At 44.8% G+C, this 142,962-nt stretch overlaps 5 protein-coding genes across 11 annotated transcripts; 2 read left to right on the forward strand and 3 right to left on the reverse strand.

Moving 5' to 3' along the window:
* The first annotated feature begins 579 nt into the window (after positions 1-579).
* Positions 580-16,370, forward strand: MAP6D1 (MAP6 domain containing 1). The gene is made up of 3 exons (XM_088170527.1): positions 580-1,097; positions 11,358-11,475; positions 14,257-16,370. Exons 1-3 carry the CDS (start codon positions 595-597, stop codon positions 14,332-14,334), a joined length of 699 nt encoding a protein of 232 aa, XP_088026653.1. The 5' UTR covers positions 580-594; the 3' UTR covers positions 14,335-16,370.
* A 2,511-nt stretch (positions 16,371-18,881) lies between these two features.
* On the reverse strand, positions 18,882-67,323 carry YEATS2 (YEATS domain containing 2). 5 transcript variants are annotated; one of them, XM_014870302.2, is made up of 31 exons: positions 67,208-67,323; positions 66,318-66,430; positions 63,163-63,260; positions 62,978-63,070; positions 59,663-59,905; positions 57,459-57,574; positions 56,142-56,303; positions 54,336-54,447; positions 52,838-52,882; positions 51,615-51,801; positions 49,714-49,953; positions 47,674-47,832; positions 45,194-45,297; positions 42,610-42,717; positions 40,977-41,147; positions 39,509-39,767; positions 38,629-38,790; positions 37,598-37,734; positions 37,096-37,251; positions 36,241-36,414; positions 35,311-35,509; positions 32,615-32,746; positions 32,269-32,367; positions 31,240-31,351; positions 29,989-30,062; positions 28,866-28,945; positions 27,755-27,956; positions 26,187-26,413; positions 24,982-25,056; positions 23,513-23,586; positions 18,882-22,457 (listed from the first exon to the last, which is right to left on the reverse strand). In XM_014870302.2, exons 2-31 carry the CDS (start codon positions 66,415-66,417, stop codon positions 22,349-22,351), a joined length of 4,209 nt encoding a protein of 1,402 aa, XP_014725788.1. In that variant the 5' UTR covers positions 66,418-66,430; positions 67,208-67,323; the 3' UTR covers positions 18,882-22,348. The 5 variants fall into 5 exon arrangements, with proteins under 5 accessions (XP_014725788.1, XP_088026655.1, XP_088026654.1 ...); XM_088170529.1 differs by lacking the exon at positions 47,674-47,832; XM_088170528.1 differs by lacking the exon at positions 32,615-32,746.
* Positions 67,324-69,445: 2,122 nt separating this feature from the next.
* KLHL24 (kelch like family member 24) lies at positions 69,446-91,277 on the reverse strand. Of its 3 annotated transcripts, none has more exons than XM_014870305.2 (8): positions 91,132-91,277; positions 89,135-89,240; positions 84,560-85,547; positions 79,440-79,624; positions 78,427-78,545; positions 77,183-77,371; positions 76,569-76,757; positions 69,446-75,390 (listed from the first exon to the last, which is right to left on the reverse strand). In XM_014870305.2, exons 3-8 carry the CDS (start codon positions 85,477-85,479, stop codon positions 75,190-75,192), a joined length of 1,803 nt encoding a protein of 600 aa, XP_014725791.1. In that variant the 5' UTR covers positions 85,480-85,547; positions 89,135-89,240; positions 91,132-91,277; the 3' UTR covers positions 69,446-75,189. The 3 variants fall into 3 exon arrangements, with proteins under 3 accessions (XP_014725791.1, XP_088026659.1, XP_088026658.1); XM_088170533.1 differs by having other exon boundaries at positions 89,111-89,240; XM_088170532.1 differs by lacking the exon at positions 91,132-91,277 and adding an exon at positions 89,324-90,577.
* Positions 91,278-108,540: 17,263 nt separating this feature from the next.
* On the forward strand, positions 108,541-130,608 carry KLHL6 (kelch like family member 6). The gene is made up of 7 exons (XM_014870311.2): positions 108,541-108,875; positions 113,909-114,074; positions 119,902-120,351; positions 122,353-122,590; positions 125,974-126,176; positions 127,103-127,316; positions 129,632-130,608. The coding sequence occupies exons 1-7, from the start codon at positions 108,616-108,618 to the stop codon at positions 129,931-129,933; spliced, it is 1,833 nt and encodes a 610-aa protein (XP_014725797.1). The 5' UTR covers positions 108,541-108,615; the 3' UTR covers positions 129,934-130,608.
* A 5,883-nt stretch (positions 130,609-136,491) lies between these two features.
* On the reverse strand, positions 136,492-137,668 carry GPR148 (G protein-coupled receptor 148). The gene has a single exon (XM_014870312.2). It carries the CDS (start codon positions 137,641-137,643, stop codon positions 136,588-136,590), a length of 1,056 nt encoding a protein of 351 aa, XP_014725798.2. The 5' UTR covers positions 137,644-137,668; the 3' UTR covers positions 136,492-136,587.
* Positions 137,669-142,962: the final 5,294 nt, after the last annotated feature.

Below are 142,962 nucleotides of genomic sequence, written 5' to 3' on the forward strand. Positions count from 1 at the left end.
TTAATGTAAATGGAGGGAGATTATAAGAGCTGGGGATTTGTATGCAGTTCTTGGAAACCAACATCACAAGGCTGCTCTTTCTCACCCAGATGATTTATTTTATAAGCGCCTGGTTTCGCATACAAACGCTTTCTCTAATCATAGTGTTTACGGCTGCCTCGAAGTACAGTTGAGCAGCACCACCCAGCTAGCGCGGAGCAGCGTTCCTCGCCTGGCCGGTGCCTGTCACTGGGCGCGCTACGGCGCTCCCGGGCGCAGAGCGGATCCCAAAGCACCGACAGGCACCGGGACCCGAAGGAACACGGGCAGAGCCGGTGCCCCCAGGGAGGCAGACGGGGGGCGCAGCCCGGCAAGGTCCGGTCCCGGCCGCGCTCCCCACGCTCTGCACCGGCGCCAGCCCCCGCAGCTGCACGGGGCTCCCGCCGGCAGCCGGGTCACGTGTGCGGGCCGTAATCCCGGCGAGGGGGTGTCGTTACCGGGGAAGGGGGCGGCGGGAGGAGGGGCTGCCGCCGATGAGGGCTGAAGCCGGGAGCGCGGCCGGCTGCGGGCGCCGGAGCCGCGGGCGCCTCTGCGGGCGAGGCGGGGGCTGCGGCCATGGCCTGGCCCTGCATCAGCCGGGTGTGCTGCTTGGCCCGCTTCTGGAGCCAGCTGGACAAGTCCGATCTCTCCGTGCCGCTCACCATCCACAACTACTCGGACATCGAGGAGCAGGAGGACGGGCCGCCCCAGCGCGGCGGGCCGCCTCCGCGGGGCAGCGCTCGCCCGCCCGCCCCGGCGCGCCGCCCGCGGGACCCCGCCGCCGGGAAGCCGAGCGGCTGCAGGAAGAGCCGGGCGGCCCCCGCCGAAGAGCCCTTCGCGGCGGAGACCCAGTACCGGCGGGACTTCAGAGCGTGGCCCCTCCCGAGGAGGGACGACTTCCCCTGGGTCAGCGCCAGTAGCGGCGGCGGCGGCGGCGGGAGGGACGGGGCCGCCCCCCAGCCCGCCCCGGGACGCGCCGCCTGCGCCCTGCCCGGCGGCGGCGGGAGACCGGCGGTCGACGGCCCCGAGCAGCTCCGGCCGCGCTCGCAGGCAGACGGCGGCCACACCACCTCCTACAGGTAACCGGGCCCGGCGATTCCCCCGCTCCGCCCCGAGCTGGGGCTGCTCCTGCCGCGGGAGGGGGACGCTCCTCCGCAGCGCGGGGCGGGGATGCCGGCGGGCGGCCGCGGCGCGGGGGAGCCGCCACCGAGGGGAGGGGCGCGGGGTCTGCCGGCGGGCTCAGCCTTTCCCTGAAGCAGCTTTTGCTTTTGGAAGTGCGGTCCTTAAACGCGTCTCTTATGCCCCGGGCGGATGCCTGGCCCCGGCGGCCACTCTGCGTGCCGGGGCAGCGGAGCCGGCCTCGGTGCGCACCGCTGTCAGCCCCGCTCTCAGGGAGAGGAGGGAGCACGCCGGGGTGGGATCCATGATGCCATCCCTGGCGCAGCAGCGCTTTACCCACCCGCTGCCGGGAGACGCGGCACCTCCGACAGCCGGAGCGGCCCGTGTCCCGTCCGTGCTCAACAGCCGTATCCCTTAGTGCGATCATCGTTTTCCCTTTAAAACTCCTGGAATGCGACATTCAAGGCAAGACAAATTACAGCCTTAAAAGATTAGTCAAACAAGAAGACATTTGCAGGATATATCCCCTATGTCATGTAGTGGGCAATAGAAAAAATTGTCACAAACCACTTGTCTCAGAGCCTTTAAAAATTAAGTGACTTATCTTAATGATGTCTTGCTTTCCCTCTGAACAGTATGACCGATTACAGATGCTTATTTTCTGGAACAAGCAGTCAGGTGGGATGCACCTAAATCCAACTTTTGTTCATATTGACATCTTCCATGGGAGGAGAGCTCCATGGGATTTCAGCTTCTACAGTGCTGCTGTTGAATATTGTATCAGTTTCATGTTGTTACCACATGCTCTCTCATAATGATGTTTGGCAGGTTATAATATACCTATGAGGTATACTAATAGAGTAATTATTTTTATTCTAACTGATTCACAAGTATTTAGGCACTTATTACCTATTATTATCTACCTAGGAGACATTTCTCTTCATCACTGCAATTCATTAGATTATTTATCACAGTGCTTTTGAGACAAACTGGGAGCCTCGGGGAGGATTACCAGCCTGCACAGCAGTATTGCTTATCCTCCTGCACAGGCAGCCATGTGCAGTTAACATGTAGACTCTGAAAGGATAACTGCAGTGCTTGAATTTATGTGCTATTTTCTCCTTTGCCACATCTCACAGGACAATCACAGTAATTATTGGTTTTGAGGCACAGCACTTTTCAATTTTAAAGCAGCAAGGAATTACTTCAGAGAAACCTGTGTAGAACAAGGCTAGCAAGATTTATCTTTTAGAAACACATCCATCTCCACCTCGTTGTTGAAGCCTACCCTGCTTTTTCAGCCTGACTCGAGAGGAAGGCTGCATCAGCCTGCATTAGAGCCACAGCTTTCCTAATAGCTTTCCTATAGCTATTCAAGTGCTCAGAGTCACTGCTCTCACCTTCCTTTCCTCTGACTTGTCTGTTCTTACACAAGGCTCTCAACTACTGTCATCAAAGAACAAGAAGTTTACAGATCACAGGACAAAGAACTGGCTGGGAAAGCATAGCAACATGGACAACCAAAACAAATTTTGTAAAAGTAAGACTTCAAGCTGGTTGAGGAACTACTCATAGCTGAAAGAAAGAGCAGTTAATGACAAGGATGGAGACAAACGAGGGCATCCACACCAGAAAAAAGTTCTCATAAAACCTTTAAAAGCTGTTTGAAGGCTGTTTGAAGGCACAGTAAACAACTGATGCAGACAGAACTATATAAATCAAACCACTTTTGCCTTATGCCAGTAATTCCCATAGTTTCTTTAGATTATTACCTAGTATACCATTGCATTTAAGTCACTGTACCACTGAGCACACAGGAGTCACAATAAGCAGCAGGAGAAAAGCTCACAATAGCTTCACAGGCTCCAAGAGTATATTTTAATATAGGGGTTTTTTTAAGACTAAGCATGTATTTAGCAGTGTGATGCTCGTTATTAGTTACAGTTGGGGTACTGGGTTTGTACTTGGTAGCTTCAGTGATGGCATTCCTGCAGTCTGAAGCAGGGAAAGGATGATCACAGCACACCTGCCTTTTCTAAACTGAGCACTCACAACCCACAAGGACATTTCCATGAGAACCACTACAGTTCACTCCTCTCCTCTTACCCTATTTTCCAGAGGCAGCACTCAGTCTGCAAACATTCGTCCAATATTCAGGTAGTAGTCAAACAGCACCATTAAGGATTGATATTCTTCATCTTCCTCTGCATCAAAGACCATAAACACCCTCCTTGTTTATTAAACCGTCCCTTGGTGGCCATCCACAGCTCCACTGTGCTCTGACAGCAGAGATCTCCCCCACTTCTTATACACTGTACTCCTCCAGAAGTGAGAGGGCAGCAGGAAAGTCAGATCACCTGTGGTAGAGGCAGAGCAAGGGAGTTTCTCTTATTAAGGCCCATTGTGTTCTGAGGAGGAGGTTGGTGAACCCCATGATGTCTTTGGGGGTTGGAAAAAGGGAGAGTGTTCTACATGAGAGACATGCAGGCAAGGACCACTGCAGCAGATGCCAGAGAGGAGCAAAAATATGATAATATATGTTTTTTGAAAGACAATCTCATTGTCTTGCTAGGGAGAACATTAGGGAGATTCCCTCTTTTCTGCTTGCAGGAGGGTCAGCCCAATGAGTAGGTGGGGCAGTCCTGACGACCAGGTTTCCTGCATGGGGAGCTGTGTCCCCTCTCCCAAGAAATGGGTTATTTGAGTCCTTTGTGCTCCAGGTGCTTCAGCAGGTTCTGTGCACAGCTGGGTCAGGCATGCACCATGAGCCTCTTCCTGGAGGATTGGCTCCTGCAGTGTAGGCACTGCTGGTTAGCAGCCTCCACCTGTACTTTGTGACTGTGTCAGGTCTCAGCAGCTGCCTGGGCTTGCTTAGTGGGAAAGAGAAATCAAGACTGATAATGGAGAAGAGTTGGCATTGATACATGGTCCACTCCATGCTTTTAATGGCAGTAGTGGTTTTCTTGTTTCATTCTGTGATGTGTTAGGATTTCTTTAGGTTTTGTAGTTTGTTAGAGTTTTTTTTAATACAGGAATTTTGACTCTGACAGACTATTGTGTTTGTTTCTGTGAAACACCCAAGTGTAGTGCTGAATCCCCTGGAACATTCAACACCATTTGATGTGCTTTTGTGTATCAGTGCGATGCTGCTGTGAGACTTCATTCTGGATTCTCCTTTAAGCTCAGAAGGAAACATAGCTGCACACAAAACTGTCTGTACATAGTGAAGCTGGTCAGCATGACCTGGCATTTCCCTGAACAAAATAAACCTCTGGGATCAGTGACTGAGACTGGAGGAATCTGTCTATGGCCAGAATAAAGATAGAGGTGGAGGGGGTGTTAGAAAAATATCTGTACTCCTGAGGAAGCAAAGATATTTTTGTAGTTTGAAATAATAACTGAATAAAAGGTGGAAGGACAGCACAACTGCCTGCCCTAGAAACTATTGCACTGTGTCCCCAGATCTTTGGGCAGCTTCTGTCTCCCTCCAGTCCCTCAATTTTGGCTGGAGTTCTGTGGGGTCTGAATGAAGTCAAACCAAATAGGGCTGCATTGTGGGAGGCACACAAGGCCAAGGCAAATCAATACAAGCTGCACTTGAAAGGCTGAAATGGGATGTACTCCAACTGTGAAAAGATCCTGGGGACTGCTGCAGTGGGTTGCAGTAGATTACACCTTACTGATGCTGGAGGAGGCAGAAGAAAGTGCTGAGTGGCCTCTCTGCACATTCCCAAGGGTTTGTCCTTTGGCGTCATGGGAGTGATTTCTCCCTTCAGCAGTAAGTTGCAGGTGCTGTGTACTTTTGGCTTTGCACACAATTAATTGTAGTACTAGGTCTTGATTGCATTTAGCAGACATTCTAGAAATAGAGAAGTACTTTACTTAGCTCCGTTTACAGAGGATGAAAGAAGCTGGTGCTGTCAGCAGATATCCCCACCTGGCTCTGTTCTCTGGATGTCATCTTCTTACCTTGTTAGAAAGTAACAGGGATAAAGGCACAGGCTCTCTGCCAGGGCCAGTATTTTTGGGAGGAGAACCCTGTTCAAGGCCCAGCTAGACTATAAATCACTACAGACATCAGTTTTTTCTTTCAGTAACCTGCCAGCTTTTGGAAAACACTTCAGGTGTACAAGTGAAAACGTTGCACCAGAGATGTAAACAGTTGTTTTGCCTCTTCTCCCCCTCCCTACCCATCATCTTTATTTGTACTGGCACTTGGGGAACTGGGAGATGAGTGCAAATTTCTGCATACACATACAATGCAGGCCCTGAGCAGAGCCCAGCCTCTGCAATTGGGGTTTCCATATTTTGAGCAGGTGTGAGAGTCAAGAGCATCCAGTTTATTTGCACTTGGGAAGCACAGCAGTGAATAAGACCAAACTGGGACCCTGAGATCAGGAGGGTTTCCTGCTCACCCAGAGTGAGCCATGTTGTTCTGATGAAAAAAAAACCTCATAAAGAGCTGGAGTAATTAAGGGGAAAGGTTCCTGTTGAGCTGTTGCTCATGATTTTTGGGAATAGCAAGTGGAAGATACCTCAGCAAACTGAATTCCCATTCCTCTTGCACAAATACTCAGCACGTGCCATTCCATGACCATGAAGCAGACGTCCCCCCACCAGGAGGGATACCACAGAATGAAGAGGAATGATACTTTTCCCTGTAACATTCCCTGGATGCACTCACTGTTACTTGGCTATCTGTACATTCATCTGCCTTCAAATAGTGCTTATGTAGAAAAACAAAGTGATCTGTGGAGACTCCTTCACTGTGAAAAGCGTCTTATTGCAGCTGTGCAGAAAACAGAGAAAATACCTGCACTTGTGTCCAGCAATGTATGGGACCAGGGCATGCACCTGAGCACACAGGGTTAATAGTACTGTGTATGAGGAGCTCCATCCTTAATCCAGCAAGATCTTTAAAGGCATGCTTATCCTTAATAATAGCAGTAAATCTTTTATAATCAAGACTTACAGTTATCTTTACATTCTTAAGTATCTTGCTGCTTGAGGAAATTAATACTCAAGCCCCTGATTTTTATGCTATTTAAGAAGCAAGCTTGCTTGGTGCAGGCATTGGGATGGATCCAGAACACTCACTGTGCACAGCATAGCCTGTCTGGGGCAGAGAGGGCTTGGAGGGGCACAGAGTTGTGTGAGGAGAGACACAGTGGGGTTGGGAATAGGGGCTCAAGAGAGGGTATCTGTTGTGCAAACTATGCCATAGAACTGAAATGTGGGATTCAAAGATGTTCCTTAGGGTAGGAGGAACTTCCTCCACTCGAAGTCCACTTGGCCTGAGGTTAGAGTGAAAGAGTGGAAAGTGGGTGAATGGCAGAAGTCAAGACCCTCAGACCTACCCACACATCCCCAGTCACGTAGTTCTGATAAAAGGGAAGCAGCTGCCTGTTCTGTCACACCAATATAAGTGTTCCTTCTTTGGGCATCTGCCTGTGAGCAAGGCAAGCCCCTAAAACTCACCCTAAGATAACAGTTTGAGTCTTAGGGTCTTTGTATTGTACTTTCACTCAAGTCTTGCTGTTGCTTCCTTCTTGTGACTTATGAACAGCTCCAGGTGCTGCCTGACCTTAGTGGAGGTGAGAATTGAGACAGGAAATATCCAGGTGGCTTCTGTTTTTGTCCTCTGTAATTCCTGTCCGCTGGTCTCTCTATCTTTGTGCTATGTCTCTTCTCTACCCCTCTATTTTTTTCCCCTCCTTCAGCATTTCCTTTCCCCTATTTCTGTCATCATGCTGGGCTCTTTGGCTGGATAGGAGAATGGGCACAATCTGCCCCTATGTCCAGGGGTTGGAAGGGCACCCCACTGGTATCTGACACAGCTCAGAGGAGAAGCAGTTTAATGGCTCCATTATCCAGGAGGGCTCCTCACTTTGTTTGTCATGCAGAGTCTCACTGTGACCATGACTTGTAGCATTTGCAATCCTCCATTTCCTCCATTTGCCAGGAGACATCATAGCACCCTCCCTGACCTATGAAGGTCTTTGCCAACAAGTGGACTTAGCCTGTCCTTGGGAGAGCACTGCTGCCCACCCAGCTCTGCCTGGGCAAACCAGGTGCATGGCCATGACAGTAGCCTGTGAAGAGCCGTGTTGCAAACAGGGAGACGTTTCACACCCCATTCCTTCTGCCAAAACCTCTCCCACACCAGTCTGGCTTCCCCAGGGGACATCTAGAGTAGTTTGTATTTCAGAAGAAAATAACAGGCACCCTAAGCTGTGCACACAAGTTTTCCTCTAAAGGGAAATTTGGAAGAATGTTCATTATGCTGTTTAATTCTCACTGGTCTGCTGGGTATGAGAAGGAAGAGGGCAGAAGAATGAAAACAGATGAGGTCAGGCAGCATAGCTGTCAGTTATGGTCAGCTATTACAGAATGAGCCTTTTTCTCCAATTCCTAAATATGCAGTGGCTCAGAACTGCTGCTAATTGTGCAAAGCAAACTGTGACATAAAGGTGAGGTATTAAAATGACAACTGTTCTGGCATTGGTGATGTATGACTATCAATGCTGAAGATAAATCTGTATGGAAACAGCAGCCCCAGCACTGCAAACAGCACTACTGGGATTCCCACTGTCTGCCTCCCTGTGCCTAACAGAAGTGCCCTCCACCTTGATGAAATTAAAAGGCTTTCTGGGCTAGATTTTCACTAGGCCAGTGAAATAAAAAGGATTTTTCAGACAGCTTTCTCTGCAAAGCAGAAAACATTAGTAGAGCACATGAAACAGAGGAAGAGTTGAAGGCAGCACACAGGCTGGTCATCGTGTAGTTTGCAGCATCCAGCAGCTTGAGCTGCAGCAGCAGCAGACACTGTGTTTGGAAAGAACAGAAGGACCAAGCCCAAATCCATCATTCCCAAATCATGCCCTGAAGTCTGCAAGGCCACGTGATGAATGATGGTGGGGACATCTCTCCTGCCTGGCTCCTGTTTGACAACGTGGTACAGGCAGTCCTGCTTACCAAGGGGGGAGGTGGCACATAAACACCAGCTCAGTGAAACAGCTCTCATCAGTGCTGGGCTTCATCACAGCACCTTGGTAATTAACAGTCCGGTGCTTTTTTTCTGTTTTCTAGCTGATATACATTATTTGTACTCCCACTTGCTCTATCTCTCATCCCCACCAGGGTTGAACTGTCCCAGCAGGCCACAAGCCTCGCTCTGCACACTGCAGTGATTCAAACCTTCCCCTGCAGACACATCTCCACACATTACAAAATAAATTCCTTTTCTCAGACTCCATTAACTGATTTTGAGAAAAAGCCAAGAAACCGTTGAAAAAGCAGTGATTTATATGATCAAAGCACTGGGGCAACCCACATGCAAAAAGCTACTTTTAAATTCTTCCTAGAGAGAGTTGGAGATAAAGAAACAGCAGTACACAAAAAGCAGCCCTTCCCTTTTGATCTGTACTGTTTTAAAGCCTGTGTGCTACTCAGGAAGTCTTTCTCCTTCACAACCCCAAAGGTTTAGTACTTCAAGTACCACCAGGTCATTTCTACTTATGGAGATCAAAAAATCTCACCTCTAGGTTGTAAGAGCGGAAGACAAAACAGAACCTAAAGAGAGCTTGGTCACTGAGTATCCCTTCACTGCAGGTCCTTGCAGTCCCAAAGTAACCTGACAACTGCTGCTGTCTGTGCACAAGGGGAGGAGGAGAGGGGTGCAGTGGGAAGGATGAAGATTACTGTCTCCAGCAGCAACAGTCAGTCTTGCATGTTCATCCCCAGCAGCAGCTGGCTGTCACACTACACAGGGTACAAAGGGGAAGGCAGTCACTGATCTTGTCACTTGATATCTTACACTAAGTAACATTAAAAACAGGTCATTTCTCTTCCCCAGGCTTTGATCAGATTGACTCCACTGATGACTCCAAGACTGATATCTAGTCAAGTCACCAGACTGGCATTTGGGCTCATATTCATTCTGACTCTTGGCTATGCAGCTGGAGCTGGGAACATGTCCTGCAAGCTTAGAGGCAGAGCAAATTTAGTGAGCTGCACTTTCTTGACCAAACGTTGTAATATTCCTTTCTTGTTTTAAGTACCTCAGCTCCCAAAAGGAGCTAAGCTGTCTCTGTTTTGCTCTACCCTTCACTTTTGGCTCAGAGTTCTGGGTTCCCTCAGAGGAAAATCCCAGTTCCAAGTCAGAAATGCTGCTGTGGTGTGGGCCATGACTGGACTTGCCCTCATGTTTCTGATTCTGTGGGGAGCATTTCCTCAGTTCATGTAGATGCCTCAAAAATAGTTTTGACTATCCAGGCTGAGAGGAGAATGGTTTGACTTCCAGCCAAAATGAGGGTCTTGTGATCTAAAAGGACTGTGTTTGGGGGCATGCCAAATCAGCAAATGATCTGCTATAAAGCATCAAGACAGAGTTGGCTGCACAGGCAGGCAGCACAGTCATTCATTGAAAGCTGGAGACACATCCATTGCAGCAGGGAGACCAGTCAGCACGAGGATGAATGGTTAGGAATCAATGCCACCAGCATTCTTGAGGAAATTGGGCTTTATGTGGAGCAGCAGGTTCTAGTTCCTAGAAACTGTGGGGATGTAACTGATGGTTTTATACCATTTTGCTGGTATTTTGCCCAGTAGCTGTGTCCTCCCTCTGGCTGTGCAGCAGAACAGAGGTCAGATTTAACTCAGCTTTCATTCACATCTGGGATTCCCTGCTGAAATGTTGCCTTCTTGAGCCATTGCTTGGCCAAAATCACCTTTCTTCAAAAGCGCTGCCTTATCCTGAGGTGTTACAGGAAGGGAGTAGGAATGCCACCACCAGCACCAGGGAAGCTGCATGGGCACTCACCTGCTGCCTGAGCAGGCCCAAAGAACATGGTGTAGAGAAGGCAGAAGGTGGCAGCTCAAGAACAAACTGATTATAAACAAGATTTGCTATGCACATAGCTCTGACAGGGGCCTGGCTTTGCTTTCCAACAGCAGGAAGTTCTTCCATAGGACATTATCCATAATATACTAAAAGGATCAAGTCCAAACTATGCATTCTAAAATAATATTCCACACTTATGCACTTTAAGTTAGATATTTAAAAGAGGAATTTGCAGCTACTATAAATATAGCAAATAGCATGCTTGGGAAAATGAAATCCAAAAAGGCTGTGATCAAAGATAAGCTTGACACATTAAAACAAGCCTCAGTCTTACCCCTTGATCCTGTGTATAAGCAGATAGTAAAATGTGGTTATTGAACCATGCCAGGGTATGAAAATAAGATTGTCATATCTCCGTTAGTCACCTCTCCTTTTGCTACAGAAGCTGCCTGAATTGGTTGCCAGAGATACACACACAAACAGTGCAGACTTCTGTCTTCCTCTGAGCAACAGGACAGCTCAGACAGCTACTGCACCATCCAGAAAGTCCTAGTGGCAAGGGCACTAATGAGGCCTGTTTGTGACAAGGGGTGCAGAAAAGCAGAGGGAAAGCTGCAGAAGGGAGCTGGCAGCTGAAGTAAGCAGACCCTGCAATGCTGTTCTTTGGTGCTTTCAAAAGGTGCTGCCCCTTTCTCAGTGAAGTCTCTGCTCCCATTTCTCAGGTGATCCTTGGCTGACTTATTCTGGGAGCAGTACCTTCTCAGGCATCATCATGCAGATTTAAAGCACTTTTCCCCATCTGAAGGAAAATCATCAGTGTAAGCATCTGCCAGCTGAGACGGTGTCTCCCTTTGGATGCATTTCAGACTGAGCTGCCACAGCTGTGCAGCACAGCACACACTGGCAGACACGCCTGCTGCTGAGAGAGCCACAGCCAAGTGTGGGAACATCAGCAGGCTCTTGGCATCTGTGAGGGCTGCACACCAGACCAGGGTGTCTTACAATGTAAGTGGCCAGCGTGCCAGACAATGTTTTGCATTGTAAGTGGTCAGTGGGCTAGCATGCAAAAAGTCACTCTGACTTCTTATCCAGGAAGGAAGCATCAATGACCTCCAGGAGAGAGCATATTTTGTAGGAACAAAAGAAGAGTTAACTGAGGGAATCCAGCTAGCCCTATTCCATATTTCAGTCTGGGCTTTCTGAGAGAAACAGGCTGCTAGGCTCAGTTCTTTTATTCTTGATATGCCTCAGACAAGTTCAGCCTTGTAAGCTGATTGTAACCTACCTTGCCTTCTGGCTTTGCAACCACTCTGAGCAGAAGTGTCCTGTGAGAATGTTGTCTTTTATGAGTTCTTCTGTCTTGACAATCTCGTTTCAGGCAAGAGTATCGCCCATGGACTGGAGCAAAACCATCCAAGCCTATAAAGTCAAAACAAGGCTTCATTATCCCAGAAGACCATTTTGTTCAAGAGACAAGCTACAAAGCAGACTTTAAGGTAATTAGCAGATTTAAAAATCCTAAAGTCAATGTGAATAATGCCCAAAGTACACATCAGGAACTCCTTGTATTTGATCACTGTAGTGCATATAGGATAAAGCCACATCCTTGTTGACAACTGTTTTGTCACTGCCCATTAGGTAATGTGGCCATCCCTTGGCTTCAGAAAGGCATGCTAGGCAATGTCATACTGTAACTGATCATAATTCAACCCAAGACAAAGATTTTAAACTGCATGACAGAAAGTTCAAGATTTACAATTCCCTCAGTTGGATGCCTTACGTACAAGGTGTGTCATCACCTCTGTGTGCAAGGTGCCATTAACACCTTCTGCACTAACTTGGAGCAGTCAGTGTGGAACTAGCACTAGGGTTACAGTGAGATTCAGCCTCTGGGCACAGGTGTTTGCCTGGGAATCTTTGCCTAAGGAACAGCACCTGCCCAGACAGCACAAAACTCCCTCTTGCTGGTGTGGGCAGAAGCTGCCTCCACTATGAAAGCCAAGGAGGACAGGGCTGTGATGAACAGCCAAGCTGCACAGCTCTGAGCCTTCTTTGGGATTTTCCTGTGAGTTTGTACAATTTTTTCTGTCAGTTTCTCTACACCAGCAAAGATAATTTTCTTGTTGTGAAATACACGTGCTACTGAAATCCCATGAGGAAACATTCTGTGCTCAGCATTTTCCCTGACGGGGCCCCCCCACACTCCCCATACCCGAAAAGAGGAGAGTGCACCCTGACAAGGCTCTGTTTTAGCTGCGTTTTGCATTAGACCACCAAAGAGAACAGCACCTCCCAGCCAACCACAGGAATTGTTCACAGGCTGCACTGAATGACTCAGAATACAGAGCCAGGGCTGAACTCCCCAGCCGCAGTGTGCTGTGCCAGTAGAGGTAACAGCAGCTACTCCAGGGCCACATGTGAAAAGTAAATCTTTGCCTTGGAGGGGACAAGGAAGAAGTGTTTAATCAGCAGACAGTCAAGTGCCTCCTCCGCAGAGGATTGCTGGCACACTGCTGCGACAAGGCTCACGATGGGTATAGCCAGCTCTGCTGAAAGTGGGACAGTGACCCCAGGCAAAACAGAATTTGCAAACCTCACCAAAACTTCCTCCTTGCTCTGAATAGTCTGGGCTGTTTACTGAGGTGCAGCAATGAGGATAGGCCTTGCATTTAAGCCTTAAACCTTGTATTTGACCCTTGTTAATTTAATTTTGCATTTTGACCCCAGGGAGTCAAAATACAGTGTTTTCCAATTTGTCAGATAGGATGCAAAGAAGGGGGTCCTAGATAAACCCCTGAAGGTCCCTATCCCAGTTCTTGAGGAAGGGAAAGAGAAGACTAGAATCCTAGACACAAACACGTGCTACCAAGGACACTGACTGTACTCTGAGCCATGGGAGCAAAGGTCCCATGTCCTGGAGCCCATCACAATCTCTCTAACAGACAGCATGGCAAAGGTGTAGTCAGGAATGAAGATGGTGCCAAGGAGCCTCCAGTCCAAAGAGAAGTGAGACTTTCCCTGGCCATTAGGACTTTCCCTTTTACCTGAAGAGCCTGCTTTGTCAGACATGTGGGAATCAGGTTTATGGTATGTCCTGACAGCCTACATGTAGGACTCAGGCTGCTGGCTCTCCCCAGCCACTGAGCTGTGCATATGCTGTTTGTGACATCTCACTTGTTCCTTAATGTGTCAGATTCATCCCCGGAGGAATGGAAAAATCAGAACAATGAAACAACATCAACCAGAGATCAATAGCTTTCCCTGTTTCCCTATACTCTCTTTGCCTGTAGTTTTGCACTTCTTTTCTCAGCTTGGATGGTGCCATCAGCATACCCAGCAGAGCTTTCAACCCTTTCATGTTTTATGGCCAGATTCACCCTGAATGCTGGGCTGGATGCACATATACAACCAGTCCTATATAAAATCCCTTGAGTTTTCAGCATTCGGGATGACAGAAGCATCCAGGTGTCCTTCATGCTTCAGTACAACTAGAGGGAATACACATTGCTCGAAATTCTGATTCCACAGACATCAGAGAAAGCAACCACTGTTATCTCTGCCTTTCTTCCAGGCCTGAGAAGTTTACATCCTTATCCAAGTCCTTGCAGTTTAACAGCCTGACATGTCCAGTAAACAGTTTTTCTCCTTTGGGTCCTCCAGGTCTGCATCTATTCACAGCAGACATAGACTGTAGCCCCATAAAGCATTACAATGGAACATTTTGATGGAGCCTGGATGGCATTCTCCGAAAGCTTAAGGACCAGACATACCCTACTGTAATTCCTCTCACTTAAATCCAGCACCCATCCAGCAATGAATTGTTGTGATGCTTTTAGAGTGTTTGCCAGCAGGGCTTTGTGAAGAGGCAGCTCTTTATCTTGCAGAGGCTGGGTCCAGCCAAGGCCTGCCCAGCCGTGGTTATCCCCATCACCACATACCTCAAGGTCCAAGGGCTGGGTTACAACCAAGCCCTTCCTTGCTGGCCCAGCATCACACCTGCCCTTGAATCACCCTGTACAGCAAGGCCAATCTCACTGATGCCCAGCCACAGGCCAACACCTGGGTAGTGGTTACAGGGAGAGCAGATAGATCCTCACAACACCCCAGGCCCCTCCAACTCTCTAGACATTTGTATCCTGTGTCACACTAATGCTTTCTCCTGGGTAGTGGTTACAGGGAGAGAATATAGATCCTCATAACACTCCAGGCCCCTCCAACTCTCTAGACAGTTGTGTCCTGTGCCACACTAATGCTTTCTCCCTTCCTCACCCCACTAGATCCCAGATGTGAAGACCAGGTTCTCCCCCAACCCTTCTGCGGTTTTCCAGGCGCCATCACGGATCCTCAACGTGTGAACCTGGACCCTTTCTTACACCCAGGCAGCTTAAACACGGAGTTTCTGTTAAGATGTATCACTATGCAATTTTCATGAGGAGTGTTAAGATCAAAGAACTGGTGTTATCAAAAGCAGCTGCAGTGATTAATGATATGCACACACACTTTCTGTTAACACAACAAACCGCAAAGCGCTTGGTTCAGAACTGGCAAAACACGCTGCGAGGAGTGACCTAGTTTTTCACAGGAGCAGGTTCATCGCTATGCCAGCTGGCGTCACATTAGGAGATTGACTTTGGGCAGGATAGCAGGCAACGTCCCTACTCAGAAATACATAGGGTAGGAGGGAATACAGTTGCAAGCAGGATGGATAATTAAAACCCAAACCAGTTTTATTTAGCAACACCCTCTAAATAGGCCGCTGCAAGACAGGGTGAAGCCTGGCTGACTTCTGAACTTCCTGAGGGGTTTTAGGAGTAGGACCTCAAATGGCATCACCAGAAAGCATGGCTTCAAAGGGGCTGGTTTGAACTTCCTGAGTTCTTTTAGAAGCTGGAGGAAGCTGATGTAATTGAACTCTAAAATAAATCTGGCACATGCAATGTCTTGTGCCTTTAAGGCTGGGAAGCTGGATAGTTCCAAAATTGGAGAGCTGATGCAGGAGCAAGAGAGGACTGAACTCCAGGAGATAGCCCTGATAGCAGTGCACCAGAGTGGTTTAGAGTGGAGTGCATGGATACAGCCAGGCACCCACCAGACTCCTCCAGAGGATCTAAGATACTTACGCAATTTGTATAGCTGTTAGGGTGACTGTAAATATTGTACATGGATTTTACCTAAAGCAATTTGTGATCCTTTAATGAAAAGGATATGCTTACACTTTTAATAAATGTTAACTCTTTGCATATGCAAAAGTGGAAAATATTGCCTTGAAATTCCTAAATTATCGCCTGTATATTGGTAATGCTAATGCTAGGAACAACCACAAGTGAATGTTACTTAGAAATTCTTCTAAAAAAATGTAATGTAGAATGTAAGCCATCTGTCATTTCTAAGATAGGCTGTTTCAAGTATCATTGTTCTGAAGCTGATTTTTTTAGACTGCTGCGCATTTAACTTTTGCTGAGGTACATGTGTTTTAAGAAACATTTTTTTAGCCTTTGTTCATTGAGACTTTACAATTTCTATTTCGATAACTTATGCAATATAATTAGTCTACTGCTTATTTAATGGATTTACTAATTATTTTGGGAAAAAAATTTAAAAACTTTTACTTTGTGTTTGCAACACGTGTTGTCCAGAACAAAGGGAAACTATCCTCAGACTTGAACAGTGATCAGATATTCATTCATCTGTGATGAAACAAACTTTTAACACAGGAGGATTTTTTTCTTAACCTTCTTACTAGCTGAAATCTAAGGCAAATTTGATGAATTTGGGGGATTCTGCAAAAACATGTGCATTGCTGATAATTGCCATAAGAACAATTTTTGAGCTGTTGGCATGTGAATTGTACTTGCAATACATGCAGACAGCATCTTCTCACTGCATTATGTGAGAATGTAATGGTGCCATCCCTGTTCACTATAGTGGGACTGAACACAGCCACCAGAATAGAGAACACCTGCAGTAAGCTGCATTTGGCTGGGACAAGGGATGGCTCTTCCCACACTCATCCTTGGAGAAACCTGCAGTAATCCCAGTGCTTGCCAAAATCATTTTTCAGGAAATTCATTTTTCAGGAAATTCATTTGAAGCATTCAAACTGTGCTAAAAGTTTTGCATGTTAGATGTTTCTAAGAATTCAATCTGCTTGTTTAATCTCTTTATAATGTTTTTAACAGTTTTGTTCAAACAATTTAAGTTCATTTCAATCCTGGACTTTATTAACAGCAAGGAAAAAAAAGGTAAAAATGAAATTGTCTATTATCTCTTCTTAATTGACTGTATTTCTTTAAAAAAATGACCCAGGTTTAAACAAATTGGTAATATAATAAGATTGTATTTTATCAAGTGGACTGGATTTAATTTAATAAATTAAAATGTATTTTGGCTATTGGTTCTCTCCCATATTTTTTTGTTGTTGTAAAATACAACCCTCAAGTATTCAGCCTTGCAGTACAATTTGTCACTGCATGACAGCAGAGCACACTGGACACCAGGCAAGCCATCAGCAGTCAATTTTTTACTGCTGGAGCTTTCCCCCAGGCACAGCAAGGACAGCTTGAAGGCACACTCGGAGCTGTGGCCCAGCTGCATTCCCTATGAAATGCACAAAGTTCCATCCACTTTCATGTAGATGCCATGCTCTGAAGATCCCTTCCTGCACATACTGTGCCCTGTTAAGTTTCACCTCAGTTTCACTCTGTCATCTCACACAAATCACAGGAAAAGGTGATAGCATTGAATGTAAAAAGAGACCATTGCTTTACCGTTATTCCCGAGAACATTTTAGTCAGTAAAAGTGCTGCAGATACAACCAGCTTCCCTTGACAGTGTAATAGCTATGCCTCAAAAAACTTCCAGGAGAAAGCCAAAAGCTCACAAGCTGCTGCTTAATTTACATGAGCAACAAACAGGAGGAAAAGTGAGCAGGTACTTACCACTGTAAGTTCCAGGGTGATGCCACTGGCTGTCAATGTCTGCAACGTACCTGATTTTCTATGAAAAACGCCTGCCTCAGTCAAATTGAAAGGTGTCACACCAAGTTCCTCTGAAGAAATCAAATCTACATGAGTTTTGCAGGCTCCAGGGAGTCATGATGCCAGGATTGCTTCCATTACTGCTCTCACACTAGTATTTGTCTTCCCAATTGCTCTGGGCCCATGTCCAAGTCCCTCAAGGATTTTCAACTATGAATCACACTGCAAATAAGGGGTATTTGACACATAAAGAAATGTCCTTTAAAATGGAAGGGTTTACACCTGTAACTTTAGAATTTACTACCTCTAGGGTGACACTGAGCCTGCTTGTTTTGTTTAATCCTGCTGACACCTGGCCTGTTGGGATGCTGAAGGTGAGTTTTGTGTCAGGGAGCGGTGAATATCTGCACTGCCACATGCTCAATGTAAGCTGTGGTGTGGGAAATACACCATTGCTCAGTAGAGTTCTTGTTGTGAACTTGCAAAATTCACAAGCTGCGTGTTACTGATTTGCTTGCTTTCATAAACTGCACATTTCTCTCTGCATTGCACTAATTTCTTTGAGAGTAAGATGCAAACTCATCACCTCTACCTTATTCATACCCATTTCCTCTACCTTGTCCCCTGCTGTAATGTCTGATCCTATGGACCAACCTGGTTTGCCACAAATGGATTGCTGGTGCCATCCAGCCCAGAAAGGCCGTGTTTCCTTCCAGGCCAGAAGACACTTCTGTGGCATTTAGCACTAACAATAATTCTGCAGCATTTCCAAAACCAACAGCGCTTTAGTCTGTTCATAGACACCCACAGCTCCTCCCCACAGGGCGGGGAGAACACAGAAGCGCGGTTATTTCGCTTTCTCTTTGGGTTCATGTCCGTGAAGTGGCCATGCCCAGCGCTGGGACGGGGTGGTGGGGTCTTTGAGGAGAGGTCTCTGTGAGGGGGTCACTGTGAGGGGGTTTTTAAGGTAGGTCTCTATGGTGGGATCTTTGAGGGGAAGGAGCTGTAAGGGGTCTCTGTGAGGGGAAGGAGCTGTGAGGGGTCGCTGTGAGGGGGTCTCCATGAGGACAGGGGCTGCCCCTTGCCGGACACCGCCGGTTCCCGCCGCCCCCCGGCAGCTGAGGGCGCCGAAGCCGTCGGAGGAGCCGGGGCCGGCCTGAGGGAGTAGACAGAAGTTAGAGGAGAAGGACTGAAGACATCAGTTAGAGAAAGAAAAAAAGTCGGGGGGAAAGCATTTTGGGGGTTTTTTTGAGGGGAAGGTAGTTGGGTTTCTTTTGGTTTTGCCTCTTGCCATCCAGCTTCTATTTGGCAGTAAGTTCAATTAATTTTCCCCAAGTCGAGCCTGTTTTGCCTAGGGCAGTAACCAGTACACGATGTCCCTGTTTTTATCTACTGACTTCGTTGATCTGTCCAGGGCAGTGGTGGCATCCCCATCTGTGGCAGCATTTCAAAAACACGTAGATGTGGCACTTGTGGACATGGTTAAGGGTGGGCCTGGCAGTGACTAGAAGACTTGGTGACCTTAGAGATGTTTTAGTGATTGTGTGGTACATTATCCTGACCCACATGAGGCATTTTACTTTCTCCTGAGTTCTGAAGGGGAGTGACAGCAGCTGGCCAACCTCAACCCACCTTACTTTTGAAAAGTCTTCCACATGAACTAATGACTTGCTCTTTAAGCAGGCTGCTCTGGAAGATGAAAGGTTGGAGGAGCTCTGCTCCTGGCTTCCCTTCCCCCAGCTTCCAAAACCAGGAGCTTTTTAAAATAACTAGAAAAGGGGAAAATCACCTTTTCCTTCAGATCAATTCCTCAACTACCAATTCTTATCCAGAACTAACTACGACATTCTGAATACATAGAGCACAAAAATATCTGTGGATCTGGAGAAATTCTGAGTGACAGGTTACAGTCAAGACAATCCTAGCACAGCTAATAAAAGAATTTATTGTAAACATACGTATATTACACCATTATACAGTATAATACAGATAACATGAAGGATTTAAACACTCAGCATTACAAATAGGGGCAATATTCGTAAAGAGATCTTTAACTCTTCAGAAAGCCAGAGAAATATACCGTAACATTTCAACACACTGCATCTGTAGCATTCCACAAACACCTGAAGGGATGTGTGAAATTCCACCACCTCTATCTTACCTCCAAGCAATTCCCACAGGAACTTCTCACCAACAAATTTTTCTCCCACCACTATTCAAAATGCAAAGAACTTGTTGCAAACTTTTTCTACATCTGAAGAACTAAACAAATGTGTGATTTTCTACCTGCTTTTAACAGTTTATTTTTCTTCAGCAAACTTTATATACTAATAATATAGCATCTCCTAGGAGAATAACCTGTGGTTGCTCAGAAATGTAGCAATAGATCTCCACTACAAAAACCCCATTAAGAACAAGGGGTCTGTACCTGCCTGCAGGAGGGCCAGGTTCAGGACTTTCTTGAAACTCCACTCCTCACAGAAAAGCAGGACACAGGCAAAGAAGCCACTATTTGCAAACAGATGCCCAAAGACGAGCTCCTGCATCCTCAAAAGCTGCTCTGGGTGTTATCAGAATCCCAGAAACAAAGCCTGCAAGAGGCAGGGGCTGGAAATGCATGTGTACAGAATCACAGAACGTGCTGAGTTGGAAGGGACCCACAAGGATCACTGAGTCCAACTCCCGGCCCTGCACAGGTCACCCCAAGTCACACCACGTGTCTGAGAGCATTGTCCAAATGCTTCTTGAACTCAGACAGGTTTGGTGCTGTGCCCACTGCCCTGGGGAGCCTGTTCCAGTACCCAGCCACCTTCAGGGTGAAGAATCTTTTCCTGATATTCAGCCTAAACCTCCTCTAACTCAGCTTCATGCCATTCCCTCGGGTCCTGTCACTGGTCATGAGTGAGCAGACTGGTACCTGCCCCTCGGGAGGATGCTAATGATGCACAATGAGGTCTCCCCTCAGTCTCCTCCAGGCTGAACAGTCCAAGTGACCGTAGCTGCTCCTCCTTCAGTTTCTCCCCCCAACCTTGTAGCCCTCCTTTGGATGCTCTCAATAGCTTAATATCTTTTTTTTTTTTTATTGTGGCACCCAAAACTACCCACAGTACTAGAGGTCATTGCAGATCATACCACGACTGAGTTTGCCCAGAAGCTATTCCCACAGAACCTGCAGGCTGTCGTGATAGTGACAGGGATCTTGTAAATGCCCTTCTCTTTCATAAAGTGTACAGGGATGCCTGAAAGCAGTACAGACCCCAAGTTCACTACAGCCTACAAAGCCCAGCTACCTGGATTCCTCCCAACTCAACACTGAGATGAAATATAATCACTGCTGCTCAACTCCGTCACACTGACCTCCACTGATAAAGTAATGTCAGGGCTAAGCTGTGCCCTTTCCTTTCACAGGCAATCCTGCACTCAGCTCACCCGAACAAGCCAGGATAAGCTTTTGAATCCAGAGCATCTGTAATGTCCTTCCTAGGGGGCATTTAAGTCCTTCTCTGAATGCTGTTTGGATTTCATCCATTGGTCCCATTTTCCTAGATTCAGGGGTCAGGTTCTGCCACTCTTATATTCAAAAGAACTGCAGCTCCCTGTTAGCTATGATGAACTGAGAGGGGCTTTCCTGCACACCCCAGTTTTATTTAAGGTGGAGAAGACAGGTGGCATTCCATCTGAGGTACACAGTGCTTTCTTCAGTTTAACAACTGCATCAAAACTTATACTATTCTCCTTCCAAGTCTGAAACCTCTAGCTGAAGCATTTTTCACAGTTCCTGTATGCTACTGTAGTTACCATTGCCTGTCTTCTAGCCCCAAAAAAGCACCAAAAGATAACATTCTGCTCCTACCCCGGGCCAAGAAAGGTAACTGTAGTTTAATGTTTATAAAAGGCTTTGTATTGTCAAAGCACGGCACCAACAAGAGCGAGGCCTCAGTACACCCCTGTGAGGTAGGTATCCTGCTCCCCATGCTCAGAGATGGGGACACTGAGGCACAGAGTGATTAAATCAAAGGCCATGCAGAAGATCAGAGACCCAGCTGAGATCAGCGCACTGGAGGTTCTGGCTGTTTGGCCCATGTTCCACCCGTGACAGCACTGCCAGACAAAACAAGCATGCTGAAAACACGACAGTCCCACAGAGTCCCACCAACTTCACAATGCTTATTCACACTACCAGCAAGCACCCGTGGGGCAGGACAAAGGGGTGGTGGATGTGGGGTGATCAGGATGTTGTCAACGCAGCTTTCTTCAGCAAGGTGTTGACAGCCACGCTGCAGACATGTCTCCCTCACCAGTGGTGTTCCTGAGACAGGTAAGTGCTGGGGTTAGTAGCAGAACTTCTTCCTGCAGTCAAGACATCAGAGGATCTCCCCACAAGCAGCAAATCTTTGATTTTTCGATCCCACCAGGCCTCTCTGTGTTGAACAGAACTTAAGCCAAAGCAGTGTGCTGCTCCCACAGCACTTCACAGTTTAGGCTGATACTTGGTGAACACTGCTACAACATTAGGACTTGTACAATACCGCTGGTCACCTGCCCTCCAATACTCTTCAAACATTCTGGCAGCCTGGGGAGGCACTCACTGAGCAAGCGAAGCGTTTCAGCCAGCCCAAGCCCACAAAGCCTGAACATGGTCTTTGTTGCTCTCCTTTCCCATGCTGCACAAATGGTCAGTCAAATCTTTCCAAGCCTAAATGCAGTTTGTTCATTTTGCTCGAGGATGTGTCAGTCTACCCTTTCCAAGGTGACTTAAGAAAGGTGGCACCTGACACCTCCTCTAGAGAGGCAAGGAATTCGGTTAGCTGACACTTAGCTGAGTAAGTGCTGACAAATCTACCCAGCCGTGTTCTCAGTCACATATATCATGCTCAGGCAAGAACGGCCAAGTTTGCTGCTGCCATCAGCCTTCTGCTCTCCCAAATCCACACCTAATCCACCCATCTACTCAAACGGCACACCTTACAGAGCTACCTTTGACTTTTCCCAAATTTAGAGTGCCAAAGCAAGTGCCCTGCTCACTGCATGGGGAAACCAACTCGTATGTATGCATTAAAAAACATCATTTCCCATCTTAGAAACCAGTTCAGTCTCACCAGCAGAGCTGTCTCAGAGGGACCAGGCCTGTGAAGTCTCCCATAGCTAGCAACTTGATGCAAACTGACAATGTTCAGCCACTGAACATACACTTACCAAGTAAACACTGACATTTAACAACTTGATTTGGAACAGAGCATCATTTTGTTGCATTAAGGTGCATCTTTAATTGGAGGTAACAATCTAGTAGCCCAATGTTATAAATGTAGTAGTGTCCTACAGAAATACTGGATTTGTCAGCCCAACTTCAGTCATAAATCCACCTTTCCTGTAGCACCTTCTCTGCTCTATTTCATTGCTCCTCGTTTAGTATCTTCATATGTTTGTTTGTGAGGAAGTCAAGAAAGGGAATATTACAGATGGCTTTGTGAATATTCATCACTGTGATCTCTCTTGGAGTCCTGCAGGGAATGCATCAGACATGCTATTATAATACACAAAAAAACACATGTCCATAAAGCAGCAAGTAAAAAATAACAATCAAAGAAAAAAGGATATAAGAGCAGGTGTTTGTGCAATGCAGGGAAAGCATTAAAATACCACAGCACAAGAAAAGCCACTCAAATGACTGGGGGGAAGCCTCTTGGGCACTGGGACATGAAAATCAAGTACTAAAGTATGAATTCTTGAACTTGTATAGCATAATTGTTGTGTATGTACTTCTATATATAAACGTATACATACTTTTAAAAATATTATATAAGTATTTATATATTGCATACAAGTGAATATTTAAACTGAGTGTTTTCTCATAGCGTTTGGGTTTTTTAAAATGAATTTCAGCTATCCCAAATCATGCTGCTGAACAGAAATCAAAATGTGGCCTAATCATTAAGTATTAAAGACAAACTTTACTGTTGAGGGTGGTGAAGCACTGGACAGGCTGCCCAGAGAAGCTGTGGCTGCCCCATCCCCGGAAGTGTCCAAGGCCAGGGGCTTGGAGCAACCTGGGATAGTGGAAGGTGTCCCTACTATGACATGGGGTGGAACAAGATGATCTTTAAGGTCCCTTCCAATCCAAATCGTTTTTATGATTCTATAAAAATCTCTCAGCATCTGACGCAGAAGAGTGTTTATCAGTAAAATAAAGAGATTATTTAGGTTAAGTTCTGTCAGGCCATGGCTAAGCTGTCTACACAGTAACCTGAGATGGACAAGAGTGAGAAGGTCCTTCCAATGTGGCTCTGCAGAAACAGCTCATCTGCCTCTGAGGCATGGCAACACCAGAGAATCCTGCCTTGGTTATTAATGTTTATGTTTATGTTTATGTTCCCATCCTTTCCCACTAGGGAGCCACGAAATGACAAATGCCTCTAAAGGCTTGGTTCTTCTCAGAGTACAGTCCATAAATTCCCTCAGTCTCGTGGTCTGAGCCACACAAAGCCTGACTAAATTCCCAAGGCCATTAGACCCTCAGTGCCAGTGTGAGTGGTGGCAGAGCAGCCCCGTGCTGTACCTGTTGTGAGGAGCTGTCTGGTACGCCACAGCGAGTGCCTGCCGTAGGATATCACTCATCAGCTGTTCAGTGGCCTGAGACAAGAGACAGCATTAGGAGGCAGCATGACAAAAAGAGCAAAGGAGCTTGCTATTTACCCAAGTATCAGTGTACAAGCAGCTGAAATTTTGGCTGGCTTCAATCCTCAAATGATCAGCACAGGGCAGTTCAAGACGCCCGAGTGAATTTTATTACTTAAGACATGAATTTATTTAACAGAAAGAGACCCAGAGGTGCCCAGAGCTCAGGCTGCAACTGCCCAGCCTGCTTTCCCCCTAGACCTGCAGAGCTGTACATGCCCAGCAGGGTGGATCAGGCATTCCAGAGTCTGTGCTTCCAAGAGCATTTCAGGACCCTTCCTCTCACACACCAAAGCTGGTTTTGTACATGGCAGACTGCAGACATTCTCCTGGGAGCCGGTGCCTGCACCCCAGCCCTCTCCCTGTTGTCATCAGGCTTGTGTCAAGACACTGCCACAGAAACCTCCCAGCCTGTGCAGCCATATGCCCAACACTTAGCTTAACCAAGGTTCAGTCAAAAGCTAATTAAGGCTCTTGGCTTTCTGTGCTGTATCAAGAGCAGAGGAGAGGTTTCTGCAACGCTCAGTGAGGAAAGCTGGCATAACTACAGTTATAATGGAGCAACCTGATGGCTACAATCTGTGTCTACAAATGGATGTATCTGTATCAGAGTTCAACTGTGGCAAGTAACAGGGAGAACAGCACAAGCGTGCACATGACTGCATGTGCCACCTGCAATCAATTAGCTTTTGTAAAACTCATCTTCTGATAAGCTGCAGTCTGTATTAACAACTCCAAAAATCATCTTTGGCATGAAATACACCAGAGTGCTGCTAGAAATCATCTGTGTTAGCCTTCAGTCCAAACCCAAGAACTCCAGATCCCTGCTGTTCAAATGTTGGTGCAAAACCATTTCTCTGTTTTCCCAGAAGTGATTATGATAGAGAAATAGTTTCTCACACATAGCAGAATTGTTACTCTCCACAGAAATTCAGTCAGCAGTCCCCCAGCAGAGACAACCTGGGCAAAGTAACTGAGTGGTATTTAGGAAAATATAGCTAACCTTGTATAAAACAATCAAGTTTTACACAATCTGAAAGATTCCTCCCAGTTTTGAAGGGAAGGACAAAGCAAGGAGTTACTTTCAAAATTACAGAATGAGTCAGTATCTTAGTGATGATGAGAATTTGCAAATCACTATTCTGTGTCCAAGCCAACACATCAGGTGAGAAAACTGAAAACCCACACAAAAGTATATAAACCTCTTTGGGCAGCTAAGCATCTATCTATTAATGTAGAAAGACAGACTTTGATTTGATAAATGCACATTAATAAAGATATTCCATTTTTTTTATAATTGCTGAGTTAATACAATTACAGACAAGACCTTCTTGTGAAGTAATTTCTTACCTTTAAAATCATATCTTCTATTACAGATGCATAAACATTCTTTTGTACCTCAGCAGGTTGAAAAGAAATCCCTATCTATAAGATATAAGAGGGAAAAAAGAATTAGTATATCAAAAAACACAACCCACATTGTACTAGAATTTAATAAGATTAACAGAAAAAAGTCCAAATACAAAGGGTAGTTAAAAGAGAAGCAAGTAGACATACAGAGCTTTCAAGCAGTATAATCTCAAGATTAATTTTAAAAAAATCTGGGTAAAATTAGCACAGCCTGTAGAAATATCTCTGAAAGTCAGAAGAAACAAAAGCAGGTTTTAGTTTTTGTTTCAGAAAGTCCACACAAAACCCAGGCTGCACTATCTTTGGGTTGAGAATGGAAGCTCCATTTTAAAACTGTATCATATCTTCAATCTATCTACTCAACATCCTTCCTGCACCCAACTATGGCCACTAAAACCACTTTCAACGGTACTCCTGGCACAGGGGTTCCACATCAAAAGTGTTTAATCCCTCAGTTCCAGTCTCACGGTGCCCGTGCCTTTGTCACCTATGTCACACCAGACACACTGCAGAGCCAAAGTTTTGTCCCTTCGTGTCAGCAGGTGAGGTGGGGACAGGGATCCTTTCTTTCTCCAACAGCTGCTCCATGCAAACCCCTCCTACTGCTCTGCTACAACAGCAAGCACTCTTTCCTACAAGCCAAGTCAGTCTCCCCTCCCTCTCCTGTTGCTGTAACAGAAAAGTTCCCTCTCTCCTGCCCTAAACTGAACAGGAGGAAGAAATCCAAACAGCAGAGAAGTTTGGTGAGTTTTACCACAACCCCTTTTCAGGAACTGCTATTACACACCATTGGTCCAAGCAACAAGTCCACATCTTTCTATGATAGAACAAGAAGAATTCAGTGCTAGTGCTCCTCATCCCTCATTTATCTTTGCTTTTAGCTTTTCAAGATGATTCTTCTGTACTAATCCCTGCAAAACAGCTACCCTGAAGTGAGCTCCTAGCTGGCATTTTTCCCTTTCCCCTGCCAGAATTGGCAGCTGTGTGTCTGGAGTCAAAAGGTCCATTTTTCCAAGACGTGTAAAAAAATTTCATTAAAAAGTCCCAAGGCCTATATAGAAGGATGAAAGAAATGCAACTAAATAAATGTAAGAACACACCTAGCTTAAAAACAGTTCTAATTAACTTTATGATTCACTTATTACCTTCTCAGCAGTGTCCCTCACGAACTCTGATGCAGGCAAGGAAGCCATGTAGAACTTCATCTCCTCTTGCTTTTCCTCCTGTTCTTTCTTAATGTTTATTTTTAATGGCTCGCTAAAGTTGAGAATATCTACTTCCTCTTCATGTTCTGCCTCTTGTTTCAGAAACTGCTGTAGTTCCTCCAGTTTTCGGCACAGCTCCTCACCACTGCTGTAAGATGAAGGGCACTCTGAAATAGAAGCAATCAATTAAACACATGATAGGTTATGGAAAGCTGTTTATAAACAGATGCACACTCAAAATATGGTACGAAATTAACGTAATTGCAAGTTATTTTTGTAGTGCCTACCAAATATACGGATGAACAGAAATGCAAACAGTCATTGAGAGCCTTCTAATTATATCTTCATGACACTCATGGTTCTCTCCCACATCTGCTCCTACACCAATCGAGAAGGCTGCATTTCATACAAAACCAGCCTCATGTCAGTCTCCCAGACATTCTCACAGAAGCTTTCTAAGCTTTTTGGCAACTGGCAAATCAGTCTGATGCTCTTCGACTTGCTTAGAGAAGTGGAGCTTTAACATGTAGGCACTATGTAGTGCTAAATCATCTTTTACATTGTGATGAGCATTATCATGCTTCAAGACAGGCTCACAGTGGAATGGCAAAAGGAAACCTCTTCTCTGCATGATTGACACAAGCCAGCAAAACCTTCAGTGCAAAGCTATGCGGTAAAAAGATTCTACTCTTCAAAGAAAAACACAGTGATTTAGATAAAAATATTAGAAGATAGATGTAGGCTTCCTTTCCACCTTCAACAACTGCAATGCAGGGCCAGACTTTACAACATATTATCAATTCCATACACTTCTGTGAAATATCTTAAATCCCTGTATGATCAGAACAGAAAAACATTCAGCTTTTGGAAAGGGATTATCTGAAGGTGAAACAAGAGAGCTTAACCGTGAAGAATGGACAAAATTAAAGACGTGATTTTAATACATACTGAAATGAACTGAGGGGATCCTAGAGCTATGCTAGTGGAATAATGTAGCTGTAATACAAAGCATGAAGCTTCACATGAGCCAAGTCACCTCACTTTTGGAGGTGAATTAACCCCCACCGGCTCCACATTGCCACTGCCAGATTTGGGTTTTTTTTGGTTTTGCACCTGAACTCATTCAGAGTGTTTGCATGGTCTTAACACAGGCTAAGCCTACTCAAGGACAGAAATGTCATTACTCCCTGTGTTTACTTCGTGTATCCACTTATAAATGATTACATTGTGGAGCAAGGATCATCTTTCATGAGATTCATCTACACTGAGCCTCCAAGGGCCCCAAAACACAATAAAAACAAAGAGAAGGCCCAGAAAAACAGCAGGAGTGACAGGTACAAGGGACAGCCCCACTTACAGGCTTGCCCTTACCATCTCTTTTGTTATTCTGGAGTGAATTAAGTGAAAACAAAGAAAGTAAGAACGCCCTTCTGCAGATGTGCTTGTACACAGGCATTTAATAAACAGTGTCTTTAGCAGAAAGGAGCTCCCTGTCCCCCCACACTCACCTGGCTCACTGTCTATCTGTGTCAGCACGTCCTCAATGGAGTCCTCCTCGTTGCGCAGGGTCTCAGGGTCAGGGGGCGTGTAGCCATGGCACCGACACCAGTGCACCACGTGCTTTGTTTTCAGGGGTGTGATATTGTGAAACCTGGGATACTTCTCTATGATTTCTTGAAGGATCTTTCTCACTGTCATTGCTCGTTGCCACTGTGACCAACCAAAGAGAGAGCTCATCACACTGGCTAGAATATTTATGGTTAGCTTACAGCCCAGAACCATAATCCAGGTTGCAAGGGAAACAGAAAAGGAACATGACTTTATCCAGGGTCATAGTGACTTCTGACAGTCATTTAAATTTTGCTTTATCATCCACAAAACATCTCAAGAAAAGAGACACACATTTACAGGGGCCTAGTTACATTCCTCTTGACTTGAAATGTTTCATCTCCCAAGTAACACCAAAGATAGCATGGTGCAAGAAATCCACTAGAGTGAAGTATGTTCTTAAAATTTGGTTATGCTCTTTGATCATTTAAGCTGGCAACAGCAGAGGATCTAATTCAGTGTTAACATCTTCCCTGTAAAACTCCACAGCAAGATGGCAAAGTTAGGAAGACAGAGGGGAAACCACAATAGAAAAGGTCCAAGTTAACTGAAATATTTCTCTTTGGTGAACTGACAATCCACATCAGCACTAGTACAGCTTATGTCAGATCCCTCAACTCTCATCCTACAGAAAGCAGACACAATCCCATAACAAGATTGATAAATTATGTTCTGTAAAATTCCCTTGAATGTAACATGCCACAGAGGAGGGATGAGGATAATGTACTAACAGTCTGAAAGACTTTGGAGCTTTAAAATGCTTCAAAAACCATCTTACTACAAATCAACTGAAAAATGACCTTCAGCATCCTTTCTTTTTGAGAAAGCCTGTGAACAATAAACTGGATCACTGTCTGAACACAAGTCAGTGCACCTTGCAGTAAGGAATGCTGCCATTTAAAATAATAGATTTATTCAGAAAACAGATAGACAACAAGGAAGGTTCCATAATTTCTAAATCCTCCTTGTGTTCCTAGAGACTGCTTATGAAACATTGGAGGAGAGAATTACCTCGGCTGCTCTCCTCTTCCCAATGTTCCAGCTGTAATACTGTTCCACTGAACTGGCACAAAAAGAGCTTACATCCTCACCTAAAAAACACAAAATCAAAAACTCTATTAATTTTTCAGTAAGTGAAGTAAGATGCATTCTGGGTTTGATGTTATTTAGCAAAGAGGAAGAGGAACATGCATTTCATGCTCACAGGCTCAATGATTGCAACCAACTCTTACAAATGCTGTGCTCCCTCCAAAAGAGACTGATACTGGTTTTTGAATGCAAAACCAGCCTCCCTCTTGGGTCATACACCCAGAACCTGTAGCTATGGGCTGTTTTAAGCCTCTTTCCCCCCCAGAACTCCATTATGTAGACCTGAAAGTCTGCCTTACTAGCCAAAGTATTTTCCCTTGAAAAACTGGATTTTTTTTTTCCAAACAAATTACAACATAAAAATGAAACAACAGTGAAAAGGTTTCCTGGCAAAAGCATGAGAGTTGTATCTGATGAAAGCTTTACTGTGCCTCTCACTCTTTCTTTGCTGCCTCTGCTTGAGAGGGTCTGCCCACCCAGACTCCAGGACCACTCGTTCAAAGTGCATTAGTTCCCAGGGAAAGCTGATATATTTTCAGTTATGTACATGAGTAAGAGGAATGAAATAATAAAGTACTACACAAGATTAAAATGTTTCTCTGCAAATTATCCCCTTTTGTTTAAAAAAGAAGGCAAAACCCCCAATAACAAACACATTTCAGTGTTGAGCTGTTATTGTATTTGCCAGCTCGATGAAACCTCTGTTTTAAATTTCAAAAACGAAAAAAGAAAAGCAAAAAGCAAATCCATTAAGGACAAACCAGGAAAAAAAAGGCCTACTTCCAGCCATTATGTGAAGAAATACAATGTATTTCTAATGGAAAAAAAAAAAAACAGATGAAAGATTTTAACTGCTAACAACATATCTCATATTACTGGAAGAACCTAATTCTAAGCATCTTCTGAATAACCCCTGGGGTAAACTCTCTAGGAGAATGGCTTCATTTCATTCCACCTTTTAATAACTTCTGTGGCTATAGAGTATGCAAGGCATTCTGTTGATATACTGACAATACAGAGCAAAGCCTTTTCATTTACTACTTACTTTTTTCAGCAATTAATGGAACCTTCTTCACTATTGCTGTTAAAAGCTGCTGGATGTTCTCCAAATATTCTATGCTGCAAGGGATAAAAAGAATCACAGTGAAGATTGCTGTTGGAAGCAATGAATCAGATGTAAAAGGTTTTAAAATCACTGCATGGTTTAAAGCCTTTAGCCCCAAGGCATTATAAATAACAGCGTGAGGATAAACTGTTACACCCCACCCCAATCCAGAGAAGGTATTTCAAACAGCCCTTCCTCTTGCCAGTGTCCACTTCTGAAGCTGCATTTGTCAGGCTGAAGAAAATGAAGGCAGGCTTGGAGAAAATCCCTGCAACATTACTTTGAGAGGGGTAACTAGTGCAGACTGCCCCAGTAGGAAACATGGGAAACTTTGTATTTATGGGACTTGACTTAACCAGCCATAGTCTATTAAACTGTCAGGGACTGTATTTTCCAATAGTTATCTTATAACGAAGATAATTTTCAGTGTGTAGTGACTGAAGATTTATTCCTGTCTCTTACACTCTCCATCAGGGTAATGTCGGCAGGGATACACTGAGATAACAAAACTTTACAAAACACAGACACAGGAAAGTTGGAGGAATCAAGATCAGAAGAGACATCCTACAGACTGCAAGAAATATGCAGAGAAAATTCTGCAGTCTGAGTTCGGGTGAAAAAGCACTAACAAGTACTTGCAAAAGCATCAAAAACAAGGCACTGGATTTCACAGCATCCAGTGATCAAATACTCATTATTATTTAATACAAATTCTGATGCAAAGCAGCCCTCATACTAAGTAATTACACAAGTATATGAGCTTAACAAGACTTGAGAGTCCTGAAGGTGGACAGTTCTACTTATTTCAGATGCCCCATTTCAGAGCTGTGTTTCACTGGGCAGTGTGACCTGACTAAGGACATGCAATGGCAGTGGGATTTATACAAGCAGAGGATGATAAAGAGATTTTAGCAGCTTGTCATTTTAACAAAGCCCAAAACAACTGCAAATCTTCAAATAATTTTTCCCCTTTCATGAACCATGCATACAAATCCATTCACAAATAAAACGTTCCAACACTGTCTGAAACAAATGCCACCCAACAGGATTAGTACAGATACAGCAGTGCATGGGACAGATTTTATAATGCATTTCTAGGTCAAAGTAACACTACTGCACGCATCCTTAGAAACATCTCCATTCCCCAGCACTTCAAAGATCAAAAATCCTTATAGAGAAATGAACAGTTACTTGATAACGTAATTCCCAAGTTCAGAGCTCTCTTCTGTTTTAACTGCTGCTTGGCTTTCTTGGGTACCCACAGAACTGCAGTTTTGTCCTGTTGAATCAGGCTCCATCTTAACTTCAAAGAAACAGAACAATTTTAAGACAAAAAAGTACAGTCAGCTTGATAAAAGTACCATACAGTCTTGTGAGACTCCAGTAAGACTAAAAGTCTTACATAACATCCCTTATTGTTTGCAGTCTCATTGCTAAGCATGAACAAATTTGACCTCCAATTTTGCTGAGAGACCTACCAGAACACATTCCCCCCACAGATCTCCACGTGCTCACATCTCATCCTTGTCAGAAAACCTGCATAATCAATTGCTGCTGTTTTGTATAAGACTGCCTGATCTAAACTGAACTGCCTGGCCAATCTGCAAACAATCACTGATTCTGACATGAACTTTCTCATGTCTAGGGGAGAACTCTGGTGAGACAGAAGCAGTGAGAGATGTGCCAAACCCAAATAACCAGGCAGTCTAGTCACACAGCTGGGATGGAGAGAGATGTGGCAGTTCTGCCAGAACTGAACTTCAGGTGTGTCAGCTCTGCCCCATGCTTCATTCTGGGAAGGACTGTGTGCATCTCTTTCCCCTCTGTGTGCACAGGGACATGTGCTGTCTGCATCTAGTGCTGCTGGAAAGCAACCTCCAGTACATCTGGCTGAGAACAGCAGGATCTGGGGTTGAATACCTGCTGCTCTATGCAGTTCTGCAAATATGGACTGAAACAATGAGTGTTTAAGGTACTCCTTGTAGCTTTCTAGAACATTCTCATTTTTCCCCATACTTGTCTACACCATGGGGTTTGTCGAAGGGGAAGTCACTGTTAAATTCCTAGTTCCCAGGTGTCATTTTAACTTGATTTAAACTCTACTAATAATGGAAATAAAGGAACCCACAGTCATGGAGTCTAATATAGTTAGGCCATTTGCATAAAGCAGCATAAGCTTTTTTTTTTTACTACTTGTCTTACTAAGAAATCCCTTTTTACCTTTAGCAATGGATGCCGTGGAGGGACTTGGGACAACTGTACTTGCTGCTGTGACTGCTGAAACTGCTGAAACTTTGCTGGTAGAAAGTGACTGTAGCACTGGAGACGAACAGGAAAAAAAAAAAGGGAGGGGGCAACAAAGAAGAAAAAATCAAATTTCATACATTTCAACAAATTAACATTTTCAGAAGTAACACTTTTTTTGCAGCACAAAGTTCAGGGATGAATTCCTTGCTACAATTTCTTCTACCTCTACTTTGGACCATGTATGCCAAGAGTGACCAAGTGCTACCCTGTGTCAAAGGAGATTTTCAAATACCATCTGTCAACCTCCTCTGCCCTTTACCTTTGTTCATAGGCATGAGTATTGTCTGAACACCTCCAGAAGCTGTGTTTACACCGAGCTGTTTAAGCTGGCTGGGAACTGTCAGAACAGCCTGCTGTGGACTAGACTGATTTGAGTGGATTTTTAGCAACCCTGCAAGAAGAACGGAAGACAAAATGTTAAATAAAACACACCAGTTAGTTTATCTCCAGCTACTTCTCTCCCTTTCTGCTTGAAGCAGGATGGCATGTAACCTAGCACTGCCACCCTTTTAACAAGCCACAGTTGGGTGAGCTGTCAGGACGAGTTTCCACTGACACAAGTGATGGCTCAAACGCTGTAGTGCTGCACTGCAGTGTGCACACTCTTACATGCTGCACAGCACTCTGAGAGTTGTAAAGCAAATCTCTTCATTACCTAAGGAATTTTAAGCAAAAGTTGATGTAACAAACCTTTTTACTGAAGCAGGCTCAGCAGAGTAAAACACTCTTGTGAGGACCAGACCTTGTGCTCAAGGCTGTGGTAAGCCAGTGAATTACAGCTCTGTTGTACTCACACAGCTGCTCTCAGGGAGGTATCCCAGCGCCACTCACACCTCTGCAGTTGAGCTTAGCAGCATCCACTGCAGGCAGCAGGGCACAATCAACCCTGTTCCAACTATGGGACAAGCCCAAGGCTGCTGTGCAGCAGGTCTGACAAAGGACACACAAGAACTGAGTGTTGTGAGTCTCTGCAACATGCACTGAACACACCCATAAGGATGGCTAATGAGGCTGAGAAGTACATTAAACTAGAGACTGAACTAAATCCCTGATTTTAGTCAAGGCCAAAAGAACAAGCAGAACATTCAGATATAAAAAGCATTATCAGTGGTGCCACTCAGTAACTTCAGGAGAAATCAGCACAACTGCAAGCTGTGCCACAGTCCCACGGGTGAGGAGAGCTCATTACCTGTCTGCCAGCTCTCTCCTGCACAAGGAGATGTCATCTCCTTGTGATGACACCCCAAGGCACCACAGCCACCACTCTAACACTGTGTCAATCCTTTCTACTGGTAAACTGGCTATTTTCCATGTAATTGAATTTAATCTGCTGCTAATTTTTTTTCAGATCGTGGAAATTTAGCAGGCTTCTATTTTAAAACATTGACAACAATAAACTTCTTAGTTTCACCATGGCAATTTCGTAACTATGATTTGTTTTGACATTATTAATAGTAGTAGCAGCAGTACTGAAACACAGCTGCCTTCTGAGTATTAAACATGAAAGTTTCTGGTGAAGATGTCTTGGTTTTTCTTGTTTTTTAAGGATGCCCAGCACTGGTCAGTTAGGCTTTCACCTGCAAGCAAGAAGGCTCACCTAGTGCTACCCATTCCTTCGTGTGGGACAGGCTGATGTGTCAGGGTAGGACAGCAAGGGACCCAACAGTAAGGCTGTTAGGAAGGGACCTCTTCAATAAACCCTATCAGCCTGGTGGGTGGGAGACATTGCTTGATACAAAACAAGGGAAAGTTTGAAATCCTTTTCAAAAAGTTGCCTTTAAAAACAGAAATGTTCAGAATTTTGATAGTTTTGAGTTTTTCTTTGTTATTACATTGAAATAACTGTTTTATAGCCACTGTTCCGTCTGAGTTTCTTGAAGAAAGAGTTTTCCATGATGAAGTAAACGCCTCAGGTTATAAAAAAAATCCCCAAAACAAAATCTAGACAGCATTCTCACACGTAAATGGGAGTTTAAAGCTGAAAACTATTTAGTATGGCTTATTTCCTCCCAAAAAACCCACCTGGCTGCTTTCCTTGCAAAGAGAAAAATACTGAATTGCTTCCTGAAGGATTCTGCTAGTCTTAGCAGTCTATGCTGTTTATTTTCAAGCTCTGGGTAAAACCTACCCATAAGAAAGGAGAAGTTTAAGTTTGACTAGAGAGGAAACAAGAAGAGCTGCTTTAAAAAGACACTGTCAGATGAGCTCAGTGTCACTTATTTTATCTATTTTGTATTTCTATTCTGCTTTCACTTCATAAGAAACCACTTCAAGTGAACAGAACATGCCAGCAGGTAAATTAATCTGAACAAAAATTTCCAATTTTAACTCATAACTCCTAGACCTGCTAGAAATACAATAAAACTAAATAAGGAGAACTCCCTTCCACATAAGGGCAGCCCATTTTTATTACTTCATTTTTATTAACCTGAATGATCCAGATCCAGCCTACTTCACAGTACTTAATGAATTTTGACTTCAAAGGCTCCAATTCCCTCTAATCAGCATCTCTCTCCTTCTCAATCCCAACAGAGCAGATTCAAAGCCACAGAGCCAAATTCTGCACGTTCTCTGCATACAATGGAGTTTCACTTTCACAAACTAATCAAGTCTGTAGTACTGCTGGTATGTTGATAGTGAAACACTCTGCTCCTGACAGGCAAAATGCATCTTCTAGTGAAAATTTGACATGAAAACTAAAATCCCTCTCCAACACCAAAAGGCAACTTGTGCTGTTATTTGCAACAGATACAGTCAATGTCAAAAGGATGCCAAATTATTAGAAATTTCCTTGGCTAAGCCAAAAGTTTTGCTAGTAAGATGTTTTAGAAAGCATGACTTTCACACACTCAGAAATGCAGGTGACTAAATACTTCCATTTATAGTGAAAACATGTAGAGAACTCACACCTGGATTCTAGCTTTCTCTAGGAATGGTGTGAAGGGAGTTTAATACCTGATACTGTAGCTTTTCCTGTCACAGGCGTTGCTGTAGTCATCAAGGAAGCAACACTTACAACACTGGAAGTCGCAGTCTTATTCACTACTGATGAAGTAGACTGGCTCTGGCTTACACAGATTTGGTGCTGCTGTCCAGGTGTCTTTGCTGCAGGAGTTCCAGAAAATGATGAACTGGAAGCTGCACTATCTGTTTGCTGCATAAGAGGCAGAGAGGGATAACAAATCCCTTTTCATGTCACAGGTGATCCAAAAATAAGCACAACAAGGTAATATAAGCAATAAAAGTAGCAACACCAAATTTTTATCTATCAACTGTTAGGAAGCATGAGATTCTGAAGCTCATATCCAAAAGCCCCCACACAATGATGGCACATAGAGAATGGAGGCAGAATGGCATCAACTCTCCACAGGCATTTGGGAGGCACAGATTAGGGGCTCATAGAAAGAAAGAGGCTCAGAGTGAATTCTACACTCTTCATTTTGCTGCCTCCTCCGCTCTCCATGCACTGCAGCTCCACTCCAGGTGGACAGCCTGCATCTACTGGATCCATGGTTGCATCCCTCCACAAAAGCATTCACTTTAGGAATGCAAATCCTCTGTGTCCTGCCCCCCCTCCATGCCAAAGCAGCTCCTTGCCAGGCTGCAGTGGCACAGCTGCCCTGGGGAGGAGAGCAGTGCCAGCCTTTGCACACAGCCAGGGCCCAGCAGATGCTGCCAGCAGCTTGGGCACCGAGCACTGTGCAGGGCCTGTGCTCCCAGGAGCACTCACAGGCTGCTTAGAGCTGCTTGCTACAAGGAAGAGCAGTCCCTCCAGCAAGCTGACTGTGGAGGACACCAACAGGAGAGAAAAGCAGAACAAGTCATTCCCTGGGACTGTCTGAGTGCAAACACTGCACTGCAGAACATGGCAGTGCTGTTTCTCACCTGGGCCACCCCGTTTGTGGGGAGAGCCACGGCAGGAGCAGCAGCAGTGGTGATGACACCTCCTGATACTCTCAGCACAGTGGTGCCAGGTTTGGAGAGCTGGGATGAGGCAGGCACTGATTTTATAGACCCATCTGATATTTTCACCAGTGATGTCTGTCCACTGGATGCAGCCTTTGAAAAAGAATGCAGGATAAGGAAAACATATATTAGGATTTCAACTTATTTTTAAAAAACAAATCAAAACAACAACAAAACAATCAAGAGAAATGCTTTTTATATTACTAGAAAGTATTTCCAAAATACTTTTGAAAAAAATCAAATTCTGGCAGTAATTGCTGGAACAAAATTATCACCTCAGAAATCAGTTTTTATAAGTGTTGACTTTGCAAATAAATGTCTATCAATCTTGAATTTTGGATAATCAACTGCAAGTACTCTTAATTTCAATTTAATAGAGACTACTTGGTACTTTTAATAAGAAGGAACTTTGAGGGGTACCAAATCCAAAGATTTTTAAAGATCTTTATCAGGTGACCCTTTGCAGCTAACTCTACTCACTTTTTCAATTCCATTTCACTAAGAAATCCCAGAGCCCATTACAAAGCAGCAACTCCAAGCTTACACAGATTGCAAGCTGACCCCTTCTGAGAAAAGAAAGCTGGAAATCTGCAGTCTGATGAAAGTAAGCCTTTGTGTGCTTTCCTCATCGTGGTACAGCCAGCACCACAATTTTACAAAACTCCACATCAAACCAAACAACTGTGAAAGGAAACGCTCTCATTTGTGTGGCTGTGGTTCCTGTACTTTATCTGACAAAACTAGTAAGAGAGAAACACATCAGTTGCACATTACCTGTGTAAACAGAGCTGTTTTCTGTCCAGTTATCACTTTTAGGGCTTGTCCTTGTGTGGAAGATGCTCCAACTCCTACACTGCCCTGAACAACTGATGCTGGAGTCATCTGCTTCCCAGAGCCCTGAGGTGAAGGCTGGCCAACCAGAAAGGTGCCCTGCTCCAGAAAGAAATCAGGGAGGTCAGCACTTTGAAACACAGTTAAGTCAACAGTAATCTAGGAATGTCAATAACAGATAAAAGCTTGTGGCTATAATGTAGCCACAACATTTCATCTTCTGAAACAAAGCATTGCTACACTGGGTGCTCCTGCCCTAAGAGCTGGATGCAGCCTTCCTGCTGCAGAACACCTTCTGATGGAAGCAGAGCAGGAGAAATGTCAAGTAAGATCCAGATCAGAGTCCCAGAATGTTTCACATTCTACAGAATTACAGGACATCCACCTAACACCCCTGCAGCCTGAAATGCCAATGTGCTTCCACTGAGGTGCTTGTGCCACTGACCTGGGGTGTCTGCTTCAGGATGTAGGATGTATAGGTGAGGTGCTGTGACAGGTTACTGCTTGTGCTTTGGGTTCCTCCCCCTCCTCCTCCTCCTCCTCCTCCTCCTCCACTATTAGTAGAAGAACCAGACTGAAGACCTGTAACCAGAGGAAAAGACCCTTTGGTAATCCAACAGCTGCTAAAGCATCCCTGCATATACAGGTAGTTGAGAAGACTTTGCCAGACATTTGGTGCTTCGTGTTTTGCAGTCAAGTAATGTTATTATTCAGTAAAGAAGAGTTCAGCTGTGCTGCTGTGCTCCCTTACAGATCAACTAATGCCATGAGCAAAGGAGCTATTGGGGAGATAAGGAGGGCTGGTAGACAAGCAAAGTTCATTTTGGGCTGTTTTGAACTTTCTATGAAATGAAAATGCTGTCCAGCAAAAGAACAATCTCTTCATCACTCTTTTGCAGGTTATGGATCTGCAGCAAAAGCTATGGAAACACTCTGAATCTCACTGCCTTCTTAATTTTAATTTTACTGGCTGTCAAGGCAATTTTGTTAACATAATAACAGATCATGGATATCAAGCAGTGGTAATTTGCAGTGACACTTTGATATTGTCTGCCTCCAGAAGGAACAGCCTGAACGGTGACTTTTTGCAGTCTCTCATTAAGAAACAAGGGTGAAAAAATACTCATGGCTCTGTCATAAACATCACAAATATGTGATCTTCCCTGCTGCCACTGAGATTATCAAAGTTGGACTGCCCCAGCTGCAGGTATTTCACTGGGAGTTCCATTCACAGGCCTATTAATTGAAAAAAACATTTCTGCATTGAGAGCATGGCATGAAAAGCAGTTTCACTGAAAACAAAAGCCACTTGTGAGATCTCAGCCTTAAAAAGCACCATATATGGGGTAGTGAACAAAGAAACCCTATCACATTACTGATTTCCACAGCACCAGGATGCTTTCTAGCAAAAATACCAAACATTAATTATGCAGTGATTACATTATTTAACTCATTAGATTTCCCTGCAAGACTAACTAGCATTATTTGTGGCTCGTAGTATGGCTCCTTGGGGTATCAGCAGCAGTTTTCCTTTCCCAGAAGGGTTCTTGCTGTTGGTGGTCAGGTACAGCTTGGTGCCTGGTGGTAAGTTTGCCAAGTTTGCCAGGTTGGTGGCTGGTAACTGCAGTGTAGCCATCACTAGGAAGAGAGAATAAAAAGGAATAAAACAGTTGCTTGCAGAAAGTAGCATGCACTGAAATCTGCACAGGATGGAAGTACTCAGTGACATGCAAGCAGTCCTCAGTAATCCCTGCTTAGCTGATCTAACCACAGATTAACTCCACCAGTGATGCACAGACACTTTTTTTAATAGGTCTGAGAAAATCTGTGTGCAGTCCCACTTGTGGCTGCAGGCCAAAGCAGCACAGCTTCCTGCAGCCCCAAGCACCACACAGCAGCTTTCCAACAGCCCCAGCCTGTGCTCAGCTAAAGCAGCTGTGTGCAGGTGCACACAGGGGGCTTCTGCCCATACTCCTGTGCCTGTAAGCACTGGGGAAGATGTGGGCATGAAATAGGGACACTTTGGCTCTGGCTGGATTCATGGGGAAAGGGCCATAATACCAGGCAAAAATGTAAGACCAGTGGCTCCATGAAAGTCTGCAAGGTCTGCTGCATATTCCCCAGTGTATCCATCTGGTGTCCACTCCCAGAACACTGCATGTTTTAAAGCACTTGTGCTCCCTCTTCCCCCTTAGATAATGAATTAATATTTTCTTTATTATTAATCTCATCTCGAATTTTCCTATAGAGCTCTCTACTCACTTCCAAGTTTTTCAATCACACACAGTTATTTTGCAGTTGAATAAATAATTATAGACCCATCACCAGCTATTGAAAAGGTGTAAAATCACTCTACCTGAGCCTTGAGATGTACTTTTCAAAGCTCCTGTGGAAGAAACTTGTGCCTTTGTTATAGTCTGCACGGGCTGAGCCACAATTGTGCCTCCACCTCCACTCACGATGGCTTTGGCTACACCTTGAGTCACAACCTGCTTCGAACCAACAGCCTTTGCCACCGAGGAGCTGGACTTTGCCACGAGGATCTGACCACCACTTATTGCCACTGCTTGTTTCACTGTCGACTGCAGTGCAGAACCAACCGGAACGCCAACAACCTGCAACAAACAGGGATGGCATGGCATGGCATGGCATGGCATGGCATGGCATGGCATGGGGCCCTGCTGGCCACAGCCATCCTGGGAATCCTGGCTGGTACACCACCCCCATCTCCAGACATTTCAGGACGTGCCTGGCCACGAACAGAAGCTCTTCACTCAAGAACAAAATTAATTCGGCAAGAGGCCAATCCCAAGTAAAATGATAAACTGTTAAACCCAGTCAGGATCTCAGCACACCCACAAAAGATTACGTTCATTCAAATCACAGGGCAATTCCTTTTCCTTTGATTTATAAGCAAGGCTTAATTCCAGCTGAAGATAAAGCTTGCCTTGGTGAATTAAAGAGATGTAGAAATTCAGTTTCAACACATCCATGGGAACAGATTCCCTGGGAAAACTACAACCTCAAAGCAGAACCCACAAAGTGCTTCAATTTTATGTGTCAATAGTAACTCCAGAGGAACATGAGTTTTTTGCATACCTGCTCAAACAGGCAGAAAAGGCAGGGAAAAGAACAAGGAAATGTTGCAAATGCAAAAAAAGTATTTACTTAGGCAAACGTGAAAGTTCTGTATGTAATCTCTAGTGCCTGGCACATCATTCGATTCTGTCCACAATGGGAAGAGGCAAGAATGGAGACAAATTCTGACACATCTGTCATCTTAGATATCACTGCACTGTGTCTTCTCAGAAGCTGTGTCACTCCTGTCAAAGCAGGACTGCACTGGCATGACTCCTCCAGTAAAATACTTGAGTTGCCACTCAAGTAGGACTGCTTTCACCTAATGCTAGTTCTGGCTCAGCCTCCACCCCCCTCCCTATTTGTGCTGCTCTCTTGTGCTGCAGGTCTGCATTCCTAGGAAAGAATTCATCTCCTCTTAAGGAAAGACCTGGATGAGTTTCAGCAAGAGCTGCTGATGGCAGCCAGCTTTATGGGTTGACAGTCCAAAAGCACCTGCACCCCACTGCTGCAACAGCTTCAACAGAAGCAGGAGATGTTCCTGTACACAATAAAATGCAACACTGCCCGCTCAGCCTGCTCCCTTCCCAAGGATTACATGGAAGCAGGACATGAGCCACCCTGCACAGAGCAACCCAGCTACCCATGGTGCTGCCACTTGGGAGCAAGGCAGGAGCAACCCTGCTCCCCTGGGAGAAGCACCAAGGGCTGCAGTAACACCACGAGACAGCCCCCATGCCCCTTACCTTGGACTGCACTGTCCCCTCACCAGTGCTCATGATGGGTTTCTGTGGGGACAGGGCCAGCATGTGGCTGCCCTTGACGGTGACGTACTGCTGCACCGAGGGCTGCGCCGCGCCCGCCGCCGGCACCGCCGCCTGCTGCGGCAGCTCCCCGGGCTCCTGCTTGATGATCACCTGGGCAAGGACAACAAACGGTCACAAGGAAAGCAAACACCTCTGGTGCCTTAGGATTTTAGCCTTTATGTTTTTCAAATCCTGTACTGCATTAGTGTATAACTCCAAACTTCAAATAGTGTGAGTTACTGTCTTCACACTTTGGTCAGACAAAACAATTCCTCTAGGCCTGAGAGCCAAGGACACCCTACAACCTCAGGTCCCAAAAGTATAAACAAAAGTGAATTGAGGGGACCAAATTGGGGGTAAATGACTTCATTACCTGAAACTGTAATTGGCGGGTTAACCCTTAATATGTAAATGGACTAAATTTATATCTGTCCGAAAAACTCATGACCATTGTCCATCTTGGGTGTAGCCTCTGAGGCTTCTGACTGCCCCAGGTGTATCTATTGAAGGCCTCTCATTAATACCCACTTTATTCTCTTAACCTTGTCCAGCCTCTGTTCTAGGGAGCCACTCCAAGGCATCACCTTCAAGCACTGAAGATGGCTTATGGAGCAGCCTGTCTGCAGGGAAGGGCAGGCACACTGAACTCAGACATGGTGCTCACCACCACAGGACTCTAACTCGCCTCCAAGTGAGGGCTGCTCCCACACAGCGTGTGGGGTGGTGTGACAAAGTGACATAGTGACAAAGCAGTCCCCATTTCAGAGGTGGCCATGGAAATTACAGTCACAGCAATTGCTGGTAGTGTTACAAATATCACTGATCCTGACAAAGGGACTTGGCCAGACCTGATTTCTTCAGATGCTGCATCTCCACATGGAGCCACGACACTTTAAAGTTTCAAATTAATGTTCTGAACTTGGTATTTATTTCTATCCTGCAACCAATAGCTACAGACACTAAATGATGACAGTTGACATACAAACATTCTCTTGTGTATATGTTTTACATTTTCCCCACATCTAATCTCCAAGGGCAGCAACACAACAAAAGCCTCTTTCTGGTTTCTTTTTCATGTTAGATTGTTGTAGGTACTGTAACTGGTAGGAAGCATTCTTTCACCTTTTACTTGGATCACCTAACATTGCCAGAAAGAATTTCATATTCCATGTGGTAATATTTAAGGCAACACAGTCAGAAGCAGCAACATCTGAGATTGACAAATCACCGTTACAATTTTTTAAGAAGCTCCTGACAGATCTATTGCAGTTCACTTCTACTGCATCCCATTAAAAGTAGCTTTCAAAATATCAGCCTGAACACAACAGTGATTCAAAAAAGAGCCCCAGAAAGGATGGAAGAGGTGATAAAAGGCAAGATCCCATGTACAGCAGAGCCACAGGGAAAGAAAACAAGACACATTTTTGAGAGATGCTACAGAGCCCTTAGCAGCAAGATACATTGGTTCCAGTAAGAGTTTTACAAGCACTGAAGTTCCATGGTTTGTGGCACAAGTCAGCATGAAATGACACTACTGGGCTGCCTGTCCCAGCACAAAAGTCAGGAGGGATACCTTTGTAAAAGCTCCCAGTCCTCCAGTGACCGATTTGGGGCTTTGCACCTTGGAATGACTCCCAATGGGACAAAGGGGTGGCATGGTGGCAAAAAGAGAATCCTCCTGCTGCAAATAAGAAGACATGGTGCAAAAATCAGTGACATGTCCAATAAAAGAAATAAAACAAGTGACTGCTAATAAAGGGCAGCATGGACATCTGGGCAGGCCAAATTACCTTTGCAAATAAGACATTTCTAAAAATCAGTCAACAATTGAGTAAAAGGAGTCTAACTTTCTCAATATAAAAAATTTAGTTGGACAAATGCAAATTTTAGTTGGAAAGTTACACCTCCAACAGCAGTAACTGTTTCTTACCATGTCACATAGAGGCAAAAATATTGATTCATGTTCTCTAATCAATTTTTTATATAAAAGTACTTCACTTAAATTTCAAATAGGCTGAGGGGGCATCTTATCAATGCATACAACCACCTGCTAGGAAGGTGTAATGAAGGTCAAGCTAGACAACACTCAACAGTATCCCATGCAAGGACAGAGTCAATGGGTACAAATTGAAATATAGGAAATTATAAGGAGAACCTTGCTGTTTATGGTGACCAAACAGAGTAACAGGCTGGTCAGAGAGGCTGGGGACTCTTCAGCCTTGAAGACAAAAACCCAATTGGACACATTCCCAAGGAACCTACTCTATTTGACTCTGCTTTGAGTTGGAGTGGTTGATCTCTAGAGGTCTCTGCCGACCTCCATCATTTTGTGATCCTATACACAATCTCAGAGAGAGAAGACAGTGTAAGAAGAAACAAGTTACAGAGGGGAAAATTCTTCTCTCAGAGGAGTCTATGCTCTCCTCTAACTGGAGTGATGCAGTGGCACACAGTCCTTCCAGACAGAACTCTCCATTTGGCAGAAGCAACAAACATTTAGTAAAAACCATTGCATCACCTGAACCTAGCACTTCCGGGTCTGAGGCCAGCAGAGAAGTCAAATGCATTTGAGGGAGTTTGTTACAGTGCAATTGCTCTCTTTTACAATCAACCTGACCCCCAGAGCCATGGTTTTACCATCCCTTGGCCCATCCTTGGGCTGGATTAGGAGCAGAAATCGGGCCCTGCAACTCCTGACATCCTCCTTGTACTGACACACGTGGCTGGGAACATTCGTTTTCACACAGCTTGGCTGGCTGCTCTAGGTCACCACACAGCTGCACAACTGGTGGCAAATGGGAGGTGTGAAGACAAGGCTAGAAGCACAACCTGTCCTCCCAATAGCAGCTGCATTTGAGAAGGGCTGCAGAAACACAGCCTGAAGTCATTCAAATAAATACAGAAAACTAGCACACAGTGAAGAGATGAAAAGTGGTGAGTTATGCACAACCTGTAATATCCCACTGAACTATGAGGCACACTCTTCTCTTTAAACAAACCCTAAAATTACAGTTTTTCCACCAACTAGGAGAAATAAATCAAATTACATTTCTGTTTACAGAAGTATGATTTTTATGGGTTTTTAAAAAATCTTCTGTTTTTAATGTTGCCCTAGAAATACAGAATTCAGCTGTTACTAATGATGTGTGCCTACTCTGACTCACTGAATTTTTTTTCAGAAAAAACTGTGAAAAATAAAGAATAATGAACGATTTTCAACATAGTTCAGTGAAATCCATGTGAGCACACAGGTTTTTAAAATCTGACTAGCCACTTGCACACCTGACACCAAAAATGCTACTCCAAACGAACTGCTTCAGACAACAGTCTGCAACACTTTTTGCCCAGAAGACATAGGAAGCATCTCAGATCCAAATGTGAAGTGATTTGCTCTCTGCAGGCTGACTGGCAAGCCTTCCCCCACCATATCCTGCTTTAATACTGAGGCTTGGAGACAGGGAAATGCTCCTGTTTCCAGCAGCACACCCGCCAGCTGCTTTCAGAGCCTCACTGACGCCACTTCCCTGCCAGAAATATCATCCCTAGCACAAGATGAGGGAGAGATTTGATGTGAGACAGTTCAGCTCTGCACCTTTTGGGCTTTGCAGATCAGAAGCATGAACTGTATTTATTGCTGTTTGTTTACACATCCAAATGTTACTCCACTGTTTACACAAACATTTTTCTAAATTCAGGCAGTTGTAAAACCACTACATGAGTTATTTTCAGGCTGCTAGGAACAGCTGCTGTACAAAAATAATGAGCAGAGTGAAGGTTTTGAGGAAGGCATCTCTGGTTCAATCATACTCTGTGACTAACAAAGTGAAGAAGATCAAAGCCAGCTACAGAAGAGCTTTTTTGAAAGATACAAGGTTTGGGGAACTATGCCCTCCATGGATTTCCTTGGAGAGAAAATAGAAGAGCAGTGCCTTTAACAGATACGTAGGCAAGCCTAATTAGAGCTGCATGAAGTGACACTATCATCTTGTATAACCACCATGTTCTCCTATGGCTCCATCTGTTTGACTCAGTAAACCTTCACATGAAATGACAATCCAAGGAACTTGCCTGAACTGCAGAATTTTTAATGCTAAGAAGTGCCATTTAATAGAAAGCTGGACTTTAAACGGCAAGTACACACCAAATGAGAATGTTACCTTGACAGCTGAGGTGCCAAAACTGCTCCCATGGGTCTTTGACACAGGAGATCCAGTCCCGTGAGAGGCCTGACAGACACTGCTCAGTTTGCTGGTGGGGCTCCCTGTGCAGCAGGAAATAAAGCAGATGCTGGGTGAGGGCTGGGAGCAAGGCCACTGCACACATGAAGCCTCTTCTAACAAGGAACAGGACATTTCATTTCATCTGCATTCTCCATCAGGTACATCAGCAGGAACTGCCATGGGCACAAAACAGATCCACCACCGAATTTACACCTGTGGGAACCATGCCCTAGAGAAGGTACTCTCCACTCACTGTGTGCTGCAAGCAAATGCTCAGGAACCTTCCTGAGTGGCTGAGGATATCAGCTACGGGTGCAAATATGTGAAATAAGGACAGATGCAAAGTCCTCTGCTGCCCAGAAGTCCCCTGAACCCACATTAGCCTTGGACACTGGCATGGAGGAAGGATTGGAGAGAGAAGGAAAAGAAAGGCCACAAAAGGAGGGAGACAAAGTGAGGAGTAACAAGAGCAAGGGACAGAGTGAGGAAGGTAAAGGAAGAAACAGAAACAAGGAATGAAGGCATAGAGTCATCTGTGGCAGATGCTCTTGCAAAATTATCAGACTGCCACATGTGCCACAGCGCTGTCCTGGCCCCCAAGATGGATGGGGGTCCAGTGGTAAACTTACCCTGCATTATTGGCATGTGCATAAGACTGCTCCTCAGCAGTCTTGTGACTGCTGCTGTTGGGCTGGTTTGGCAGTTTTGTTTGTTCAAGAGACACCAAAGCCACGGATTACACACATGAAAGCAAAAAACCAGTGTCTCATACTATAATCCACACTTGAGTTTAGAAGTAAATGAGCAGCCATTTCTGAGAATAAGGGCTTTGGGAAGGCTGGCTTTCACAGAGTAAGATCTCACCCCTTTTCTTAAATACAATCTACAGCCTCATCAAAGGTGCCCCAGTGACTTCTTCTGTAATACACATTATGTTCAATCCAGCCCAGCTGCTGTTGCCAAAAAGTCAGTTCCAGAGATCATCCTGCACCTCACACAGGACCTGGTGATGAGGGTCTCTCACAACAAAGTTGTCTGGGGAGGGGAGAGTATCAATTTTCTGCTCTGCCACTGATGTGATCTGACTCGTGCAGGATACAGGGGAGGCACAGGAGTGCAGGGAGGGAGAGGCAGCAAGCAGTCTCTGCCAGGCCACTCTCTACATCTCCACTGTGGAGGGAAACTGCAGCTTTAACAGTAACTGCACGATCACCTGTACATCCCAACGATCTGGTGCATCTGCACATCCTGCATATACAAACCTCTACCAGAAGAAACCAAAAGTTACCCAAACTATGATAAACCATTTAGGCAGAGTACACAGGCTGGAGGTAAAGAAGAAACAGAAAGTAAGAGGCAGAAATTCCCCAACCAATCAAAAAAACCCCAGTTAATCAAACCCTATTGGTGAAACAGCATCAGTGTTACCAAGAAAGCCCCAAAACATACTTAAAAAAATTCAGATACAGCTACATAATTCCTACCAATTGCCCTACCAATTCCCTCAGTGATGACATTAAAATGAACTTGACAGCTATGTTCCCTCAAATAAAAGGAGGAACCATTAGTAAAAAGAATTTTTGTATTTTCCAACCATGCCCAGCAAACGGTTTGTGTTCCATGGATGCTGCCCTCCCTCACTTGACCCTGGGCATCCTGCTGAGATGCTGGGATTCACGCACATACACAAACAAGTGTGTTTTAAAAAGACAGCAGTTCTTGGCCATATATCACAACAAATAAATGACTTCTGAGGGATCTTTCCTCCACCCCAACACAAAGATTACTGACTGACTCCTCTAACCATCACCTGTGTCCTGTGGTTCAGCCCTCCATGTGATCCCAAGCTTTAGTCACCACTGCAGGAATCCAGTTAAGAGGAATCCAAACCAGCTGGAATTGGACCAGGTAGAAGCTGAGAGCAGTAACAAAATCCAGCACAGCTGTTCTCCTGGTAACCAGGGTCTCTGCATTTCAACACATCTACTGTGCTCCACACTGTAAGACTGATCTGCCAGTCACTGCAACCTCTCCATGCTCTTTGCCACATCCAAGCCAGCACTGTCACCCAACCATCTGTGCACTCTTTCTGTCTAAAGCTGTGCAACATGGTTTACGTCACTTTCTCCCCTTCCCTTTTCACCTGAAAAGAACAGGCTCTCTCACCTCAGAAGAGGTGTCTGTGGATTGTCTGGCTTTACACTGTGCTGTTTCCTAAAGGAAGCAATGCTCAAGTCTGAGATACCCTCAGCCATGCACACAGGCCAGCTGTGCAAACCAACACCTTCCTCTTTCTCTTCTGAGCACTTCTCCATCTCCACGGGCTGAAACGCTGCTGTTAGACTGATCATTTTAAAGGGAGAACAAACCTGAAGGGGTAAGACTAAGCCACTGCCTTGTGTGGTCACACTACACACCTGTGCTTGTGGCTGCTGCTCCAACCGTCTGTCCAGGCTTGTCCACAATAAGATACGGGTTATTGAGGACTGAGCTAGCAGAGCCTTGCTTCATGTGCACCGGAGTGGACGTTGGGGTACGAGGTAGCGGAGATGGACTAGGGGTCGATATTGGAGAACCTTCAGAAAAAAAGTCCAATGCTTCTAGCTTGTAAATGTTGTCAGAACATAAAAACATGGCAATAGTAGTACTTCTGAAAATGGCTTAGAAAAGGAATGTTTTCTGAGGATGCATTTCCCAGCCTGAGTGAGGTCACAGGACTTGGAGAAGGAAAGAGAAGACAGAAGGAAAGGAAAAGGCACATAAAGCACTATGGCTCATACCCACCCTGGACATGCTCTGCCTACCAGGACAAGCAGGGCTCAAAGGGAACTTAAGAAGCCACCTGGTCCACCACCCTTGAATCCTGAGGGATATAAGCTGTGCCATTCTCAGTGCCAAGACTAGTGCACCCAAGGAGATGGAGAAAGAGAGCTGAGCCTCTTGCCCTTGTGCAGCCCAAGGTACAGGCATGCAAGAGTGGGAACCTAAAAAGGCTGCATGGAACAGCCTTGGGCAGCAGGAACACCCAAGTCCCTTCATTGCTCTCACTACAGCAGAAATCCTTGAAATCAATCTGTAAAATGGGCAGCCTCTGGGTAACATGGCCAGGAGAGAGAGAAACTAGAGAAGAAAAAAGCTGCATGAAGAGGTAAACAAGAAATTCAGAGAAAAGGACTGGCAAGGAAGTGATCAGAGAAGAGACAGCAGCAAACACCAAGCTTCACCTGCCTGTTAATCTACTTTCATGGCAGTTATTGACAGTTAGAACATAAATGCTCATCAAATAAAATCCCCATGTCTTATAAACGAAGGGGAAACCCTTTCTCAGCAGACAGCAGAACCTTGGGAAAATGTTTAGCAGGGAAACATTTAAATAGAAAGATCAACACAGAATAGTTCAAGGACTTTAGGAAAGATAGCATGGCCCCTGTAATTCCTGCTTTCTAGGAAGCCTTGGGAAAAGATCAAGAGAATAGTTTATAAAGAAAGAATGAAGCACTTGGCACAGGTTCAAGTGTAAATCAACCTGAGTACAGTTTAAGGATGTCAAGGAACAATATTGAAATTTAATTAAAAAAAAAAACCAAACAAAAGACCCCAAAACAACAAAACCAAACCAAAACAACAGACCAGACACACTTTAAGAAAATTATCTGGGAGCAGATCACCAGAAATCACATGTACTGATAGCTGGTGCTTCATCCTCTCTACCCTGAACACCAGAAAATGAAGAACTGCAACAGGTCACCTTGCAGCTTCACAGCACGTGTCATAGTGAGCTGTACATTAATACTTTCTGATGTAAAACATCATTCAGTGACTGGTATCACACCCAGGCAGGGAAGGGACCACGAGTGAAATGAGCAAAGCAGCACTTGGGCCATGTTTGGTTCAGAAGCTGTCACACTGCCCACTGCAGCCAGCTGGCAGTTTAATCCAACACAAGGTTGACTTTTGGAGGCAAAGACCAAAGCTGCTCCATCTGATGCAATATGGCAAGCACAAGAGGGTCTATTGGAGCCTACAAGGTTAAAATCAATTATTTGCCCAGTAATCATGAAACAAATTCTTCTTAATCCATCCCAGCTGTATGAAAGCAGGAGGGAGAAGAATGGCTTCTCCCCACATAAAAATATTCCACATGGGGGATGTGTTTTTGCATGGGCCTTTCTGTGGGTAGCAGTCCATTTCAAGACTACCTATTTCATACCTAAAAGCATTCAAGACCATGGAGAGAACAGCTCTCATCCTGCTTTTCATCTGTTGTGAACCATTTCATGCTTGTACTTTTCTTTCCTTGAACATTAAGAAGTGTGCTTAGCTCCTTATTCTAGAGTTTCCTACTGTCTGATGCTCAAAGACTGGCAGAAAACCAAGGGACAGGCACAAAACAAGTCCAACTGGTTCACTCTCTCCTTTTCCAGGGGGAGGCACTGGGTAAGTAAACTAACATTCACCTGATACAATCTTGCAACTCATGGTGATAGGCTGGAAGGATTTTCCTGGTGACTCTGCAGGGCTTGGACTCTGACCTTGAGGCACTATTTTACAGCTAGCTGCAATGGGTTGAAAGGCTGAATTTCCATGAGAGCCAAAGGCAACTTTCTGTGTGGCTAACTTGGTGGGAGTCCGTTCTATCGAGGATGGCAGGGAATAAAACGCGGCATGTCTTTCGGTTTCAGCATTCCCAGAGAATCCTGATCAAAACAGGGAAAAGAACAGAAATACTTCTTAGGCTGACACATCTGATTCCTTACTGTGCTTCTCTACACAAGCATAACTCAGGTACGACAAACACGTTCTTGAAGGAAAGAAGGAAGGAAAAGCAACTGGTGGGAAGCGCTGAACAAGGAGAAAGTGAGGGAGGGGATTGCTCCTGCACGGGCCCGCTGGATCTGCTGGACAAGAAGAATAAAATGTCATGCACAGCCTGTTCAGCTGTGGCAGGTGATCAGTCACATCTTAACACAGTTTCTTGGAATGCCTTTCCACTGACCAAAAGCTGCTAGTTCCAAGTGTCCTTGGTTAAGGCTCCACAGGACCAAGGCCAGATCTCCTTCGCACAGAATCTCGCAGTGCATTTTTTGGAGTAAGAGCTCAAGGAGAGCAGATTGCCTTTTGAGCTGGGCTACGGAATCCACTTTATATGGTGTAGAATGAGATCAATTAACCTGGAGCTGTTGAGATAAGCCACTGCCTGTCAGTGTAAAAAGGAGGGAGGTTTACTTCCTTCCTGCTGGCTGTAGCACTGCTCACCTAAAGATGCTACAAATCCTCCTGTTCAAATAAAAAACCTGTGCGTTTAAAATTTAGTTGTGTTTGTCATTTTTTAGCCACAAGAAATTACCACATTTAAACAGAAGACATTCTTCTTTCTGAGCCTGAACACCACCAGTAGCACCACAGTGCCTATCAGAAAGCACAACCATGCATGGCACCAGCTTACAGCCACTCCTGGAACACAGGAGTGAGGGAATAAATCAAGAAAAGCATCAGACCATGCAGCATCTGACTCTATTTTGAACTATAACGTGGCTGTGCCCAGAAGGTTTCTCACACTGAAGAGTGTAACCCACACCCTTGTATCTCAGCCCTGTTAACCAAGTCTGTTGTGCAAGCCTCGACAGCGAGTGTTCCAGAAAACAAAGCTAAATGCCAGAGGCACAGCTCTTCCTCCTTTGCACAAACTGCAAATCCCAGCAGTGTGCCCAGGGGCCAGCTCTGCCTGTTCCAGGCAATCCAAGTGATGGTAAGGCCTCAACTGCTGCCCCACTGCAATGGATCCTGACTTTCCTGATCTCTCAGAGGAAGGGGAGAATGAGATCCTGATGTGCAGAGATGCCATCATCCCTCAGACAAACACACACAACATTTTCAGTCTCTGTTCTCCACAGTACAGTAATTACAGATAACTAGGGATTTTTGTTCCCCCATAGTCAGCTCATGTTAGGCACTAACATATATAACTGAACACACCACTAGACCAATTCCTTAAATGTATACACTGTCCCCAAAACATTCAGAAACCTAAAAACTCCTCTGAAAATAGTCTGACAAAGCCAAAACTACAAGTGCTATTCAACAACCTTTTTTTCCAACTGCATCTGCTGCTCCTTTCTCGCTATGTTTTAGTGAAACAGAGCCTGCTCAACAAACTTCAGATAAAAAACTCGAAAACCAAATTATCTATAAAAATTCCTGAATCACATGTTAGAGCACATTAAGGAAAATATTATCTGGGGTGAGAAACAAGCAGGTAGCACCAACAACCTTTAAGGCATAACAGCAATTAAGAGGAGGTATCCAGCAGAGCCAAAGTTCCAAGAACTTGCATTTCACTGACACCTCTTTGCTTTACCTTTGTCCACAGAAGCATCTGGGCTGGAGTCCCTCAACTGTTTAATTGGTGAAGAAGCTTTGACTGGTGCTGGGATACTCAGAGGCAGTGATAAAGATGTAGGAACATCGGAAAGGTAAGACTCTGAAGACTGGGAGAAGAGATAGTCCTCGCCAAGGGAATGCCTGTGTAGCTCCACATCCACCACCTTTCAAAAACAGGAGAAAGGACATTAGTATTTGGTAGCTAGGTAAAGATATAAAACCCCAAACCAACTCTGCCTTTTTATTTTAATGCCTAAAATTAATTTAATACCTCTCCCTTTGTTTCACCCAGCTCCACATAACATTTGCATCTTTTTCAGGGACAGTTCCCAAAGCCCCAGCAGTACTTGAGCTATGACAAAAATCATGCAACATTGAACCTCCACAGTAAAACAGCACGTCTTGGTCCATGGGGAAATGTGAACTGTAATCACTGGAAGGATTATGGAGCCCAGCTCTAAGCAACCCACTAAAGGAAGGACTTTACACCCCTGTAGGGACAGCACTAAACTGAAGCCTGTCTTTTCCAGTAAGGCCTTGAGAATCAACACCACATGATCTACTCTTCAGAAGTGTTTTTTAATAACAGTAGACATTTCACCTCAATGCTTTCTCCACAAACTGAAAAGCTGAAGTAATGCGATTTCACCATAAAAATTTCCATTCACTACAGTACAGCAAGGGGAAAACAATATCAAGAAAACTTTAGAACTTTAGCAAACTATGGTCTATTAATTAATTTATTTATTTCAAGAGTTCACTTGCTATTGAAGTCCTGAATTTTGACAGATACAGAAACTTAGAAGTACTTAATATACAGTTAAATTTCAGCAGAATAGTTGGGTGATGCCTTGAACTTAAATTCTTTATGTGTAAGCTCTGCAGCAGATCAGAATGCAAATCAGAACATTTCATACCAAAAGCTTCACAAAGCACTAAAATTTAAAGCTCCAGTACAAGCCAAGTTCTTTATGAAGGAAGAGCTGGAAACAGTCTCCCCTGAACCAGGAAGGAGAAAAAAATGACTGCTGTCATGAATAGTGGCAAGGTGTCATAATCCTTTCATTCAACAAGAGAGCAAAATCTACTTTCTAGAAATTGTAAAATCAAATGGGTCTGACTCTGTGACTAGCCTCATGCATCTTCTCTTTTTAAACATCTTTAAGTGAATTAAATCCATCCCATGACCCTCTGACTCACCGTTTCTGCACCAAGTGTCTGCAGGCCTGTGTAGGTCCTGTCCAGCTGGAAAAGACAATAGAATACATTAGTCAGGGCAAAGCATTATATTAGCTAGAATTTACAATACAGATTCTTTGAAAGAAGTTTTAATCTATGCAAGTTGAGCAGCAGTGCATCCAAAATTTTGAGGTCATAAGGTCAGAAATCTGTGTGCTCTGATAAGTGCCCTCCCTCTCTTCTGCAAAAAATTCAACCATGACACAAGGCCCACACTAAAGTGGAAAGGAGCAAAAAAGTTGAAGGAAATGAGATTATTGAGGGAATATTTCCATCTAAGGAGTCCTCAAGCAGTGTCCTTTTTTTTTATTCCTGATGCCAATATAAGGAAATAATTGTGTTTTCAACTGACCAGCACAAAGGCTGTGTTTACACCATAGTTTTTGATTAACTAAGTGTTCACACCAAATCATCAACTGATAAAGAGGCATAACATCCCAGAGGCACCTGTCAAGACACCTGTAGAAGCAGCTGGGTTTAAGAGGTGTAGGATGTGCCAGAGCCCAGGGGCACATGGGGTGCCAGGCACAGAGGAGGGCTCAGCTCACTCTGTGCCCTCACAGCAGCCACAGGCTCAGTGTGAGAACAGCAAAGATTTCCTGGTTTGAGCTCCTGTGTGCCATGGACTGGCTCAGTTTTCTTCTGTAGTCTGAGCTTCCTTCACCATCCATCACAGTGTTAATAATTTCTCCCCAAGTCACATCTCCCCAGATATATTTTACTCACCATCTGCATTAAATGACCCTAAGATGCAGGGGAATATCTTCAACCTCCTCTATTATCTATATTTAGGGTTGCAGTGAGGTACCTTATTTAGCATGAAATTCATTAATGCAGGCAGAGTTCAAATAAAATTAACACTGCTCAAAGAAACAGGAGACTAACCCAGCTCAGGACTTAAGTCCACTAATGCCAGGGACTGCTAATTAAAAGGAAAACGAGCAGTGGCCTAGTTTTCCAGGACTGCTGCATACCAGAAATCCCAAGTGCTGCAGGGGTGAATGAGCTGGAAAAGGGAGATCTCTTCAAAGGGAATAGGGAATCTCAGCCCTCCCTGCCCACTTTAACAACAAAGATAATCATTAGCTGATGCCTGCCCGTGCTGAAAGAACAGAACAGACATGGCAGCCACTTTACTAGCAGAAAGACAGCCCTGAAGCACCCTGTTAGGTTAAAGCCAGTGAAAACATGACAAAAATCTCAAATTGTAGGGGAAAAACAGCTGAACACTACTGCTCTGGGCACACTCAGCCCCAGCTGCTGCATCAGCTCCACACAGCCAAGGTAAGAGGCTTTCCTGGATCTGCTTTGATTCTCCAGGTCAACTATTCATCTGAAAATAACCACCAGGACACTTGTAACACAGAGAGGCAAAAGCACATAGACAAGCACAGCCTCTTCTAGACTATGCACGATTGCTCACTGAAATGCCTTTCTCTAAAGTATTTTGTTCCAATACCTTCAAATTGTGTATGATATCAATCCTTTTGTTCTGGCTATCCTTGAAGTGTATCTGCACTCTCACTGGGAATTCTCCCCAGCCTCTCCTGGTCAGGTGAAACGGAGGTTCTCTGGAAATAAACAGTGATTACATTTTGATGCAGAAGTGATACAGCTTTCACTTCCCTCCTTTTCAGAAAGCCAAAGACTGTTTTTCTAGCTGACAACTAAAGCTATTTTCAGGTCTGCTAGGCACCACAGAGAAAGTGTAATCACAGCAATGGGAATTTTATGGCTTTGGACAGCTGAAAACATACTTTTTAACTTTAGACAAGGGGACAGGGAAGAAAATGGTAAAACACTGTTGGAAGAGACACGTGGGAAACAAGTGTGGTATTTTTAAAAAGAAGACAAAAAAAGGGCTGTGCTATGTCAAATGGAAAACACTTAGTTAAAAAAAACCCAAGTCAGCTCACTGTAAGGTGAGCTTCCAATGCAGCATTTTGCAACCACTGCCTGCTGCTCCCTATCTAGTAGCAAAAAAGCACATGCTTTATGTAATAGCAACAGAACAGCACAGGGACAAGGAAAAGTTAATCACTGTAATTCTCCAAGCTGAAAAAGAAGGATCTGTAAGATTTACTTTCACTCTGTATTTCAGCTTGTTATTGTAAATGTAAATATGGTTTTAAAAAATGCTAGAGGTTAAAAGGCAATTTTTAATCCAGAATATTAATGTTCACTACAATGAATGGGACTGTAACACTAGGAATCTATTAAGCAGATAGGATTAAAATAGAAGATAACCAGCACTGACAACTGAGAAAGGCTCAAAAAGACAGTAATCAAATATAATTTGATATGTTACAGAAGAAATACAACAGAGTTTGCTTTTGTTCTGCTCAGGGCTGTCTTCTCAGAAACATTACTGAGCCATACCAACACTTCATATCTCAAATAAGTCTTCCTGGAATTGCCTTTCAGTAGTTTAATTTTGCCAGAATTAAGTTGCCATTCTGTACCTAAACAGCTCTTCCCACACTCCTCCCTCCAGGAGGCAGCTGAATATCCTGTGGAGAATAATTTCTCTGGGAAGACACCAGCTACTTCCAAGGCAGCCTCCCTCAGTCTTGCCCAAGGAAGAAGGATGAAAGACTCACAGGGCACTTCCCTGCAGCAGTCGAGAGAGAACCTATCCCCCAGCAGGGTGACAGCTTGGAAAACAGGGATAGAGGTTTGGGAGAGCACAGGGAAGCTGCCCTGTTTCTGTAGCATCAGCATCATTCCATTGATGGGAAAGTCCTCAAAGCACAAAGCCAATGCCACTGATCTCACACCATAGAGAGGTATTTTGGAGTGGGATATTCATGTCCAACAACACATAGAACATTAAAAATATGGGCAAATCAGCTTTTGGAGATTCTCTTTCTTTTTCTCACTGGAATATATGGGTGGCAGAAAACACTTTGTTTAGCACCAGAAGCCTAACCTGAGCAGCAGAGAGTGTATGTAACACATACAGGAGAGGCACAACCCACATGAATAGCATGAAATGCAACAACTAATGCTTTTTCTCAGAAGGAAACTAAAAAAAACCACCCCAGACCAAACAACCTGTTTGGCACATTTGCTACATAAAAAACCTCATTTATTTTTACTACTATTTTGGAGTAAGCCAAGTTAAGCCAGAGGTTAAATACACACATAGAGCATTAAACCAGGAAAAGAAGTTGTTAATTTTCTAAGAATGGCTTCTAAGAAACTTGGCACTGTAAGCTTGGCAAGCACAAAGACTGGAATAGTGACTGGAATAATTCCTTATTACCTCACTTCTACCAGGTCATTAGGTTTGTAACTGGGGTGGAGGAAGAACCAAACTTTCTTGACAAAATGATTTATGCTGGGTTCTCTCCGAGAGCCTCGGACATACACCATCCATTTATGGGTTGACTGATCATTTTCTTCTCTCTTGTCAGGAGGAATGTACCTGGTAAAAAAATTAAATAACAAACACAAGATAAAAGTCCCAAAGAGACAAATACTGCAAAAAGTATTTCTGGAAAGATTGTGCAAAAAAATTGGGAATGTTAAAATGCCTGTGGGAACCTTGCCCCCTGAACATTTCTACTCGTTTGTCCTTACTCTGACAGTTCATCCAGGAACAGATACAGGTCCCATAATCTACTCTTCAGTTTCTAACACATTTCCTCTATTTTAATGCACAACTACCATATGACACTCACCCATTTAAACATCTGGCTCTTAATTAAGACGACTTAATTTTAATATTCTACTACTGTCAAATTCCTTATCCTGTCCTATTCTGAGCTATCAGGAAGCAAAACCACACCAGAACACAACATCAACAACTCTGCTACCATAAATAGAAAATAATACAATTCTTCCTATAATTTTTTAAGCAACTTCAGTCAACACTTAGTTCTGGGTTCAGCCCTAGTTAGATCTTCAAGAAGCAATTCTGACTCTTAAGTTTTGTCAGGAAATGTCTGATATATTCTGTGCAAAAGACTGACTTGAGCAGAGCAAGGATGGAGAGCTAAAATCTGGAATTGTTCAGTTCCCTAAAAGTAATGCTTTTCATTACTAATTTTCTTGAAGATCAAAAGTTATACATATTTTCCTGTCTTCTCTTAAACAGAAATAAAAACTGTAAGAAACAATTTGTTTAAACTATTCCGAACTTGCACAATTTTCCTCATTGTGGTTGGTTGTGTATTGTTCTCTTGGGGTTTTTCTTCTGTTTAAGAAAACCCCACATTGTACCCATGGACACACTGAATTAGCCAACACACTCAATTAGGATAACTTGCTTCTCCAAATTTTCAGGGGAAAACTTCTGATTTCTATCAAAAAAGGGTGAAAGACTTCCCTTGAGAGAAAGAGATCTTAAAATCTCTGCACACATATAAATTTATAAACAAAATAACTACTAAAACACCTGTTCCTTCCACAAGAAAAACCCATGCTGAGACCAGAGGAGGGCTGCCTTGGGTTCAGTGATCATTCAAGTGTAACAGATCATACTGTGACAGCCTAGCAATTTCATTTGTCTCCTAATTGTAACTTTCTATTCAATTTAATCCTGAAATAAAGGACCATCCCTCAGGCTCTGGATACTAACTTGGAGACGTTGCCAACCACAATCGTTTTCTTCACATAAAGTCGTGAAGTTTCATCATTTGACAGTCCAGCATTTCGTTGTCCTGGTTTTTGAGAGCTTGAAACACCCGAACTGTCCTGAGGGTAGGGGAAGAAAAAAAAGGCAAACAAAAACCCAAACATTCCTCTTAAACATCATTTTGTTTGGTGCTAGAAAAGGAAAGTGTTGTTAAAAAAACCAACAAAAACCTGAATAAATGAAACAAGGAATCATCCCTAAAAATACTTAAATTGCTCTCTAGGCACGTTTAAGCAACTCAGGCATGTAACAATGCTAGCCTCCCTGGTCAAGAACACACTGCATGGATTAACTGAGCAGACATGGCTGTGACATCCCACGGACCTGAGCCATGACTTCAGCCTGAGTTTCAAAAGCACTGCCCCTGCACTATCAGAAATAAAACCAGGCATGGCTAGAATGGCATTGTATTGGTTACTCATCAGGAACTAAATTCAATTGCCCATGAGTGGGGGCTGAAAATCTAAATCTTTCTCTTTCCCAGCCTCTGCTGCTCTGAGGGACTCTGGTGTTGCTCACAGTGAATAATCGAGGCTGGGTTTGAGACAGGAATTCAGCTCCAACTGAGCAGGGAGAGCAGGCATGACCTGTCACTGCCATGCAGGTAAACCCCAGATCCACAGCCATACCTTGGCACAATAAATCCAGCCACCCTGTAACATAACCCCAGCTATTAAAGCAGTGGCCAAGACTCCCAGTACAATGATCTGACCACCCACTGTGCCAACACAAGTAGAAGTGTTGTTTGCATGGGACTAAGAGGCTTTTCTACAACTTTGTTGGATGAAGTGTCTGGCTGGAGAATAAGGGACTGCCATCCTTGAGTGAGGATGAGGAGAGCAGAGCAGCCCAGTGGATGCATCCCACTGAGCACTCGCCAGAGGAGGGTCAGCATGGGAAGCACTGGATTCACTGAGGAACCATTCCCCCTCCTCTGCCAAATCAGGGATGCCTCAAGGTGGAACAAGGAGTCACAGAAGGCTGGGATGGCACCTGCTTCTCATCACTCCCTCAGCCTCCTCTGCATTGGTCAAAGATGTCCCAACGTGCTATCCCCAAGCAATACAACTGCTCCAACCACCTATGCCCCCAGCACAGAAACAAGTTCTATTGCTCTGCTGGTTTACAACACAGGTGGGTCCACATTCTGCATGGCTCATCTGCCTTCTGCTACAGACCCAAGGCAGAATCACTGCTCTTTCTGCCATGTAACTTATTCAGCTGCAGAATGCAGCCATATTCACTGAGATACACCCACCCCTGGCTGTACTACTCTGGCAGGCCTGACCACTTAAAGGAACTGAAAGGAAACTGAAGAGTTTCACCTCATTTCACATTTCAACTGCAGACACTGAGTGAGTCTCCCCAGCGGTGCCACCTGCAGCCAACAGGTGAAACATTTGTGTTGCTGCACAGTGAGACACAAAGGGAGGGACTGGATCCAGGTGAAAAATAACCTCCCCAAAAAGCATGAGGGAACACTGACAGAACATTTTTTTACTTGGGTCAGACTGGTTCAGTTAAGCAACTGGTGGTAATGCACAACAGCACCATCAAGAGAAAAACAATTCTCCCCTGTATGGTCTCAAGCTGTGCACCCAGGCTCTACCATTTCATGCTGCCAGGGTGAGCTAATCCTCCATTGTTACTGTTTGCACTACAGGCTGCTGAGGAGGCCAAACCCCTCCAGTGGATCCAGTGTTCTAAGCAATGCAGCCTCCATGGGCACCCAGAGCCAGGCAGCAGCATTACTGGGAATGACACATTGCTGGGAATGACACACTCTCCTCTGCAGGCTCTACCCTCCCAACCTGACTTCCACCAGTAGAGCAAAGCCCAAGCTCAGGCTGTGAAGCACCTCCTTCCCCAGAGGCTACAGCCAAGGGTGGCAGAGCTGTGCTGACCCCACCTGAGCCTGCTGAGCCCGCTTTGGGCAGGAATGAGGTAAGAGGAGGTACCCACGTTACAGACACTTCAGTTGGCCTCACAGCAAAGCCAGGCTGAGGGAGTGGGAGCAAGCAGTTGGAGAGGATAAGAAACACATCTTCAGCAAGGTGGGTGAAAACATGAAGAGCTCCTGGTGCCAGCACCGAGTCCTCAGAGCACACACCTCCAACAACTTGATCACCACTCGAGTTTTACTTTACCCGGCCAGCATTTCTGCTCTGTCTCTGGTCCAGGCTGTTTGTCAGCCGCTCCTCGGCGTCCAAGTTGCCATTGTCCTTGTCCAGGAGAAAGTCATTGTGCTGGGAGAGCGAGTCACTCTCAGAGTGGTTGGCAGAGGGAGTGTCTGAGCCCTGGTTAGCTGGAGATGAAGACCTCGAGGGAGATTCCAAGAATTTCTTGATTGAAGGGTGATTAAGAATTGTTGTGTCGCATGACCTGGTCCCCTGGAATGAAGAGGTCAGGAAGATCTGGTCACTATTTCCCCCAGAAGATCTGGTCACTACTTCCCACAGCCCAGATAAAACCAAAGCTGTACCAGAAGAGAAAAAAGTCAATGAATGAAGAAAGAGCAAATATTTAATCAGCTGCCCTGCAGGAAAAACAGACGCTGCAGAAGTTAAAAGCTTAAAACGGTTCTACAGAAACAGTGCCAGTGAATCTGTTCCTTCACACCTTCTGATCTCAGAAACCCACTGGGTTTTGGAAGGGAGGACTGCAGCCTACTCAACTATCTAAAACACCCCTTGGAAAATAACCTCTGCCTGTGCAGCCCCCTCCAGTCTCACCACACACAGGAAGGCCACAGCTGCCTGGCTCTTGCAGGCTAGCAGGGTAGGGAAGTGCATCAGGCTCTTCAGCTTTGATACTCGTTGGCAGCCTTGTCAACACCTATGAGGCAAGCTACACCCTGTCTGCTCCCAAAGCTTAACAGGGGATAAGAAATAATGTGCTTAGGCATGCTTGCAAACTTTCCTCAAAACAGACATCTTAGAGCTAATCTTAGATCCTCCTAAACCTGCAAGGAGGAGGGCAGAGCAGGCAAGTGTTTAAATCGTTTGGGGTTTTTTGTTGTTTTTTCTTATTACCGTCACAAAGGTCCTTCTTTTTCTCTTGCATTTTCTTTTTACCACAGAAGTAGAAGGAAAACATCCATCAACTCAAAACAGGTGTCCCCTGGCCACTTCTTGACCCAGGCACCAGACATCCCTGGCACCTGGGTTTGAGGATGAACCAAGTGAGCAGGAATACCCCTGTGCAGCAGCCAAGCACGGACAGCCTCCTTCCAGCTCCTGCAGCCACAGACTCACACCAGAATGGCATTGGCAGATTATCCTACAGGCAGCACCAGCTCTAAAAGGTTTCTTCTTCCCTGCCCCAACTACCCCCAGCCAGGCTGGAACAATTATTCATGGGGCATGTCACAAAGGAAAACAAATCAAGAAACTGACTTGAGATTTATTTGTTGCTTTGTTTGTTTGTTACTTTTTGCTTTGTTTTCTGTTTGTTACTGTTTTCGTTTGTTTTTTTCCCTTCACAGTTTCATTTTTAATCCACATTAAGTTCCCTGATTCAGAATTCTGCCAACATGATTGAGGGGGAGGCAGATACCAGAATCACTACAGAGCAGCAGAACTGCCTTCCAGAGGTGGTGGCAAGAGAGAAGTTACAAACATTGTGCCACCTCAGCCTCTAAAGGGCCATTCCAGAATTTCCTTTCCAGGTGTCCATTACATGCACAAGCTGAGCAATTACCAACTCTCAATTACCAGCTTGGGAGAGTTATAGCCATTTATCCAAGGGCAGGGACACACACAACCTGTCAAAAAAACCCAAAGCCCAAACCAAATCCACACCAAGAACGTCTTCTTTTGTTTTACCTCTAGTCAAGTAAAATGACCAACATTTTGTCCAATAATTTGTGGGAAAACATAATAAAGCACAATCATGAGGAATCCCAAGCCTCAAAACTCAGCAGCATTGGGTTTGAGAACTGTTTATATTTATGAGAACAGGTCAGGAACTTGCAAATCATCTTCCCAGAAGTTCTGAATTTAACTACGAAGACTCCTATTCTACCAGAAGCAGAAACAAGACAAACTTTCACTGTCTGGTCAAACATACATGAGCCACAATTAAAAACAGACAACAAAGAAAACTGAAATCAGCAACAATTTCAAAATAAAGGAAAAACTGATTTAACCTGTGTGTAAATCAGGACTTTTAGAAAAAAAATTAAAAATGCAATCAACTAGATTAGCCATAAACTCATACTGGAAAACCAAATAAAGCAAGGAGGCACCAATAAGTTTTGTGAAGATCTCAAAACAATCACAAAATACATTATTTCTGGGAAGTGTGAAAATCACCAGGAAAAAAGTGAACACCCTGCATGGCAGAACAAGACCAAGGAACAGTACAGCTTCTGCAGACACATGATGACAATGGATAAAGGCACTTACAAAGATTAGAACTTAGGTCACATTCTTCAGCTGCCTACACAAAAATCGAAGGGGGCAGAGAGATCTCCAAGCTTCCCAAGGCTGCCACAGCCTTTTCCAACTCCAGTTGCTCAACTCAAGTTCAGAGAGGGAAAAACAAGCTGAACCTTTTTTGTTTTTACCTCACTCCAAGTCCTCTGAAAAGCACAGTAGGAAAACCAGGAGTAGTACTGAGAGCAAGTGCTTGGAAGAGAAATTCTTATGGGACTAGAGTGAAAGCCATGTTTGCAGCACCCATCTACAGTTTCCAAAAATCACTGGAAATCAGATCAACTTGAACTGAAAAGATGGTAACAAAATGCCTACACTGGTAATGAACTACATGCTATTGGGAATCTGCACGAGTTATGAACATCCTGCAATTAGCAGTCATTAAGGGCAGAGTGCTCACAACTGGGGTTTAACTAACAGGGTTTGAGGTTTTTTAATCTTGTGAATTTTTAATCACCCTGTGATATCCCCTTGATTTATTTCCTGCTTTACTGATGCCATCAGTCTGTTCACCAACCCATTAACAGACAGACTGCCAGGGCAAAGGGAAGATGGTTTCACAGCACTGCTCGAGACTCAAAAAATCTTGAAACCTTTATTATTTTTCTCTTTTCCTGAAAAGTCCCCAAACGCATCGCTACCACTCTCCTCCTGTGAAATGGGAAAACATATTCCACACTTTTCAAGGCTCTGCAAGGACAAACTGTGCAATGTCTGAGAAATAAGGTACTCTCAGAGAAAAACTGAGGATGAAAAAAAAAAAAGCAGAGTATTTCAGAAACCAGAACCAGGGGCTGCTGAACAACTTTGCAACTGCTTCTTGAAGACTCCTCTTTGCTGAGTACCTGAGGCCCAGCAGATGATGCAAAGGTCTCCTCTCCCACTGCCACCCCACTTGCAGTTTGTATTCCACTATTTCATTAAATCACATCTTAACACCAAACGTCAGCTGAACAGCCACTGAACTCCACACCTTCCTTTTGCAAAGATTCCCTCAAGTCTTGTTATTCCCAAAGTAGCTTTTACCTCTCCAGCTTTGAGGAGACCAGCAGAGGCATAATAGTTAGCCACAATGCAGGCACGCAGCTTGTCCATCATCCTCCTGGCTTCAATCAGGCGCTGCAGAAAGGAAACACAGAGTGAGGATAAGCACTGCAGCAATCCCCAACATCCCAAACACCAAGGTGTTTATCAGAACAAAACCTTTATACCTGATCTATAACTTCAATTTCATGTTCTTTACTCTTCATTTCGACGGCAAACTGTTCCTTTATAATGGTCTCAATCTTCTGCACCGTAACATCTCGAGCTGTACAAGGCCACATATGGAAAATAAAGAAGGAGAAAGTATTTACATTTGTTTTTGAGGCTCCATTTGAAAACAGAAAGATGAGAAATCACTACAGAATGAGAAGTGAAGGGATAGTGAGTTCAGCACACACACAAACACATAAAGGGATGGATCATTTTCCTCCAAAAAAAAGTTGTCTTAACAAAAACCACATGTATCTTTAAAAGCCAGCTTATGTGGAGAGCTATTTTTCCCTTTTTAGGTCTGAGATGACAAATAACAGAAAACGGGAAGAACAGGGCCAGTTTGTTTACTTCTGCCTCAGTAAAGCTGTAAACAGTCAAAGGAAAACTCCACGGTGCTGGCCCAGCACAGTCACTGCTGCAAATGTGCTGGAGTGAGCTGGAACACCACAGACATTCTTCTGCTCTCCTTGGCCAGATCCACATCCAGGAAATTTACACCACCTCACGCAGCAAGAATAAAGCAAACTCATATTTATACAGCCCTGGCATGAAATGCAGCCTGCTCTGGTGTGCCTACAAGCTGTTCATTATTCACAAAGGAAACTACATTATCAAAAGCTGGTCCACCTCTTACAAAATCCTCTTCCAGCATAGCAGTCAAAAAAATTCAGCCTTTCAGCAGGAGTTTACTGACCTTGGTGGAAAGTATGTAGTTTAGGATTTCAAACTGTGCAAATACCTTACAGCAAATTAGTGGCTAAAAATGGAATTGGCATATTACTATATTTTTCTAGGACATGTATAAACATAGGAAGAACTATTCTTTTTGGTCTACACCTACTGTAGACTTCAATATCACCCTTCATTTAAGTCACTTCCATTATATCAAAGGGTTTCAAACAACTTCTGTTTTTAGCAAATTCTAAGTCAGAACCCAGCAAAGCAGAAGTTACACTTCTAGAAGAAAGCCTGGAAAAGGTGCTCCAGCCTGTGTCAGTAATAGTGACCCCACTATAAAGCAGATCACAGAAGAGTCTCATTTTCCCTGGATTTTCCCCTCACATTGTTTCTACATGAAATAGGAGACAACAGCACCAAGACTTTGGCTTGAGTTTCAGACGAAGTGTATGTCTTCCTAAAAAATACATATCTGTTTGAAGAGGTCTCTACTGTCACCATAGAGAAGGGAAAGAAAAGCAAGTCAAAGCTTTGCTGACATCTTCCAGACAGCATAGATAATTTTACTATCTGATCAGGCACCTACAACAGGAGTGAAGCAACTGATGCCTCTATATGCCACAGGGGAATCCTAAATAATTTTCCTTCTTTTCACATACATATACACACATAGGCATATATATGTATACATATATATTTTTTTTCCTTAGGACCAGAAATAGTTCAAACCTACATTAAAACACAATTATGGTTGAATCTGTATGAGTAAAGCAAAATTTAAAACCAGAGGGATATAATTTGCCTCCATGAACATCATGATGAGGAAATTCTCATGTAAGGCTATACACTTAAAATAAACCTGAACAGATGAAGGCACGAGAGGTATGGTTCAGAGAGGGACAACTGCATCTCTTTACAAGGCTGATGCCATGCCATGACAGCATCACGATGATTTAAGCACTTCAGAATTTGTGGTTATATTACAGAGGCTTTTAAGAACATTTCATATTCATCTTTCCCATCTTAGTGTCAACCACAGTCCCTCATTAAGATTATGCTAGTGAAATTTGTGTGCTTAAGGAATTCTAGTATTGAAAGCTGGAGATCTTCCATGAAAAGAAGAAAGCAGCCAATTTGGAGGAACCTCCTGAAAGCAAAGTTCACTTTGGCAAGGACAGCTTTCCAGGGTCCTGAGACTCTGCCTGCTCATCATCAACACCTTCAGGAAGGCTGCTTCAGAAGCAGATTAAAAACCTGCCTGCAGTTCCTGGGACACGCCAGAACAGAGGGTGGTGACTTCTGGAAGCCAGGCAGGGCAGGCAGCTGGGAGTGGTGACATGGCCAGCTCCAGCACAGCTGCATAGGGCCTCCACTGGCAGGGCCCCTGCCCCACGTGGCACACAGGACCTGCCCAGCAACACATTCAACCCAGAGTCCAGTCTCCTCAGGCTTGTCCAGCTGTACAGCATCCTCCAAAACATCCCCCACAAAGCCATCCTCTGTCCCTCTCCAACTGGCAGCTCCGGCTCTATTCCTGGATCTTTTTCAGAGCCCACAGCCAGCCTCAGATTTCTCACCTCCCTGTTTGTCAGCTCTTCCCATCATGATCCTCTCTCACTAGCTGTGCTATGCCAAAACCACTAGCCTACTCCCTGTCCCCGGGGCAAGCAGCTCTACTCTCATTTGCCCAGAGAGACTGCAACCTGTCCCAGGCACTCTGCCAACAGGCTGGTTCCCAAAGCAAGCACATCCAAGCCTGCCAAATGCAAACCTACTCATTCAGCTACTTGCTCCACTACACTTCTTCATCCACCTTTCCTTCAGTCGTGCTCCTCTTCCTCCTCTCTTGCATGTTTCAAAGCCCCTTCCTTCTTCCTAAATTATCCTTTCTACTTCATCAAAGCAGCTCCTTCCTGCTTCATCTGCCAGCTCTTGCAAACATCTGTCACCTTCCAACAGCCAGTGCATGTACTGCAGAATTGTACATCTCTTTCACCCTGCAGGGTCATGGATTCTTTTTCTCCTCCCCATGCTGTACTGTGATCTCTATCCCCCAAAATGTAAACAACCTGCCAATCTTTCCCAAGCAGACTTCAGCCCCGGAACAAATGCACAAGCTAGCACAACTCAGCAGGGAAAGATGGACTGTAAATACTTTAGGAAGCAACAGAAACCAAAGTGCTGGAGCCGTGGACAGCTTGTACTCCATCTCCTATCATGCATCAAAGGCTCCATCCTCATGCTTTTCTTATGGTGCAGATAGCAGATAGGGATCAGTTCACATAAGATGCATTTCATTTGGCTATAGAGGTATCATTACCTGCCTTGCTCAACATCTGTTCTTTGCCCCTTAACTCCTACCCCAGCCTTTTGCTGACCAGTTTACAGACAGCATGCACACTCACAGAATTTCTGATTCCACAGCTCCTACCTGACTGCTCGGCTGCTTTGTGCCGCTTGTTGGGATGTGTGATGGTGATCTCCTCATAGTCGGGGTCCTTCTCTGCGATCACTCTCTTGATCCCAGACATGATCTCTACTCCACTGAGAGGAAAAATAAAAACATTAACGTTTCCCACAGTGACCTTCTGTCCAGGCTTCAACCTCTTACCATGGGGTGGCCCGAGATGCGCCCCCCAAAAGATCAGATGCACCTCTCTAGTGGGGGGTAGTGATCACGGCACAGGTTTACAGCCGGGAGCTGGTTCTGTTCTACACAGCCCAGGAGCTTCAAATGCCTCCCGACGCCTGTGGCTCAGCAGAGCCTGAGTGCCCACAGAGTGCAGAACCCCCATGCCCCCGGCAAAGAGCCCTGTGAGTGACGCTCGGGAACCGCCCGTGGTCAGGCGGGTGACCCAGGAGAGCGGGGCTCTCTCCACACACGGCACCACCGCCCGTGGAAGGGGGAACGCGGGGCACCCAAGGCGCGTGGGGCGGGCGGACGGGCCCAAGTGTCTCGGCACCAGCCCGGGGCTCCCGGCCGCGGGGTCACACACCGGCCGCGGGGTCACACACCGGCCGTCCCTCGCCTAGCAGCGCTCAGCCCGAACCACGACCCTGCCGTGAGGGGGCAGCGAGTCCCCCCAAGCCACGACCCTGCCGTGAGGGGGCAGCGAGTCCCGCACAGGCGTGAGGAGGCGCGGAGGTGGCGGGGGGCGGTGTCGGCGCTGCCGGTGCCGGTGTCGGTGCCGCCCCGGGCGCGGAGGGCGGAGCGCTGCCCGCGGCCGGTCCCACGTGCGGCGGCGCCGCTCCCCTCCCCCGCCGCGCACACAAAGCCGCCGCCGCGCTCCTTCCCCGCGCTCCGCCCACCCCGCCGCTCACCGCGCTCCGCCGCCAAGCCCAGCCCGGCTCGGCCCGGCCCCGCCCCGCCGCCTGCACCGGCCGCCCCGCTCGCCGCGCCGCCCGGGGCGCTCAGCGCCGGCCCCTGCCGGGCCGTCCCGCCGCCGCCGCCGCCGCCATGAGCGCAGGGCCGAGCGCCGCCCGTCACGGCCGGGGCGGGCCCGCGCAGGCGGGCAGCGCGCGGGGGGCGGGGCGGGGCGGGCAGGTGCCGCCTCACGGCCCGCGGGGCCCGCACGGCGGGGCGGGGGCTCCGGATCCCTCAGGGCGGAGCGGCCGAGCCGGGGCCGGGGGGCCCTGGAACCCCAGCCCAGCCGCGGCGAGCGCAGGCTGTGGGCAGAGCGGGCTCCCGCCCGAGGCAGCGGAGAAATCGAGACGGGCAACGCCGTCAGGTTCCTGTACGGAGACGAATGCAGTGATTTGAGCCTGATTTGCTGCTTGGAACAACCGTGTTTTAGCGTGTAAAAATATCTTAGGAAGACTTTTTAATATGGAAGATATTTCGAGGTGCTGCAGTGTGTCCAGAGAGTGGCAGTAGAGTTTGGGAAGGGGCTGGAGCAGAAGTGTGAGGAGGAGCAGCTGAGGGAGCGGGGGGTGTTTATCCTGGAGAAAAGGGGGCTCAGGGGGGAACTTGTGACTCTCTACGAGGTTGTGAGGAGGTGGGGGTCGGGCCCTGATCCCGGGAAAAAAGGGACAGGATGGGAGGAGATAAGCTTAAGCTGCGCCAGGGGACGGTAGGTTGGACATTAGGAAGGAATTCTTCACAGAAAGGGTGATTAGACGTTGTAATGGGCTGCCCTGGTGGAGTCACCTTCCCTGGAAGTATTTGAAGAAAAAGTAAATGTGGCACTTAGTGCTGTGGTCTAGTTGTCATGGTGATGTTCAGTCATAGGTTGGACTCATCTCAGGTCTTTTCAGCCTAATGGATTCTGTGATTAGCAAAAGAAAAGGACTCCAGGGAAGGAGTCCTGGGCTGATTGAGGTGCAAGATAGCAGGAGATCACAGAATGGGCCAGGATGGGAGCCCTGGCCTACCCTTAGATAATGTTTCAAAAAACCCTTATAACATACTTAATGCTCATCAATGTGCAGTTAATGCCATGGTTTGTGTTTGCTTCTGGCCAGGCTGCAATACCTCTGTCAGATGCAGCTAATGGCATCAATGCTATGGTCTATGGCAGTCTCATGCTTCATGCAGTAAGCCCTGAACCAGCACAAATTAACTTCCTGTTCACTCGTGGATTTGCAAACTTATTTATGAGGCCACTAATTAGGAAGTGTATGCTAAATGTTCAAAGCTTAGGATAAGAAAAGAGGACATTAAGGGCTATCAGCATCGCTACTATCCTTTCTTTCTGCCAAGCAACAGATGTGAAATATGGCAGATCAATGGAGACTGTTCTTAAACTCAGATTCGTATCCTGCTCACCAGGAATGACTGTAGTATAGTTCTATTTTATTCTTTGTTTCTGCTTAATAGAAAGAGGAAGAAGCTGTTGTTAGAATACTGCCACTAGTTGACTGTGTTTGACTTAAAATATCTTAAGGTGGGCTTTCCAGCTCTCACAAATATTTCCATTGCTTTGCAGTCTGTGGGGATTCCTTTTTTTTTTTTTTCCCCAGATTACTTCTTTCTGCAGTAAGCTGAGCTTTGCAAGCACTGAACTTGACTGAAGTTGCTTTTGGCACCGCAGCAAGAGCCACTCTGTGGCTGTGCCTGAGCTGGCCACGCTGCAGAGCTGTGTGGGATCTTGAGATGGCCAAGCCTCTAATTATTTTAGGAGAATGGACTTACAGGATTCTTTCCAACCCACGTTTTGCCAGTCACCTTCCTAATGTTTGGTTACCTTTTCCTAATTTCCTATGCTGTTTTGCCTTCTGAGTCTATTCACATTCTCTTGTCATCACAATACCCAGGACTAACCAATATTTTACATCCCACCCCCTGCTTTTTACTTTTTCCAGTTTTCTCTCAAGTTTACTCTTATTCTTTAAAGTTTATTCTTCTGTGCAGCATCCAGCTTGCCTTCGTTCCCCTTGGTAGGGCAGAAAGATGAGCAGGAAAACACCTAGACTGGGAGGCAGGCAGATCAAAGGAGAAAGACTGCACAAGGGGCAGAATCCAACAAGTAACATGACCCAAAAAAAACCAGGAGGGAGTTTCCTCCTTGTACCACCAAGCCTCACCCTGGAACTTCTCATAAACTAAAAAAAACAGTGAACTATTCAAAAGGCAAATGTTTATTAGATACAATGAACTTTAAAAAACTTTCAAAGAATTATGCAAGAAGTATATTTAAATATAACAGGTGTTATTGCAATTGTGCTACATTACAAAATCACTTTTCTACTGTCAGCACAATCTGAAGACCTTTATGTTATTTGTGAGATCCGTTACATTGACTCTGGCACACAGTAAGTGGTCTGAGCTTTCCTGTTCACATGTCATTTGTGCTGCACCAGGCTGTTCTTGAGGGCAAGATCAGCTCTCTACGGAACTACAGCTTTTATGTTTCAGTAAATAAAGGAACTGGCAAGGAATAACAAGAACTGCTGTTTTCCTCAGCAAAAAAAGGAAAATCAAAATATGATTTCAGGCGAAAATATGAGTAACAGTTCAGGAGGTAAACTCTCTTTCCATGGCCAAGTAGTTCCTATTAATCCAACTCCAAAGTGCTACAGGTGCACCAAAAGGAGAATGACTCATAGGTCCAGCATTTACACAGATGAAATTAGTAACAGTACATTACATTCAAGTCTCTTGGTTTGCTTATTGCCATGCTGCACCACATTATTGCTTCATATTTTGTATCTTGAACAAAAGGTTGATGACTTCAGAGAGTTCAGAAATATCACAGAGGCTACTGACTAATATAAGAAATTGCATATTAAGGACAGGAAGTCAAAGACTAAACTCAGTCCTTTGTCACTGAGGTGTGCTGGAAACAAAGAAACAGAAAAAAACAAATACTGATTTCCCTAGATTAAATCTGCCATAGTACTGTAATAATGGAAGCATTCTAGGCATGTTCTAAACAAGAAGATTAACTGTTCAAATTAATAAATGGCAAGATTTATTTCTCCTAGGAGGATAGTAACAGTCTGGACAGTAAGACCAATCATAATAAAGGTAACAAACTGGAAGGAGTAATCCAAGCTCTTTTTCACAATAGATAAAAATATAGGTGAATTCAAGGCACAGGTATTTTCGAAATTAATGCACATTATTTTCTTTGGAGCTAATCATACAAACGAAGCCCTAATTACACTATTAACAAGTTGTACACAGGGCTGTTATGTGCATCACTTGTAACAGCACTATCAGAGAATGACCACAAAATAATTCACATACAGATGTGCATACATAAAATATCAGCATAGACTGGATCTCTACAGTAGAAAAAAAGAAATATTCCTGCAAATAGCTTACAGTTCTTAGACAGTAGCGTTATCATGAACTTGTGTGTGACACAAAGGCAGCGAGCAGAGAACACAGAGTCACAGCTGGTTTGGGCTTGGTGGGAGGCTGCTGCTTTGTGGCAAGTCATGATCCATTTTAATTAATGCCATCTGAAATAATTCCATACTGAGAACTTGTGTGCTAAACATATTTTACCAAACCCAAAGCACTACTTGGCCCCCAACCAGATATCAGGTTTCTGCTCAGAAATGTCATCTTACCCTCTAGGCTCCTTTTCTGACTATATAGTGCTCAATTTTTTAACCAGGCACAACAAGTAATTTCATTAGCAATTTCTTGTGTACATGAGACTACATTCAGATGAAAATATTTGTTGTGCCTCATTGTAATCAAGTCTTGTGAGATTCTTAATGCTTTTGAATTGAGTTTTCCCATCTTCAGTGGTAAAAAAGAACCCCACAGCTACTTGTCTATTTGGGCAATTCAGAAAAATGAACCCCTGGCTTTCCTGAGCATTGCCACTAGCACACCATGAGCATATCTGCATCTTTATTGCTCCAGCTGAGTTGAGTGAATTGACAAATGTGAAACGTTTTCAGCACCTGAGTTTCAGCATCTGGAATTGCAAACTTATGAGCATCCTGAACACCTTGGTTTCAGCAAGCCCAGCCAAACTACAACCCCCAAACACACAAGGTCTGCTCCTGCTATCTCTGAGGCTGGATGCTCCAATGCATTTCTCCTGTCTCTGCTTTCTGGAGCTGGACTCAGCTCTGGTTCTGCTGACCCGCACCTCCCCTGTGCCTCGGGCAGGGGGAAACATCAAGTCACAGTGAGTGGGCCTGCTTCTTGTTCTGTCCTTGCAGCAAGTCACAGAAAAACAGGACAAACTAAGTGTTTACCTAAGAAAATGAGGTGAACTCAACTACTTCGAGGAAGAAACTGAGCAGGCAGTAGCATCCTTGCTCTCAAGCACAGGTGACCAGAGCTTCCTCTGAATCTCTGCCCAGGTGAGCATTTCCTCTTTCTCCATCATCTGCCTCTCTCAAAACTTTGCCATGTTAAAAATACTATTTAAAAAGCTTCAGTAAATTAGGGTCCACATCAACATAATCTGCATTAAAATCTCTGCTTCAACAGAGTACAAATAAAGCTATCTTGGATGACAGCTGCATTGGTGCCAGTCAAAAGAAAAAACAGTATAATCTGGACCCCTTGGTGCTGGAGGGGAAAGCACAGTGCCCAATCCCCCAAATGCATATCAGACACACAGTATAACATGGAAGAGATTCCACAAATTATGTCTACTTAACCACTCCAAAGGAGGGAGTCTACAGGCACAACTACATGATTACCAGGCAATGTTCTGTGGCTGATGGCTGTAAAAGGGGAATGCTTCAGCCACAAGCCAAGGCCTAGAGGCTGCATGTGCTGCAGTGATCAGTATGTGATTCAGAACCTTCCAGAAGCCTGACTGCAACAAAGCATCAACTGTCTTTTCAATTAACATCATACTGATAAGAACAGAAGTGAACATCAAAATAGAGGAGAAAAATATTTGCTCATTTCTGTTTAGCAGAGTGAAGACAATTCTTAGAATTTGTTTTTCAGGTGTGACTTGGAGATGCTTGAGCCCTCATATGTATGGTTGGACTGAATTTACATCTTTGTGCAGGTGCTCTAGAGCTACCAAACCTACTACCATTTATGATGGAAATATTTTGATTATAGTAGATGACATTAATAATTTTCTCTCCTAGCTGAGACAAAGCAAAAAACTAAAACCAGTGTGCTGCTCAAGCCCATAAAGTGCAAGCAACTAGATATGCACAAGAGTGAGAGGTTAAATCTTTGAATCCATCTATACCTAAGTGAAATGCATTGGAGAACAAGTGGCTCAGGAATACAACTTCCAAATTACTGCATCCTTCTAGAAAAATGGTACGTTTCCATTAAATCAAGGTCAAATTGTTCTTTTCTAGTACATCTGAAAATAACTGTTGTAACAGAGCAGGCCATAAGTGCAAATTATTTACAGAGTAAACAAGCAAGAAGAAAAACTCACTGCCTGTTTTAAAGAAATCATTGCATAAGTAACTGCCATTTAGCAGTGCTCCACACCTGTAACTGTTCAGCTTTGATACAGGTTCTCAAGAACTGTAAGCAGAGGTTTTCTGCATCTACATTTCTGCATTTACTGGTTCATTAAACACCGTCATTTTCAAAAACAGGTAACAGTAACAGGACATAAACTGTTAAGAAAAGACAACTAAACTATAAAATGAATCTTCAAAACCATGGAAAGCAGTATCTTGTTATTTACAGAGTAGTGCAGTATTATAAACAGATTAAATGACACTGTTCTACACCTACAGAATAAGTACTGTTTAAAAACAGTATAGCATGACAACATTACAAGTCTGAATACAAACAAGAGGAAATCAAAGAAAAGGAGGATATTTTTCAAATTGCATCTCTAATGAAGTGCTCCTATAGTCTTTGACATTTTCATTTACAATGATGGCACAAGCTATATACACTGTTAGTACATAAAATCACTTACAGGGCAATTGCCATTGCAATCAACAGACCTTATTCACAGGTACTGAAATTGCCATTTCAAAGTAAAACTTGTGAGCAGAAACAGATGAAACTTAGAAAAGGATTAATTTATCTGATTCATTTGCTTTATATTACCAAGGGATTTTCTTTTTAGGTCAATGTGAATGTACATGCTCGGAGACTGACCTCCTGATTACATCACTGATATGCAATGATCTATATTTTATCAGTATTCTTACTGTATCCAAAGCAGTGTTTGGTATTCAGCCAGAAACCGAAATTTGTGTCCTTTCCTGAGGTTACAAGTTAATGCATCTCAAAAGTGCAGCTCCCAGTGCTCTTTAAAACTCATGACCATGTTACTGAAAATGGTGACTCCGTTTGGCATAACTTCACTGAGGGTCAGAATTTCCATCTCATGAAGAAATACTCTGGGAAAACAGATGAGGAAAGTGCAGTGGAACAAACAATGTTCCAGAGATGGTGCTTGTTTTCACCCTCCTGAGCAGGCACATAGACCAGAACCCTGAGGCCAGGGCTTGGCTCTGCAGGAGTTTTATGGGTTTTTTTCTGCCCTGGCACTGACCAACTTCCCTACTGGCTGCTGTCCTCAGAATTCCTTTGAAAGGCAGTTCTGAGGTTTTTGGTGATTTACAGGAAATTGGTACACTGACAATTGTATTAATTTTCCAACTCCCAAGTGCTATTTCAGTTTTTATGAACTTTGTGCCTCAACTGTACAACTGTGTACTGGAAATAAGGAGTCCTGGTACAGAAATCTAGGGAGGATTTTAAAAAATACCTTTACTGAAAAACCCAATAATGATGGTATATCAAAATACAGGTGCTTCCTAGGCTTCAAAATCATCTAAAACACATCATATGGCTACATGGACAGGTCTACAGATATTTTTCTGGTGAAAGGAGGGACCTTTCCAGACTTCTTTATCTGTGGCCAAGAAATACTTACTGGATACTCTGTCATCTCTGCAGATGAGATATGCAAAAGACCAATTTATAAGCTGTAGGGTACAAAGTCAAAGTCCCCACCTCTATCATCAGGTAATTTATAATGTAATTCAGAAAACTGGGAGAATCCAGAATTCAACATCCTTTTATTTCTTAAATAGTTTAGACACTGCAGTGAGTAAAGAGTGAACCCAGTAACTTTCAGCCTTCAGCCATGCTATTCAGAAAGGTAAAAACTGTGATTCAAACTTTACCTCACAGATGCATGCCTGAACCCACTGGTTTTCCATGTCATGTAGCCTTGTACTTTTCTGGACATTTATCAACACTATGAATAAGTTCCACAGGGTTAAGGTACACAATCATCACAGTGCATTGTAGTGGCTCACCAAATAACCAGTTGCTCCTTCAGAAGAAAGCATTCCTCAAAGATTCTTGTTTTGTCCAATGTAGCTTGTTTTGTAGGTGGTTTGGTTTTTTTGTGGGGTTTTCTTTTTACATTCTGACCCATGCATGATCTGACAAAAAATCCTACTTGGTTAAGCCAAGTAATCTGCTTGTAAGAATGATGCATATGAATTATAATTGAGCTTTATAAATTATAGATAATTATTCTAGATGATTCTTTGGGATTTACTTGCATATGCATTTTTCCTATAAGCAGAACCAGAAACCTTGAAAATATTGCTTTTAAAGACACAGGCACAAATGCTGAAGGCACTTTCCCCAAAAAGCTTTCAAGATTTTAATTACTAATCACACATAGGGTAAACTTTCTGATCACTGTGCAAGGTCCTGCTCTCATATCAGAGCCCACAGCAGATATAACTGAACTCTGGTTACTGGATAGGTTTGTAGACTTGTTTGGTAAGTTAAATTAACCCTTTTTCTAAAGGCACAGGATATCATTTTCATACGACACTTAGGCAGGGAATTCCCACTTCAGGAATCTTTAAAAAGCCTGTCTTGCAGCAGACCACTGGATTCATTCTTCTTTTTTCAAGAAAAAAATAAATTACAGTTTAAAGCCTTTTTCATTATATCTATGAATGGTCACACAGCCATGATACGATACTGGCCTGGGCATGGCTGCTACTCCTGTGATAATGCCCGTTGCAGGGTCATAACAAAGAATAGTGTCTGTGGCTTCACCATTCTCCCGTCTTCCACCAAGGATATAGATCTTTCCATTACACACAGACATGCCACAATTCTCCTGTTGCAAGAAAACACAAGGGAATACATGGTTATTCAAAAAGCAAGACTTGATTCATGTGTCTGTTCCAGTGCAGGAGGGCAGCACTTTGACTGCCTTTTGTAAACAGCCTGGCCTATTACCTTCCCTCCTGAAAGGGCCAGTGCAGAAAGCACAAAAATTTGGGAAAGCAGCAGCACAAGCCTACAGAAAAGACTATTTCAGGTCTAAGCCTTTATTACATGTAGCTCAGACAAAGGGATCAACTGAATACAACTGAACACTGTACTTACCATGGAAAGATCTGAGATAGGGAAAGGAGGAGAGAACAGAGGTTTTCAGAGGAAGGACCACAGTGGGTACTATTAATGCAAAGAATGGGAACAAGGAGAAGCACCTTAGAGGAGTAACACGTAATGAAGAGGGATTTAAATGGGGAGAGGAAAAAAGACACAACTAAAAAGAGTGCACAAGAAAAGACAGTGCTATGTCTTACTTGAAACAGAGACAGGATTTTATTTCTTCCTCAAAAGCAGGCATGGAAAAAATACTCAGTTAAATAGAGAACTCAGACTAAAAGAGAGGAACATAGGGAAGGCTGGGAAAAAAAGAACAAATTTCTCTTAAGGTAGTACTATAGGGCATGTGATTGGTTTATTTAAAAGATGGGGAAATGCAACTGCTGCACACATACTTCACTATTGAGGGGACACGTTCAAATCCTGCTCAGTGTCCCACGTGTGGAAATGACAGAGCTCTCACTGCTCAAGTCAGACACTTTCTGGGCTATACAGTGGGGCTTTTTCACACTGTAAAAACAGCCTTCAGTATTTCCTGTCACACTGAAAGGCTTTACTCAATTACAAGGAAATTGCTCCTTTCAGTCTAAAAAAAAACAAGCAACAGAAGGTAATTTCTATACAATGAAATCTATCCACTATACTGTTCTTCAACAGTAACAGCTCTCAAGCAAAGCCTGGACTGCCTAACAGTGACACCCAGCTGAAAAGCTACTGCTTTAGCTTTAGAAACTTCCTCTTCTGGGAGGTTTTGAGTTACATAGATGAAGAGCTAAAGCAAGAATGGAATCAGAGATGCAATTCTATCAGGGTTAAACAAATGTATACTTATTTAATGCCAAGATAACAATGTCAAAAAGTACCTTTCAGCTGTCTATGGGCTTTTTGATTGGTAATTACCTGTCTGCTGAATGTATTCTGTACATGCATCCAGTAGTCCTCAATGGGGTCATAGCAGTAAATGGCTTTGGTGAGTCCACCAGCAACGTAGATCAGGTTGTTCAGGGACACGGCCGTGATGCACCTCTTGGCAATGGGGATGGTGGCACGGAGCAACCAGGAATTAGTATCAGGATCGTATGACTGAACCTGGAAACAAAGACAGCCCTTTCAGATTGAAAGCCCAACTGAAGGAACAGCCTGGCATGCCCACACAGCTTACACAAGGAGACACAAAGCAGCAGTGCCTACCCCAAAAAACCAGAGCTAAGGTAAATGCAGATCCATGTATCAATAATGTATGCACATGCACAATATTTGACAGCGTTTTCCAAACACTCCCATTTAAGAACTCACAGAACTTGTGAAGCCAGTGAAGCAATGTATCCATGAGAAAGACCACAGTAACAGTGTATCACTCAATTAACATTTTCTACTCTGTATTTTTTCTATCAGAAAAACTCCACACTTGATCCAGCAACAACCAGTTCACGCAGATCTCCTGCAGGACCTGGTTTTAAACCAGCAATCCAGTTTGCTGCGGATAGAAGACGAACCCAACAGAGCAAACTGACCTTGTCGGAACAGGTGTTGTCATCAGGGCCACCCCCAATGACAAAGAGCTTGCCAACACAGCTGGTGACAGCTGGGGAGCTCACAGCCTCCTTCAGGGGAGCCACCTCAGTCCAGCGGTTGGAGAAGGAGTCGTAGCACTCCACACTGCTCAGCCGGTTCTGCCCGTCGTATCCTCCCACCACGTACACCTGCACACAGAGGTAACAGCTACCGTGACTCCGTGGTTACAGTAGGTATTACAGTTAAAGATCAAATTAAATTAATTTAAACCTGATTTGCTAGGTTTGTCAAGGGATACATTTTTTATTTGTGCACAGGAGGAGAAGAATATGGTTTAAAAATAACAGGTAAAGACTCCCTGGAGAGTTCCATTCAGTCACATGTGGAATGACACTGCAAACACATGCCACAGCATAGTATTATTAATACTGCAGTAGAAACTTCTAATTTGAATAGAATTTGTTAGAAAAGGCATTCCTCTGTATTTCTCTTTTTTTAGATAACATTCAGCAACAACAGCAGCAGCAGCAAATGCTCATCTGAGTTTACCTTTGCTTTTTTTTTTGGCATGTTGCTTTTTCCCTACTTGCTGACTGAAGTATTTCCTCCTCTCCATTTGTAAACATTACTTTCTTGTCTCTTCTTTCATCTTTAGGAAGCAGAGCTCCTCATTATTTGTGATTACCTTCTTCCCTCTGCTTGCTTAGCTGCACATTTCATCTCTAAGAAGATCCAGTGACACCACATGCACATCTTTCCTAACTTTCACTAAGCGAGTCCCAACTAGTGGTTTTATGTTCAGGCATATTTGCCTTTAAAACATAGCAAACATTTCCACACTCCATGTGTTTGCTTAATTTAAATATAAAACATTAAATAGAACTGCCGATATTCAGAGTAGTATCAGTTTCTGTTAATAATTACATAAACTGTTAGCACTTTTGAAGCACAGGCAAATCCAGATGCTTCTTTGCTTCCCAAAAAACTGCTTCTTGGAAATGAGCCACTTCAGTGATGAAAAAGAAAACCCCAAAAAATAAATGAGCAGTGAGATGATTTTCATGTCTGTGGGTCGTGTCTGACTGATGAAGAGCCTAATTGTTTGAAGTATTTTAGTTGAAAAGACGTATTTTTAAAATTATTTGATATGAAATACCAAGTAATATGTAAGTATTTTCTCCACTGTTTTTTTATATACAGCAAACATTCCCACTATAAAAAAATTAAAATATACTTCTCTTACTTTGCCCAGAAGAACAGCCATCTTATGTCTCCATCTGCCTTTATTTAAGGAGGCAACTCTGATCCAAATGTTAAGTTGAGAGTTATAGATCCAGACATCTCGGCTATTGATTCTTCCACCTTTAAAATGAAACATATGGCAGTTTGAAAAATTATTGAACAGGTAATGCTAACTATTAACATGCCCCTCTAGAGTGGGCAATGAAAACTTTATATCCCCTTTGGGGATGTAATAAGGATCTACCAGTATTTATACATTACACTGAAAAAGTAATTTGCAGTGGATTTCAAAGATTAAATCACACATTAAGTTGTTTTCCTCATGCTTTCCTTTCCCATAATTCTGAGATCACACTAGATTATTTCTTGAAGTTGGAATGCATTTTAATGGCTATTGCACAAGCTCTTCACATTTCCTGTTGTGTCACTACCCAGATGAGACCCTCGAAATCCCCTGCCCATGGCACACCCCTCCCATCCCTCCTCTGTGAGCCTCTCCTTGGTTTCACACTTTGTTCAAACGACACAGGCACACACACCTGAGGAGACTTCGCTTTGGTTAAACCAACACAGAGAGCCTGCTGTCTAAACCATTAGCTGCACCCCATAATTTTCCTTTGCTGAAGGACTGAATGCGCTGCTGGGAAAAGCCTGCTTAGGATTTTTTTTGTCTTTAGTTTTCCCAGCTGTTGCTGCACACAGGCTCCTGCTGTATTTCAAAGCAGGCGTTAACTGGTCTCTTTAAATACAATTGATGACCTGGAATGAGCTGTTAAAAACTGCAGATTCATGCCAAACAAGAACTCCAGAAAACACTTCTGTTTACAGTAAGACTGTGCTGGAGCTGGTGCTCACAGCAGCAAAGTGACTTTCAGCTGAGCTTCTGGAAGTTCACAGTACAAAGATCTGCCCCACTACTTAAAAAGCAAACCAAAACAAACACACCCCACAAACAGGACACAACAAAAACCAACCAAGCAATGAAAGGACTCTTAATTTTTAAAGATTATTCACCTGAAACAAGAATATCATTCCGCAGAGCACACACCGCATACTCAGACTTGGTAAACTCTGGAAGTTTAGCCAGTGACTTCCACTCTCCTGTCACAGGATCATAGCACTCCGTGTATGGCAAATTAAAGCCTCCAACTCGTTCACAGCCTCCAACAACAACTATCACCTCAGAATAACCAGTTGATCTAAAAAAGTGAACACAGAAAATTAAGATGTAGGAGATATTTATTAGTACATGGAAGCCAAACAACACTGTCTTCAAAACTCTGTGAAAATAATTTTAAAAAATACTATTTAGCTTTAACTTAAAAAACAGTGAAAAAAAGAAAACAGAAGAAAGAGTCATTTCACAAACAGGTTTTCACTGTTTCCAGCTGTCTCATAATATAGCAGGTTACCACACTGACAGGAGTCTTGTGTAAGTGTTGGAGTGGCACTGCACAATCTTCTATGTAAAAACCATGTAATTAAAAAACATAGAAAGCCCGTACTGTATTTCGCCTTTGACTGTACACACAGATCAGAAACAGAGTTCAAGCCAGGCTGGAGACAACGATATGAACAATCTGTTTCACAATGAAATCAATCTTCAATCCCTTTCCTGAGCTTTACAAAATTAATAATACTTAATAGTGCCTAAATATTCCAAGTGTTTAAAAGCAGAAGGAATGTAGTCACTAAAATAAGGAAAATCAAAAATTAGAGCCAATGCACAGTAAAACAGTAAACAGCAGTTACACGAGGAAACATTAAAGAATATTGAAATAAAAATTCAAACTTAAAACCAAGAACTAAAACTCAGTGGGAATAAATCAGGCATTAGGAAGTCTGAAAAGTACCCAAATAGACCTTTAAGTTCTATTCCACACACTGATTATCCTTCTACTAACCAGATACTTCTGCATTACACATATTCTGTGCTCACAGCAGTGACAAAACTTATCTAATAAAAATTAATGCACATTTGAATACAGATAATCAACCAACTATCTCTGATGTGCAAATCAAACTGTGACCACCTTTATTCCTCCTCTCAGACTTGTAATTTCTTGTCAGCATTTGTCAAACTCCTTTCTTTTCAGGACATTTTAAAGCACTTTGCACAACACAGTTATTTCAAGAACTGCTGTCAGTTAAGCAAAACTGAATGCAAGACTGATTTTATTTTTGATGAGCCTTTTTGTTGTGTTATGCTTTGTACTATGATCCCCCTGTGAATAGGCATCTCATAGAACAGACATTCATGCCATTGCTGAGTACTGCAGTCTTCTCTCAAAAATAAAGAAAAAAGGACTTATGGCTGGATTTGAGGTAAAAGTTGCATAATCTGTCCCTAAAGCTCCTAACATGAACTGCACATATTCACTTCTAAATCCTGATGAGGCTTTCTTTGTTTTAAAAGATCATGAATAAAACTAGTGAGCCATTCTATCTCCTTGCCACCACACATCAAACTGAAGTATTCCATAGATGTTTCTATCCAGAATATTGTGAACAGCCAAAGGCAGTGCTACATGCTAACATCCTGCAGGATGAGATCAAGGAGAGGTGTCTGAGGAATGGCATTTACACACCTGAACCAGTCAGAAGAAACTCTTGGCAGCTGCTCAGCTTTGAAGTCATGCTCCTTCCTGGTTTCTATGTATTTACTCCTTACTGCTTTTTGCTTTTTTGAGGAACAACTCTGAAAAGAATCTCTCAAAGGGTAAGGAGGGGGAAGTTCCTGTGCCAACAAAGCATTACCCAGGAAATGAACTTCCATAAAAGCAAAACACTCATTTCATAATCTGCCTTAGAAGCAAGCCCAAAGACACCAGCTAACTGTGTACAAAGAGGTTTGTCTGTGCATTACTTTCCAGATGAGAATTAAGGCCTCCATTCACACACTGAAAAGATGACTGTGACAGATTATCAAACTTTCGTTTAAAACTAAATGAACCAAAAAACTTTGCTCAGAGAGAGCTCTTTATGCATTGCTATAATGGAGTTTTTCAAGAAAATATTCATTTCGCACAGTACTTCAGAAAGAACAAAAAGTTTCCTAATATTTTAGTACCTATATGACAATATTCTTTCTTCAGGCATGAAAATTTTTCTCCATTATATTTTCTTGAACAGTCTTCCACTGTGCAAGTTTTATGGTTAGTTCCATTTTTTTTTCCAAATGACAGAACGCACACTCATTTTTAAAAAAAGTAAAATGTGGCAGGAATACAAAAAAAGAACATCCAGGCAAAGGCTAGTTCCAGAAAAGAGCTAAGGATATATTTAAATGAAGGTTAGAAAAAGCTGTGACCTCAACCAGTGGTACAGGAAGCTCTTCTTGTAGCCCTCAGAAGGAACAATATGACCAAAATAACACAGGTGTTAAAAGAGGCTGTGAAGATTCCAGGAAACACTATCCCACCAAGAACAGGTGCACTAAGTAGAAAAGAGGGAGTGGAAGACAATCAACAGTGTCATACAATTCCATGCATTCCCAAGGGCAGGCTTTCCAGGGGTCCTGAGCTCCACACATACCTCTTGATGAGGTGAAAACACCAACCAGCACAGCACGAGCTGGACAGAACAACCTGAGGTAGTTCAGAATTTCAAACAAACTACAGAAATTCTGGTAAATCACTACTTTTTTCTTTGTTGCTGTTAAATCAATTTTGGGTATTAAATGAGGGAGCAGACAAAATGTAAAGTGAAATAGAAATCCATCTCCAAGTGAGAAAAATAAAGGACTACATTAAAGCTTCCCAAAGGCAACCAAAAAGGACACGTTAAAATGTATAAACATCCTAACTTCTGGTTAAGGAACACCCTCATGTATTGTTACCAGACAGCTTAACAGCAGCTTTGATCAAAGTCTGAAGATAAGTCAGAGCACATAGCAGGAAGAGCCCCTGCAGTTTTGGATATGGAAGTGTGCTACTGCTCACTGCTTGGTCTCAGCTTGGAGATTTGGTGTGCAACACAAGCAGGAGGGACAGAAGAGGCTCGCAGGGAGCAGGAGGGGCAGCCTCAAGATGTCACTGTGCCATTGCGAGTCCATAACTGAAAGGCTCTCCCAGAAAGACCTGCATTTGCCAACGATGCCTTAGTGGCAAAGAGAACAGTTATGCCACGCTTTAAACTTTTATTTACTTCAAATAACTCTTCACTGGCTTCAAAAAGAAAAAAAAAAAAAAAAAATCAACTTGTAAACTGCAATGTAGTCTGTTCTTTGAAAAAACAAGTAGAACCCGTTTCACCCAGAGATGCATCCATTCCATACAACCAATCACAATTTATTTCCTAACGTTTCAGTAAAAGCACTCGTGTGGGAATTGTTTATCCTGTATCCTGTCTCCTTTTACAAACAGTTTATATAGAAAAGACATTGGAGGAAGGCAAGAAAAAAGGAGACGAGCTCTTCATTGCCCTCCCAGCCCCAAAGCCCCCCAAAATGCCCAGAAAAGGTGCAATGAAAACGTGGGGGAAGGGGGACCTGGCAACTATTTTAAAACAATCTTTTTGCTATAGGCAACAGAAACAAACAGACAACAGAAACAAATGACAAAGAACTACTCCATGAATGTAATATAGAAAAGGGGAAAAAATTCCTGCTGGGACGCCAGCCAGTTTTTCTCTCTGTAAATGACTTCTCTTGTTCCTGCCTACTCAAACTCCCACTTGCAGTTTAATATACTCAGCAGCAAAACCAACAAGCCTCACGGCTCAGAAATTACCTGTATTAGGAAAGGTACTTCACCTGCAAACTGGAGCCCCACTCTGGGGATGTCCAGATTTTCAAGCACATACACACCACACACTGACAAAATTTCTGAGTGTATTTGCCTTCCTTAGCCAACTGAGTGAGAAAAGCAGAACAAACACCAAACCAAATACTGGAACTTGCAGACCCCTCCAACTGTCTGAATTCCCATGGTTCCTCCCTCCCAGAAATGATCACAGCAGCAAATTCCCAAACTGTCATGATCCAAAGGCTTGCAAAGACTCCCCAGGGCAGTGCAGAGCTTAGAAAGCCTGGGTGGGAGCAGGGCTGCAGGGACTTGAAGATGAGTTTCTTCTGTCACGGCAGAGCTGAAGACTGGAAAGCCACTAATGGGACAAACACTGCCAAGTGTTTTCTTCCCCTTAAGCAAGGGCTTTAACACCTGCCAAAAAATAAAGGTTCCCTGCATGGTCACTGTACAGTAACCACATATGAGTAAGAGTAAACAAAGAGGAGTAACTCCTAACACAACCTGTTTGTCTAGACCATCACTGCATCACCTTAATGTAACATATGATTTCATAAAAAACTACTCAAATCAGCTGGAGTTAACCATAATCTATAGTCTCTACTATCACTGGCATAAGGCTGGGAAAATATTTTTCAGGAAAAAAAGAATCATAATAGCCATTGCTCATAAATGCCACTAATAGATTCTTCCTCATTTCTTCCTGCAACCTCAGTCACCTATTTGTGTAACACATTATTAAGCAGCAGCAATTCTGAATTATTAAAATGTCACCGAATGAACACAAAATACTTCAGGAACTGTTTCATGATTCTTTAAAAATACAGTATTTGGTTTCTTTACAGTTAAGAACCTGTTGTTCTGCTTTCTATTACAAATACATGTGCTACTCCATTTGTAAAATATTTGTGATGTAGCAAGGAAATGCTCTGAATACATAATATCCTCATCCACATCCTTTGTGGTGTGCTGTACATTTACATTTTGTTACAAAAAGAAAGCTGAGGAAATGAAGTGGTTTACCTGCCACAGCACAGTGAGGTCTCTTCAAGGAACTGCTATTATATGAAGTACCTTAAGATCTCCCCTAGCAAACATTACCCTTAAGAAAGTACTTTACTTGCAACGTAATATAACTTCACTTACCTTTTTTCCGAGCAATAAAATGCTCCGTGCAAAAAGACTCATTTATGCACATTCTCAAGAGACACAGGAGCTTCACACATGTGGAGAAGTACAGAAGCATAACTGCAGCAGCTCCAGAATTTAGCAAAGTAAAATAATCTGCAAGAGATTCTTCTCCAGGCATGCATATATCAAACACCAAATGAAATCTGTACATCAAATGATGTTCTTCTGCAGAAAAAAAGGTTAAAAGAATTTCCTCACCTGCGTGGCCTAGTTCTGGGAGACATCATCTCGTTTCCAAGGATGTGGTATCGCCTGGCTTCGTGCAGCAGCTGATAGCACTCTGGGGAATTCTGAATCAGCTGGTCCACTTCCACAGTCTGAACAAAGTAGTTGGGGTGCAGGAGAGGGAGCCTGACGTGTGTCAGGAGCTCGTGGAGCACGGGCCGGCGCAGGTCGACGGCGCGGTACACCCAGCGCATCACGGCCTCGAACACCATCTCCTCCTTACTGATCACCAGCTCGTCGCTGCAAATGTAATCAATGAGCTCGTCCTTCCCCAGCTCCAGGAACTCTTCGTGCTGGGACACGTCCTCAAAGGTCTGCAGCGCGAAGTTCCTGCACTTGGTGAAGAGCGTCTTGAGCGAGTGCGTGTCTGCGAAGCGCTGGATGCCCAGGCAATTGCAAGGATCCAGCTGCTCCTCCAGGAACTTGGCGCAGGCGTCGCGCAGAACGCTGATCTGGAACAGACTCGACGTTTCAAACAGATACTGCACGTTCTCCGTCGTGATTTTCACCTTGCCCGTGTACACGTACTGCAGAAAGCAATCCATGGCTTCGGCAAAAATGCCGTTGATCTCCACCAGCATCTCCCTGCTCTCCCTGTGGTCGTTGCAGAACATGGCTCTGAAGTAGCTGCTGCAGGCCGAGAGCACGGCGCGGTGGCACGGGAACTCCCGGCCCTCCACACAGATGATGACATCAGTGAAGAGCCGGCTGTCTCGGAATTCATTGAAGATCTGGAGAATGCTTTCTGCGTGGGATGATCCCGAGGAGAAGTCAAAAAACTCAGGGCCTGACAACGATTTTGGGTCCATTTCAAAAACTTTCCGCTTGGTTGCAGGGGACTCTCGTATCCCGCTATCCTCTCTATTCAGTCTGCGTCCCAATATGAGTACCATTGTTACATCAGTTGGCTATAGAGTCATTGAGAAAAACTCGCAGAGGTTCTCCTTCTCAGTGTGACAGTCTGAAAGATTAAAACTTCAAGAATTAAAAGTTAAAAAACTTTAAAACTTAAAATACTTCAGTATTCAGTCTGGCACACACTTAGCTGCACCGCAGGAGTTAGACAAGATACTTGTTTTCTCACTCTAAGAATTGGTGAATTGTTGACCTTTCTTGGAGGTGGCACGGGGCTAATTAGTGTGCACCTTGCCCAGGGCAGTGCAGCACTGCCAAGTGTTAAATGCAAAATATACCCAGAAAACAGCTGCCGTGGGTGGCAATTTCTGATTGTTACAGCATCACTGGTACTGCATTAGTGTGCAAGATAAAAAAGTCTCAAGACCTCGGCTCCAGCAAATCATCTGGTCAACAGAAGCCAAAGATTTCCTGGATAGTGATCCAGAACTTGAACTTTTTCCTTTTTTCAATGTGATCCTCATTTCAGCTGGAGCCTTCAAAGTACTAATACAACAGCACTAGTCAAAAAGGGGGGTGGAGGGAGAAGACTGAAATTTTAAAAGCAAAAATTTGAGTGACCACTCAATTTTCATTATAAAATCTGTCATAGTCAAGTCTTAAAACGCTGGTGTTAAATAATGATCTGTTATTTATCTGTTTTCTGTGATCTCAGCAAGTAACCTTGACTGTAAATTTTTACCATTCATTCCTAACTTCTAAAAATTGGTTCACTGATAATCTATGATTCAATTAAAAACAATGTAAACTGCTAGCACACAAAACAGAATGAAAGATGAACTACATTTTTATTGTGTAAAACTACTGGAAATATGAACAAAGGGCAACTTGCTGAAGACAGGGAGATTTTCTGTTTCCAAAGCACTACTGGCAAATAATAACTAGCAGAAGTTTTTGCTTGAACACCTTCCAGTTTCAAGTACAAATGTAAAGGTTCCTCCCAGCGTGCAAACACACACTCACATTATCAGAGCACTGAAATTGCAAAAATCAAATACTCAGACATTTGCATATGCTAATATTAGAGTGTGTAGGTGAAGAAAATGCAGCTGACTTTGCAAATAGTGCATGTTAAAGGTAGTGGGAGCAACTAATCTACCACAGCAGGGCTCTTTGCCTCTCCTGAGCTTAAAAATGACCTGGATGAATGCACTCCAAGGCATACTGAGGTAGCAAGGGGCTGGCAAAGCACTCTCTCAGGCCCGGGATTGGTACAATTCCAAATGCTTGTAGTATTTATTGGTATGTCTAAAAGGCCAAAAGTTGAAATATTTTGAAGCTTATGGAAATTTTTTTCATGCCTCCCAAGGTTTTATTCAGTTTCCCTGAATGCAGAGTCAGGAAACACCAACTCCTCACGGCAACTTCATTTCCTGATGAGCTCCCATCCTCAGAGCTGCAATTACCCAGTCCCAGACTGGCCACGTCATCACTTAATATAGAACAAAATGAATGTGCTTTTTTTAAACAGCTGTTTTACGCAGCACCTTTAAAAGGGCACCATCCGAACAAACAGCAAGGAAAGAATGCAGGCTGTATCTTCTCTCATTGAGAAAAGAGCTTCTGAAACTATCATGTTCCCAATTAAATTTTTTTTACACAAATTTACAAGGTAGATTCTTGGTCTGGGGCTCATTTACCCTACAAAATATTTAGTTTTAATTTGACTTAAAATAGGACCAAGTTGTCACTCTGATGCCTGAAAAACACAGTTGGAATGAGCCTATCTAATAACTGATTGCTTCAGAGAGACTAACAAGGCACAAATGGACAATCTGATCTGTAGATGACATTCCATCCCATGCATTGCACAAGCACTTCACCCTGGAATGACACAGGCCCGATATAAAACAACACCAACAACCAGCACCTCACCAGCTCTGCTGCCAAAATCCTACCCCTTACACTGAATTTCATCTGCAACTACCTGCTTACTAGCATGAGAAAGTGGGCAGAAACAGCAACAGCAGCAAAAGGAAATATAACAATATAAACACTAAAGGCTGAATTTCAGCATTGCAGATTTAAATCAGATGAATTTCACAAAACCTAATGGATCTTTTCCAAAGAAAGTTAGCCTGAAATGAGAAGCAAGACCCTGACGTTGCATTAAAGGGCAAAACACAGCAACTAAGTAAAAATTCTTCAAGATGGTATCTTTCTCATTATGTGAGAAGACAGCACTGTATTATGCAATCATTAATAACCAGAAAAAGGTGTTCTGGGTTACAACTGCTGACTGAAGGAAGCAACGTCTTCTTTATGCTTGGAACATCACAAAATTAGTGGTCAGCAATTTTTTTTTAAATGTCCTAATGGTTTAAGGAAATGTGAGAATTTAAAAAAAATCCACAGAGTAAAAAATAAGGGGATAAATATAGTAAATTCACAAAGAAGATACTAAAAAGGAAAAAGAACTCCACTTCATTGCAGAACATACTGTTTTGAAATGTACTTTCCTTCAATTTCTGTCCAGTTAATTACTTCTGCAGGTTTGCCTCAGCAAAACAATTTCACAAGCCTATCAGTAACAGTGTCACATGCTCAGCTCTATCACATATACGTGTTGCCTTCCTGCAAATCTTGCACTGGCAGTTTTAAAATGTCACCTTCCAGCTGCCGAAGTGGCAAAGGCAGAGGGGGGATCTGTGCCTGAGGCTGAGTTGGGTATTGTGCAAAGGGGGGAAACACAGCAGGACAGACCTGCCTGCACCTTCCCTGAATGCAGAGCTACCTATATCCCTCACCTGCCAACAGACCCTGCACTGTAAAACACCACTTATTCAGAGAATTTAACACTCAGATCTCTTCAGTAAGTTTAAACAAAGCAAAAGAAAAATATTTTTTTTCCCCGAAGAGAAGTACTGGGAATTATTTGATCAAAGAGAAAAAAATAATACAAAGTCTACAGGACTGCTTGTCTGAGTAAGGGTCAACAAGAATAGATCTTAAGCATTCAGAGTCTGCCCATTTGAAATACTGGAAAGGAAAAACAGATCACACTTCCAAACAGCAAGTTTTAAAAATGCTTTCCAAACACAGACATGGCTCTGACATGGATGTTACACACACATATTTCTGAGTAAAGAGTTCACCATGAGTTCAGATTCCTCTATTTCCTTCACCTACGCCATCTGTAAGCTTGTCTACACCAGCTGTTCCTCAGAAATACCCTACAAGCCAATGCAGAGGCTGGCAGAAGTCTATAAAATGTTTTGCCCTGACATCGTCTATCGTAAATCCATTTATGCAAAATACTTCCATGTTGCACTAAACTCTTCCTTCCTCTACCACAACACCCTGGTGTGTGCTACCTCTCTGCCTTCACCCACAGCTGTGCCAGCAGCTGGGTTTCTGTGACCTGTGTGTCCCTGAGCTCTGGGGCAAGGCCCTTCAGCATCACCTTGTCCCCAGGTGTGCTGAGCCCCAGAGCCCTTCAGTGCCACCCTGTCCCCAGGTGTGCTGAGCCCCAGAGCCCTCCAGTGCCACCCTGTCCCCAGGTGTGCTGAGCTCCAGAGCCCTCCAGTGCCACCCTGTCCCCAGGTGTGCTGAGCTCCAGAGCCCTCCAGTGCCACCCTGTCCCCAGGTGTGCTGAGCCCCAGAGCTCACCCTCGGGGTGCAGTTTCCAAGTACCTGAGGCTCTGCTGGGCGTGTGTGGCTGCCAGGGGAGGTGACAGGAGGTGATGTCCAGTCCGTGCCCACCGCTGCCAGGACCTGGCGTGGCCGGAGCGCTGACCACCTGTGAGGGGAGAGGAGGAGGCGCTGGGAAGGGGCTGGGGAAGGCAGAGGCAGCAGCACCACACAGCTCCCGTGTGCTGTCACCTGCTGGGCCGTGAACAGCAGCACCCCCGCAGACAAGGAGTAACCCGAGCACACCCCAAAAACGAAACCCAGCTAAGGGAACGGTGTTTTCATTCCAAGGCCTGGGAACTGCAGCTGAGGTTTGGCCGGTTCCGGGCGTTCTGTGGTTGGAGATAAGAGATAAGGCTGCACCTCAGGTGTGCGCTCACCAGAGAGAACAAACCCCCCCTGCAGCACCACAGCACGTGCTCTTCTTGTTTGGAAAGGAACAGGGGGTGGGGAAAAAGGACATAACCTTTTCCTCTGACAGAAAAACAAACACAGCATTTCGTTTTCCTTCATTTTTCTTTGTGACATGAAAAAGACCAAAAAGTTGTTGACTTTAAAGAACTAAAAAAAAAATAAAAATTCTTGCTTTACAGCAGATATGGAGGGTTTGAATGTCTAAGACAAAGCCTTTAAGAATAACGATTAACTAGTAAACAAGAATTCACAGTGCTCGAACTGACTGACATGATAAGAGCTAGCTAGACTGCAGAAGCTTTTTATTCTAATGTAGGACACTATCTTGATTTTAAAAAAGAAAGGATTTCAAAATTCAGTAGTAATCCAAGCCAGTGACACACACACAAAAAAGCTTTAAGTGCCCTCAAAAGTCACCCAGCAAAAAACAGGAACTGATTTAGACATGAGAGTCATGATTATTAGTAAAACAACACAAAAACAAGCACTGAAAAGGGACACCTTGAAACTGCAGAACCCTTTATGTATTGTTTTGTGAACGAAAATGTCCCTCAGAGGAGTAAAATACAACTTAACTGGGGAAAAAAGGAGAGAAAAAAGCACTGCATAGGATTTATATGGGGAAGAAACGGTGAAAAAAATCCCAATCCTTCCCCTTTGGCTTCGCTGTCGTTCTTGCACGTGATTCAGCTTTTGCTAAACCAAACCCGAGCCTGAGCCCCGGCCACAGCGTTCCCAGGCTCGGGGGTTCAGCCAGATGCCAGCACATCCGACACCGGGCAGTGCCCGCCGGGCTGGAGCGCGGCCCGGCCGCCCGAGCGAGCGAGAACGCGGCGGGGAAAGCGGCAGAACGGACCCGCCCCCGCCCAGCCCCGGCACGGCCGGGCAGCGAGGCCGCGGGAGCCGCCACGGCTCCATCGCAGGGCGGTGCAGCCGCTCCCGCAGGGAACAGCTCGGCACCGAAACCGAGCCGAGGCGAGGAAAGCGGCGCCGGAGGCGGCGGCACAAAATGGCTCCTCCCGTCCCGCCCTCCAGCTCACCTTCACCCCGGGCACCGCCGCGGCCCCCCCGCGCCCCGGCCAATCCGCGCCCGCGGCTCCCCCGCGCCCCGGCCAATCCGCGCCCGCGGCCCCGCCCCCGCCCGCCAGCGCGACCAATCCGCGCCCGCGGGGGGCTCGGGGGGCTCGCGCAGCCCCGCGTTACGAAACGGCCGCGGGCGGCGCGGGGGCTGCGCGCGCCCCCCGCCCGCTGTGCCCGCCGGGACGGGAGCGCAGCGCCCGCCGGCACTGCTCAGCAAAACAACAACAACAACAATAATAACAACAACGACAACAACAACTATAACAACAGTAACAATAACAGCACCGCATCGCGCAGGGCACGCACCGCCGCGGCTCCCACAGCCCTCCCCAACGTGGCACCGCTGCCGCGCGCTGCCAGCACAGCCCCGGACGCGCTGTCTCCTCCGCGGCGACTAACGGCGCCGCTCTCGGCCCCGCGCCCCGGCTGTCCCTCAGTGTCCTCCGTGCCTTCCCCGGGGGATCCCGGCCCTGTCCCTCCCAGCCGGGAGCTCGCCCCGCACTCACAGCCGGGAGCGCGCCCTGCCGCGCTGCGCCCCGCGGGAGCCGCCGGGGCCGCGGTCGGTCGGGTCGGGCCGTATGGGTGGGCGCGGAGCGGTGCGGTGCGGTGCGATCCGGAGCGGTGCAGCGCGCTCGGGCCTCTCCGCCGCCGGTCGCGCTGCCAGCACCGCTCAAAACAAAGGGGCTGGCGGGGCATGTGACCTCCGAGCCACCGCACATGATGTCACCGGCTCCGCGCGGCCCTGGGAGCTGTAGTTCCGCAGCCCCGCCCGGCCCCGGCCCCGGCCCCGGCCCCGCTGCCGGGCGGCCTCAGCGCCCCGGGAGGAGCCGGGCACAGGCGGCGGGGACGGGGAGCTCGGCAGCAGCTGCCATGGGCGACAGCAGCTCCGGTGGCTGCGAGCTCTTGCCATCGCCGTCCCTTTGCCGAGGCCGGGAGCACAGCCCGGGGTGGCGGGCCCGGGGGAGCGCACCCCACGTACCGCACAAATGTACCCGACCCACCCCGCTCCGGGAGCCAACAAAAGCTTCAGGTGTATGGAAGCAAGCTGTTGCATCGGAATGGCACCTTGCAGCGGGACAGTCCCTTGTGCCGGCTCTGGGGAGCACTGCCGAAGCCCTCCAGCGAGAGCCGGCTCCCAGACTGAAAACAGCACCCTGTCCTGGGGTGGGTGTTCAGCCTACATGACCAAAACAAAAACCATTACATGAAAAAAAATTAACCAAGATAGAATCTTTGTCTACCTGAGCTACAGCTCCACCCAATTAATTCAGAATTTCCAGTTCCTCTTCAACAGTAACACAAAACAAGAGTGTCCCTGTCCCTGCTGACCATGGAAAGCCAAGGTCATCTTTAAGCTGGGACGTTTAAGAGAGCTGTGCTGTCACAGCTGGGGGTCCCAGTGGTGGCAGCCAGTCAACTGCAAATATAAAAGCAGGACCCTGGTGTCATCGCCCTGCAATTTCATGAGCAGGTCTGAGCCTGTCCTGGAGCCCAAATTCACTTCATATCCAAAGTATTTGGACACTGGCCCACGCTCCAACACAGGCTGATGGAACATGCCTGGGAGTATGGAAATTTATTTTTGTTCTGCCCTTTAGCATAAGCAAACTTGCAAGCCCGTAATGCAGAGTAGCGAGGCAAGGGCAGGGATGTGCATGCTTAAATTAAGATCATTACCTGGTACTAAATGAGGCCTTATGCAACGGTGTGGAGCTGATGTGGGCAGGTAACTGGCTGTGTTTTCCTTCCTAGAAGGATGACCTCCCCCTCTAGCCCCTTACTGCCAAGGGAAAGGAAGAAATACAAGTTCTGTTAGCTCCCCTCTACTTTGCTCTCTTAAATACTGGATATCAATCCCAGGCATAATATATCTTTACCTTTTGGTGAACCTCTCCAATCTTCTGACCCCAGGATATTCCCAGGAAGCAGGACCAGCCGTGTGTTCTTGGCAGTAGCTGGCTGTGCTCTGCCACTGAAACTTGAAGAGGAGCAGCGTGTGCTCAGGACTCCAGGGCTGACCCCTCCGGAGCAAACTGGGCTCAGATTTTCACAGGCTAAACAAGCTCTGATTTCTCCTGGGGTCAGGTAAATTGCAGCTTTACAAAACAGTTAGAATTATTAATTAAAAATTAAAAGGCTGAGTTCTGAAAATAGACTGAAAATGTCAATTGATTTTGTCAATTACAAAATGTAAATTGTTTTCACATAGATCTTAAACAATTGAAACCTTCAGCCATTTTACTGCAGAGCTAAAACCAGAACTGCTTGATTTCATTAGAAGTGAGAGCATTCAGTCCATTTCTCATCCTCTGCATGGAAAAGCAAGAAGATCCCAAACAACATAAACAGCAAAGAGAAAATCAGCAGCAAGGTCACCTCATACAATAGAGGTCTGTTGCAATAACATATTTCACCCACTGAATATAGGAAATATTAATAACCTGAAGTCTTGCTTGTTAGAATAATATTAAATCTAGAAGTATATGACCTAAGAAAAATGTTATGCTTAAAATAGATTCCTTATCCTTTATATCCTCTTGTCTGCCCTGGTTCTTTGAGTCTGTAACTCTTGGGGTCAATATGAGTATGTAGAGTTCACTTGAGAAAACATAACCGGGATTAAAGGAATGAGTCAGAGGAAGGAAAAAATCAAAACAGGATCAAGATACCTCTGCACTGGCTTGAAGGAGCTATCTGAAGGGACTGTGTTTACTCCAATACAAACTGCACGTGGCAAAAATATCTTGAGTGAAGAGGGTAAATGGAGTATTAAAAAGAAAACACTAATTAAAAATACTCATTGAGCAATCAATCATTTCATAATGTGCTCATGTATGCATGTGGTCACATCCAGGCACTTCCAGTTCTGAAAGCCAACGTCACTGAGGATGTCTGAAATTAAGGATACTTGAGTTGCCACTACATCCTATTGCTCTTCATTCCTCTGCTAGCAGGGGCATTTGCTGTTCTTTCTCAAGCTGCGCCAAGCATTTCTCTCAAAATAAGCAGTTGCACGCCGCCTGAGAAGCTGAAACCAATTATTAAAGATTACTCATTTCTATAAAGCTTTGTTAATACTTTTTTAACAATGTAAAGTACTTGTAAAGCATTTAGGGCAATGTTTTCCAAACAGGTTGGTGATTTTTGAGATTCTGAAGGCTTCTTCAGGGCACTGGAAAGGTTAAAACCTAAAATTAGAAGCCTGCGTGCAGGTTTTGGCATGCATCCACCAACGTTCATGTGTTTTTCTGGTGGTGTTGGATTTGAATACCACTGCTGGGCACTTTTCAGACACATTTCACCGATGCACTGGGCCACCTAACTGGTCCGTGCGTTCCTCCAAGTGTTAGCTATTTTGGGAATTTTTATGCCAGTGTGCTCCTGGGAACTTTCCTCTGCTTTGGGGAGCGTGGTAGCTCTTTACCAGATTGTTCTACACCTGAGGAAAACCTGAAGGTGTTCAGGTGGCTTATACACAGAGAAAACCCAAAGAAAGTCCATGATTTCTGCTTATGGGCAGCTATACAAAACAGTCTGGGGAAGGGCTCAGATGTGAAGGAGGGAAGAGGTGAAGGTGAGCCACAGCAACCAGAGGAGGAGGCTGAGGAAGAATAGAAAGGGAGAGGACAGTCTAAGCACCACGTCCCTTACCCTGATCACTGATGAGAGAGAAGAGAGCAGCATGTAAATTGGACAGCATTAAAAACCCTGAATGCAGCACAGAGAGGGTATCACTTGATAAAAGAGAGGATTTAGACATTTGAGTTGAGACGAAGATGAGTACAGACTGACAACTAAAAACCAACACAAGGTTATTGAAGAGCTCAGCCGAAATGGAGCAGAGATTAAACAAATCCTTCAGTACAAGGAGGGAGAACAGATTCTGACATTTGTATGAAAAGTTTAGGTGGTCAGAAAGCTTAAAATAAAAGGTGTTGCTGAGTGACATCACTGCAGAGCCTCATGCAAAAATATAATGGCAGAAGCCATTCAGCAGGATTACAAATAGCAAAAGGAAAAGGTGACGTTACGAGGAATTTGTGAGGAAAATGAGTAAGTTCAGTAACTATTGCAGAATCTACTTTTTGAGTATGCCAGAAAATCTCACTAAGGTGCAGTAAGTAAAAGAGAAGAGGTATATGGAAATAGCATTGAAAAAACAGAAGGCTGGATGAAATGAAGATGCAAGTATAGAAAAGTCTTTTCATGTCACAGGGGGATGATTGTCCCCCTCTACTCTCATGAGACCTCACCTGGAGTACTGAACACAGTCACATAAGGATATGCAACTCTTGGAAGAAGTCCAGAGGAGGCCACAAAGTTGGTAAGGGGACTAGAGTACCCTCCCAGTGAAGACAGGCTGAGAAAGTCAGGGCTGCCCATCCCAGAGAAGAAAAGGCTGCGTGGAGAACTCATGGCAACCTTCCAGTACCTGAATGGGCCTACTGGGGAGCCAGAGAGGAACTCTTGGTCAGGAACTATGGTGATAGGACAAGGAGTAATGGGTTCAAACTGAAAGAGGGGAAATTTAGGTTAGATATACAGGAGAATTCTTTCCTGTGAGGTAACTGAGGCACTGGAACAGGTTTCCCAGAGAAGCTGTGGCTGCCCCATCCCTGGCAATGTTCCAGGGGGCCCTGAACCACCTGGTCAAGTGGAAGGTGTCGTGGCCCAGTGCAGGGGGATTGGAATGAGGACTTTAGGGTCCCTTCCAACACAAACCATTCTATGATTCCATGATTCTATTATTCTGTGATAAAAGGCATCTCACAAAAGTACAGAGAACACACCAAAATTTTCTAAAATCCTTCCCATGACTCTGGATTCTTTCACTATCCTGCCAGAAGTCCCGTGGGTCATGTTGGCTTGGGCTGGTCTGCTGGGATAATCAGCAGGTACACCCATTTAGGTTGGAAGGCGTTTTTCCAGGACCAGTCCCTTTCAGCCTATCCTCTTCCCATCACCTGTTTGAAATGGTACCTACACCAGGAAATGTCATCTGCAACACGGGTTGCTGTGCTGGCACTTGCATAGGAAGGGCCCTGGCAAAAAAATACTCCCCTCCTCTAGTTATTTTTGCCATTTTCACTGCCTCCTGGCTGGCTCTGTAGATCCCCCTTTCCTTTGGACCCTCATGCTGCACATCATAGCCATTTGCTCAGGCAGGCAGTGCTTCCCGGGTGTCTCTGCTGCAGCGAGGCAGGAGGATGGGGGGAAGGAATGGGGCATTTTCCAGAGCCAGGCTCTGTGCTCAGCCCTGCACTCCCTGTGCCCAGCTGGGTGCTGTCTCACTGCCTGCACACTCAGTGCTCATTCCTGCTCAGCCAGGAGGCTCTGAGATTACACTGGGTTACTTCCAGTACACACAAAAGCCACCGTGTAAAACACCAGTACTGGTTACATATTCAGCACTGCAATTGGGATTGCCTATGCCCCTGTACACCCTGGTCCTAGGCCAGTCCATGCTCCTGTCTCATGCAAATCCCCTCTCTTCCCACTCATCCCAGTGATTCCCACTCATTCACTGCTGGAAGCACCTCAAAACAAGGCCCATGCCAACAATCCTCCTGTGCAGAAAGTATGTGTCTAATTTTTTCCACCCAGTATCTCCCATGTTCCAAGCTTGGGAGATGACTATGGGAGTGTAATTGCAGAGCTGAGAAGAATGAACATTGCATCACTGCTTCCATAAACACTGAACTATTTCTTTTTGTACAGCACAGAGTATCGAGACACCACGAAACCAATGCCTAGCTGGGGAGGTAGAGTCTGTTGTGCTGGTGTTTGTCTGCTTCCTCTCTTTGGGGAGAAGTAAGAAACAAAGAAATGAAAGATGTTTGAGTTCTTGTTGGTCCCACAGGTGATGACTTGAAGGGATTTGTTCTTGTAGAATGGTAGACAGAGCACTAACCCAATAACTCAGCAAAAGGGTAGTAGGTACCTACAAAAACAGTTCCCTGAGCCCATGTGGTATTATCACTGTGTTCCCACTCAGCCCCATAACCTCAAGCCCAGCCACAGCTCCACAACTGTTTGCATAAATATCCTCTCACAGCAGTACTTTTCCCACACATCCCTATGCCACAGGCCTTCCCTTTATGCCATGCTGCCACCAAACACACTATGGCACAACTCCAGCTCTGCCCTTCAGCCACAATAATCAGCTCTCTCCTCAAACTATTTGCCAATACCAGGACCAATTAATAGACAGGAGCGTTGCACCTCTTCATCTCCAAGACCTTCAGGCATTTCAGAAGTTAAATAAATCCTTTCTCCAACCCAAGTAACCATGAAAAGCTTTGACAGTGAAGAAAACAGGTTGCAAATAAACAGTATTTTGAATAGGCATATTCAAAGCTATCAGAGACCTCTAGGCTTTCAGAACCCTGCCACCACCTGCTTCTGGTGTCCCTCTGGCAATAGGCTGAGGAATAGAAAGTTTAGAAATTGGTTAGCTTGGACTAATACCCTTGCTACCCCTAACAGTGCCAGTGGACAGCACGTTTCCAGCTGCAGGACCGGCCATTCTATTCCATGTGCCAAGGTCCTCACTCTGCTCTGGGCTGCTCTGCCTTTGGGGTGGTGCTTGGGCAAATACCTACATGACTTTTGCTATCTTATGTTTTTGTCTACCCCTTCACATTTTTCATCAACAGAACTTCATCAGCAAAGTTAATCCAGAAGAGGTAGTTCACCAGGAGCTCTGTGATTTTCTTCCTCCTCTGCTGGCAGCCAGAGCTGCTGAATGTCTCAGCACCTGCATTCTGAGACACACTGAGCAGCTGCTCTGTTACTGGCACAGGGGTGCAAAGCAATCTCTATCCAGGCTGACTTGGCTCTCTAAGGATGGAAGAATCATGGATGCAAGAAGGACAACTGACAATTCTGTCCTCAAATCCCATGCTTCCTGCTTCCTGCACCCAGGAAAGCAGCACAGTAAAAAGCCCTCTACTACCCAGAAATCGCTGGCTGGAGTCACCAGCCCAGCATTCCCAGCGTGAAAGCTGCTGCCTTGTCTAAAAGGGGTGGCTGCCTTGGGCATGGACAGCTGGGGAGGGATGTGGAATAGCTGCTGTGCCCATACACCTGCTTTGGAGCAGCACCCGGAGCCCAACTCAGATCAACTCCCCGGTCACCCCCTCCTTTGTAAACAAGCTTTTGAGCACCTGTTCTGAGATCTAAAATGGGATTTGTTTCTGCTCCTGGAATAATCCTATGGAAAAGAGTCGTGTGCTTCTCTAAACAAAGCTCTCAACTCTATTAAAATGCTCAGCCAGACTAAAGCAACTTCAGCTCACTGGTCTTGGACAAAGATTTGTCACATGAAGACAGGAAAGAAAATGTTAGCCAAAATAATCCCAGGAAAAACACACATAATGAGGCTTTGCAGATTCCAATGCAGCAGCTAAATCAACACCTTGCTTTGCCAAGAAAACATTGTGAAATCTGTGGTTTACTCTTTGATCCTAAGCCTTCCCTACCCATCTTTTCATAGGCAGTATCATTAGACAGAAATGACTGTAAAACTAAGATTGGTTTGTCAGTGAGCTTCTGATAAAAAAGAAATTGACTTGTCACGTCGTGGATGGTGCTAGATTATGCTGGCATACATTGACATGGTACTGAACCTTGAAGAAAAAAATGGATTATGTAAAATATTGCATATGGTAGGATTAGCTTTCTTGGACTTTTTAATTAGCATTTTTCTATGTATGGGATACAATATTTTGTAATTTTAAAAGGAGAGAGACTGAAATGAGGAACAAATCATTACCGGAAGCAATATGAGGGAAATATGTCTCATTTCTTTAAATGTATGCTGTATTTATATTATTCGTATTTTTCCTCTAAAATCTAATAAACCTAATAATGCCCTTTAACTCAGAAAAACACTAATAAGAGTGTGAAGTTCTGAAAAACTTCTGCCTTTCCCCAGGGCAGATATTATGGAAATAGCACTGCAATATTCAAATTCTCCATTCTCTTTTTAAGACAAACTTTTGCAAGCAAACTTAACTTCTTGAATCGGTATTGATTGGCAGAAAAAAATTACAGCAGCGCTTCTAAATGTAAAAATCTATAACTGGAAGTGGCAAACATTTAAGAGTTCCCTGCTTTCTGCAATCTAAGGTGTCTTTGGCCTCCTCTTTGTCCAATGTCACAGCTCCGGGATGTCACACGTGGCCAGCCGGGCTCGGGCTCTCTCCCTGGCGCTGCCAGCGCAGGATGTGTCACAGTTTCCACAGCGGGGCTGTCCCAATGCCCTACATTGCAGACAGCTTTCCTGACGGATGGCAGAGCCCTGGCAGCGCCCGCTGCCAGCCCGGGCCAGCGCTGCCGCGGCGGCTCTCGGGGAATGCCAGCGCTGCAAGGACACCCGCGTCCCTCTCCTGCCGCTTCCCGGGACCCTCCCCTGAGCAAAAGCAGAGCTGGGGGGCAGTGTCCGTGCTGAAGGGTGCCAGGAGTCCCGAGGGAGCGGGCTGGGCAGCCCTGGCTCGCCGGGAGCCTGCGGGGAGCAGAGCCCGGGCGCTCCTGCCCGGCCCGCAGGACAGGAGGAGCGCTGGCCCTGGAAACTCTTCACAGCTATGGCTGACATAACTCTGATCTGCCTAAAAACCGAACTACCAAACGCACAGGCTCCCGACAGCAGAACTCCTTCAAATTACCTGGTACACAGGCAGTTAAAGCACGCTCAGTTAATTCCCTGCCTCAACAGGAAATACTACAACTTTTTCAGCGCTTCCTCTTTTTCTATTTGAAATCTTTGCACTTCACGCAAGACCTACATTTGCATAGGGATCGTAACAACTCACCTACACTGTTTCTAACTTAGGGTCATTCATAATTCACTGACGTAAAAGGCAATAACGGTTTTTTCTACTGGTAATAATTAGCAAAATGTACTTTTCTACAGCATAATTTCTGCTCAGATAAATATTTTCCCACCTGCTCAGCTACTCAGTTACTTACATTGTGCCAACTCAGCTCTTCCTTAGGCTGCAGGGAGGTGGAAGCAGGGAAGCAGGGAAGCAGGCCTTATCCACATCCCCAAGCTCCCTGGCTCACACCATATGATTCCAGTGGATCCATGGCAGGGGGTTGGAATGAGATGGTCTTTAAGGTCTTCCAACCCAAGTCGTTCAATGATTCTATGATTCATACAGAGTTAAGATTAAAGACCCTTGCTCTCTAAGTAATGTTGAATTCTCTTGTCTAACAATGCTACCTAAAGACCAGTTTCACACAAGTTTAAATTTCTTGCAAAACAGACAGTTAAGACACTTTGCTGAAAAACTGCAAAGGTTCAATTTTTTAAACAGTATTTTAAAACTTGATGAAGCTTCAGTTGCTGTAATGATGTGTAACTAACTGAGAACTATAGTTTGTTTTTTTAAACTAACATTAAGGTACACCAGACATTCACTCTCTTCCCACCATTAAATTAATGCAAGTTTAAATGTCAGGTTTGAGCTAAAATAAGTAGCTGTGGATGAAAAGAGTTAACGGGAAAATAAGATGGGTGTAGGTAGTGGTTTTGTAGAGGAGAGCACTTGTGTATGAATATATTAAATCAAATTGCACTTTGACCAAAAATTATGTATTTGCTTATTGAAAACATGTAGATTTCTGCTTCTTTCCAGTTTGCTTCTTTCCTCCAGACCAAGCAAGGCTCAGTTTTCAGCAGTCACTTGTCAGTGAACAACTGATTCTCCCCTTTATTGTGTCAGAATAGGAAACATAAGAATTAATTACAGAAACTTGGGATAAGTTTATCACAGGGATAAACTTCCAGAGATAAGCTTATACTCCAAAAGTAGCAATATTTGACAATGCCATCCTTGTTTTTTGGTAATTAGATAAACTAGTAAATGACCCATTCACTAGCCAGCAGTGGGAACTGTACCATATAATGGTCAAAAGAAATGACTGACTGTGATCTGCTGAGTGCACCACACAGGGTCACTCCCTCTTGAGAGTCCTGCTTCCTTCTCCTGCTACCATCTCCAGAAAAAAAAAAGTCTCATTTGGCTTCAGAAAGTTTAGACTGGATTTCATTTGTTTGCTTTGGGTCCACGTGGGTTTCTGGTCTGATAGCCTCAGGAAGCAAACAGAGGAGCCTGGTGTGAGTGGTGAGGATACAGAGCACACAGACCATCACATCACATGGGCTTCTCTGCTTGAGGACTTCCCATGTAAGAGGTTGAGTGGCTTTACAATCCAAGAAGGAGATCTGTGTTACAAACTAGCAGAATCTCACTACAAGGAAGGTAAGGAAGGATCACACTGATTCTGGGACCAGCATTTCTAAGCTTCACGCTGGCAAAAAACTGAAGTAAAATTCGGTCACAGTCCTGGAGCATCACTCTGAGTGTGAACTCATCAGTTGGGTGTGTGCACAGAGCTGGCTGAGATGGACAGGCCTCATGAGAAATAGGAGCCAGCATTGCTTTAGACATCAATCAGAGACTAGGTTTATTTCCCATGGTTTGGGGTCACACTGTGAGCTTTTCGCAGGGCCACTCAGCAAATACTACAGATAGACTCAAGAACTCAAACTTCAGTCCAACCAGTGTCCCATTAACACCAAACAGGCACTAAAACACTGACCTCCACATAATTCACCACAGCTTCTTCCATTTCCCAGCTCCTGCCAAGCAGAACAGCTCTCCTTCATGTCAAGAGCTGCTTTGTTGGTCAGGTTTTGTAAAGCTGTGGAAATGTTCTTTACCTCGTGTGCTGGATGCCAGAGCCTGGTGGCAGCAGCAGATTGAGGTGCATGAAGAATAAAAGATCAAAATATCACTGAGGACAATAGGCCTCTATTTCTTCTAGCATGGACCTAGTTCTTGCTGTCCAATTATAGAGATCAAAGGTATAATTTACTTAGAGGAAGAATTATTTGTCCATAAACAGCCACTAGCTAATAATACAGAGAAGATGCTAATAAATTCTAATGGGTGGCAGAGCAGACAGCAGTGGACAAGTGACCTGAGCATCTTATTACATAAACTGAAACAAGAGGGAGTCTGATGCTGATGACAAAGCCTTTTTGTGAGTAACACTGGCAAAATCTTTTAGAGAATAACTCAACTCTAAGTTAAAAGAAAGTGAGGCTCTTCTTTCCTACTAGAAGCTATCTTTAGGAACTTCTTTCCATCTTCACAAACAACAGGAAATGGAAGTAACTGCTGCTATTTTGTTTCAAAGACTGATTATTTTGAGGAGGAACACTTGTTCTGTTGTCTTGAAAAACCTGCAGTAGTGTAAGGTGTTGACGAAAGGACATCCTTTTTCCAGGGAGAAGGAAAAGATTGTTCTGACTGGAGAGGGCTTGTTACAGCTCTCCTCAACTGCCATGGCTGGCACATACTGCATATCTTTTGGTTCTTACCTACAGCTGCATTCCTGGCCTCAGCCTTTCCAATTTCATTTGGATGCATCTCATCTTGGGCTATAAAATTTTAAAATACAGCCCTATGTGATGTCTCAGCTTGTTCTGCCTGCTGCTTTGGGAGTGACCCTGCTGCACCCCCAGACTGCAATTCAACAGCTTCAAATAGAGCAAACACTTATTTAAATAGCAGCCTTCCTCTACCACTCCCTCAAAAGCTAATGAGCAGGGGATCAAAGATTCTCGAGTTCAAGTGGCCCATCCACGTGTCAGGGTGACCTCTGTAGCCTGTAGCACACATGGGAAAATATAACAACCAGACTTCAAATACTGAACCCAAATAATCTGGCATTTACAGCTTGGTCAGCTGGGACCTCTCTTTTATACAAGGTGAAAGCATGGTTTGGAGTCACTCATCTGGATTGTTTGCACAATGAATGACTATCCCGAAGAAAACAATACATGGAAGCAGCAGTTTTTCTAGAAACATCCCAGTGACTTAAAATACATGCAAAAACACTGAGAGCAAAAGACGGAAAGGGAATAAATGCAACACATCAGAGTAACACTGCAATCCTCTCTAAATAAGAGGTGATTTTCAAGAGTGAGGGGATGAGACAGACCAGCTTCACAGAACCACCATTGTTTGCTGATTTTGAACTACAGCTGCCCAGTGGGAGGGATATGAGAAGACTCAAGCAGTAGTTTTTGAAATGGAAGGTGGTGCTGATTCAGCAGAGGAGGTAACCTGCAATGAAACAAAGCTTACAGTTTGCAGTTTATAGAAAATCTGATCCAGAAGTTCTGTACGTATTTTCAAAAACTGAAATCCCATTTGTTCCCTTATAGCTAAATTAAGAACTTGCTATTTTGAGCTAGTGAACATTATCCCAATGTACTGAAAACACAGATAAAAATCCAGCAACTTTCCCGGCTTGACGTGCTTATCTCAGGCCTCAGCTATCTTGCTTTGCACTGTGCTAGAGAACAGCTGATGGTAAGATGAGCCCTGATACGTGTCCAGCTGCAGTCCCCTGCCCTGCTCCTGCACCAAGGAACTGTCTCTGCTACCCAGCAGGGTCCTCTGCGCTCTGAGGTGTTTTCTGCACAGCTTATTGGGATGCACAGTGGGAGCAATTGCAGTATTTTTCTACTTGAAGAAGTCAAAACCTTGCCAAGACCTTTCTTCTGCTGTTGTGTCCTTGCCTTCTTGGAGGCCAGAACCTTTAAAAAGGCTCTCTCAGATGAAGGAATGCTGCCTTCCACAGCCATCAGGAAGCATGGTGAGCCTGGAGACATTGCTGTCAATGTGCTGCTGAGGAGCTTCAGCTTTCAAAACTGTCTGGAGTGTAAGAAGTATGAGGTGGAATAGCCTGGAACAGTAGACACTTGGTCACAGAAAGTATACACATACTTGGAGTATCACTTGTGGCAGCAAAATGAACGTGGTCTGGAATAAGAGGAAGAAGACAGACAGCAAGGACGATTTTGTATGAGCTTGAGGTCAGAAATCTGAAAACTTGCATTGCCATCTGCAAGTTCAGCAACCTGCTCATTACTTAGAGTAGGAAGTTCCAGAGCCCACTGTGATACCAGGATGGCTGAGCATCTTCTTTCCTACTCCAGAAAGCCTCCTGCCAGTCCTTATCTGACCTCTTCCTTGAGGCAGCCACACACTCTCGTGTTTCATAGCTGGTTCCTCCCAGACTCATCTGGTCCCTAAGGGCCCTGTTAGCTATAGTACAAGGACGTGGGAAGCAAACCAAGTAACAAGAGCTGTCAGAAATAGGTTCCTATGTTTCTGCATTTGTTTAAAAAATGCCTGGGCTCCTTGCTCTTGATCCATTGTTGGTGGGTGTATTTCTTCTGTCCCTCCTCAAGTCCACAACTTTTCCCTGGGACTGCCTGAATCTTTCACTTTACAAGATGGGAACCAGGACTCCTGGCGAGTCCAGGCAGATTCATCTGTCGAGGTCAAACTTTGGAGTGCTGAAATGCCACAGTGATGAGATCCTGGATTCAGGAGCAGACAGTTGAAAATGAGCTGGTGCTGGCTACAGATCTACATTTAAACAGGGAGCATGGTCAAGGGGGAACAGAAGACACAGAGGTGAGGAAGCCAGGGCAGGATGGAAAGCAGCCTCTGAGCTCAGGTCAAATGTGCTGTACAGAGCTGCATAGGTACCAGCAGCAGACTGTGATGCTGCTCTTTAAACTTGTTATGACACACGTGATGGATATACATTATTGACACAGTAATTCCAGCCAGTTAGCCAGTTCTCTCACGCTGATCAGCTCAGTATTCCTAAGTATTCCTAAGGTAAAGACAATAGACAAGAACAGACAAGCCTTCAGCTCTTACCAGTTCAGTGTTCGTTTAGCTAGCAGGTAATTCTTTACTGAAAACAGTATGAGAGTGCAGACAGAATAAGTCTCTAAATGCCAAATAAAAGAATGTATCTGGAAGCTTCTGCCATGAAGTAACAAGCTGGATTTGCCCCAGGATTAAATAAAACATTGCTACTACAGTCTTGGACCATAGAGCACCTCAGGAGAGCTGCTGCCTGGTTGCTGGGTTTGTGCCTTCAAAGGCACAACACTCACCACCTCAGCACTGTCCTTGTGCTATACAAAAAATAAAACTAGCTACTACGTTTGCAGATTAATAATCCCTGAGCAAGGGACTCTGAATACAAGGCAGCCCAATGTGGGACACAAAGGGCACAGATTTTCATTGGGATGAACTAGATTGAATTTATAGCTGTTATTGCAGTTTAGCTAGCAATGAGCAGGCTGTGTGCCTGCCACGGGGCTTGCTTGCCTGCCTGTAAATCACACTCCTGTGCTCATTGGTGGTCACTGCTGCTGTGCTGCTGATCTCCTCACTGCTTGTGCCTGGGAGCACTTTGGTGACAGCCATGGTGATGGGCCTGGGCTGGCAGGTGGCCAGGACATCACTGCTGTGCCTGTGCTGCTGCCCTGGGCAGGCTGGAGCTCCAGTGGGAACTGGGATGGAAGGGACTGTGACCTGCAGGGGAGTCCACAATGGAGCAGAGATCCCCCTTCAGCCTGTGGGGCTCCCCATGCCAGAGCAGGGGATTCCTGAAGGAGGAGGTGACCACATAAGGAAGCTGTGCTGGAGCAGGTTTGCTGGCAGCACCTGTGACCCCACAGGGGACCCACACGGAGCAGCTTGTGAACTGCAGCCTGTGGAAGGACCCATGCTGGAGAAGATCAAGGACTGTCCCCTGTGGGTGGGACCCCATGCTGGGACAGGGGAGGCAGTGATTTCCCTGCAGCCCATGAGGAAGACTATGGTGAATTAGCTGTGCCCCTGGAGCCATGGAGGATTGTGGTGTGGACTATGCTGATGGTGGACTATAGCAGGGGCCCCTTGTTCCAGCCAGGCTGGGGACTGGGGACAAGGGGAGGAGTTCATAGCAATGTTAAATCCTGTAACCTGGCCCAAAAGGACCTGGAGTGGAGACTGTAATGGATACACCTTTGTTGTAAGCCATGATTTGAGTTGCATGTCACAGGAATTAGTATAACAGGAATCACCCAAATCAGTGGAGGAAAAGCCTCCCAAGAAGCAGCTGCAGTACAGAAGTGACCTGACCTAAGCTGGCCTTGGTGCCCAGGAACTCCACCTTACACAGCACCTTTCCTGTCCCAAGTAACCACCAGAACAGATGGAAAGTCACAAAATTAATTAATAATTCACGAAATAAATTAATTCAAATGACATGTTGTGGACATTTGTGAACCTGTTGTGGACATTTTGCAAGGGCTGTCCATAGACTAAGGGAATGGCATGTGTGTATCATATATAATATATTTTATATATATATGTTGTAAAGGTGGGAGTGGGGTGGTGGTTAATGAGGCTGTACTGAGTAGTGTGGGACCTGAGCATGATGTGGATGATATGGAGTATGGCTGGAATGTGTTTGTTCTGTCTGGGGTAGAGTTGATTTCCGTCACAGTGACTAGTGTGGGTCTTTGGTTTGGAATTGTGGTGGACACAGGGTTGATAACACAGAGCTGTTTTGGTTATTGCTGAGCAGGGCTCACACAGAGCCAAAGCCTGTTCTGTTTCTTGTACCTCCCCACCCGTGGGAAGGCTGGGAGTGCATGGGAAGCTGAGAGGAGACACAGCCAGTACAGGGGACCCCAAGTGTTGAAAGGGATATCCCAGACTGTGTAAATCATGCTCAGTATGTAATGTGGGGGGAAGAAGGAGGAAGGGAGGACATTTGGAGTGATGTGGTTTGTCTTCCCAAGCAACCATCATGTGTGATAGGCCCTGCTCTCCTGGAGGTGCTGAACACCCACCTGCCCATGGGAAGCAGTAACTGAGTCCTTGTTTTGTTTTGCTTGTTTGTGTGGCTTTTGCTCTGCCTATTAAACTGTCTTTATCTCAACCCATGTTTTCCATCTTTTGTCCTCCCAGTTCTCTCCCTGGTCCCACTGGTGGGGGAGTGGGCAAGTGGCTGCCAGGGGCTGGGCTGCTGGCTGGGACTAAACCACCACATCATGTCAACAGAAGAAAGGAGGGGAAGTGCTTGTCAAGAAAAAAAAAAACATTTTTAAGGGTTAAAAATACACCACATGGGTTAGCAATGGCATAGAAAGAAACAGAATGTGGATAATGATCACTGCTACAAATAGTCAACAGTTCCTTGAGCTGCTGAGATCCTTCCTGCAGTGCAGTTACTGACAATACCACAGCCCTCGACCGACCTAGTTACTGCAGGGTTTCCGTTCCCAGCACTCACAGCCAGCACCGACTTACTTCAATTTCACAATTATTAATGCTTTGCTCAAAGTTTCAGCAACTGGAATCAAGTGATCGCTGCAGAATCTCAGGTTTTGTTTAAAGATTAGCACAATGTGAAGCTTCTCACCGTCAGAGAAAAGCCTGATAAGATGAATTCCCAAAGGTCAGAAGTTGTGATGATAAACAAGGAGAACCTAGCCCAAGATAGGGTTAAAGTATTGTGATTTTTAAAGCACACTTAGTACTTTTGAAAGGTTTCCTTAATTTTCTCATTGTATTCCTACAGGAGTATTTGGGAAAGAAGGGACTGGCTTTAGAAAAGGAAGCATTCATTTGCAAAACTTAGCACAAAAGGCAGCAGGAAAACATTTAAATCAGCTGGGAAAGGAAAAAGCCAAAGGACTGCACAGACTACTCAAAATAAATCCTCCATTACAAGGAGGTAGAGGAAGGATATTTTTTGCTTTCCTTCCTCTTCATCTTCCAATCCATCTCTCTCAGACCCTGCTTTCACCTCCTTCTAGAAGAGGGGGAAGCCAAGTTTCCCATAACACCATGAGCTCAGCTGTACAAGCTGGAGACAAAAGAGGAAACCAAAAGTACAGTAAGAACTTGTGTATTGGCCATACAAGGATTCCTAGAAGTAATTATCACAAAGGTAAGGCTGGTTAGCACTCAAGCTACCAAGGTGAGGATTGGCCCTACATTCCTCTCAGGGGGAGAGAGGTGTGCTTTTCTATTTCCCAGTGGGAGAGTTTCCTGAGCAAGCCAGGGATTTGCTCTGTTCCTCACAGAAGGCCGTGTTGCTTGTTAAATCAGCTTGGATCAGGTTCTTATCTAGGTGATGTCCAAGTAGATCTGGTCCAACCTTAGGTGAAAGGGAAACCTTCAGCACTGTGCTCCGTGTGCTCCTGTCATGCTGGAGGTCCAGCCCCAGAGCTGCTCTGCAGTGTCCCCACTGCCAGGTGTGCAGCCTTGGTCCCTCCACTGTCCATGTGTGTCTTGGGGACAGGTTGGATGCAGCTGTGCCTCAAGCTACACCCATCAGTGAGGATGATGGGGATGAGCATGGGTACACTGCTCCCCAGACTCTCTCCCTGAGCTCTCACTGCTAGTCAGAGCTGATGGCAGGGCACTGGCTGCATGGACCACATCCCTGTGGGTGCCCAGCAGTGGAGCCTGAAGACCATCAGCTGTGAGATCTTTGACACTGCTCCCTGTCCTTGGGAGAGTTGTGCCCATTTAGCCTTAAAGAAAAGCCATGCAATGGTTGCCAGCTAACAGCCATGAGGGACAGAGACATCCACTTGGAGGGCTTTCTGAATATGCAAGTAAAACCAAAACTAAAAACAAAACCAAATCCCAAACCAGCTCAATTATAATAACCACATAGCTGGAAAATGAAATACAAAATATAACGCTCTGTCCCTTAGGTTTCTATTGTCCCTGGGCTTTAGCCCAGTCGACCAGGAGCACTTGATAGGCATGTGGTGCACCTATCAATACAACCAGCAGATAACAGCAAGGGACTGGCTGAGGGTGGGAAGCAGGCTGACCCTGTCACTTGTAATCTTCTCACATCCAGAGGCATCTTAAGGCCTTTCTAAACACGTTGATACTGCTTGAAAATCACTGAAAAAAACCCACCCTTTGTTTGTGTTAACAGGATGAGAAAGTGCAAGGCTTCCTGTTATGTGTGTGTGACAGCTACAGATAAGCAGAAACCTCTGGACAGGAAATCCGCCCAACTTCTGCAGTGTGATTTGCCCGAGGCTGAGGAGCTCCTTTTACATCGAATGAGACGGGGCTGCCCACAAAATGGGGGACACGCTGGAGAGCAGCTCCGAGGAGCCCGAGATCTCTCTGAACAATGAGTGCTCGACAAAAATGGGCGACCTGCTGGAAGTCTCGAGTGGTGAAAAGGTGAAGTTTGACGATACAGGTCTCTCTCTGGTGCTTCAGAATGGCCTTGAGAACCTTCGGCTTGAAAATTCCCTTACAGATGTCATCCTGTGCGTGGACAGCAGGGAATTCTCCTGTCACCGAGTGGTCCTTGCTGCAGCAAGCAATTATTTCAGGTAAGGTTTGTAACAAACGAAACCAATAAACTTATTTTGCTTCTTAGATTTCAACTGTAGGTCTCTAAGGAGTGCAAAGTCTGCAAATTTGCAGTGAGCCTCTAATTCCGTACAGCTTCTTTCAGCTTGTTTTTTGAAGTTGGAGACTTAAATAAGGCAGGTTCTGATACCAGCACTCAAAAAGTCCACTGGAGGCATGCAAAGGAAGACAGAATATTGGCAGTCAAGTGCATGAGTAAAGGATGTTTTAACCAAGTATCTTTAGCCACTTGTCTCTTTGGGACCTGGGCAAAGAGGAATACCCATTCAGACAGTAGGCTGTTGTTATTGAAATAAGAGTGGGTTTCTGGAACATGCTAATTTTTCCTATTGCCATTTTGGGGTAAAAATATATATATATTGCATTAAATTGTTGAGGAGGAAAGAGAATGGATTTTCCATTTAGAGTTACTGGAAGTTGCAATGGGAAATATCTCCTTGAAAGCAATTTTGCCATTCACTGTCTCCTTCTGGTCCACTTGAATTTTTCATTCTTTCAGTACAATAGATATTCTATATGAGACTACTGGCCAACAAGAACAAATTTTAGACACACAGAGGAACTTGGTATCAGTTTTAGCACAGATTTTCCATTATCATTTAGACAACATCATTTAGACAACCACATTTGCATGGCTGGGATTTTTTTCTTTCTTTCTTTTACTGCTAAAGTGATCAGATGACTGAACAGCTACAGAGGAAACACGAGAAAAAAGAACCTGTGACCACTTGTGTCATGAGCAGAAAGCTAATTTTAATGGAGTCTAGTAAGCTTTGCTGGTAGTGCCTGGAAGAACAGTTCTGCTTTTCTAATCTAGAATAGAGATTGTGTCTGTGAATATTTGGAGACAGGTATTATTTCTATAGAGAGACTATATTTATTGCATGTGAGAAAATATCCAGCTAAAAGCAGAGATGCCCAAATATGTTTTACCAGCATTGTGTGCAAAATGGACAGCAGATGCACAAATTGAAATCAAAATTATCAATGATACTTTGACAAGAAACCCCAATTTCACTATAATTAAAGGTGCTGCAATCTGAAGGACTTCCCAGTTAAAACCAGGCAAGATAGTTCTATGACAACAGCTGTTGGCCAGCTTTCCACTGAGCTTTCCTGAGCTACAGCCTGTCCCTTGGAAGGAGGGAGGATACCTGGCTGGAGGTCATCTCATCTCATCTCATCTCATCTCATCTCATCTCATCTCATCTCATCTCATCTCATCTCATCTCATCTCATCCCAAGGCACCTGCACACGTGTGCAGGGTCTGCCCCTCTGCTTCTGTTTGGCTTGGCTTGGCTTCCCACAGAGCTGAGATTTATTACACCTCACTGTCAGCCTGTCTGCCAGTGCCTTTTGTCATGACTCTTTGGGTTAGTTTCCATCACATTTGGCACAGGATGGAAATCTCAAACCCGAAGTTGCCATGAGTTTGATGGAAATCTGCAGCTAGGAGAGGAGAGATGCTGGACAGGCACCCTTGGTGCTCTGCGGGCAATGAGCAGGGTGTCCTGGCCAGCCAGCACACACAGAACAACCAACTGCCCTGCCCTGCTGGGCACAGCCAGCACAGAGCTGAGCTCCTGGAGGGACCCTGAAGTGTGTGAGAGGGATAACGAGGGACAGTGGAGGGCTCAGGAAGGGGAAGATGAGGTTGCTGTGCGGAGGGAAAGGAGGACACAAGTCTGCAGGGAACCCATGAGCTTCACGGGTTCTGCTGCTCACAAGGAGGCTTCACTCTTCTTGCCATAATTCTCTAGAAGCTGCATGGCACCAGAGAAAGATGGAATTCCTAAATCACACTGTTCCTGTGAGTTCTTTCCATGCTATTATAGGACCTCCAACAGCCATGCATGGGAGCAAAGCAAAGGAACCCAGTGACTCATGGGCTTCATTCCCCTGCAAGTTACACAACCCCCTTCCTGAAAGTTGGTGCCACAGTGCAGGCAATCCAGCAGCAGCAGCACTGGAACGCAGTTAAACAAAGCTAATCACTTCTAGTCCTTCCTCAGCACCTTCTTTGCCTATCTTCTCCAGAGAGTAGGCAGACTAATTCTTGTGACATCCTGCACCTGTAGACATAAAAACATTAACTCTCCATTTACCTCCATGATGGTGGCAAAGCAGAGAAGACAAATACCAGCTGACTAAGGTGGAACAGTAGTTCTTTAATCCTGCCCTGCCCAAGAGTAGTGGGAGAATGGAGCTGGGAGAAGTTGAAGCCATTTCCCAGAGCATCCTGAAGCTCCAGCGCGGTTGTTTGAAATCAGGGTCATAATTCCAAGCACAAGCATTCCAGTGTGGGAGGGTGCTTAAAAAGTGCTTCACAAACTGCAACCCCTCCTTTATTTTATTGAGATTTCTCTAATTTTAAGTGAGGAAAAATTTAGAATTTTTTCTAAAATTACCATTTTGGGGTATCTAAATTTGGCACCGGGCCCTCACTTCAGATGTACATTTCTTAGAGTACATCTTGGTTCAAAGTTGCACTTTAGAATTACACAGGGACAAGAACCAGGGAAACATACAATGGAATTAGTAGCCACATCTGAAGGATTTAGAGCCTCCTGAGGGTAGTTCAGAAGGGCAGCGTTTGGAGGCAGCGTTTTAATCCCTAGGAGAGAAGCTCAGCCTGATCAGCCTGAGTGGTGTCAGGTGTTGCCTCTGCCAGCACACAGGCTGGGAATAAGAACCACTCCACTGGAGCAGAAGGAAGGAGTCAGCTCTCCTGTGCACTGCCCAATTCAGCCCTGCTACAATCCAGAGCAGAGAACTCCTGGGAGAGCACTGTGCTTTAGATGTGTGATTTCTGCAGCTCACAGCCACCTTTCATGAATCCACACCCTATGAAAGTGGGAGTGGATGGCAGCTCTAAACCAATTACAAAGACCAGGAGACAGCCAGGCCAAAGCACTTTGAGCAGACCCTGTGCAAAGGCACCAGCAGAATGTTGAGGCTGCTTTCTGAGCAGCCCTGACAGGTGTAACCCTGGCAGTCTCTGGCTGACCCCATCAAACGCTCCGGTCTGCGGGATGGAAGCGAGACTCTGAGCACCCCGGCAGGGATGGTTTGATACAAGCCTGGAGTCACCAGCTCAAGAGATGAAAGGAAGATGAGCAGACACCACCTGCACCCTCCATGGGGCTGTTTCTCATTCAGACGAGGCATCCGGCACCCGTCAATCCCGCATGACTGGGACAGCCGTCTGTCTGTCTGTCTGTCTGTCTGTCTGTCTGTCCTGTGCCAGCCTCCCTGTCCGTGCTGATGCCCATTCCCAGGGAGAAGTGGGAACTGAGGGCTGCTGTTTTCAGATGGCCATCTGCCCACACGTCCCCTCTTATATCACTTGACAGTGCCAGAGGGAGAGAAGCTAAATGAATCCCAGTCTCGTGGTCACCAAAGTGAAGGAACATTTATCTAAATGCCTTTTCAAATATTCTGATTTCAGTAGTAGCAGAAGCTGGACCATGAGGCAGGGCAGTGAAACAAAAACCTCTAATAAGCTGAGTGAAAAGAAAAATGAGAATTTTGGCTGAACAACTTTTCTGACAAGTGACTTCTCTGCCCAAATTTCCTGCTCAAAAGTTAGTCCTCCCTATCCAGAGGCAGTTTTGCACACTGAGGTAACTAAGACCTTGCTATAAAATTTCTGCTGAGGTAAGGAACAGGCAGTTCTTAGAGCAAGTAGCAGCTAGTATCTTCCATCCATTTGCCATTCATCGTGCCTAGCTGCTCTGCAATAAAATCTGTTTACATCTTGGTTCCAGTAAGACATGTCAATTAGACAGCTTAATTCAGTCACTTCTTTTACAAGAAAAGCATAGCCTAAGACTTGGGACCTCTAGCCATTGCCCAGGTTGCATTTTCCTGTCAACATTGTATATGACTAATAAAGAAGGGCTTGGAATGCAGGGTAAAGAGTGCTTCTAATTACACTTTAGATCTGCACATGTTTTTCACCAGTGCAGTTACAAGTGGACTCATGTAATTCTGATCTGTTGAGACAGATTCCAAATGATGTGACATTTCATTCTCTGAAGGCAGTGAACAAAAAGGGGCTGAGCAAAATCCTAAGTAGAAGCAAAAAGCATTGGAAGACGTACTTAAATCTATGAATTGAAAATGCAGAGGAAGATGTGTGTGTTTGTATTGCAGCTGTCACCATGCAAAATGGATTTAAACAGCCCTTAAATAATTTCTGATTTATGCCCTACATGAAATACCTGCCTAGTGCCAAAGGTATGTCAGGTGGTCACCTTTCAAATGCAGTATTATCCACTGAAGAAGAGTTGCTGTCTACACGTATGACATCACTGCACTTTCTGCCTTGCAGCTCAATTGCTTCTCTAGCCAAGAGGTACCAACTCTGCAATCCCAAAATTTAGCAGAGGAAGAAAATCCATCAGCCATTTATTCTCCCCTGGCCCACTGGTGGTATTAACGTGGTCAAAGATATTTTGGGAAGCTGAGAAGTGAGGCTGTCAGACACATGGGTTTGGTGTGGCCTCGGGCTTCTGTGCCAGCAGTGTCCTGCAGCTGGAAGCAGGGAGGTATGGACCTGCCAAGGGGTACCAAGTACAGGTGCTAACGAAGTCTGGAGAATGCCAGGCCTTAAAGAGCTGCACCTGTACTAGAAGCAGACGCAGCAGAGGCCAGCAGGTGAGACAGCATCACTGCTCCACAGCAGCAGTCCAGACACGGGGACCTGCCCCACTCAGGCAAGGTCACAGCTGCCTGTGCTGCCATGGAGCTCTAGGTGTGCTGTGGAGAAGAGCTCAGAGGAATCCATCATGTGTGTATGCATTACCAAACTCACGAGTACAGAGGTAGAAGAGCAACAAAAAGATATCTTCTTGTTTCTTTTCAACAGGAGTAATTGCATAAAATGTGAAGCAATCAGAGTATTCTGTGTTGAAATCTAAATAGCCCAATGTTTTCAGAATGCCTCATCTTGATTGGAATGCAGTAAAAGATAAATGTCTTTCTTTCCAGGGCCATGTTCTGCAATGATTTGAGAGAGAAATATGAGGAGAAGATCATACTAAAAGGAGTTGATGCAGAAACCATGAATATACTCCTGGACTACACCTACACCAGCAAGATGCTCATCACAAAGCAAAATGTACAGAAAGTCTTGGAAGCTGCCAGCCTCTTTCAGGTACAGATAACTCAAATGCACTGACCCAATGTCACTGCTTTGGCAACACCATGTCTTAGCCTGGTTAGCACACTGCAAACCTCTCTGATTTCATGGGTTCTGGAAGCATTTTGCTTCATACTTACTTGCATTAAGGTAAAAAGTGTCAGTGTACTGGAATTTAGCTGTGTGAGTGCCATGCACACAGGAAAAGAGCCAGGCTGTGCCTCCAAGAGCTTCTCCCATGTGCTGCCTGCCTGGCAGTGCTCCCCAAAATTCAGGTCAGCCTGTGAAGGCCAGTCAGAAGGGTTAGTGGACAGCAGCTGGCATGGCTGGCCAGAGCAGGAAGCTCCTTTGCCTCTCCATCTCCCCTGCCTCGAGATGGAGCTTGCCAGCCAAAGTTAGCATCCTCCTTTGTAGAACTCGTGATGAAAAGGGTTTTAGTCATAACCTGGGACTTGTGGGAGGTTGGAACTGGGCAGTGTTACTCAGCCTTTGGTCCACGAGGTATTCACGTGTCCTGTAAATCACCTGTGAGGTCTACCAAATTGCAGTGTCTGGTACCACGCTGCAAATTGCTAACAAATTGTAACCAGCACAACCTGCCAAGCGCCAATGTGTTTGTGTGTGTGTGTGTCCAGTCCTCTCATTAAGGCAGGCAAGAAACACCCGACTCTGTGATCATCGTGGTTCATGGAGGAATTCAGATTCTTGAGTCTTACGTGGAAATTTTGCTCTGGAGTTCTGGAACTCTGCTTTCTAGAGCCCATGTCGTGTGAGGAGTGGCTGAGGGAGCTGGGGGTGCTCAGTCTGAAGAAAAGGAGGCTCAAGGGGAGCCCTATTGCTGCCTTCAACTCCCTGACAGGAGGTTGTAGCCAGGTGGAGGTCAGGCTCTTCAAGAGGAAATTATCTCAGCTTGTACCAAACGAGATTTAGACTGGATATTAGGAAAAGTTTCACAAAAGTAACTTTAATATCACCTGGGCCTGCAGTGCAGTAACTCAACATTTTCAATACACCAACACTTCCAACTGGTAGCATTCAATGGCTACGTTTGGTTCATTTTCAGGACACTTTTCTGTCTTTTTTTTTTTTGTTTCCTTTTGAACCTTTTTTCCTTAGGATCACGCCTCAGCTTTTTGTTTTTTTGGTTTGGTTTTTTTTTCCCCCTTTTGGAACTATCAAAAATAGAAACTTATATTTTTTCATGTATCTTCCCTATTTTTCATTAAAATTAAGATTGAATTTGATTCCCAAGGCTGGTGCTTTAAGAAAGCCATCAAACTCTGTTAGAATAATGATAAAATTGTGAGGATACCATAAGTAAGACTAGAAAACTAGAAAAAACTAGATAAACCTAGAACACCAGGAATGTTCAGCTAAAAACAGTGGTTATCTAGAATACTATCAAGTTTTATAAGGCTTTAAAGCCTCACATTATAAATGTGAGGGCTTGGGCTGAAAATGTGTTTTGTGCAAAAATGATTAAAATAACTACTAAATCTTTAATAATCTACTATATCAAGCTGACAGAACTAGAGTTCTATTTATGCTGAAGAACAGTTGAAAGAGTCAAATGTTTCATTTGGATATATCAACAGCTGAAAAGTTTATTTCTGCAATTTTTTGCAACATTTTTGTTCGATAAATTCTTTCAAATTAGTGACATGTGAGAAATCCAAATTCAAAATAGAATCTTTTTATCTGACTAGCAATAACTTGTGGCAGTGCCTCTTTTTAACCTTGCAGACTTGGCAAAGAACCAAAGAAGAAATACCTTGCACAGCTCTAGATATTGCAGTACAGACATTTCAACGTGAATTATCTCCTTTTCTCTAGAAACTGTTTTTGAAAAAGTTTTATGTAATTAATGCTTTCTTTTACTCCCTTCTAGTAAGTTTTGACCAAATGCAGTCAAAAGTGACAGCAGGAAGAGGTGGGGGGCTATTTGGAGAGAGCAGGCATCCCTGCCACAGTGGGGGAAGCAGGTGAAGGGTTTGGAACAGCTAAGCCTCACCCTCAAGTGACCCAGACAAATTTTTTCCACCTAAAGCAAAGTTGCAACATGAGTTCAATAGTCACCTCCTCTGTCTGGGCTGGTGGCTGCCCAGCCACTGCACTTGCAGGGTTGGTGCCCACCCTGGATCCCGCCCAGCAGCCTCTGCCACCCACACTGCCTGCAGAGCTGCTCATCCTTTCACCTCTGGGAAGGGTCACGATCCCAGCTGCTGCCCAGGGCCATGGCAGGGAGCCCTGCTTCCCTCACCAGAACTCAGCAACCACCTCCAGACCCGAATACACTGCTCCTGCCCCTCCAGGAACCTCTGCATTACCCATTCCCTCAGCAGGGCTTGGCTGAGGGACCACATCAACTGCGGTGGTGGAAGCAAAGAGATGGTGAGAGGGAAGCTGGCTTCTGAGCAGATGGAAAAGAAACTATTGTCACCAAAGGCTGTGATGCCCACTGCCATGGCAATGCCAAAGGCTGTGATAACCACTGCCATGGCAATGCCAAAGGCTGTGATAACCATTGCCATGGCAATGCCAAAGGCTGTGATGCCCACTGCCATGGCAATGCCAAAGGCTGTGATAACCATTGCCATGGCAATGCCAAAGGCTGTGATGCTCACTGCCATGGCAATGCCAAAGGCTGTGATAACCACTGCCATGGCAATGCCAAAGGCTGTGATGCTCACTGCCATGGCAATGCCAAAGGCTGCAATAACCACTGCCATGGCAATGCCAAAGGCTGTGATAACCACTGCCATGGCAATGCCAAAGGCTGCAATAACCACTGCCATGGCAATGCCAAAGGCTGTGATGCCCACTGCCATGGCAATGCCAAAGGCTGTGATGCTCACTGCCATGGCAATGCCATGTGCAGTAGGAGCAGTGGAGGATGCCCCGAGCTGCCCCCTCTAAGGAGAGTGGACTCTGCCCTCAGGGCATGGCTGAAGCCTGATGGCCTGACTGACCCCCAAAGCAGCCCTCATCCCCCAGTTAACCACTTTACATGAACAAGACCCTCTAAGGGAAATCCAGCTCCAGTATCTGACAGCCACCCTGAGGCCATGGGGCAGCTGCAGGCCATGCCTGTCGAGAGGGCACCATTGCTAACAATGGCCTTCAGGGCAGCTCTGGTGGGAGAAGGGCTCACAGGTTCAGAGAGCCTCCAGTCCCTGGAGAGCAGCCCTGCAGGGGGGCTGTGCCCTCAGCTGGGCTCCTTGGGGTGCAGGTGTCACTGCTGAGCCGGGACGTGCTGTCCCTGCAGCCACTGCACGGCCACCAGCTGCAGGGTGCAGGATCCGCCCCAAGCGTGCTGCACACAGAGAGGGATTAGGAATGAGAGACCTTTCAGTCCATTCCTTTCCCTTTCCGGGGGCTCTAGCTGGAGGCAGGGCTGCTGGCACTGCTCGCACTCCACCATGGAATCCAAGCTGGGACAAGCGAGGACTTCTATGGGGAGAGCAAATTTTACTCTTTGGCGTGAAGGCCAGCTGGAGGCCAAATAAGCATATGGGATGTCTCTAGCAAGTGAGAACTTGGATTCAAATGGGTATAAGGAGAAGGACTAACTTATTGAAAAAACTCTTCTCAGGGAACAGGGCTTTTAAAGTGCCTGGAGTGGCATTAGGAGGGGTACTCACAGTGGACAAGCAGAAAATTCAGATTCCTGCCAGAATAATCAGAGCAGATGAAGCAGAGGCTCAGCGGTGTCTTCCTTCTGATGCTCTCTTGAGTCACCACCTGCTCTCCTGGGACTGACTGACATATGCCCAGCAAGTTTTGGGGGAGTTTGGGGGGAATTCAGTGTCTAAATGAAGGTAGTGGTGAGCAGACAGTGCAGCGCAGAGATGAGGAGCAGGACCAGGGAAAGTCCTGCCTTGATTTTCTCCCAGGCAGCCCAGCCTCTCTGGTGCAGCCCTCAGCAGGGCCATTTCTCACACCCACACCTCACAGTTCTGCATTCTCCTGGCCACAAACAGCCAAGCAGGGAGGGAGTGGGACCTGCTGGCTGTGAGAGCAATGTTCACTGCCTTGAGAAAACCTCTGCTGTCACCTCTCAGTATCGCTCTTAACAAGCCCTGTATAAATAATTAGAGAACTCTACAGAGGTTTGCTGCAGGCTGGTGAGAACGTTGTATTGGGGTCTATTCCCAGACTCACAGATGACTCGATGAATGACCTTGGCAAATCCTAGGTTTGTTTTTTTTGTGTCTCATTACTGACAGCTTTGAATGCTTATGCTTAATAAGCTTAATAAGGCTGATGCTTGACCTGCCTCAGGTCTGAAGCCTACCTGGTGGCAAAGTCCTTTCAGGTCTTGGTACCAGAGTTCAGTGCTAGCCCTGAAGCAGGCAAGGTGAATGTGGCAGGTGCTGAGGGGTCACTGAGCTGTGCCCTGGTACCACCGTGGGCCATTGACATATTTTTGTCACAACGGAACACATTCTGAGACCTCACATAGCCTTGTTCATCAGGCAGTTGCATTTCTCTAAACTTTTGACCACATCTAAATGTAAAACAGGAACCAGGCAGTCTGTACACAGCCTCTGTGATCACTCAGCTCTGATAAACAGTCTAAATATGTCAACACGACACCGACGGGTCTGGAAGATTCTACCCTGATTACTGAAACAAATCTACGTACTACAGTGTTTAAAAATGTTTTACTTCCTCTTTGCCCCTCAATTACTGTTGTGCAACTTTTCCCAGTGAGAAAACATGAGTTAAAATGGTTTGCTTGCTGACACGGGATGGAAAAATGACCCAAAAAGCACAGATGGAAATGCACAGCATTAGCTCTGAGCCATCTCTATTGCACTGTTCAGTGGCAATGATTGTACCTGAAATCACAGAGGTGATTGAAGGTCCATTAGGATGAACTGTAACTGATCAGTTCTACCCAAACGTGGTTCTCAATTCCTGAATAATCATCAGCAATCCAGCTCAAATCATAGTTTTTAGAAACACCTGTGGCCCAAAAAGCCCATAGAAAGATTATTGATTCAGGTGCATTTGGTACCCTCAGGTGGGATTATTTTGTGTAAGAAATTTATGAGAGTATTGCATTCAAATGCCTTATTGAATGTAAACACAGCCAGTTCTCTGATTAAGGAGACTCTGTGTGTAAAATGCATATCAATATTTTTTTCAGCCAGTGGTGATGACAAAGGTCACTAGACCCTCTGAAGGCCTCCCCCACAACAGACTCTTGCCAGAAAGCCCTGTCTGTCAGGAAGCTCAAAAGAATTGCTGATGGCCAATCTCTTCCTGCCACTCACCCCAGCCTAGGACTGCTACCCATCCTTCTGGGGCTCCACGCTGCTCCAAACCTCCCAGACCTCAGCCCTCATTTCTCACCACTCTCACAAGGCTTCAGATGCTTTTGGAGTTTGGATGGTGGGAACATAAATGCAGGCAGTGGAGCCACCTTCGCTCTAAAACCAGCCTCTGTTCTGGTTGGTCAGGTTGAAGCAGGGGAGCAAATCGGATGCCTGGGGTCTTTATCTGTGCTTTGTAACTCCTTGATTGCCAGTGCTTTGAGATCTCATGGAGGAAAAGGGAATAGTAGGAAACCCTTTGATGAAACAAATAAAATCATGACTGTCACAGGTCTTCTGCATCCTGCAAGAGGGAAAAGGAGCAATTGGATGCAGAGGGAATAAAAACAGTGGGAGGAAGATATTCTCATTTCCGACTGCAGATCTTGGGAGATACCTGTGCTCAGATGATCTAATTCTTGTCTCCTCCAGCTCTTTGCTGTATTGGGCATGGCTGGCTGCTCTCCTGTGACACGGCCACACAGCAGCCCTCCTGTGCTTATACAAGGTTTCTCTGCCCACAGTTCCTGCGCATGGTAGATGCTTGTGCCAGTTTTCTCACGGAAGCACTCCAGCCAGAGAACTGCGTTGGCATCCTGAGGCTGGCTGATGCCCACTCCCTGCACAGCCTCAAACAACAAGTGCAGAACTACATTATCCAGAACTTCACCCAGGTGCTGAACTACGAGGAGTTCCTGGAGCTGCCAGCAGACATCCTGTGCAGCACGCTGAAGAGTGATGAGCTTTATGTCACAGAAGAGGCCCAGGTGTTCGAAACTGTCATGAACTGGGTCCGCTACAAGGAGTCAGAAAGGTTTTCCCTCATGCCATACGTGCTGGAGAATGTCCGGCTGCCCCTCTTGGACCCTTGGTATTTTGTAGAGACTGTTGAAGCTGATAAACTCATTAGACAGTGTCCAGACGTCTTTCCTTTGCTCCAAGAAGCAAGAATGTACCATCTGTCAGGCAATGAGGTGAGTAAAACAGGAAAGTATTAGGCACTCTTTGTAAATGTCTCATGCTTCAGCTCAAAAATCGATTTGAAACGAGCAGTGCCATGGGCAGAAAAAGGTAGTCACACTGAATTTTCACTAACTGGTGCTACTGAAAAGTCAAAATTGGCCTCAGAATTTATCCTGCTGTCTTAGAGAGTTTTTGGCGGGTTGTTTTAAAAACAAGTGCACAACTCCCGTTTATGAACATTTGAGCTTGACCCTTCATACACACTCTTGCTAAATGAAAACCCCAGGTAGCTTCCCTAGTAAAAAGGCAAATGGTGTTAGCCCAGACAACTCACCCTCTCAGCTATTACTTTAAGCCTAAGAGAAGAAGAATAATTTTTCCACCAAACTGTGCTACAATCTGTAATGACTCTTTCAAACGTGAATACGTGACATCTTCCTCTCTTCCTTATGGGGGAAGATGTTTCTAAAGGAAATATTCTTCCTCCTATGAATTAGACAGTCTGGTTCCAGAGGAGAGGAGTGCCCATTTGCACCCAGAGAGACAGATTCATCCCGACATCAGTCAAGTCCTGTCCTGTTGGGTATCAGTCCCATCTCCTTGGCCAAAATGTGGGGGAGAGGGGAGAGCAACCAAGAGGTCAGATTTCACAACAGGAGCAAAGTACGTGAGTGTGTGAGGAAACGTGTCCCTCCTCAGTCAGTCAGGGGAGGGCAGGAGGGTGTTGTGGGCCCATCACTCACCGCCGATGTGTCACCCGTGTCACCGGCACTGCGAGGGGTCACACCAAGCACTCCTTGTGCTGCTGGCTGCCTCAGACAGTGCTCGGTGACCTGGGGCAGTGCCGGCCGGACTGGTGGGAGCTCCCTGAGGAATCCTGTCCCGCTGAGCAGCGCTGTCAGGTGCATGCGGCACCGATAAACCTGAGCACCATTAACTCATCTTCAAAGCTGCCAGCTGCCCTCCCCCGGGGATGACGCCTGGCACTGGTGGCAGACAAGTTCAAACACAGTCCTGGGAGCTGGCAAGTTCTGGGACTCATGTTCTGTAAAAATGTGGCTAATCATTTTCTGGACATATTCAAAATGCTAGAGTCATGTCTGTGTAGATAATATCTTTTAATAATGGATAAATCATACCAATTTATAGAAACATGTTAGAAACAGAAAGACAAGTAAAACTTTTAGCGGGTTGCCTCCTGCCACAGCATTTAACCTGTGGGTCTTGTTTGCAAGCATTTCCTCCAAGCAGAACACAAGTTTCCAAACATCCCTTGCATTCTTTGCTCCTGGTGAGCATCTACCTGGCAAATGACCTTTTCCAGTGTTCCTGAAACAAAGACCTGCTCAATAAACTGGGCCAACAAGCAGTAAATTAGAGCTAACCACATTTCAGCTTGGTGCTGGCTTTAAGTAAATCTTCTAATTTTGGCTTGAAATAAGAGCTTATATGCAAAGAAACAAATAAAAATAACCCCTCCACAGTTGAGGGCTGTTGCTGTTCTGACACTGACATATCTCTTCAGGACAAATAATGAGAGCACCTATTTTCTGCTAGCACCAACTGCAGTCTTGCTCTCTCCAAGCTCCCCAAGGCATACACAAACCTTGGAGCCCCCCTACCTTGCCCTCACTCTGTCAGCCCAAATAAAACCTATTCTTTTCAGCTACTTGATGGGCACCCAGGCTTGTCACTATTGCTCACCTGCATAGCTCTTGGTGCCATCCTGGTAATTCCTAAAAGCATCTGAAAGTATCGTAGTAGGCAGGCAAAAGCAACTAAGAGTTTCCAGAGCTGGAAAAATCCTGCCGAAAGAAGGATACAGCAACCTCTGCTGAATGCTTCTAGGATGCTTTTCAAACTTTCAACTTAGAAATCGTTGGCTAATTGGTTCAGTTGATGTAAGCCTGCTGTGATTTGAAAAACAGGTAGTCAAAGAAAAGGTCACCTGTCCTTTCTGTAATTGTAGGTGTAAGTGCCCTGTGTACTCACTCTATCTCACTTGCATTTAGATCATTACAGAAAGGACCAAACCCAGGATGCACGAATTCCAGTCTGAGGTGTTTATGATCATAGGGGGCTGTACAAAAGATGAGAAGTTTGTAGCAGAAGTGACTTGCCTGGATCCTTTGAGGCGAAGCCGTCTGGAAGTAGCAAAATTACCAATCACAGAGCAGGAGACGGAGAACGAGAATAAGAAATGGGTGGAGTTTGCATGCATTACTCTAAAAAATGAAGTCTACATCTCGGGTAAGGAGCAAGACATTGACTGGGAGTGCAAGAGGGGAGCAAAGGGTTCTCACAATTATTTCCAGCTTTTATCAAGACCATGCTTGAGGCAGCTTTAGAAAAATTAAACATTACAGGTATTTTAATGTTTTGGCTTTGGACATGCTCCAGAGAGCACTGGATGTGTAAGGACACTGCCTAGCTCTGATTTGAGCACAGAATTCCTTTTCAAACAATATTAAGCTATATATATATATATATACATATATACATATACACAAGCATGTATATTTTATATATATATATACAAGCGTGGGTGCTTGTGTGCACCAACTAAACTGTGACTGAGGCCACAGAAGGGTTCTTGGGAACAGTTTACCAAACATAAAATGACAAATTGCTTCAGCATCTTCTCATACAGGTCCATTTGAAGCTCCACATGCATAAGCAATATCCTGCCAGAATCTGAGTAATTCTGCAAAAGTCGGTCAAGAACCTGCAGGGAACTGTCACTGATGTTTGGCTGCCCCCTGAAAGCTGCCATCACAGAGCACTCTAGAAGTGCCCACCCACAGTTATTAACTTGGCAGTGTAAACTGTCAAAGCCAGATGAAATCCCATGGTCCAGACACCCAGTGTGGGTCTGAACAACTCATGTGCTGATCATCATCCCAAGAGCTCCAGGAGATGTATTTAACTTCCTGCACAAATGCAGTTGAGTTCCACACAGGAATTTGATCCCAGGGCTACAGAGATTTTACTCTGACGATTAAAATGTTTAAATCAAGCTTGTTAGCCACTTTGACAGCTGCTTTTGATGGCCTGTCAAAAAACAAGTTTGATGAGCTTGTTCTGCTTCCAGAGGAACAGTGACAGCAAGCCTTTCATCCCTGTGGCATTACAGACCATGATACAGAGCAGGGCCTTCATAGGTAGGTAGAACACTTCCTTTCTGCAAAACTGGCCACCAAATTCTATAATCCATTAAAACAGAAGAGTAGAAAGGAGGAGAGTAGGCCAAAGTGTGAATACTTCCCTAAAGTGTGAATAGTGGTCCACTGCCTTTATTCAAATATCTTCCATTGCGTTCTTTCTTTCGGGAATCCACATATTTTTGATACTTCATTCCAATTTAACATTTATTAAAGCTTTATCCTGGCATAAGAATTAGATTACTCTTCCCATAACTACAAATAAAGAAGGTTTTTCCTTTCAGTCCACCATAGAGAGTTTCTGGCCTTAGTCCCTCTGTTAAAAGGTGGCTGTAGAGAGGAACCTGTCAAACATTCTAACTGGGGAATGTTCCCCTTGCCTTCACACCCTTGACTTGAGAGGTATTTTTTCCATTTGCCTTCAATTTGTTACCCTTGCCTCTTTTTCAAGGCTTTTTGCATTCTTTTATTCCTGACATCTTTTCCAATGTCTCTTCTCCATTTATATTTTATGTTCTATCCAGACTACCTCCAGGCCAGGCTAGCACATTCCCTGCTGTGGTGAGTCTAAGCTGGCTTTCCTTTTGCTTCTGTTCTCACAGCTTCTCTTTCTTCCTTCTCTTCTTACTTTCATATCTCTGAGTGCTTCTCTCCATTCCCTCTTTGCCTTTCACCTTTTTGCCCTTCACACACAAATAAAAGGCTGGACCAAAGCCATTAGCATTTTTTTCTCAGCTAAACCAATTATTAGTGTCTCAATCCTGATTAAACAGCTGCTTCTTCCTGCATGTCTGTCTACTTTTGTTTTCTTTCTTTGGCTCTTGTAATTTGCTTCTTCTCTAACTTGACTTTCATTTTTCCTAACTTGATCTCCTCTTCCTTGTGCTCATTTCCCTCCATATCTTGGTACAGTCTGAAGTCTTCCCTGCTCCTTTAGCATCTGAAAAAAAGGAAAGTCCTTTGCACAAGATTATGACTACTGTTAGATCATGATTTCCCCAAAACAGTTTAAATGCTTTGACTGGATGACCTGAAACACTACATTTGTAGCATAACTGAAAATGACATGATTTATCATTCACTATTGTGATGCTTTTACTAATTTAGGTACAATTTATCATCAAATTAGAAAGAATTGTTGTCCAGAGGTAAAACAGAAACAAAATGAACCTACAATCTTCTCAAAAATCTCTCCCTGTCCCCTGATGTGCAGCAAATTCACCCTCTGGTCCAGCTCAAGCTACTACATGAGTTTCAGGCTGTGGAGGAAGGCAGGAGCTCATGTCAAAGGGAAATTTCAAGGGAGAGTAAGGGGAGCACCTGCAGCCTCTCAGCCCCATTGTAGCCATGAATGCTGCATTCAGGCCCCTTGGCCACTTCAGCTATTTGAGTGCAAATAAAATTCAGCACATACATGTGAAAAATACTGAGACAAAAGCATTACAAACGACTCTTTCTAGCATGCTAATTATCTCCCATTCAATCTGCTCTTTGGCCCAGAGATAGGCTCCATCAGTTTGCAGTCATCTGTCTGCAGTACAGAATACCAATGAAGGCAGACACTTTCTCAATAGAATATGAATTCTCTTTTCAGTATATTCACCAGTGAAGCAAATGTTTAATCAGGTTGCAGATGATGGAATAAGCTACTCAGTCTGTAAATGTGGTTTCAGGCTTAACTAGATCCGTTTGTATTACAGTTACACCAGAAACTGTGGGCAAAAAACAGCTCTTGTTTAAAACACTGCTCTCTGCTTTAGCACAAGCAAAGATCCACTTGCAGGTCAGCTCTAGAATGAGTTTGCAGGGTCCATTTTGATCTTCAAGCTATAAATATGAAGCATATCCAAGTCTGTAGAGAAAGAGACCAGAAGGAGAGGCACAAAAATGAAATCCCAGCCCGTATAATGCCAGGGTTGAATAGTAAAACTTCCAAGTCCTGCAGAACTATTGTTGGTAGGAGCTCAGTCAGGTCTTTTGCTTTATGATACAAACGACAGGGCTGGCTGGATCTGCCCTGCACAACCTGGCAGTTCTCCAGTGCAAGTATGTCTTCGAGGGATTTGGCCCTCCCAGCTGCAGCATCCCCCACTACCTTACTTAAATCATATTTGTTTACCTGTCCCTTTGGAGCAGTTCTGCAAAGCCCTGGTGCTGCACCAAAATCTCCTGCATGTCACCCTGCTGTGTGTTTGGTCATGCACTCAGTATTGAAATGAAAGTAGCTGTGGTCTGGTAAAGTGAGGAACAGTGATTTATCTTCACTGAATATTTGCCTGTAGAAATTGTTCCATTTCCTTCACTATCAAGTAAACTAAATGCAGACATTTTCTTCTGTTGTAACAGGACCAGTTAACAATCAGTAATAATGATTTACTTTCCACTGTGAGACAACACAAATTTAAACATATTGGAGTTTTTAAGTAAATACAAGCTGTGCTATCATATTTATGTATGTCATGTTCACTACAGGTGGCAAAGAAACAAAGCATGATGTCTGGAAATACAATGCCTCCATCAACAAATGGATACAAATTGAGTATCTCAATATTGGGCGCTGGAGACATAAAATGGCAGTGCTGGGTGGCAAAGTGTATGTCATTGGGGGGTTTGATGGCATGCAGAGAATCAACAGCATGGAAGCATATGATCCCTTTCATAACTGCTGGTCAGAGGTAAGAGGCTGCATCATGTAACATTTTAATCATTTGGAACTTTTTAATCAGAAAGTCTTAGGGTTTGGATTCATAAAGATGATCTTGTATAATTCTTTTAAGTATCTCTGGTCTTTAAAAACCCTAAATAATTTTTTTTCTATAGAAATGCATATACTTTAGAAGGTAAAATCCCCAGATTCCCAGCCAATCATTTCCTGTGAGACATCTAATGCCTAACTTCCCTTTTTTATTAGTTGGCTTTTAAAGCTAGTTGTACATAAATAAAGGAGTAGGAATATAGTATACACGAGCCAGAGAACAGGCTGAAAACTGCTGCTCTGACACATTTTATATGTTTATAAAATGTGCCTGTCAAGCTGTGCATTATATCTGGTATGGGTTATACATTCAAGTTGAATGTAAAGGTTTGAAGGCAAACAGGATAAACCCCCCCTCCCAGTTCTACTCACTGTACTTCAAGCAATGGGAGGAGAGAGTCAGGCAGCCAATTAATCCATGGAAGTAATGAGATTAGGTATTATAACAGCAGATACAACCCATTGTCTCTAGATTCTACAAAGCAATGTAGATGACTCTACCAATCACAGCTGCAAGTAGAAAGACCAGTATGAACAAATCTCTTGTGCTTTTTTGCAACCTTTTTAAGTATGTAAAGGAGATTTTTGGCACTTCTGACATTTCCTAGCTTTTGAATTATTGATAAAATAATTTTAATTTCAGCATATTAACAGAGCATATTTTTATTGAGGGTTTTAGCAGTCTTAAGAAAAAGCTGAAACATACTTCTCCCTTATCCTTAGAAACATCATCTTCTGGACCCTGCTTAAAAAGGAATACCCGACTTAAAATTCCACAGGCTCCCTCCCCACAGGCATCAGCCTGACTGCTTCACATGGTTACTAATGATCCTGTTTGGTCCCCAGGCTGCTCCCCTGATGGTCAACGTGAGCTCCTTTGCAGCAGCCAGCTACAAGAAGAGGCTGTACGTGATTGGGGGGGGCCCCAATGGGAAGCTGGCCACGGACAAGACCCAGTGCTACGACCCTGCCACCAACTCGTGGAGCCTCAGGGCTGCCATGCCTGTGGAGGCCAAGTGCATCAACGCTGCCAGCTTCAGGGACCACATCTATGTGGTGGGTAAGTGGAGCACCCGTGGCTCTCCTTGTCTGCAGCCAGCAGGGCTCGTTCCTGTGCTGCTGGGTCAGTTGTACCCACGTGCTCCATGCAGTGTAACCAGATGGTCGGGTGGCTCTTCTGGGTGAGCTTAGTGAAGGCTGGGAGTCCAGCAGTAGGGAAAGGTCACCAAGTCAAAATCCCTGTTAGCATGGGAGATATCTTGGAAAGCTGGAGCTAGCCCAGACACAGCTTAAAGCCATCCAAAGATGTGTTCACAGCGGCATGGGCATGATCTCATAGCTACATCATGTCCCCTCTCCTCTCCAGGGGCATTACACAACCCCCTGCATACAGCATTTATGCAGGAATAAACTACCAGGAGCAGGTCAGAGGAGCAGAGCCACTGAAACCCGAAGACCCAGAGCTCTTCCCTAGATTGCACTTGGGGTTAGTTCAGTCCATCACCAGAACTGGAAGAAAAAATGTAAGAACAAGAGTTTGATGGTGGTGATCTGAACCATGGGGGGAGGAGGGAGCCTGCACACATCTCCAGATTCTTCTGGGAAAACCAAAAGAAAAGAACGCTTGTTTCCAAAACAGGAGCTCTGAAAAGTTTCCCCTCCCTCTCTCAGCCTTGGTGCAGGGAATTTCTCACTTGCAATATAATCAATACGGTGTTGATAGCTGGCATAGGGCTGGAGTATTCACCAAATAATTAATGGTGCTCTGGAGGGAGATTTATAATCTGAATATATGTGCACATATATATATACACACACACAGCCCTTTTGTGTACATAAATACCTCATGCTTGTCCTCAGCAGTGGACTTGACCTCACCCTGTTTGTACAGGATGACAAGAGAGAAGGCACATGATTTATGGAGCTGATATAACTCCTGATAAAATGGACATGATACTCCAGTCACATTCATTCAGCATCTTTCACTCAGCAATATCTACTAGTAAATCTCTTGTTTATCTATCTGAGAAACAAATCTACTCCAATTTGATAGAAATCAGCCCCATCTGAAGTTTAAAAGATAAGAGTATTTGGTTATTGCATCCAAAGCAATCTAATTACCCAGACTGATGAAATACCAACTGCCAGGTGAATCATTACAACTAACAATGTCTGTTTTCAGCCTGTTCCAATTAAGTCACCTCTGAATGACTTGATCACCCCTCAGGTACTAGTATTGTCAAACTCAGCATCTATTACAAGTACCACAGATAAATGCCCACTTTGCCAGCAGGGAGGATCCCAGGCATTGTTGCACCTTAGCACTAAGACCATGGCTTCAAGGTTTCTCCCACCCTATCCAGGACGGTGCCAGACTCTTTTCAGTGGTGGCCAGGGACAGGACAAGGAACAATGACCGTAATTACAACATAAGAATTTCCTCCTCAGCCTGAGGAAGGACCTCTTTGTGTTGAGGGTGGCAGAGCACTGGAACAGCTGCCCAGTGAGGTTGTGGAGTCTCCCTCTCTGGAGACATTCCAAACCCACCTGGATGCATTCCAGTGTAACCTGCTCCAGGTGACCCTGCCTTGGACTGGACAGTCTCCAGAGATCTCTTCCAACCCTAACAATTCTGTGATTCTGTACAGCTACTACAGAAGACACATTCAGTGCCTGCAAATTTCAGAATAAGAACCATTTAGCTGTTAGTAGTCTCAGGAGGGAATATATTTTCATGGCTTTTCTTGAGAATTGAGGTATTGACCGTTTTTTCCAGAGAAAAGGACACTGCAAGATTGAAAAGGTGCACTAAAAGTTTAATTAGTAACTTCAATTTTGGGAAACACAGAGAAAGTGAAGGTCACTCTCTGTTTAACAAACCCATAGAAAGATTATTGATTCAGTCTAAACAAGGAAGGATTCTTGAAAACAACCAGCTCCAGGAAGAAGGAGGTTTGATGGACAGAGGGACAATGAAGTTGGAGGAGTGAGTGGAAAAATCCTGTATTTTTCTAGCAGTGATGATTTACCACGGCTGGTCCTCCATGATCTGAGCTCTTTTAGACAAAATAGTATTTTTCTGAAGCTGTGTCCTTAGCTGGAGCAGCAGGTATGAGAAAGATCTGTTGCTAGGTACACTGTGGTCACACTGAAGTTTGTTCTGGCCCTAAATTCCACAGCCTTATGAACAATAAGTGGCCTTCTGCAGATCAGGCTTTCGAAACAATAAAGTATCCTGTGACCTTGTTTTTTCTCGGCTTTGGGGCAAAAAGCGTTCTTAAGAATGTCAGGAACAGAGTGTTGATGAAGCGGATGGTTTAATTAAAATCCCTTCCAGGAATGGCCAGTGCAAACCGATATCCCTTTCCTTCCCAGGAGGGGCAATGAAAGCTCTGTACTCCTACAGCCCCCGGGAGGACACATGGTGCCTGGTGACTCAGTTCAGCCACGAGAGAGCCAGCTGCGGCATTTCTCCCTGCAACAACAAGCTGTTCATCACCGGCGGCCGAGACGAAAAGAACGAAGTCATTGCAACAGTGCTCTGCTGGGACCCTGAGACTCAGAAGCTGACAGAAGAGTGTGTCCTGCCTCGGGGGGTGTCTCACCACGGCAGCGTTACCCTCAGGAAGTCTTACACGCCCATCAGGAAGGTTGTGCCCGGGGCAGTTTCTGTCTGACAAAGGAGCCCGGTGTCTCCGGGGCACAGACTGCGCCGAGGATGGGTTTGAGCTTCAGCGAGCAATGGGTGGAAACACCACCACGGCTCCTCTGGGGTATCTGTGCCCAGTCCTTGTGTTTCCTCTGTACATTATCTCCTTAAATTATCTCGATTCCTTCCCTCCACAGAAAAACAAAGGGACAAGCTGTGGCTTACTTCTGCCAACGCAATACCTCGAATCAGGCAAAGAAATGTAGGTGGGAAGTTTATTTCCCAGCTATATCTACCCTGGAATGTGCTTGAAGTGGCTCAGTCTGGTCCCAGAGTTTGGTCAACTATTTATTGTGTTAAGTTTGATTTGCAATACCTACTAGTGAAAAAAGTGAAGTTGCTTTTGGAATTAAATATTTGTAACTTTGATGGAACATAATGTTTTATCTTCCAAAGCTGTGCTTTCCCCCCCGCAGCGTTTGTTGCATTAGATTAAGTTTGAGCCTGTTTGTTTGTTTGTTTGTTTGAAGATATTTTGTTGGTTTTTCAGTTCTGCATGACCAAAAAATTCCATCTCAGTTTGCAAACCTTGCTGTCATTCCGAAGAAAGAGACTGCACAGGCTACAAATGTAATAGAATGCTAATTTGTTTGCACTGAACATTCACCGCGGCTGTTTTCTAAATAAAACAGACCAAAAGGTAGTTTCCCTTTTCTCGGTTGTGTGTCGGGTGACTGCTGTGCCTGGCAGGCGTTTTCCTCCCGCAGTGCTGCCCCCAGGCAGAGCCCGGCTGCTCCATCCCTGCCCCATCCCTGCCTCCATCCCTGCCTCCATCCCTGCTCCATCCCTGCCTCCATCCCTGCCTCCATCCCTGCTCCATCCCTGCCTCCATCCCTGCTCCATCCCTGCCCCATCCCTGCCTCCATCCCTGCCTCCATCCCTGCCTCCATCCCTGCCTCCATCCCTGCCCCATCCCTGCCTCCATCCCTGCCTCCATCCCTGCCCCATCCCTGCTCCATCCCTGCTCCATCCCTGCCTCCATCCCTGCCTCCATCCCTGCCTCCATCCCTGCCTCCATCCCTGCCCCATCCCTGCCTCCATCCCTGCCTCCATCCCTGCCTCCATCCCTGCCTCCATCCCTGCCTCCATCCCTGCTCCATCCCTGCCTCCATCCCCACTGGATGGCAGTGCGCTCCCAGCATTCTTCTCACGGCTTTGCTTTCCTGGAACGCAAGCGGACACAACAGTCTGCTGCAGAGAAAAACACTTCCAGGTACTGTTCCCAGCCTGGTTCCTGACACTGTCACATGCTGTACCAGAAGGGGCAAATGTTCAACAGGCCAGGCAGGTCCAAGTCTCGAGTCCCAGCATCTGGGTCAGTTGTAGGGAAAGAAAAACAAACATTGAAGAGGTCACACCCGGGACGCCCTGGGACACTCTTGGCCGAAGACTGGGAACATATCCCGTCCCTCCTCCCCTGCCTAGCTGCTGGAAAGAGCCAACTCACTATTAAATCAAGACAGAAAATACAGTGCAAAACAGAGCTTTGCAAGCGGAGAGCAGGGACTCCTTCCAGCCTGCCCTCCCTCTCTATAATGTCTCCTTTTGCCTTATACAGTATTAAAGATAATATTTCTGTCATTTTAGGCTGAGAAAAAACCACGAGTTCCTGAATTTCAGTAAACTGATGCCAGGGTGTGGCAGGGCCTGCAGACAGTCCTGGTGCAGGCTGAGCAGGGCAGGCACACACAGCCTGTGGGGTACAGCCCTCCAACAGGTCTCCATTGCATCCTTCCTGCAGAAAGACTGCCAGAAATCCTGTTTCTTCTGCAATTTGCCCCATGCCTTGAACTCATCTCTAATTTCAGCCAATCTCCACATTTTGTCACTCTAATTTTCCCACAAGCCTTCCATTTTCAACTACTTTTTAATTGCTCCCTTTCCTTCTTTACATTCCTGTCATTATGCAGGGTCAGCACTTCTCACATTTCCATTCTAGCTCTCCCACTCTGCTCCGCAGAGGGCATGAAGAAATACCCTCCAGACAGTCTTTTATTTCAAAAGGTTTTTGTGAAGAGCAGTTACCACCTTTGGTAGCACTGACTGGTCTAGAGGGACAGAGAAGGTGGATGAAAGGGGAGGGGTCTCCCTTTCCTCTTGAGGAGCTGCATTTCTGTATCTTTACCTGCTGGAAAAAATAATTAGAGCAGCTGCTGAAGCTGACTAATTCTTCCTACTGGGTATCATCCTAAAAACCAGCAGCCCTCAGGAACTGGTTGCTGATTTGCTCCCTGTAATGTTTGTAGCAAAAATTAGGTGGTTTTTTTTTTGTTTTCTGACCACTGAACTAGAAAAAAGTTGTCCTAATAAACTTCCTAATATAAATTCTTAAGTCTACATCTCAAAGGCAGAAAACAGCCTCTTGTCTGTCCTAAGGTGGTTTTCTAGTCACATGTGCAAACCTTGGGCAATCATAAGCCAAAACAGCCCTCACTGACAAACACAAGACAGTGCAACCACAGCTTGGCTCCTTCCCCTCTCCTAACTCACGAATTGCTCACAAATTCTGACATTTTAATAGCAGTGCATGAAGAGTTGTGGTTATTTGTCTCCCTGCTCTTTGTAGCTTCTGGACTCATGTTGCAATCTGAAGGACTTGAAGTAGCTTGAAAAACAAAAACATTCAAATCAGTAGTTTTATGCAGACATCAAAACTCACAAGGTTTGTGAAAAAAATGTCCAGAACCGGCCGTGCTGGACACTCATTTGCCAGCAGCGAGGTGGGGGTGGAGACTGGAGACAATAGAAATCAAGTTTCACAGCTTTGCCATTTCCTTGTGCTATCACAGGCTCCGTCTCATCTGCCGTGCATTCCCCGCTCCGGCAGGGAACGGGACAGCCACGGCTTCTGCCCAACTAACACGGAGTATCTCGGTGTCCAAACAGTGGCCCCTGAAGCACAGAGCTGCCTTGTCCCTGCAGGAGCTGCCTGGGCTGTCTGGGCCAGCTCCCCAGCACTGACACAGCCCCAGCGTTCTGGGGCTGCCCCCAGTGAAACCAGCAAATGCCACTTTCCTTCTGCCCTCTTCATATATCACACTTCCAGTAGGAAATGACACAGCCAACTGCTGGAGCAGAAGTAGACACTCCAATAGTAATTACTAAACCTGCAGGAGGTTAATTAGTTTTACTGAATAATACTCAAATGCTTATAATGAACTGTACCTCAAGTCCAAAGCTGTGTGCTTGTTTACTCGCATGGAGCTCCTCTGTATCTCCTGACAGTGAAACTGATCTCATTTGAGGCACAGACCTATCTTTGATGTAATTATGTCTGCAGTGATGTATGGCACAGCCCCAGCCCCTGGAATGTGGGTCTGACTCCCTTCAGTCTGCAGGTTACAGACAGCAAACTGCACTTTAAATCCAGCTGGGAGAGGGAAGAGAGCAGAGGTAAACGTTGTGACAGTGTTGGCACAAGAAAAGAGGGGAAAAACTGACCAGGAATACATTCAGGCTATAAATTAGGATACTTTTAGTGATTCATGCCATTGCAATTCATTAAAGTATTACTGCCCCCAGCTGCCAAATCACATGTTAAAGCCAACTGCTCTCCATTTCACTTCAAATTAAATGTGGGACAGCCACAGTGACGTCCAAGAAGTTCACTTATGTGACCTGGGAGAGGTCGATTACTGGGCTCTGGTAAACAGTCTCAGTATGAATTTCCAGAGCTTATCTGGAGACATCTTTACAAGGCTGGTGATCACTACACCCATGAGGTTCTGGAAAATGCAGAAGTCTAACATTCTTTGAGACAAAACTCACGACATTTATGAAAAGTGCTTGTGACATTTCCCTGGTGATGAGCCCTTTGATCCTATTCAGACAGACTGGGGAAATCCCAAAGGCAAATGGCTCAGGCACACGGTGTGTTTCTTGTATGCACTCTATAACTTGCTGCTTTTTACCAAACAGCACAGTAACATTCCATGGGAAGAAGTTGTTTACATGCAGTCACTTAAGGAAAACGTATCTATCTAATGTTAAACCACCTTAAAGAGAATTAACATCAGCTTGCAATGATCTTTCTTAGAAGACCATCTCCACAGAGCACTGTTTAGTTTGCTTGGTCCTTGTGATGTCACTGTGGGCAGGCTTTATACATACATAAACTTGCCACAATCACTGATTCATGTACTCTGTCTTTCAGCACCCTTCTCTATGTTACCAAACTTCTCATTGTATCTAAATATATCCAGGAGATGTGTATGTAAGAGAGAGTTACAGAATTGGCAACAGAAACCTGGCCAGGTTATACCTTCATAATTGTCAGAAGTCAGCAGGAAGACCAAGTACTGTTAACCTGCTGTTACACAGTCACCAATGGTTCCATACAGAATTACCTTATTTTATGCTATTTACACAGTTATCTTTACTACTTATCATGAGAATTTCCAATAGAGGTAAACACGAATGGACCTTGCATGGACAAAACAACCTGTGAGTTACTAGCATCCTTGTCATTGGGCACTGGCATAAAAATTTGGCCCACGACATGAAAGCCTGTGGATTCACAAGTCCCTCTTCCATTCTTGATCTTCCCATGTACCAAAGGGGTTCTGCAGAAAGAAGCTGATGTATGCAGACATTTCCCCCATCCTTCCTATGTGTTATGGAAGACCCCTCTTAGAGGTTGACTATAAAGTATATAAACATAGCTTCTGTGACAGAGGTCATTCATCTTGGAGGAAAAAAAATGCAGCCAGTGAAAAGCAACTTCTAGAATCTTTTATTGAAGAGGACTGAGAAGCACAGAACCATGGTTAAAGCAAATATTCAATATTGCAGTTAGTTCACTTGCAACAATTTTACCTTAGAGATACTCCTCGCACAAGAAGTGTCCCTTAGCAGCAAAGCCTCCAAGATGTCCCTGCTCATTCCCTCCACCTCTGAACTGGAATGTGTTGCACCTTCAGTTGTGCTGATGCAGCTGTTTTCAGAACATCCTACAAAACAGATCCCTTGGATAATCTCAAACACCACTTCTCTTTGAAGAGATATTTTTAACCTGCAACCCCAGAAGCAGTTGCATCAGCAAAGAGGAGAGAGCAGACACTGCAATGTGAGAAAGAGTAACAAGCAGTTTGGGAATGAGGAGAGAAGATCAGCAGGAACTGCTCAAACTCACTTCCATGCCAAAAGCACTTCATGCAACCAGACACCGATCTCCTCCTGGCTCACACTTAGTGGAATTCTTCAGATGAGTGTGAAATGGCCAAAAACCACATTCAGCACTTTCTGTGTATCACTTTAAGCAAACAGAAGGTGGAGAGAGTCTGCACAAGGAAAATACTGTACAGAGTGAAATCAAGGACCTTTTTAAAAAGTCCAATGTATTTTTACATAAGATGTAACAAATTCTAAAAATATTATCTTTAGAAATATAGAACAGTTTTCTCAAGTCCAAGGGGCAGAACAGCAATTTAAATTTCCCACACTGATGTTTTGGTTTCTGCAAAGACAGATATATGTTTCACTTTTCTTCTATAGGTAGGTGGCTGATCCAGAAAACCTAAAAGGCTCTTACAGGATCTCATTTTTCTTGCCCCAATACACCAATCAGCTCTGCAGCCTCTCCCTCTGACCTTCCCAAGGCTTTGGTGGCAGGTACCCAGCAGCAGCTCTGACTCGGTGTAGCTGCAAACTGAGATCGTGCTGCTGGAGAAGATTTTTATGAGGCAGAACTGGGAGCTGCCTCAGCAGAGACTCAGCAGTGCTCACACTTAGTCCCTCACCCTGGGTCCTGCGGGTGTGGGTACCCTGTGCCCAGCCTGGCACCTCTCTGCTCCTGCCCTGCTGTCCCTTGGCAGAGTCATCTCAGCGGGTGCCAGCAGGGACCGGGGCTCTGGGGCTCCCGCAGCACCCGGGGCACAGCAGTGCTGTGTGGCAGGGAGGGAATGTCACCCGCTGCCCCTCCCTCACCCAGCAGCACCGTGATGCCTGGCACTGCCATGGGCTGGGCTGCCCAGCAGACGCTGATCTAAGGGGGCTTCCCATCAGGAGGAGATTTTATCAAACCATCAGTGCTTCGCAGATTGTCAGATGGAATCCATAAGGCAGCACGCTGAGTACGCCAGCACGCTGCACAAGCTGAGCAATGGTGTTTCACCAAGTGCAGCAGTTTCCAGAGCACCTCTCAGTGCACGTTTTCAAGAACAGGACTTCGGCTGCCAAGCTTCCAAGAACATACTGTGTGAAAGAAATGGTTGTTGTTGTCACAGCACATTTGGTTAAAGTTCCTCTGCTGTAGGTGATGCTGTCATGAGACCTGCGGTTACTCCTTTGCTTTGCATTATCTATTTTTAATTTCTGTTTTTCCAGAAAGGCATCTGCAACAGGTGGGGGAAAATGACCTCAATTCAATATCTCCTCCAGAAGGTCCTGCCTTTCATGTTAGAACAAAGCTTGGAACTTCATCCAGGGTAACATTCACTATATCCTCAGCTATGTTGTGATGAAAGGTCTGTGACCTTTTGGCACGAAGGAAACGGTAAAGGACCCATGTCTTCTTACCATGGGTTGATCACTTCTCCACTTCAGAAGCTGGGTGATTTCCATCAGTCTTGCACGGTAACAAGATGAGGACAGCTCCTCTGCTGTGACTGTGCTCTGTGCTGCCTCAGGACGGTGGTGGAGCAGGTGACACCAGGTGAAGCTGCTTCCTCCTGACAATAGATTTGAGAGAGGCTGAGATCTCTCTGTATCGAAGCCCATACAGAAAAGGGAACAAAACTTTAGGAAGAATCGTGAGGACATTGCAGACTGTCAAGGAGACCAAAATTCCTCTCTCCAGTCTGATGGCATTAATGCACAAGAATGATTCTACAAAAAGGGCCAAGAGTGGAAAGAAGTAAAAAAATAACACAGTGTTGTGCATCAAGAATGTTACACTGGCTCTGGAGCAGATGCTCTCCCATATACCCGAGTGTTTGGTTTTAAAATACAGCATAGCATAGCAACAAAATATTACAGACAGGCAGAGAATGATAAATGTGGTAGAAAGCCAGAAACAGAGTTTCACAACATCAGTCCCATTCAGAGCTAATATTAGTATTACTGGAACTGAGCACTTTTCCAGGGCACAGGGCGCAAAGCTGTGGGTAGTCCATAGCACCAGGAAGAAAATCGTAGGAAAAGCTCCAGAACACATCCACAGTAATACAATGATTTTTTTAGTTCTTGAAGGAGGCAAAATAACAATGTAGCGCAAAGGAAACAAAACAGCTATGTATGTGTCCACCACTATTGCAACAGCTGTGAACAGTCCTCCACAGTAAGCCACTGCCAGCAAAAACAAGAGGAGGACACAAGCTTCCTTTGGGAGGTATAGATATGCTGCATTGAGAGCAGCTAGCAGGGTGTAGAACAGCAGGTAGATCAGATCAGAAAGCAGAGCGTTTCCCAGCAGCATGTACCTTGTTTCCTGGCGGATTTTAAACCGAGAGAAGATCACGAATAAGATGGTAGGGATGACGAGGACACCTGCCACGAGGCAGACAACTGGAGAGATTAAAAACATCTTCATGTTTGTGCCTGATGGGGTGAGAGACCACTCCTCCAGCAAAAGCAGCAAAGTTGTATAATCCAAATCTGAGGAACTGTTGAAGTCTGTCTCCCTGAGGCGGATCACAGTTCCATTCTCTCTCCTTACTGAGGCACAGCCAGGGAGGTCCATTTCCTTTGGATTTTGGGATGATTGTCTGACTTGGAGAAAGCAAGATCTTCTATGCTGAGTCCTTAGAAAGGTAAATGAAGCAGAGGATCCAAAAAGCCCATGGAAGCAAAGTGATTTCTGTAGCCAATTCTACCAACTCTCCTCAGGGACAGAAAGTTCAAACTTGCAAGTGAATTCCGTGGTGCCAAAAGATGGTTTTGCCTAAAAAAGGGGGTTTTATTTTCTTTCTGCAAAATCTAGTGTTTAGAAAAGAGAATGAATCTCTGGGTGGTTTAAAATAGACTAAATCCCTCAGCTAGCTCTTTGAACAGAAGTGAATGAGTTGAACAGTTTCAGTAATTTGAGTTTTTTCTCATCGCATATCACTCCAATGAGGCAGATGAAATATTAGCCTGATTAAACAAATATGCAATGATACAGATCAACATTCCACGTGTACTGATGTAGAAGAGTCATAAATGTGATTGTGTGGTTTTGTACCAATTTGTAGGCAACAACACAGTTGATTTGAAGTAATCAATAAAAAAGGCTCTCAATCCTGTTGTAAAATTGTAGCACAATCACTCTAGTGAATGAAATTATCTTATTTGCAGATGAAAACCATTTTTGGTTCAGTGAATCAATCCATGTTATTCATGAATAATAAACCTTCCTCTGCTTTTTTTTTCATGTATGATATGAAAATACTGAATTCACATTTATTGCAGCCTTCCAGTCAATCTGTGCATTGTCTGGGATGAGTGACCTACACTGTCCTGTACCAGCATAGCCCAGGGCACACTCGGCACTTACAATATCCATGTGGAGACGAATTCCTGGTTTCCTGGCCTGCACACTGTTGCTGCACTGTGCTGCTTTTAATGCCAGATCTCAGTATCAGAGCTGGGGGTGCAATGAGAGAATTGTGAAAGATCTGGACTGCAAAGAAGGAACATTTCAAGTTCTTCCAGGCATGGTGTGATCAAAAAAACCCGCCTTTTTGTTTGTTTGTTTGTTTTGTTTTGTTTTGTTTTGTTTTGTTTTGTTTTTAATAAGCTCACTTAACCTGGCATTATTGTATTCATTTTCTTCACAGTGCTACCAGCACAGAGCAGTGCAGCTTCCCTCCACAGGAGCAAGGGCACAGCTCACCATGAAGAAAATCAGAAAGCCCTGCTTTTTGTGCCATGGACATGCTGCCTCAGGGCATGCCAAGTAATGAAGCAGACAGCTCATGAAACTCAGCATCAGTCATCAAATCCTGTGCACATTTCATTTCCTGTCACACTGATAGCTGGCACCCATGGAATTGGATGTTAAGACAGTTGACAGGGTGTGCCATATGGAACAAAAACATAGAAGGAAAAACCAATGATAATTTTAAGCATGGCATTTCAGTTGCTATGGTGTCTGGGGTAAGCAAACCAGGTGATTAATTTTGCTCACTCAATCCTGTGCCCACTGAAAAGTGTGTGAGCAATATTGATGCAATTATACATTTGGCATCAGGGTGATGTCCTGCATCTATAATTGAGTCACAACATAGTTAATACCTTGAGCAGGCTGTAGTACTCAAAACTGTTCAATTATAGTTTTGTTGCAAAATGGAAGAGAGGGAATGAAAACTCATGTATGTAAATCACCTCCAATTGTAATTTCAGATCTCTGTTAATAGTAGAGGTGTTTGCTGCCTCCCAGCTCCTGGCACTCCCAGGGTGTCCTATTAATGGGCAGACTCTCTAATTTCCCCGTACAACTGCATTTTCCACCAACTGCTTAGGAGTCAATGTGAAAAAACACCAGTTCTTTGTCACATCAGCTGCACACCTTTGGCTGACAGAAAAATAAATCACAGAATGGTTTGGGTAGGAAGGGAACTTAAAGTTCATCCAGTTCTAGACGAGCGACTGAAGGCTCACTCAGTTGCCATCCTCATGACAAAGGGAAGGCATCTCATGGCTCTCTCCTTCAGCCCAGAGAACCACAGAGCCCACACGGCAGCACAAGTGCACAGCCCTGTGTGTGCTGTGCTCAGCTGCTCCTCTGCTACAGCTGGCACAGTCAGCCCCATGGCATGAGCTTCTTCAGTTTTACCTGTGCTCCTGTAAAAGCCTTAGGAATGCAGGAGGGATTTAGTTTTACAAAAATGGACAACAGCAAATAACTGGGAGAGAGATTCAGCCCCATCAGACCTGGGCAGGTCCAGCCAAAGCCATTGCCCTCAGATTTCCACAGGGGCTTTTAAGTGCTCAGTAGAGTCATTCCAGATTTAGAAAGATGAAAGGATGGTGTCTTGGCACACTGATATAACCCAGAACAGGGGGTTCTGATGACTGTCTGTTTGTTGTTTCCTTTAATATTCTTGGCCTTAGGAGGCATTTCCACATCTGGGCATTTGCAAGGGGCTGGCAGCTCTGAGAAGCACTCCTGAGGATTCTGAACTGAGCTCCTTTTGCCATTGCATCTCAGTGTTCAATAGTTTGTGGTGCCAACCAAAATGATCCTTTTGAAATTTCCTATAAAACTGCCCTTAATGCTCTGGTTATTGATTTTTAAAATGCTTTCTAGTAAATTTGTGTTAGGTGGACGCACTTTTTACGTATCTTGCTGATGCAGACACAGTATTAGCAGCCTCTCTTCTGGCTCTTTCTCTGGCTCAATACAGTCTGTATTGATTTTCAAGCTGAACCACACACTGGTAATTACTTTACTCATTTCTGCTTCAATAAGCATCCTGCTGAAAGCTTAGTTAATTATCTGATGGGTTTGGGAGATCTCAGGTTGCGTGCTGAGCACTGTAACTCCTGCAAGGACTGCATTACATTGTATTCTGTTACTGACTGTAAACAGGCATTGTGAAAATGAGCAGAAAAGCTTAGAAATGTTACTGTCTCACAGCATCTGGCACACATTAACTGCATACACACATAGAGAACACAGACTCTTCTCTTCACAGAGTTTACCTGACTGATTCAGCAAGTCAACAAGTACACTGCTCCTGTGACAGGGAGCATCAGACAGAAGGGAAGCAAACAGAATAATGCTAGGATTTCCCCAGCCCTTCATGCCAAGAGACTGTGTTAGAAGGGGATGCCCAGAGGAATGCTCACGTTCACTTCTGAGGCTCCCTGGGTGCCATCATGTCGCTGTCTCAGTGTGATCACAGAGTCTGATGTGGCTGCCTCTTCCAGCAACTCACACCAAGCTCCAGCCTAAAAAGTGTATCCTGTACTGTGGGTCTGCCCCAGAGACTGCTGCTCCTGGCCAGGAGCCCAGGGAGAGCAGGATAGAAAGGCTGCCTCACCTCTCCTCAAAAAGAAGTGTTTTGGATGAGACAGTTGGGTCCAACAAATCAACATTTTTACTGGAATGTTTTACAGAGCCTTGGCCTCAGAAGACTTCATGTTCTGCTAGAGTTTCTTCAGCTTCCTTCCACAAATGCCCCTCACTTCTTCTAGGCTTATGTAGGGCCAGAAGGCACCTTCCTTGCTGGTGAAGCTTTCCCAGTCATGAACAGCCAAGTGCCCATGAGCAGGCCAGCTCCTCCCAGGAGAGCAGGAAGAACCAGGTTTCCTGCCTGTATTCATATTCTCACTCCGGGCAAATGAGCTGCTGCTGCCAGTGAAGAAAGCAATCAGAGCAGTTTAACTGTGGTGTTTTTCTGCTTGAGCCTTCCCTTTTCCTTCTCCTTTAAACAGAAAGTCAGTTAGAAGACAACTTTTCGCCAAACCTTTAAGATTTCCTCTAAACTTTTCTGCAAGCCACAGGGAGAGGTTCAACTCATCCACGCCTCAGCTATCTGTCCCCATGTGGCTCCAGAAGGATTGTTCAGTGCCTTGCTTGTTATTTGCTGTAGATAAGAGACATACACACTGCTCTTGTAACTGTACAAAGTCCACAAATCAGGCAGAGCAATTACTAAAGTTACGGAAGTAAAGAAATGGGTGTGAAAACTAAGCTCAGATTACAATGCTTTGAAAGGTCAAAGGAAACTTGGAACAAAATAAAACAGGGATTAGAAAGTGATGGTTTGAAGACATTTTAATGAGGCTCCCAAACAAAATAGGATATTGAGAGAGATTGGGAGGACTCAGCATTAAATCCCTACATCACCTTTTCTAATTCCAAATACCATCAAGCCATGGTGATCACAAAGTTAAAATAAATTTTGTACCAAATCGGCCTTGCAGGTGCAATAGTGAGAAATAAGCTGGATGTCAGAAGAACAGAATTCCTAAATATTTGACAAATATTTCAACAAAAGTTTAGAGAAGTAAGAGTGTAAGTCCCAGACACCTTCTGCTTTCCTGCAGGTCACTGAATGGCCCTGACTGCTACGAGCTGCAGCCAGCAGAACTCACTCATTTTCATTCCCCAAGCCTGGCAAGGCAAAGAAAGACAGGTTTTCCTCTTTTGTGCTGAAAGGACACACAAACATGTTTTCCTGTGACAAGCTGCAGATGTGACCAGAGATTTATAGCAAACAACTGCTACTTTTCACGGTCATTTATGGACAGACTCACAGGACTCCAAGAGAAGCCATCCTAGACCCTTCCTTTGATTTAATGATCTCTCCTGCCTGCCTACTTTTCATAACAATGCATCTGTGAAACACGGCAAATAGCCTACTAAATAAGGGCTATTTGTAAAATATTCACTCCTTTCCTGAAGTGGTTTAATTTATAAGAAGAAATCTTGTTTAAATTTTGAACACTATACAACTACACTGGTGCTAACAGGAGTTATCTGCAGAAATCTAAGTCCTTTAGATAAAGAATAATAACATCATTCTTATCTGAGTATTTAGCAGCTATCAGAAGAGATTAAACCAATATTCAATACCACACAGAGTGATGAGCAGAACTAGAAATACACATCTGAATTTGTGACTCCTCGACTCCTTCTTTAAGACAGGAAGAAGCTCCTTCTCCTGAGAGCAAGCTTCTCAAATGGGGAAGATAGATCCACCAAACTCCTTAGAGCACCCATCCATCTCAGGCTCTTTCTGCTGGTGGCTGGCACCAGAAGTTTTATGTTCCTGTCTCACCTGCAATGATCTCCAGCATAGCCTAGGAAGGGCTGCTGCAGGCAGGCAAAAGCAGAAATTATCTGGCTCTGTCCCTGTCTTACTATGTTTTGTCTCATGTAAAAAGTCAGGCAGCACAGGGGAGTTGTAGCATGATAGTTCCTTGAAGGATGGCTTGTGGAGAAGGGATACAGATGGCTGCAGTGTGTTAGGTGCAAGTTAAAATGAAATACCTGAGAGGAATGATGGATTTGTCTTTATAAACAAGCTGTGGGTCTGCTGGTAGGTAAGACTAGCCCTGAGAGATAAAAGAA

This window comes from Sturnus vulgaris, chromosome 10 (genome assembly GCF_052056855.1).
Source record: "Sturnus vulgaris isolate bStuVul1 chromosome 10, bStuVul1.hap1, whole genome shotgun sequence".
NCBI classification, from domain to species: Eukaryota; Metazoa; Chordata; class Aves; order Passeriformes; family Sturnidae; genus Sturnus; species Sturnus vulgaris.

Bases quoted from the DNA above. Each gene is read 5' to 3' on its own strand.
- KLHL24 (XM_014870305.2), bottom strand. From the start codon at position 85,479: ATGGTACTCATATTGGGACGCAGACTGAATAGAGAGGATAGCGGGATA. The intron at 79,625-84,559 runs GTGAGGAAATTC...TCACTTTTTTAG, and splicing joins CCCAGAACTAGGCCACGCAG to ATCAACTGGTTATTCTGAGG. The intron at 78,546-79,439 runs GTGAATAATCTT...TTCATTTTAAAG, and splicing joins GAATGATATTCTTGTTTCAG to GTGGAAGAATCAATAGCCGA.
- KLHL6 (XM_014870311.2), top strand. From the start codon at position 108,616: ATGGGGGACACGCTGGAGAGCAGCTCCGAGGAGCCCGAGATCTCTCTG. The intron at 122,591-125,973 runs GTAAGGAGCAAG...TGTTCACTACAG, and splicing joins AAATGAAGTCTACATCTCGG to GTGGCAAAGAAACAAAGCAT. The intron at 126,177-127,102 runs GTAAGAGGCTGC...TTTGGTCCCCAG, and splicing joins TTCATAACTGCTGGTCAGAG to GCTGCTCCCCTGATGGTCAA.
- MAP6D1 (XM_088170527.1), top strand. From the start codon at position 595: ATGGCCTGGCCCTGCATCAGCCGGGTGTGCTGCTTGGCCCGCTTCTGG. The intron at 1,098-11,357 runs GTAACCGGGCCC...ATCTCGTTTCAG, and splicing joins GGCCACACCACCTCCTACAG to GCAAGAGTATCGCCCATGGA. The intron at 11,476-14,256 runs GTAATTAGCAGA...TCACCCCACTAG, and splicing joins GCTACAAAGCAGACTTTAAG to ATCCCAGATGTGAAGACCAG.
- YEATS2 (XM_014870302.2), bottom strand. From the start codon at position 66,417: ATGTCTGGGATCAAGAGAGTGATCGCAGAGAAGGACCCCGACTATGAG. The intron at 39,768-40,976 runs GTAAGGGGCATG...TGTTTGTTGCAG, and splicing joins AGGGGACAGTGCAGTCCAAG to GTTGTTGGCGTTCCGGTTGG. The intron at 36,415-37,095 runs GTAATGTGCAAC...TCTTTTTCAAAG, and splicing joins AAACAGCTCTGTTTACACAG to GCTGCATCCAGTGGACAGAC.
- GPR148 (XM_014870312.2), bottom strand. From the start codon at position 137,643: ATGGACCTCCCTGGCTGTGCCTCAGTAAGGAGAGAGAATGGAACTGTG.